Source organism: Mixophyes fleayi, chromosome 3, assembly GCF_038048845.1.
Source record: "Mixophyes fleayi isolate aMixFle1 chromosome 3, aMixFle1.hap1, whole genome shotgun sequence".
In the NCBI taxonomy this organism is placed as follows: domain Eukaryota; kingdom Metazoa; phylum Chordata; class Amphibia; order Anura; family Limnodynastidae; genus Mixophyes; species Mixophyes fleayi.
Window position 1 is genome coordinate 113,979,097 of NC_134404.1, and position 144,179 is coordinate 114,123,275.

The following is a 144,179-nucleotide window of genomic DNA, read 5'->3' on the forward strand; positions in this document are numbered from 1 at the left end:
TTTCACAGCCTAATAGATTTGGCTGCAGAATACTTCAATGGAATGCAAGAATTAAGGTTTGAACAAAGTATTTATTCTCTTTATGTAAAAGATAAATGACTTCAACATGTATAATTTGTCATTGATATAGAATTAACAGTGCAAATAACTAGTAGAAGTTTTTGAAATGAGCCACAGAATGATACTTAAACAAAATATTTGGCATATAGCAGTTCAAATCCTGCAACTGCACAGCAGGATTGGCTAATATCGACATTAGCCACATTTTGGATTTAAGTGGCGATATATTATCACATATATACAATTCCTTCCCATAACTGGCATGCAATGCTGTGGAGTAGCAACATTATTCTTTCATGTGTCACTTTTAATGTAGTGATTTTTTTTTCAAACTTTTTTTTATTATCCCCAGCAAAGTTCTGTGTTAATGAAACTGTCTCTCATGGGGACTTTTTTCTCAGAAGTTTCATGGACATTTAAAACCATGACAAGAAGAAAAGTACAAAATGATTCAACATCATTGGCGGCATTAAACCTGGAAGTGAATCTCCTAATTGGACTATATTTCACAGAAAAGCTCTACAGCATGCTGGGCAAATAATACTGAATGTTTCAATTTAAGTCTAATACAAAGTCAGAAATTCAGATGCAATGAAAAAAAAATAGAATATCTGACACATTAAAAATGAATAATCAACCAGATACTTGTTTTTTCCAGGGAGTTATTTTATTTAAATACCAGCATTTGGTGTCATAAATACATATTTTAAAGCTATTTAAATACTTGGGTTTAGTAACATCACATAGAGCTGCCAGTTCAGTAAGTTTTATAAGAGTAAAGATAACGAAATGTAATTGGGTTTTACATTTAGTTTCAATACTTCCAAATTCCCAGTGAAGTACCAGCAGCTCAAATTGGAAATTCTTCACCAAAAACAAAGGTGCTTTTGATCTTGGATCAGACATGACAGACAAAAAGGCAGGAATAGTCTGGGAACATCTTTCCATTTCGCTGAGTTACATCCAGCCTGCAATTTTAATTTACATTTTCATATATTCTTAAGTGCCTTTCAAATTATTTATCTAGATATTTATTTATTTCTCAGCTCCCCTGCTGAGTAGTGAGTGGCTGGTAATTCATCCATCTGTCCTCCTTGTGCTACTTATCTATTTATCATGTCAATCACCGTCACACTTCTGAATAGAGAGATACTATAATAATATTTAATGATTCTGCATTTTCACTCTGTTTTGCTTGATGACCTATAAACTATTTTCTTATTTGACAAAAAACGCATTAGCCTTGTATTGATGCCCGATATCCGATATAGTCCTGTTTGCATTTCTGTGTATGGAATTCATATTTTTAATTTTAAATCCATTAGGCTCGCATCTGTTATATATTATATATGTATATACACACATACACAAAAAGACATTGATTCTCTGCACTCACCATGTATAAACTTCGGTGCAAGAAGGGATTGCCCACATCGTATAAACCAAAAAACATGGACTCACTAAATACACAATAAATGCTGTTCTAACTACTTTTCTATATTAAAAACAAAAAATATATATTCCACATATTGCAATATATGTTAAGCTGATCAACACACATCAAAGTCTTCCCCTTTTAGCCAGTCCTAACATGATCAAATGCTAAGCTTTTTATCTGGGCTGAAACTTACCTGCACACAGCTTTTTTAATTTATTTTTTAAGATTTTATTTTATTCAAGGTCAAGGTCAAACATTAAAAGTACAAATAAAATCAGGTATATTAAGAAGAATCAAATAAATACTGATTAACTAAGAATCAGAAAATCTCAAAAGTTACAGGAAAATTGAGGTTAGTTGCAGCATTGTTAACCAGGGTTTTTTTCTTTATTAGGAAGGGAGATGTTGGAAAGAAAAAGGTAGAGTGGGAGGGAGGGAGAGAGGGAAGAGGGGTTGGGTTTCAAATAACAAAATGTACTTGTGAAGTGGAGTTTCTTTAATAGGTTAGGTGTAAATGGATGTTATTGTAGATTGCCCAGGGTTCCCAGGTCTTGCAAAAAGATTTCTCCAAGTTATTTGCTATAGCGGTCATATATTCCATGCGGTAGATGTACCATATCTATTCAATGACTGTGGTAAAGAAAGGGGAAGCTTGAGATTTCCGCTACAAGTTGGCAGAGATAAAGTGGCACAAAAGCTTGAATTGGTGCTTTATCGTACCAGGGGAAGCTAAGGGGAATAAGTAATACTTGGGTATGAGCGTAGACCAATAGTTTGTTTGGTTTGGTCATGACCATCACATATATAAAAAGAATCCGTGTAAAAGGCAGTTACTCCAGCATCTGTCGGAGGCATCAGAAAAGATTTTACATAATCTGGTGGTATCATAGAACCAATGATAAAATAATTTGTAGGCATTCACCTTGATCTTCACACATATAGAACTGGATGTGGTATGCTCTCATATCTTAGACCATTTCACCCTGTCCAAAGCTTTACCAATGTCAGATTCTCATGTGTGTTCATAAGGTTCACTTATGGGGGAGCCGGGTAGAGGAAGTTTGGCATAAAGTGTGGAGACCATTCTTTTGGTAGAGGCCTGTCTCATGCAGAGTGTTTCAAACGTAGTAAAAGGTCTTTCCATTAGATGTGGTCCATTTGATAGAAAAAAAAATCTTAGTTTGTAGAAATTGGTAGAAATTATAATGTATTAAATTCAGAGAGACTTGGAGTTCAGAGTAGTGACTAGCCTTGCACAAAAATCATCAGCCAATACCTATATCAATAAGGGTTCCACCTAGATACCCTTCACAAGATCATATAATACACAAAAAGATTTAGCAATACGGCGCTGATCTCTTGCACATAGAGATTATACCAATAGGAAAATTCTTTGAAATGTGTCTATTCCAATAAACACTAACACACGGAAAAATGGTAAGCAACAACCTTACAAAATATAGTCCCACAGATGATACTCCTTCAATTCTTCAAAAATGTTCACCGATATACTTGATGTTGCTAGATAATAATTTGGGGCCCGATTCATTAGCGATCGGATCTTATTTTTCCTCATCTTAAGTTGCGAAGAGTACTTTAAGCAGAAACGGGGAAGATAAGAAATTCGCAATTCAATAAGGAACAGAAGTTCAAAGACACGCCTATCTTAAGTCTTTTAAGCAATGGAAAATAAGATGCAATGGATCTCAAGTAGTCAGTTCATCTTCAGATCCTCATCTTAAGTTCCTCATCTTCAAGACGGTATTATGTAATAGCAAATGTGGGAGGTATGAAGAGTTTATTTACAAATGTTAAAACACAATCAATCATGCGTATATTGTATGGTGGCTAAAGGGTTAGCACATCTGCCTTAAAGTATTGGGGTCATGAGTTCAATTCCCGACCATAGACTTATCTGTGTGTAGTTTGTATGCTGTTCCTGTGTTTGCATGGGTTTCCTTCCACACTCCAAAAGACCTACTGGTAGGTTAATTGGCTGCTATCAAATTAACAGTATTAGTTATAAATAGCTGATGATGACAAACTTCTTGTTACCTTATTATTCGCATTGGCATTTATATAATTAGATTACCTTTGACAAATGATTTTAAAGTGTTACTCAATTAAATCAACACACCTTGTTAATCACCGACATGAAAGATTGTATAATGTGTTTGAGTTGAACTGAGCGCATGTAAATGCAAATGCCTGTAATTCGCTAGCATAAATAAACATACATATTAATTTAAAAAAATAATATATGCTTTAAAATTGTATCCCAACCTATACAAAATGCATAGCGTACTCTTCCATAATCGATACATAGTAGAGTACATACAACCTCCACACATAGAAAGGGCACAAGTCAGGAATCAAACTCATGCGTGCTACAGATGTAAGTGCTAGATAATAGTACTTCTATAAAAAAAACAAAAACACAACACAGCCACTCTTCCTTATTATCCATAAATAAATGCCAGTTAACATCTGCACAAGTACCTTAGTGGTTAGCACTTTGGTCTTACAAAACTGGCGCATGAGTTCATATACCAAACATGTCCTTAGCATCTGTGTACAGCTTTCAGCGGTGAATCATTAAGGAAACGAGCACACCAGGAGCTTTGGCCAAACCAGGCTTTTTTTTTATACAAAATTGCAAGGTGTACAATTAGGATACTATTTAGATAAAGTAATAGTTTGTTTTTATGCAACATACAAACACTTGTTAGCTTGATTTTTACTCTGTCGTTCAAACGTGAACTACTACATGCTCTACCACAATGAGAACTCTGTCCTCCAATTTTAGATGTATCTCCCCCTCAAATGCCACTTTTAGGGCAAGGTGCATTTTGAATTTAATACAATGTTTTATTTTCAAAAAGGAAGTTGCCCCACAGGTCACATTCACATAACTATGTGCATGCTGATATCAATTACTATGAATGACCTAAGACTCAGAGGGGATGGGTTGATTTTTAGGGGTCTTTCTTGGACTAAAATGCAACATTGTCTTGAATCCTTGTTTTTGCTCCATCTACGGCTTGTATGTGTTGTTATGCACTCTGCTTTACACAAAAACAATGCAGACCACAGTGAAGCAGCACAGTGGTTGATTTGCGCGAACTACTGACTTACAGCACTGGGGTCATAAGTTCAATTCCAAACCATACCATGCCCTTATCTGTGTGGAGTTTGTATGGTCTTTTCCATGTTTGCATGGGTTTACTCTGACATTATAAGTTGATGTACGCTATGCTCTTTTGATAATTTTAATAGGACCTCATATATTTCACATTAACCTGCCCCTTCAATACAAGTAGGTTTTGGGAAGGTGTTATTTTGGTTTGCCATTTAGCATATACCTTTCTTAACGATTCAGGGCCCCCAGGCACCTTATGTGTATGATATTACTACGAATGGCCTACCGTTTGGAGGGGTGGTGTGGTTGTGAAATGCAATTAGCATTAGCCTCTGCCAACCTTGTTTTTCATCTTCTGCTTGTATGTTATGTCCCCATCTGGTAAAGAAAAACACTGCAGCCAATACTGGGTCCGCATGGTGGCTTAGTGTGTAGCACCTCTGTCTTCCAGTGCTGGGATCAGGGCATGTCTCTCCCATTGGGCACAATGGGCAGGTGCCCAGGGGCCCTGCAGCCCAGGGGGCCTGTCAGAGGCAGCACAAAAAAAAATCCTGAAATAAAAGAAAATACTTACCTTGCGGTCAGCTGGCGATCTGGCTCCCTCCCTGGTCTCCGCCTCCGTGCGGCGCTCGCAGTGCATGTTGGGCGTGACGTCATCATGCCCGCCCGACATCCATTGCGGAACGCCGCACGGAGGAGGAGACCAGGGAGGGAGCCAGCTGACCGCAAGTAAGTATTTTCTTTTCAGGATTTTTTTTTGCGCTGCCTCTGACAGGCCCCCTGGGCTGCAGGGCCCATATATATATATATATATATATATATATATATATATATATATATATATATATATATATATATATATATATATATATATATATATATATATGGGCCCTGGTGCACTGCTTTGCCCGGGGGTCCAAAATGTTGTTAAGAGGGCCCTGGCTGGGATCATGAGTTTGTTTCCTGCCTTATGTGGAGTTAGTGTTCTCCCCATGTTATTGTGCCTTTCCTTCCAAAGTCATACTAGTAGCTTCATTTGCTGCTAACAAATTGACCCCAGTCTGTGTTATGGCTTTGACATTGCAATCTCTGTTGGGATAGTAAGGCCTTCTCTGTATAGTGAGGCAGTATTAGTGGTGCTATATAAATAAATGTTTCTGATGATGATGTTGTAATAAGAAAACAAAAGACCTTAAATCTTTTTTCTCTTTTTTGGGACATCTAAATTCGTTAATGCCCTAATACCCACATGTTGTACAAATTTACTATATTAATAAAGACACACAAGCCAATGATTGTGTTTGAACTAATATATTAACAGAAACCGATAATACAAAAAAAATTATATAAAAAAACCCAAAATAAACTCAAACATACAGGTCATCTAATATCTTTAAATCTTTTGCCATTTTTCTTTGATATTTATGATTTTTTTGTTATTTCGCCTGATGCGGGCATATATTTGACTCAGTGAAGGCGGCTGCCGTGGCCTGATGGACGTGTATTCCGGAAAATGAAAGAAAAAAGAAAATAAAAAATTAGATTACTTCATTACCGAATGTTGAAAACACAGGAGTTAGGTCACAGTACACGTCTATGCTAACATTCAAATTACAGCAATGTCTAATGGTATGCAAAATACCAAAATACATTAGGAGCAAGAGGCCTAAGGCTTTTTGATTGCAGATATATATATATATTTATATATTCATTCATATCTATTGCACTAATGGAAGAGGGGGGGTGGAGAGTGTATTTTCCATAACTACTTTGTATGGCCATCATGATGGAAACCTGTGACATTTTTAAGTCTGTCTACTTTAATTGACCATGTGTGAAATAATGGTTTTGTAAACAGTACAATGGACATCTAAATGTTAGAAAATGATGTCAATCCTTTTATGTCAATACTTACCATCTACCAAGGCATCCACGTCTTGGATGTCTGCCGCCACGGCCTCCAACACCTCCTCCTCTGCCTCCACCACCTCCACCCTGGCCGCTGGGGCACCACGGCTCTGACTGCCTGTTTGAATAAGTATAACACATTAGTTTCTTGAAAAATGTTCTCCCTGTTGCACAATTACCTAAAGGTAGTCATATAATAATGTGAACGGACATTGAGCTCCTCCAAGAGCTGTGGTTTGCGCCATTGTAAATCACTCCACCACCGCTGCTGTTGTACTACAGACATGCGGCAGTGTAATTACAACCATATGATGTGGCAAACTATTCGGTAGGGCTGCAGCTTCATTTCATTAGTCACGTATCTCCCACTGGGCATGCTATCCATGACCTCCGCCAATACAAGCAGCTCTCTACGGGCAAAAATAGCAGACCTCATTTTCCTTCTTAGCTCTACCTCTTAATATTTTAAAGTATTCAACTGTGTCCTTAGTTCTGTAAGTACATGTGGGCGTGCTTACGACAGTCGCGGTTCTCTTTGCAAAATGTCGGCTTCTCATTCATTCCTCCTATCCAAGCAAACAGGGGGCGGCCCAATGGAAACAGTACTCCTTTATTTGCAATTACAGGCACTATATTTATAAGTGTACTAGTTTTTGACAAAGCTGAGTTGTAAATGCAACTGTATAAATAAAGTGTAACATTTTGAGTTAACTACCAGAAAAAGCATACAGTAATTTACTTATGTTTCTGAAATTTAAATCATAACTTGGTGATATGGTTTTGATAAGGTTGAAAGTAACACATATTTGGGGCCCTAATTTGCCTCACGAATCTGCCCCTATCCTCATCACAAACTTACAGAAAAATTAAATTTTAGGCAAAAGACAGGGTACAGTGGTGTTATTTACATCTATGAGACAAATGCAGAAAGACAGTGCTTTTCAACGAATAGTGCTGAAATAAATAGAACAGAAAAAGCAATGTACATTTGGGATTCCTTGGCGTAGAGATGATATTTTAGGGCAAATGACCAAATTAGTACTCCAACACAAGAGATGTTCAATATTAAAGTACAACATTTGCCCAAAAAGGAGCCTTGTGACACCTCAATAGAGAGTGAGAGTGAAAGGGAGAATATGCCAGAGTTGGGTACACTACAGGAGCGGTTAGAGAGGTAGCAAGTGACCCAGGAGAGAACTGTCTATATGGACAATGGAGTGAAAGATGTGTAGGAGAAGAGGGTGTTAACCACTGTCCAAAGCAGCAGAGAGTTTCAGGAGAATAAGTATTGCAACAAAAAAAAATAATAATATTTATAGACACAATTACAGTTATCAAATTAAACATGAGAACAAACTGAAAATAACAACTTCTTTGTAAACTAAAAGTTATAAACACATGAATGTTGGTTTAATCCCATTGGCTAGAAGTGTTGCAAGGCAGGTCATGCTGGAACCCATCAAGCCCATCTTCTTTCTCTGTTTAAAATATGAGAAGAAATAAACCTTAGTCCATTTGGAAATCAAAAATTCATTGACTGTACTTGTACACATCTATACTTTCAAGCAGTAAAATCTACAATCTGTTGCCTTAACTGTAACACAGGTCCCCCAATAACCAAAAAGAAACAACAACTAGATAGTTACAAGCTGCAAAAAGCAACTCCTCCATGTCTTGATCTTTCTGCATGAAATGAAACTTGCCAATCCTCTTTGATTACGGAATATTTTTAAGGTGAGGCAGACATGTCCCAGCTAAGGCCTGGTAGTACATAAAGGAAAGCCTTTAGTTTGGTCTATTTCTGGAGGGCTGGAGATCTGTTGGATAGACATGCAACATGGAAAATTTCCAAAACCACATAAAAAGTTTATTAATAGATATAAGAATGAAAAGCTTAACACCCCCCCCCCCCCAAAAAAAGTGGGTTACAATTGTTAAGACAAAAACACACATTACATATAAAAAGAGAGATGCACTGTTATTGTGTAACATAAAATATCTTACAAACACAAACATTTAAAGTGTCTATAAAAGAAAACTAAAATAGAAATCTCAGTACAAATAAAAGACCACTATTCACATCCCCAGCAGAAAAACACACTATAGGGTCATAACCAACTTCAAGTAGGCATGAATCAGTCTTTTATAGTGGATTGTAATGAGACAAGTATATGCAGGTGTATAGGCCCACTGAGGTATCAGATGACGAGATCTGATGCTGGGTCTATGCAATGCTGTTTATGAAAATCTGTTGTTTCCTTTTATACTGATTAAAACATGTTTGTGTTTATTTCTGAATGCAAATTAATCTGATATGCATTAGCATAGACTTTCTTATTTTAATTTTTAAAAACCAAAACATGATCCTTTAGGTCTGTTACTAATAACGTGTGTGCAATTGTTCATTTAATTATGGTCATTAAGACTTTAGAATGCCACTAGTGGCTGTGTTGTATGTGTGTTTCAATCTGAAATATGCCTTACTGGTTAGAGAAATGAGCTGGCAACAGCAGGGTCATGAGTTCAAATCCAGAATCATGCCTGTATCTGTGCTGACTTTGTATATCTCCATGTTTCAGTGGCTGTACTCCAATGTGTCACTTATAGAAGAGTACGCTAGTAACTGGTTTTAGAGTATTATACATACTTATGAATGCAATTGTATTAGCTGTTAAATCCGCATCCACGTTTATTTAAATTTTAACATTTTCTGTGACACATTTTTCGTGATGGAGAACAAGAGAATGTTTGTGTGTAATTCTTTATTGTCTATCCTTAAACCTGCATGTGGGCAGTAATGCATGTGTTGTGTTTGGAATTTCCATATCCAAATATTTAAACTGTGCATGTACAAAGGATTTAGAGCTCTTTTGAATTGTTAATAAAAATATAATTGATTGGTTGTTACATTAATTAAAATTAATAAACTAAAACTGTTTGTTATGAGAGACATTGATGCTCAGCCTGTCCTTCTAGTCTATTACATGCACATATTGTTTTCACTCGCACGTTGGCGTAGTAGTTAGACAATCCACTTTTCATTAATGGGTTCATTAATTTGATTCCAGCTACATTTTGTGGAGTATGGATAAATTGCATGTTGAAAATTGTATGCAGCTACAACACAGAAAAGCAGCTGTTCGAAAGAACTTGAGTGCAAAGACATAGGAAATATCCACAGATGAAAGCTAAAAAAAACCTAAGTGCCAAAATACAATCATTTTTAAGTCCTATTATTATTATTATTATTATTATTATTATTATTATTATTATTATACATAACTGAATTTTCATATCCAAATATTTAAAATGTGTATGTACCAAGGATTTATGTCTCTAATATTACAAAGTATAATTCATGACATTAATAAAAATTAAAAAAGGGAAAAAGATTATGAGAGAAGTTGATGATCAGCTTTTCCTTCTAGTCTATTTCATGCACATATTGTTTCCACTTGAACATTGGCTTAGTGGTTAGCCAATCCACCTTTCAACAGTGGAGACCTGAGTTCAAATCCTCACCTATGCACTTATCTCTCTGGAGTTTATATATCCTCCCCATGTTTGTGTGAATTTCCTATGTATCCCTTCTGTAAGAGTACGCTTTAACTTCGCACAAATTCTCCAAACAATTTGAACAAATCAAGCTGCTTGATTTACAGCTTGCTTTCATATTCTTAGTACCGTATTATTAGGCGTTTTTTTCTAAAATCTTAGTTTGTGTGAAACCCGGATTTGCTGGAATGCCGGAGCGCCGGAATGAGTCAGCTTACTATAGCGCCCTCTGCTGCATTTTGTTCTGCTACACAGATATCACAGATATTTTCTCTGTAATATGTGGAACAACTTTTCAACATACTATATTGCATATATATTGTATTGTGTGTATAAATATATATATATCTATATATATATATATAGATATATATACACAAAACACAATATATCTGCTATATAATGGAATGCTGAGTGCATTCCCCATCCATTCCGGTTGCCGGAATGGGGCTAAGAGTATCCTAACCGTCTACTCCGGCTGCTGGAATGGGTCTGCCAGTACCTTAGCCTTCCATTCCAGCAGCCAGGATGGATGGGTAATGCATTTAGCGCTTTATTCCGGCAGCCGGAATGGATGGGGAATGCACTCAGCACTCCATTACTACATACATTAAGGCAGCTAGAATGGATAACTAGATTGTATAGCTGGGATATACAATATATATGCAATATAATATGTGTAATAGTTGTTCCACATATTACAGAGAACATATCTCTGTAGCAGAACAAAATGCAATATGCAGGCATAGAAAACACAGCAAGCTTTACTCAAGACACCAAGCAGCAGAGGGCGCTCTAGTAAGCTGACTCATTCCGGTGTTCCGGCATTCTGGCAGTTCCTAGTTTAACCTAATCCACAAATATCAGCACATAACTGTTGAAACATCAACCACTGTACATTGCAATTTATTACAATTGTGGTTGTAATTAAAAAGAGGTTGCTTTTTTTAAAAAAAATACACAGGGTATGATTCATTAAGGAACTTAGGCAAGAAATTTCTTACTTAAGTCTCCTCGACAAAACCATGTTAAAATGAAAGGGGTGAAAATTAGTTTTCTATTTTGCACATAAGTTTAATACTGTCTGTTTTTTTTAAGCCCACAATCAATAGTGAAATAATTATTTAATTGGTACAATATACAGGGTCTCTTCCTGGTTGGGTATGACAACAATGTTAGCTTTAGTGGTTACCAGGTCAAAGGCCACCCCTTGTAAGATCCGATTAAACAGATCTGCGAGTTTGGGGATGAGGAAGTTAGAGTAGAGTATTCCTTGTAATAATGGAAAGTGAAACCACCTGGGCCATGAGCAGAAGATGTGTTCCATGATTTAATTGCTTGCTGAATTTCTTCCAGTGAAATGTCCTCATTTATAAATCGACTGCTCTCTAGGAATAATTTATGTAAAGTTTTAGTTTTTAGATAATCATCTATAAGCTCTATATGACCGTTTAGGGAAGAGGGGGAAGGGGTCCCTGCATACAGCTTTTAAAGAAAAATCTTACCAAGCTCTAGCAGCCATGAGACACCTGGGGACTCACCCTGATACAAGTTAGAATTAATTAATGTAAAGAACTAGAAATGGAGTGAAGATTGTCTTGAAAGTGACATGCAATTCAACCAATAGGGTAGCAGATCTGAATTAGGGATTCCTGCACAAATTCAAGACTGGTTGTATGTTAACATTGCTTATCAAGTTATAAAGTTTAAATCATTTTTCCATTACATCTTTTGTCTCCGTTGTCAGTCTATCTTTGTGCTAGTATTTATTGTTTGTAATCTTGATAACCTGATACAGATGATAAAGTCCTAGCTCTGTCATTTGTGGTCCACAGTCAGCAGCCTTATATACTCACACCAACACTACACAGTACTTCTCTTTACTCTCTTTCAGACACAATAACCATTACCCACTGAATTGAAAATCACATTCACTGTCTGGGCTATAACTAAAAGAAAGTTGAGTCTCATTAAGTTGTCTCTTCTTGTCACTATTAAAGAGGAATTCAGGGCCCCAGTACAACAACTTCATAGGGCCCCCCTTACAGTTGAGCGTGTAAAAAAATTTTGCACCGGCACAATTTTTTTATGTTGATCTAGTCACACTATTTGGGACGTGGCTATGCATCATTGAGGTGTGGCTAGCAGGTGAAAAGTGCTAGGCCACCCTCCTATACAAAAAAAACCTGCATTGTTGTGTACACCATTGACACAAGGGTGCAGTGCCCGCTTGCCGGGTGTGACATATGTCCCAGTACTCCTGACTTTCAGGACATCTAGCATCTTAGTGTAGTATAGAAAGAATGCATTGTGTACATAAACAGTTCACAGTCTTGGCCTGCCCCTTACATTGGGCAGAACAGTCACTAAAAATTGTTCTTCTCACTTTCACCACCTGTGGCTGCTGCTTTCTTTAGTTGCGGCTTGTCTGGGTCCTGGAATGTTGGGGGCCCTATTTGGGAAAAAAAATGGCTACATTTAGAAAATTACAACCAGCCCCGGCGTTAAATCAATAACCCCGACAAGTAATAATTAGGCCTTCCTCCAGCCCCATTAAAATAATAGTATTCCCATTTAATAAATAAACCTATATCCCTTTCAGCAAACAGCTCCAGCAATAAATATAAATAAATATACATATTTCCCGCAACCATCACTGCCATTAAATAATTCATACTCACATTTAATAATGAGACCTCCTTCTTCCCAAACTCACCCCTGCATTCAATAGCCCCCAAACCATCCCATCTTAAATTAATAGTCCCCACTATTAAATTGCCCCACCATCACCCCACAAACAAAATAGCACCAATTAAATAGCCACCACCTACCTCACACACACTACATTGCCACAAGCCCCCTGTGCCATCACATACACATTACTGTGCCCCTTCATCACAACTACACTGTGCCTCCTTATGATCACACTTCGCCCTCCATGCTGCTTTTCCCCCACTTTTTCATCACTCTGTGCCTACCCCCTCTTCTTCATCACTCTGTGCCTCTCTCCAGCCCCCCTTCTTTATCACTTTGTGCCGTTCTCCCTCCCTTTATCACTCTGTGCCTTTCTCTCCCCTTTATCACTCTGTGCCTCTCTCCCCCCATTTTATCACTCTGTGCCTCTCTCCCCCCCTTTATCACTCTGTGTCTCTCTCCCCCCTTTATCACTCTGTGCCTCTCTCCCCCCTTTATCACTCTGTGCCTCTCTCCCCCCCTTTCTGTATCACTCTGTGCCTCTCTCCCTCCCTTTCTGTGTCACTCTGTGCCTCCCCCTTTCTGTATCACTCTGTGCCTCTCCCCCCCTTTCTGTATCACTCTGTGCCCCCCTCCCCTTTTCTGTATCACTCTGTGCCTCTCCCCCGCCCTTTATCACTCTGTGCCTCTCTCCCCCATTTCTGTATCACTCTGTGCCTCTCTCCCTCCCCTTTCTGTATCACTCTGTGCCTCTCTCCCCCCCTTTCTGTATCACTGTGTGCCTCTTTCCCCCCCTTTATCACTCTGTGCCTCTCTCTCCCCCATTTATCATTCTGTGCCTCTCTCCCCCCCTTTCTGTATCACTCTATGCCTCTCTCCTCCTTTCTGTATCACTCTGTGCCTCTCCCCCCCCTTTCTGTATCACTCTGTGCCTCTCTCACACCTTTCTGTATCACACTGTCCCTTTCTGATTTTCTCCCCTTGCCTCTCCACTCCTTTACTTACCTTCTATTAGCTTCTTTCATCTCTTCTCTTCTTTCTTCTCTCTTCTGTCTTCTTTCGTGGTCCTCTCTGCGCCGCTCCTCATCACTGAATTTCAGGCGTGACTTAATGACGTCACGCCTGACATCCAGTGTGAACGGAGAAGAGAGGAGGGACACGGTGCCGCGATCAGGTGAGTTGTTTGTTTTTTCTTACACTATCCAGCTCCCCCCACCAACGAGCGAGTCAGAGCTCCTAGTCCCCGGCAGTGGGGGCCCAGGCCCCCTGGCATGTCCGGGCCCGGGTAAATAGTACCCGCACCCCCCCTCTCGGTGGCCCTGCCTACACCACCTGATAGAATAGTAATAAGAGGAAACTGTTGGAAGCACAGCATTTACAGCATATTACAGTACTTTTTTTGACCATATTGAATACATCTTTGTAACATTCAAACTCTAGGTTGGAAAAATTATGTGAACCCCTAAGCTAATGATTTTTACGTAAGTTAGTTGGCATTAAGATTTATCTCACAAGGAGTCCAATCAATAATACGAGATTGGAGGTGCTGGTTAGAATTGTTCTGCCCTATATAAACCACTCACACTTTTGGAGTTTGTTATTCACAGGAAGCTGATGTGAAATATGCCTCAAACAAATGGGATCTCAGAAGACCTAAGATTTAGAAATTTTGAATTACATAAAGCTGGAAAGGGTTAAAAAAGTATCTCTAAAAATAAAGTCTGTATAGATGAAGAAAGTTCAGCATCCAGGAGGAAATGGCAGAGAGGCAGCAGGACAACTTAGTGAGGATGAAAGGGTAGAGTACAGGAGAAGAGAGGTAGATTTGGGTGTCATTGACTCAATGAAGAGGTGTACAAAGAAAAAAGCAGAGGGTCAAATACCGGGGGTGCCAGAGTAAGAGACAGAGAAGGGGCAGTTAGAGAGATAGGTGTTAAACAGGGTTAGAGGTTAGAAAAGCCCATGGAGTGAATGGTGTGCAGTAGGAGAGGGTTATTGAAAGTACCAAAGGCTGCAGATAGGTCCAATAGGATGAGAAGAGTTGTGGCCTTTATATTTGGCAAATAAATAATCATTATTGACTTTAGCTAGGGCAATTTCTGTTAAGTGGAGGGGGCGGAAACTGGATTGGAGAGGATCAAGGAGGGAGTTGTCGGGAAGGTAGTTAGTGAGATGACTGTAGACTGGCCGTTCATGCAATTTAGAAACAAAAGGGAAAAGAGTGATCGGGCAGTAACTGGACAGGGTGGTGGGATCAAGATTAGTTTTTCTAGAATGGGTGAGCTAGGAGCATCTTTGAAGTAAGAGGGGAAAATTGCAGAGGAGAGGGAGAAGTTAAAGAGGTGGGCCAAGCTGCTGGCAAGAGGGATTTGTGGAAGTGAGAGGTGATGGGTTCAAGGGGCAGGGAAAAGCGTGAGAGAAGTGGGGCAGAATGAGAACATAGGATGGTGGTTTGAGGGCAACGGGGGGGGGGATGCAGAGGGGGATATGACAGAAGTGGGAGAAGATTTCTGATGGCATTAATTTTGGTGAAGAAGAATGTAACAAAGTCAGAGGCAGAAATGGAGGGTGGAAGGGGAAAAGGGGGAGAGAAAAGTAAGGAGTTGAAAGCGGCAAAGGGGCGACAAGGGTTGTATGACTGGGAAATAATGAGGGATTTAAAGACGGATTGTTTGGCTATGTAGAGGGCAGAGCAGTAGGAGGAGAATAGGAGCTTGAAATGGAGAAGATCTGCCAGGGAACGAGATTTCCTCCAGTGGAATTCTGCAGTAGGTGAACATAATTTGAGGAAACATGTGAGTTTAGCGTGCTAAGGTTGGGGGTTGGGATGGCGGAGGGAAACCACAGTGGTGGGGCAGGCAGAGTGGAGGGCAGAAGAGAGGGTGTGGCTATAGAGGGAGGTTGCCAGGTTGGGACAGGTCAGATTGCTTATCAGGAGAGAAGAGTTTCATGGGAGGAGGAAAAGACTGCAGGTTACAGAGTGTCAAGATTACGCCGAGTGAGAGTGTGGGGGGGGGGGGGTAAGGGAGATGAGGAGAGCGTGAAGGAGATGAGATGATCATCAGAAAGAGTGAATGGATATATGGTAATGTCAGAAAGAGTGTAAAGTGTGAGAAGACAAGTGAATAGAGTGGCCAAAACAGTGGGATGGGGAGGAGGTCCATTGTGAAAGGCTAAAAGATGATGAAAGAGCAAGTAGTTTAATTGAACTCGAGTCTGAAAGGTAATTGATCAGGATGTTGAAGTTGTCCAGGAAGATAGGGTGGAGGTCAGATGTGAGGTACTGAGGGAACCAAGCTGCAAAGTTATCAAGGAATTGGGAAGTGGGCCGGGGGGCAGTAAATGACTGCAAAACAGAGATTAAAAGGTTAAAAGAGATGAATGGAGGGGATCTCTAAAGAGGAGAACATTAAGAAAGGCTCAGGAGGGATGAACAGGAAAGTGCAGGTGGGAGAAAAGAGAATGTCCACACCACAGGACGGTCACCAAGCTTGAGGCAATGGGTGAAGGAAAGGTCCCCATAAGAGAGAGCAGCAGGGGAAGCAGTATCAGAGGAGGAAAACCTGGTTTTGGTGATGGTAAGGAGGTTAAGAGGGTTGGATATGAAGAGATTATGGACAGAGGGCAGTTTATTACAGATGGATCTGGCATTTCAAAAAGCAAAGGAGAAAGGGAGAGTGGGAAGTGGGGAAATGTGAATGAGATTGGATGGTTTGCAAGTGAGCAGGGGTGTGCTGGTTTAGGATGCAGAATAGAGCAGGGGTAGAGTTTGGGTATAGGATGTGGGCAAGGAGGCATGCTGTGGGGAAAGGGAGAGGGGTGGAGAGATGGCGGGAGGAAGAAACAGTAATACACAGTGTAACAATGGGCAATACAGTATTGACAGCATACAACTGTACTTATAGTGCAGCAATGGTTCAGAGGGAGACCAATACCCAAAGATAGAGAGTAGGAGAATGTCCAGGTGGCGGGGGTGAGAGCATGGGGAGAAAGTTATGAGGAGAATCCATGGTTAAGTATAAGGAGGTTCAGGAGGTCAGTAGTAATTATCTTGCATGTGAGCAGGGAATGGGCAACAGGTTTGGAGGTAGTGGGAAAAGATCGTGGGAGTCTGGTGAAAAGTAAGGGTGTGCACCGGGCACTTTTAGTGTTTTGGGTTTTGGGTTCTGATTAGCTTAAGGTTTTGGGTTCTGATTTGTTTTGCCAAAACACCTGACGAAAGGTTTTGGTTCTGATTTAGGGTTTTGGGTTCTTATTTATTTTTAAAAAAGCATAAAAAGCGCTAAAATCCAGTTTTTGGTTTTTTTTTACACTCCTACGCTATTATTAACCTCAATAACATTCAATAACAATCATTTCCACTAATTTCCAGTCTATTCTGAACACCTCACACCTCACAATATTGTTTTTAGTCCAAAACTTTACACCGAGGTAGCTTTCTGGACTGCATAGTGGAGTGGCCCCGGTACCCAATTTGGTACCGGGGCCACAATACCTCCTCCAACTGGTCTCAATTCCACTGCACATATGGCTGCTCCTCCATCCTCTGCAGCATATAGAGAGTGGAGTTCTAGCGCGTCAATACCTCTTGTTTTCGATCATGACAGTGCATTTTAATTATTTTTGGATTTGGCCCCAACACTGAATGTAGTTTAATATCTGATACGCAGCTATCTGGACTGCGTAGTGGAGTGGCCCCGGTACCCAATTTGGTACCGGGGCCACAATACCTCCTCCAACTGGTCTGAATTCCACTGCACAGATGGCGGACACCGGATGCACGTCTAACACCAACATAGCTGTTAAGGCCGCAGTTATCCGCTTTGCCATAGGATGACTACTGTTGTACTTTGTGCTCATGGCAAACGACTGTTGGACGGTCACATAATGCCAAAAAAAGAGGTGCAAGATGGAATTGTCCTTGGGCCCTCCCACCCACCCTTATGTTGTTGAAAGAGAACATGCACACTTTAACAAACCAATCATTTCAGCGAAAGGGCCTACCAAACAACTGAGGCTGAAATGATTGGTTTGTTTGGGCCCCCACACCAAAAAAGCTATTTATCTCTCCCTGTACAAACTAAACTGGCTCTACTGAGGCAAGATGTCGTCCTCATCCTCATCCTCTGATTCCTCTCCCCCTTCAGTGTGTACTTCCTCCTCCTCACACATTATCAATTCGTCCCCGCTGGACTCCACAACCACAGGTCCCTCTGTAGTATCTGGAGGCCAGTGCTGTACTTCATTGAGGAATTGAAAATTCATTTTTATGAACATCATTTTTTCAACGTTCTGCGGAAGCAACCTCCTTCGCCGCTCACTGACCAGGTTACCCGCTGCACTAAAAACTCTTTCGGAGTAAACACTAGAGGGGGGACAACTCAGGTAACTTGGGACTGCACAAACAATGAACGTAGTAATAGAAATGGCAGTTCCTCTTTTTTGGGACTGCACAAACAATGAACGTAGTAATAGAAATGGTAGTTCCTCTTTTTTTGGACTGCACAAACAATGAACATAGTAATAGAAATGGCAGTTCCTCTTTTTTGGGACTGCACAAACAATGAACGTAGTAATAGAAATGGCAGTTCCTCTTTTTTGGGATCGCACAAACAATGAACGTAGTAATAGAAATGGCAGTTCCTCTTTTTTGGGATCGCACAAACAATGAACGTAGTAATAGAAATGGCAGTTCCTCTTTTTTGGAACTACAGAAACAATGAACGTAGTAATAGAAATGACATTTCCTCTTTTTTGAAATTACAGAAACAATTAATGTAGTAATAGAAATGGCAGTTCCTCTTTTTTGGAACTACAGAAACAATGACCGTAGTAATAGAAATGGCAGTTCCTCTTTTTTGGAACTACAGAAACAATGACCGTAGTAATAGAAATGGCAGTTCCTCTTTTTTGGAACTACAGAAACAATGAACGTTGTAATAGAAATGGCAGTTCCTCTTTTTTGGAACTACAGAAACAATGAATGTAGTAATAGAAATGACAGTTCCTCTTTTTTTGGACTGCACAAACAATGAACGTAGTAATAGAAATGGCAGTTCCTCTTTTTTGGGACTGCAAGAATATATTGCTCTATAATATTTTTTATACTTTTTGAATAATTTTTTTATATTTTTTTTAAAAAAAAGTGGGGGTATTTTTTTAAATTTTTTAAATGATTTTTGGCTAATTAACAAATTGCTATGGACTTATCAGAAACAAATACAGGACAAAAGCACCACTGGAATCAGCAGCACAGACATTGGCCAAAGCACCACTGGAATCAGCAGGACAGAGCACTGGAAAAAAGTACTGCTGGACTCAGCAGGACAAAGCACCACTTGACTAAAGTAATCAGCAGGACAGAGCACTGGACAAAGTACTAATGGACTCAGCAGGACAAAGCACCACTTGACTAAAGTTATCAGCAGGACAGAGCCCATCAACCTCCCTCTTCAGTAACCACAGGGAGAATGAAGATGGCGGCCGCGAGCGGGGCATTTATGAGATCAGAGTCTCGCGAGATCCGACACGAGACTTGGATGTCATAGCCTCGTTTTGCATTCCTTGGGCGGCCGGAAGTACCCGAATAGTGCTCGGATCCCGTCGGATTCGCACTGTTCGGGTGGGCTCGGATTAGCGAAATCCGAGCCCGCTCATCTCTAGTGAAAAGGAATGTAATGGAGATCTGGGGCCTGATTCATTAAGGATCTTAACTGAAGAAATTTCTTATTTCAGTCTCCTGGACAAAAGCATTTTACAATGCAAGGGGTGCAAATTAGTATTCTGTTTTGCAGATAAGTTAAATACTGACTGTTTTTTCATGTATCACACAAATAATTGATAGCTTATTTGTACACTGAAATTTAAAGTTGATATTTGTGTGCTACATGAAAAAACAGTCAGTATCTAACTTATGTGCAAAACAGAATGCTAATTTGCACCCCTTGCATTGTAACATGGTTTTGTCCAGGAGACTGAAATAAGAAGTTTCTTCAGTTAATGAATCCTTAATGAATCAGGCCCCTGATGAGGAAAGTAGGTGAAGAAAGCAGAATCATGGAGGTCCAGTAAAGAGGAGAGTCTATTAATGGTGAAAATAGAGGTTGTGGATAAGAAAGGCATCCACATTTAGGGTGGGAGGGAAAACCAGTGCAGAGATCGAGTACAGGGAAGGTGCTGGAAGTGAGGAGGCAGCAGGAGGAGGAGGGTATGATGGCCAAAGTGGAGCTGAGAGGGTTCCAGGGCTGTCTGGTGCATTGGCAGAGGCTAGAGCAAGGAGGTCAACGGGAGAAGGACTTCTGCATATGGAGCCCGAAATGTTGAGAGCTGGAACTGGAAGCAGGTGAAACAGGGCGTGGCAGCAGCCAGAAATGGAGATGCTGTCCCGATCTGTACTGCATTACCCACCAGAGAAGAAACGCAACAGGAGCTCACAGGAATCAATGGGTTGGCGTGGATAGGAAATCATCAGGTCGGCATGGGAGGCGTGGATGGAGACCTCATTGCCGGACAGGGGTGCGAGGCTAGGCCGATTCCACGCCCTCAATTACTGAAATGTATACAGAGCAGTTGAAGGCAGCAGGAGGTCAACTAAGACATCAGAGACAGGTGAGGAGGGCATCTGATTAAGTCTGGGGCTACCCCAAATGAATTTGGGGCCCAGAATGAAAGTACATACTGGGCCCCAGTGGAGAGCATGCTTAACACGATCCAGGAGCTGGAAATTAGATTTGTGTTGCAGTTCCCCCTTTTTGTAGACAGTCAGCCAATTGTAATCTTTTGGCAAGCCTCTCTATTTTGTATTTGTAAGCCAGACAATAAGGTGACCCATGATAATTGCCTTATGAGCATCCCAGATGGTTATAGATAAATTTGATTTCTGTTTTCCATTTATATTTTAGGGATACAAAATTAATTTGGTAACATAAAAGCAACATTTGGCTGATAAAGAGTATGTGGTATAAATGTATGTTAAGGCTAAACCTTTCATTAAACAGAGATGTCGAAAACCATATTTTCTTCTACCTCTCCCTTTCTCGCACCCTTCTCCCTCCCTCCTTTCCGTTTACTAACCTAGTTAAGATTTAAGTTTTATGTAAAATGAGTAATTTTAAATGTGATATTGTCTATTGTAAGGTTATCTTTAATGTCAGGCTCCGAACTTTGAATATATATTCCCCACTATCCACTCATCTGTTATTTCCTCTCTTATGCCCCATCCCTCCCTTCTTCCCACTCTTGCCATAACCTTCCTCACCCACCTTTTTCTTCTCTTTCTTCCCTAACTCTATTTTAACTTACCCCTTCTATTCTGTTTCTCCACCCCCCTACACGTAACCTTTGTTTTTCTTTCTAAAATTGTTAAAATCTTATTTGTACAGTTCACTGGTATAATATCTAATGTATGTTTTTGATGTATCCTGCTATTTCTGTACAATAAAAATTAAATTTTTTTAACAAAGCAATAATTGGCAACACAAAATTATTACAGCAACACAAAATTAATATTGTAACACACAACATTTATTTTCTTGTACAAACCTATTTTATGAAATATAAGTGATTCCTTTAGCTCAAAAATTATTTTGTAACTCTCTCCTGAACTTGAGATCCAAAACTAAAGTAACACAAAGGAAATTAAACAGATATTTATATTATATTACATATAAGTGTGAGATTTAAATGTGCTTTGAATTTAGTATAATACATTAAAATTTAGCTCCATCCATTACAAAATTTGCACTTTGTAGCTTATTGGTTATGCAAGTTTGCCATTGAATTATATGTTTCTATTCTTACCCTCAGCAAAATAATATGATTCATTTTTAAAATATGGAAGTAATTGAAATTTAAACCTGTAAATTGCTGACACTAAATCATCAAATAAAAAACACATTTCTGCTACTAGGTTGAAAATCACATAATTATAAAAAGTCAGAGGGGAGTACCAAGGAGATGACTCCCTACAGCCTGACTCAAAATCAGTCTTTAGGCCAGCCTGCCGACTTGGATAATAGAGTAGCTCACAGCCAAGACTGTAGCATGGCCCTCAAAACACTACGTTTGGGGGTGTACAGGGGTGAACGCAGGATTTAGAAGGGGGGGTGAGTCTGAATTCTACAGCAGCCGCGGCGCTGTCAAGCAGCATCCGCGGCAGTGCCGCAGACTCTTCTTTGACAGTGCCGCGGCTGCTGTACAGTATCGTTGGTTCACGGTGGGGAGGGGTTTCTGGAGAACCAGAAACCCCCCCTGCGTGCGCCACTGGTGTATACGGTGGTATACCATACAGGGATTCCTCCTACTGCCTTCATTGTAAAAATATCAAATTCCATTAACTTATATTCCCATTACATTACATCACCTATTCCAGGAGACCACCATCTCTAATCACGGTATCTATGTGCATCTCACATTTTGCTAAATACCTGGATATATTCAGTGTCTATTCTGTTGGTGATTTTCTACGCAGCTGAGGGGAAAATATTTTCCAGTGTTTGTCATATCCATGAGCGGAATTGTTTCAGTTATTCTGTGGCTCTAACTGTGTTCTATTGTAGCAATCTTATCATCGGAATTTAAATAGAGCACAGTGATCGGAGAGACTGTCTGGCATTCCAAGCCTATTGTTGTTACCATTTTCACTAACAGGAGATCTATTGTTTTTTTGCCATACATATAAAGATGGCTCATTCAGCATATTATATATACACATGATTCATCGTTTGTTAAACAAACCCTTTATCACAAGTATGTTTAACATCCAATTCTTTTATGCTATTTGGTTTTGTGATATCAAAACCAAACATTTAAAGCATTCCTATTTTGCAGCACTTTTTCCACACCTGCCTAAAACTTTTGCACGTTACTATATGTGTGTGTATGTGTGTGTGTGTGTGTGTGTATGTGTATATATATATATATATATCACAGCTATAGATTAATTGATTGTTCACCCAATTTGCTAAAGCAGCTTCTTAATGATATCATGCTGTGTTGGACACTTTGCAAACCATCTATAGAAGAGCATAATAATTACTCAAGCATATTAAAGATACTTATATTGTAGCTGAAAGAATTAATACAACAGTGATGCTCAAAGTATTTAGTAAAAGTGCATTGGTGATCTCATTTCAAATGTTATAGCACTTAAGTGTAAGGAACACTGTACTCGATGACCGTCATTAAAGATTCTAAATCCAATTTCTTCAGAAATCACTGCATCTGGTTGAGACTGCACTTCTCTCAGACATTCTTTATCATACAGCTCAGATAAAATCAGTTGTTATTAAGAATCTAAGTGCACCCCCACTTACTGAAAAATGAAAAACTTTATTAACAGACAGGAAAAAAATTTTAGTAAATCAATTTATGCAGCTGTAAATCTCCTGAATCCAAGAGTCAAAAGAATGAAAGTAGCATTGCGACTGCTTGTGACTTTTACACAAAACAAGCAACATGCTTTAGACTTAGTTACTTTCAAATGTTGCAGAATACAGAACATCTTCATTTGGTTGGAATGCATATCCCTCCTGCATCTTGGTGCAAGGCCTTTGCACGATGACTCTCGATTTTTGCCTACTTTAGATTCGTCTTTCTTCTGCAGCATGTGAAAAAACTGGTCTATGTTTGGAAATACCTACAACAATTCAAGAGATACACTCACATGTGAAAGAGTAGACAACTGAGTCTCAATCTGGACAACCTTAAGCTTTCAGAAGTTCATGAAGATGGTGAAAATGAAGAAGTCTAAATGCTAATAGTGACAGCTCAGAAGTTTCATGATGTGGCGATGATTTATAGTAAATGCAGAGGCAGATGCCCACCCAGCTCTGCCAGCCCCTGGCCTTATTATAGTATTACATTATTTTTCAATGAAGAACTCTCCAGTTACCGCCTCAGTTTATGTAGGGTTATGCTTATAAGGCAGTCTTAAGAAGCCATTTTTTTATCCTAGACTCTCATGCAAAAAGCAAGTTAATCAAAGTATAAATTAGTTAATTAACAAACGAGCTGGAAGTACAAAATACACAAAAAGGAATTGATTAAACAAATCTCCCAGATTAAAGATGAGCTACATGCAATTTCAGTAAGTACGATATAATTTGCTTTCTGTAAACTTAAATTTAAATTCTCTTAGAAAGGAAAAAAAACAGATGCTAGTTTCGCTAGCCAATTGATGCATTATAATTTGAATCATATTTTCTTTTTTCCTTTTAAATCCTTATGACAGATTGAATGAGATTTCCAGCAACTACTGACAACTCTACAATTGTAAAAGCCCATTCATGAACTTCTGAGCAAGCTGAATCTCTCCAAAGTAATCCCAGATCAAATTCACAAATTCAATACAGAATGCCATCTGTACACTCCCTAATAATAAATTAACTGGACCTGATGGCCTTTCTAATGTATAATATAAACATTTCAGTCACATATTAGTCCCTCCACTTTCATGACATTTCATGGTATAGTAAATATTTACCAGTTTTATAAAGAAATGTTGGCGCCATCATCCCAAAATCATATGTAGACCTTTTATAATTTCATTTCATTACTAATTTCTGATTCACCACCTTCAGCTAAAGAACATTTCATCAAGTAATGGGATTGATGGTAATCAAATCCAACCTATTTTTACTCCTCTAAGGGACAATAAAGTATAGGTGATTGTCACCCCGGCCATGAAATTCTAACTTAGGGATGGAGGCTATAGCTAAAAACAAATTGTATGATCATGTAGGTTCACGATTAGAAACCAGAGTAATTTTCTGAAAGTAGCTTTTTAATTGTTATAGCTCATTAATTATTCACTCAACACCACAACCAAAATCTAGTAAGGACAACTTCACTCCGACTGATGTGACGGAAGGGAGGTCCACTGTGTTATAATGAACTTTCAGTTAGTTTCACCTAAAACAGAAGTTGAGTAACTATACATCTACCGAACCAAAAGCCTGTTTTGAAGATGGAGTCACTACACAATCTTTATTCAGCATTAATTTTTGGAACACTGAGAGACTGAACCTCCCCATCAAAAGGAAAGAGAAATATATCACACCTCATGCGTTTCAACTTCTATGTAATGTTTTCTCCAGGAAATCAACTGGGCAGCAAAGGAGGAAACTAACTTGAAAGACACCTGGATTGGGGACTGTATTTATACATCATATGAAAAAAAAGGAACTACAATTTTTCTCTACAAGTCACTTATGTACACTATGGAGAGATAACTGATAGACCCTGAAGTCAATTATATTATTATATTGAATAATATATTATTGATGTGGCCATTGATCGGACAAAATATATGCTGGCTAATATACCGTATATGCCACCAACTACCTAATCATTCTTTTCTTACTACTATTGCTCAGAAGATTTTGGACTGGGGAGAGCACAACCTAATTGTTGGAGGTGACATCAACATGATCAGCAATCCATCCATGGACAGGTGGAAGGTGAGTGTTAAACACAATCTATGCATTCATTATTTTCTCAACACACACTTAGAACTGATTAATCCCTTAAAAAGTGACTTTTCCTTTTATTCAAAATCTCACTGGATACACTCCTGTATAGTTCTTCCCTACATTTTAAAAGGCCTACATCAATAATATAATTGTTCCTGACCAAGTCCCATTATCCAAAATATTAAAATTAGATGAGATTAAACAATTTCCAAGAAAATGGACAAATCCTGGGTATCTAAAGCTGGGTACACACTACACTGTATTCGTCCAATAATCGGCTGAAACAGCCGACATACAACCGCTCGTTCAAAAGTCGGGTCAGTGTGTACAGTTACACGATGGTCGAAAGTCTGCCCAAATGGACGATTGTCGCCTCATTTGGTTGGTCGTACCGTTAAATATTTTCGTTCCAATCTCGTTTCCGTTGTGTAGTGTGTATAAACTTCCGACCGATGTTGCTTCAGTGTGTACGAAATTGCAATCATTGCTCACGACAACATGGCTGTAAAAAGTCGCTAAAGGGACGTCCGCTCTTCCCTTTATCGTCCTAAACAAGGCTAGTGTGTATGCAGTCCATGGCCCGAGCGATCGGACCATCGATCGCATGTTAAATCGCTCGGCATAAAAAGTTGGTCGAAATTTCTGTAGTGTGTACCCAGCTTTAGCCAATCAGAGACATTCCATCAACAATATTAATCCATCAACTGTGAATTACAATACAGAACACTCAGAGAATCCCACTCTATTTTGCAGAAAATACAAAGCCTCGATGATAGGTCATATTATATTCATAGCAAAACCAAAGAGTTTACATACAAAATTTTAGGCCTGAGCACTGCCCTTACAGCAGGGTACAGGCGTAAAAGGCAAAACACTGCATCTAGTAAAGACAATTACTATAAAGTAAACACATTGATGATGATGATGATGATGATGATACTTTGCTCACCGAAAGAGCTCAGAGAAAACACAAATTTGTATGAAATACATTTTATAGTCGCAGCAAAAAAACAGGCAAATTACTTGCAAATTTGACCAAAGGAGCACAGAAAAAGAGCTGGGTCTTTTCTATCATCTGGGACAACAATAACACCATTGATCATACTACAATATGCAACACATTTATGTAATATTATAAGAATATATACACTCCTGAACAGGATAACAAAACATAAAGAATACAATTCAAATCCACTGAAACGTTAAGTAGAGGAGAGATTCGTCCTATAGGAGCATATCACAGAAAGTGGTTACCAATACTATCAAATTACTAGCCAATGGTCTGTCCTCTTACTAAATAGTGTTTGTGCAGAATATTATAAAAACCTAAAAGAATGTTAAGAAATAGAATCTCTTCTGTTTTTGTAATATGTCAGCTGTGCACTACTGCTGCAACCATGTGTAGGATCAAACCTACAGTTCACTGATTCAGCTGGTTGCTAGGTAAATAGCAACAAGCTTCTCTGCAACTCCCAGTCTGGCAGCTGTGCTATTACTTACCATATCCATGCAGCTAATTATCCTGCAGTGTCTGCTTTGCGCTGATATTGCCTTTATAAATCTCTTCCTGGCAGCATACCAATGCTGGTGATAGTTCCTGTTTGACCTAGTGTGCCATGTATCCTGACCTGTTCTGTCCTCTGTATATGAGCTGGATTGGTCTAATATTCTGTTGCCTTCTCCACTCCTGACTCTTGGCTTTTTTAAGCAAATTTGCTCTCATATCTCTACCTGCCCTGACTACTGGCTTTTTTAAAGGATTCTGCTGTGTTCTCTACTCCTGACCTGTGCATGTCTGACTCTGAGTTCTGCCAAATACATTCTGATTGCTCTCTACCTGTTAACGTGAGCAGTCCTCTTAATCAGACAGTGCCATATTACTCTGCATTAATCCCTACATGTCTGACTCTGAGTTCTGCCAACAATATCCTGGTTGCTCACTACCGCTTACCATGTTTCATCCACTCCACGGGGCAAGTGCTGGATCAACAACTGTTACTACTCGAGCTTTAGTCATGGGAGCAACCAAGTACTGTGGAACATAACCAGTTCCTCGGAAAGGGGGCTGTTAAAGGTGAAAATCTCATGAAGAGGTTCTAGCAGTTGAGGATCTCACGCTAGTCTGCCGTTAACTAAGAACATATTGCCCCAACACTTACATCTCTTTTCAACCATATATCTACTTCAGGTAAAACACCAGAAAGATTTAATGCAGTCAGAATCATAATCAATCCAAAACCGGGCAACGATTCCACACTTACTAGCGCTTATAGGCCAATATCGCTTCTCAATCAAAAATTCAAAATCAAAAAACAACATTGTGGCTTCTATCTATCCTACCACGCCAGATTTCGCCCGGACAACTAGATTTTGTCAAACATAGGCTTTTAGTAATGGCTATCTAGACATCAATAGTAGATATCCCGTCCATACACTTGGCAAAGCTAGAGGTAAAATTGCATGTCCACGCCAAACATACCTAATGAACTGAACTCAACTCAATCAATTCAACACTTTGAGCTGACAATCTAGTACACACCAAATACTCAAATCCCATAGCAAATGTCGCAGCAAATAATATCAATACTCGACTATTAGAACTGCAAATAGAAACAAGACAGGGATGCTCCCTTACTTACTTTTCAAACTTCCTTAGATGCCTTAATTTGATTCTTGACACTTTAACTGATGTCCATGGCATAACACCTGGATACTGAGGTTTTAAAATGACAGTTTTTGTGGATGAACTCTTTCTATTCACTTCCAACACCAATCAGTTTATACCAATAATCACTAATACAATTAATAGGTTTACATCTTTCTCGAGGCTTATTATAACTTTGATAAGTCTGAAGCATTTGCAATGTTTGGTCAGCGATGTCAGGCTGGAAAGACAGCTTTCCTGTTCACTGTGCCAAAAGAAATTACCTACCTGAGAGTGGCACTTCCGTCCCACCATATTAAATTATATAGCTACAGTATTAGAGCAGTCATCCTACTTATCCAAAAAAGAAATCAATTCCTGGCAAAATCTAAATGTAAACTTCTTGGGCCAGTGTGATCTGATAAAAATGTCTATCTTTCCAGAATTACAATGATTAAACAGCAGCAATCAGTGTACCGTGTTGGGGTTAAACTGCCAGACCTTAAAATTGAATTATTTAAATTTGCTTGTCAGCTGATTTGGTATTAACTGGAACAGAAAAAAAAATACATCCATGCACCCCTAAATAAACCCAAAGGGTCCAATTCATAAAGGAAAGCAAAAAAAAATGGAGTCAATTTGCTCCTGGACAAACCATGTTGCAATGCAATGGGTGCAAACTAGTTTTTTATAGTTTATTATATTGCACGCAAGGAATATACTGACTGCTTTGTCATGTAGCACACAAATTCTTAATAGCTTTATTTCACACTGACACTTAAAGTTGATCTAGGATATGCCCTATCCCAACTGTAAATCTGGCATCACATTTTAAAGTTACTTCCCCCTCCAATGCAAAATGGTTTTGCAAAGGTGCTAATTTACTCCTTTTTTTTTTGCTTTTCTTGCCTAATGAATCAGGAAAGTCATTTTCTTCAAAAGATGACCAAGAGTGATGATGTTGAAGCCTATTTAACGACTTTTGAAAAAACCAGTAAGAGGGAAAGTTAGCCTAAAAGTTAATGGGCAGCCCAATTGGCTCCATTCCTGTCCGGTGAATTGCAAAAGCCATATTTTGATTTAAGCCTTACTGATGCCAAGGACTATGATAAACTAAAAGCTGAAATTCTGACTCATTTGGGTGTTACAATGTCTGTTCAAGCAAAATGAGTTAATCACCAGAGATAGCAGGTGGATAAACCTCCCTGCTCTCAAATTCATGACCTCATCCATCTCACCAAGTGGCTACAACCAGAGACTTTGACAGGGCCACAGATTGTGGAAAAGGTAGTTATGAACCGATATCTACGGGACCCGCCTGCGGGGGTCTACGCAAGTGGGTAAATCACGGGGACCCTTAAACAGCAGACCACCTTGTGGAAATGGAGAGGCATGTGGCAGCCGAGGAACTGATGAGTGTACCCCCCAGGCCCCTAGTTTCGCAACGGAGATCACCAGTGATTTCTGGTACGACTGTTCCAGGGGAAAAGCATGCTGAGTGGGGGAATGAACTGAAACATCAAGAGATTGTAGGATTGGAACCTGGAGATTGGCCAGCTGTACCAAAATGGTTCCTGCCTCATATAAGACTTGATACAAATGTAATCAGATGTTTTAGATGTGGTTTGGACCATGTTGCTGCTAATTGTCCACTTATCTCTGAACTTATGCAATGTGATACTGCTTATGTACAGTACATCACAGAGAATCTTTCTTTGCCCAGCTAGCTGGCACTTTAGACCGAAAGGTTGAGCCAGATAAACAAATGTGTGTAAGTACTGTAGAAGGCAAATGTGTAAAGACTCTGCTAGCTTCTGGTAGCCTGGTTACTCTTGTAAAGCCGAGTTGGTGAACCCCTTAAGGGTGTGTAGCCTGTATACATGGGGATACTCAGTATTATGTCACTGCTGAAGCGAACATAGAAACACAGTGTGGTCCCTTGGTAGTCACTGTGGAATTAGGTGCTATATTGGGGAGATATTTTTCCCACTTCTGGAAGCTGTGGGAAACCCAGTTGGTTACAAAAATATGTAACCCAGAGCTGCTTGGTAATTTTATTAATGCAGTGGCAGTGGGAGTATTCCATGAGTCTGAAGTGTTCCATTTTCCAAGCACGATTGGGGAGTGAGAAAATGACAAGGGCAGCAGTGGATAGTGTATCTCCCACTGAAGTAGGAAATGTTGTTGAACCAGCTGACTCTATGACTGATCTTGAAGTGAGAAAAGATATTTTTGCCTCAGAACAATTAAAAGATCCAACTCTGGTAAAGACTAGAGAGAATGCAAATATACTTCATGGAAACCCAGTAGAGCCTGATAGTAGGATGTCATACCCTTACATGGCAATGAGTCAAGGTTTGTTGTATGAAAATGTCCAAAAAAGAAGACGATGTTGGGTGAAACCTCTAATAAAGCGGTGGTAGTCAATTTATCGATTACCAAAACATCAACATAACTTACCCCGACTACTTGAGCACGACAGTGTGATTCCCGACAGATTTATAATCCCTACTGTTTGTAAAGATGATGCTCAACAATGGCGAGCAATGAAGATCCTGGCAGCAGTCAATGATGTCACTGTGAAATGTGACTCTATTATTGCTGCTGTTAAGGGGGCAATGGAAGGAGACGGCGGTTGTGCAATATAGAAGCGTTTGTGAAAACTATTGTACAACCGCCGCCTCCTTCCATTACCCCCTTAACAGCAGCAATAATAGAGTTGTGTTTCACAGAGATGTCATTGACTCCTGCCAGGATTTCATTACTCAAAATAGTTGGACATCACCTTTACAAACAGCAGGGATTATAAATCTGTTGGGAATCACACCGTCTCACTTAAGTAGTCGGGGTAAGTTATGTCTGCATTTTGCTCATCGAACTTACGTACTCAACCCTAATAAAGTCTGCCCTGGGTCATGTATATTTTGGTGATAATGGATTACGCTTTCAGATATCTGGAAGCGATACCATAGCGTAAATAGTCAACAAAGACAATCGCTAGGGAACTATTACATGTCTTTAGCTGTGTGTGGGGATACTTAAGAGAATCCTAATTGATCAGGGTACCCCATTTATGTCCTGAATCATGAAAGAATTGAGTTGCCTGTTTAAGGTTCCTCAGCTAAGGACCTCCGTTTATCACCCTCAGGCTGATGGTTTAGTGGAGAGGTTCAACATAACATTCAATAATATGCTAAGGAAAGTGGTATTTTTTTACCATAGTTATTGCTGACCATTAGAGAAGTTCCACAATCTGTCACTGGATTTTTGCCTTTTTATTTGCTGCATGGGAGACACTCAAGGGGTTAGCTTATATTGCAAAGGAGACATAGGAGGGGAAAACCCAGTCTGTATAAAACTGTTATTGAACATGTTTCTCATATGCAGGAAAGAATAGCTGTAGTGGTACCGATAGTGAGAGAGCACTTGGAACAGGCCCAACAGGCACAACTAAGGGTGTACAATACTAATTCCCAATTACGCACCTTTGACCTGGGGACAGAGTACTTATTTTGGTTCCCACAGTAGAAAGCAAATTTTTGGCTAAATGGCAAGGACCAATTGAAATCATAAAAAAATTTGAAGAAGTTAATTATAAGGTATACCAGCCGGGGAAAAAAAATCTGCAACAGATCTACAATGTAAATCTTATAAAACCTTTGAAGGATAGAGTAGCTCAGTCAGCAACCCCGATGCCTTTCGGTAACTGCTATACCTTTGGTTCCAGAAGTAACAGTAGCCAAAACCCTCTCAACTATTCAACAGCATGAGGCTAAAGAGTTTCTCATAAGAAATAGCAGATTTGTTTTGGACATACTGGGTAAAACAACAATAATTAAACATGACCTAATCACTGAATCCAGGGTTAAGGCTAACTTAAAGCACTATAGAATAGCAGAAGACATGAGAATCTGTGTCTAAAGAAATGTAAAAAATGTTGGAGTTGTTAGCAGTCGCAGCGGCCGCGGGCACCGCCGCGACTCTCTGTGTCCTCGTGCTGGCGTCCCGGCCGTTGCTATGAGGACTGGGACGTAATTTCCGGTTTCTGCGTCCCGGTTGCCTGGGCAACAACCGGGAAGCTCAAGGCTCCCTGTTGCCGTGCCCAGCCAGCTGGCTAACAGGCGGGAGCACGCGCACAGGGCTTGTAAGGTGCAGCCAATCCTGGCTAAGCACATGTATACTTGGAGGCACTCTATATCAGTTTAGGTATTATGCAGCTGAGCACTGCAGTTTTATTGGCCAACAACACTACTTCCATTAGGCTGAACCTGGGGATACTTTGAGGACTTCTCCTGATTGCTTCCTAGGACTATTTAAGGCAGTGAGGACTTGGTCTCACTGCTGGTTATAGCGTACTGTCTCCAGTATTGCTGCCTGCTTCTGTACTATTGTCTGGTGTTGAATCTGAGATTACCCGTGTATGAACTTTTCCTGTCCCTGGATTCCGAACCTGTGCTAGTGACCCTGACATATTGCCTGTACCTGGATTCTGAACCTCTGCTAGTGACCCTGACCTATCGCCTGTCCCTGGATTCTGAACCACTGCCTGTGATCTTGACCTTTTGCCTGTATCTCACATCCTCTCTGGTGCTCTGTCCAGTCCGCTGATCTCTGGCCTGCCTCTACTCCGTGTGCTACCTCCTGTACCTGTGCGCTGCCGTGTTAGCATAAACTCATACTACTCTGAGCATAAGACCTGGGGGCATCCGAATACCTGTGAGCACAACCAGTCTCTACGGGAAAGGCGGCTGCTAAAGGTGAAGACCTCTTCTACCTGTTCTATGAGTTTATGCCGCACTGGTGGCCATAACAGGAGTTAATTGAAGAGTCACATAGTGAGTGGTCAAGTCCCACTGTACTCATTCCAAAAGCTGATGAAACCTACGTATCTGCAATGATTTCCATAAATTGAACAGTGTGTCTAAGTTTGATGCCTACCTAATACCTTGTGTAGTGGAGCTTCTTAAAAGGCTGGATACAGCATGGTACTTAACCACTCTACACTTAACCAAAGGGTACTGGCGAGTGTTGTTAACAGACAAAGAAAGAGAAAAGACAGCTTATTCTGCACTGGATTATCGGTTCCAATATAAGAAGTTACCATTTGGGGCACCTGCCACCTTACAGAGGATGATGGACAAAATGCTAAGGCCCCATAGATAGTATGCTGCTGCTTATCCCGACGATGTAGTCATCTATAGTCCTGATTGGCAGTCTCCCTTTCCCAGAGTACAGGCAGTATTGGACAGATTTCTGGAGGCAGCATTAAAAGCAATCCCAAATAAGTGTTGTTTAGGGATGGAGGAGGTGAATTATATTGGGTTCACCATAGGCAGAGGTTTGATAAAGCCCCAACTTAATAAAATTGAGACAATACAAAAATACAAAAATGGACCTCTAAACAAGAAGCAGGTGAGAGCTTTCCTGGGAATCACATTTTTATAGACCTCCTGTATAACAGGAGGTCTATACCCTATTTTATCACTATTGCCGACCCTTTGACTAACCTTACCACGGGTAAACAATCAATTATGGTTAAGTGGAATCCTGAGGCAGAACAGGCTTTTCAGGTTTGAAGGTACGCACCCAACCAGTTTTGATGACACCTGATTTTAAAAATTAATTTGTTGTACAGACAAATGCGTCAAATGTAGGGATTGGTGATGTGTTGTCTCACAGTAAAGATGGTAAGGTGCATCCTATTATTGAAGTAGGAAACTGAATGTGCATGAGAGAAACTATGCCACTGTTAAAAAACAAGCATTGGCAATTAAACGGGCATTGGATGTTGTGAGGATACCACCCTTAGCTGGGATGGCAGTTACCCTCCTGTGGGATTCAACTCACTTGGTTAGACCAGAATATATCCAAAATAAGGCTTTATTACAACAGCACAACACCACAATACGTTCACAAGATACAGAGAAAATGTTATCACGTATCCTCCAGCAGCCTCTTGGAGTCAGCACTCCAAAATAATAATCTCAATCTCTTTCAGAGTCTCAGGTATTACCTTTTTGGGTGAAAATTTAGATTAATTACGGATCATGCTCCGTTGAAGTCGATGGCTGAAAATAAAGAGACCAATGGGACAATGGGGGAATAATGAAATTGTTTTTGGCATTGCAAAACTTTAAGTTCTCATAGACCAGGAAGCCAACTGGCCAACATATACACTTTGCCCTGTGTGCTATGTTTAGAGGTGTTCTGCCCTTCTGGATAAAACCAGAGGGTGTGAATATTTGGCAGAAGCACTGGGGACGTGATTTATGGGAGTTATATATGTTCCAGGTTTTTGTCCTATATCTTTTAAAACCCCAGGGAAATTGTTTGTGTTTGATGAAAGAGCTTCCCAATATCCTTTCAGCTGCAGGAAGAGCAAATGTAGGGTCCCTGAGGTCATGCATTGAGAGAGAATATCAGGATTTGAACCCAGGGCTTCTGCTTCTGTGGACTGCTGCTCTGCTGACTGAGGTATTCTGGATGCTGGACATCTCTTGCCTTCACTCTGTGCTCTAGCTCAGTTTCATTGATCTGATGTTCCAGCATGTTATGGCTCCTCCCCTTGACTTCCTATAAAAGGCTGGCCTGTTCCTGTTTTCCTTGTCAGATTATTGTGCTTCTGCCTGTAATCTAGTTCCTGCTTCTGTTGCTGCATTCTGCCTTCAGTTATTGACTACTCGTTTACCAACCTCTGCTTGTCCTCAACTTCACCTCTTCCTAAACCCTTTACTTATTGTCTTACTGTGTACCGAACCCAGCTATTGTTGACCATTCCTTATTATTTTCTTGTAGCCTGCCTTCCTTACTACTACTGTACTCCTATTCAGTCTCCGAACCGTTACAGAGAAAATCAGGCGCCATTCATTAGGCCTAGTTTGGGTCTTCCAACTTTGTAGACATTTGCTGGCAAATTAGGAGTTGCACCTGTGAGGTGTAGTTAAAAGGCTGAAACGCTGTTCCCTCAATCTCTCACTGTCTGGGGAACAGGTCAGAGGCCTGCTGATAGACACTGCCATTATTACCTGTTTTTAGGTAATAATGGCAGTATACATGTATTACATTATATATTATATATTTATAAATATATACATTATATATTTTTTTAGTGCATTATTATCTCAGATTTACAACAAAATACTAAAGTGCAAATTTAGGGATAATAATTGAAAGATATGGTGAGTTTTATAAACGAGTTGAAAATAGAGGTAGGGAAGGGAAGCAAAAATGAGAGGAGTCACCCTATAGAGATGATTTTTTAAATCTAAAGATGTCCATGCATTCCAAGAGCTCAGGAATTTAATGGAGTGTTATGAATAATACTTGTTATATACTCCAGAAAATAAACGTGCCATTCTATATTTATAGCTGACAGGAGAGTTGGTGGTTCTGGGTTTTTCGGAGTAGACCAATTTGACATTTTATTGCATTCAAGATGAAATTTATTAGATGCTGACATTGATCGTGTCTGGGATATTAAAAGTGAAGAGATAATAGGAAAAACAGTCAGGTATATGAACTGCCATTATAGTTTTTATAAACTGGTGCATTCTTTCCATAGGAGAGTTAATTTATGGCAATTCTGCCATATATAGGAATGAGTGCCTATACCTCACAAGCTCTCCAACAGAGATTAAGTGGTATATTTACTAAACTGCGGGTTTGAAAAAGGGGAAATGTTGCCTATAGCAACCAATCAAAGTCTAGCTTTCATTTATTTGGTGCAGGCTACAAAATGACAGCTAGATTCTGATTGGTTGCTATAGGCAACATTTCCACTTTTTCAAACCCGCAGTTTAGTAAATATACCCCTAAATGTATTTGGAAAGATAGCATGCAATAGAATGCAATTAATATCTATCCCTAGAGGTCAAGAGTTTCTCCCACGTCCATTTCCCATTTGAGCTTGTGTGAATCTTTAGGTTGTTGATTGTGTTTTAACATAAGTTACTAGAAAGATGAAATTAATCCTTTAGAGGAGGTTCTATTTAAGCAAAATGATTCTCGTGGGGATGGATGATGTAGGTTGGGATATGACTGGTGAGCAGTATTATACAACTATCTGAACTGGAGATATTGATAAAAAGAAGAATTTGGGATGTGAAACCTAGATTGTAAAACCTACAAACATCAGAAAAGATTGTAAAGGGGCTAAGTCAGAAAAAATCTAATATTTTGACAAGTCCATGCAAAGGAGGAGGCATGGAGTTGGCTTTGTGGGAATAAGGGTTATTCCAGAAGAGTCTCATTCTCCAAGATTTTAATTAACCATTTATGAGTCCAAATTGATGTTGAAAATGCTAAAGGGGGAAGGAGGCTATTTATATTGCATTTATTCTGAAGTTTTAATCAAAATAATATAGAAGGTGAAATTAAATTTGTGAGATTAGCTTCTATATCAACCCAAATTCTTATTTGGGCAGGTAAGTGTAAGAGAACACATTAGGTGAAATGCTCTATAATATTTAATAAAAGTGGGTGCCCACAATACCTCTTCTTGTGTGCTATGCAGGGTAGTCATATGGATTCTTGGTTCTCTAATGAAGCATATAAATTTAGTACCAAACTGCAAAAGCATCTTGAAAGGGCAAGCAGGAACGTGGCTTGGTAGTGTCTGAAACATATATAAAGCAGATTTTTATAGATGTGAATTTAACATAATATTCATAGTTTGTCCCATTTTTCAATATCCAATTTTCTTGTTTGTATCAAGGGTGGAAAGTTAGCATAATATGGTTGATTATAAAAAGTAGTCAAGTAGGACCCTAGGTATTTAATTTTTTGAGTAGTGGGGTATGAGATAGTAAATTGAGGTCTAAGATTGTGGAATTATTATATATAACTTTATAGTTAGATATTGTGCTACATCTTTGTAACTCTTGTATTAGATTGTGAAGGGAGGAATGTGGGTTAGTGATAGACATTAGAACATCATCTGCAGATAAAAAAAATGTTATGGTCCCATGGGCAACTTTTATAGCTGATATGTCTGGATTTTAGCGATGTTTGGATGCCAATAGTTGCATCATTAAAGCAAAAATAAGAGAATATAGGGGCTACCCTTGTTTTGCACCATTATATATTTCAAAAGTTGAGGATTTAAACCTATAGGCTATGACTGAGGCTGATGGCTTGAAGTAGAAAGTTGCTACGCCTCTCAAGAATGGGCCTATCTGTCATGAGCCGCGGCGGTACACCGCATCCTGGCGTGAGGTAGCAGCCGAGCACGTGCATTAGTTACAATACACTGTTATCTTTGTGGCATAGAGTAGGAGGGTGTAGGGACATCCTCCAACTCCAGGGGGAGCTCTCGCATGATTCTAATCTGTCATTTATATTTTCATACATGTTCCTGGTTTGTGATATGACCTATGTTAGTTCTAAGCTAGTAATTAATTAGCAGCCTCCTGAGGCTGATTGTCAGCCCTGTCCGCCTCCTTACTGATTTGTCCATCAAAGTATTTAAGTGAGGACTGGGCCTCACTGCCGGTTATAGTCCCTGCTTGCTAGCATACTTCTCCTGCTGTTGTTGTACTTGCTGTGTTCTGTATTACCGCTGCTGACCCCTGGCCTAGATTTTGACATTGCTGATTTGCCTGTGACCCTGACCCTGACTGTGCTATTGATCTAATCCAGGGTTCCAGATTACCCAAGGGAAGATTATACGCCCTGTCTATTCCGCAGACTCAAGTCATGGAATCGTATGTAGAGGAGAATCTGCAGAAAGGCTTTATTAGGCCTTCTAAGTCACCTGCTGGAGCAGGCTTCTTCTTTGTGGCCGAGAAAAATATGGCAGCCTGAGGCCCTGTATTGACTACAGGGGATTAAATAAAATAACCATAAAGAATACATACCCCTTGCCACTTATTTCGTTCATCTTTGATCAGCTTAAAGGAGCTAGGATCTACTCAAAGATCGATTTTCGTGGAGCATACAACTTGATTCGTATCCGGAAAGGCTACAAATGGAAAACGGCCTTTCATACCCAAACAGGCCACTACGATACCTCGTCATGCCTTACGGCCTCAGTAACGCTCCAGTCATCTTTCAAGACTTGATTAACAACGTCTTTTGTGAATTTCTGGGCTCCTTTGTAGTAGTCTACTTAGATGAAATCTTGATCTACTCCCACTCACTAAAACAACATCGTGAGCATGTACGACAAGTTCTTCTGAAACTCCGCCATCACCACCTCTATGCTAAATTGGAAAAGTGTGAGTTTGATGTTTCGAAAGTCACATTTTTGGGGTATGTCATTTCCCCGGAAGGTTTTGCTATGGACCCCAAAAAGGTACAGACCATTCTCGACTGGGTGCGACCCTCAAATCTCAAAGCTGTACAAAGGTTCCTGGGGTTCGCTAACTACTATAGAAAATTTATCAGTTCCTTTTCTACTTTTGTTGCTCTTATTACAGCCCTGACCCGCAAGAGAGCTGACGTGAAAATCTGGCTTTCTATTGCTATTACTGCCTTCGAAGCCTTGAAACGTGCCTTTGTATCCGCCTCTGTTCTGAGACATCCCAATCCAGACCTTCCATTCATCATCGAAGTGGATGCCTCGGATATAGGTGTGGGAGCAGTGCTATACTAAAAATACTTGGAAGACCGTCGCCTTCACCCCTGTGCCTACTTATCCCAAAGTTTTTCTTGCGCAGAGGAATATTACGACGTGGCAATCGGGAGTTGTAGGCCGTCAAGTGGGCATTGGAAGAATGGCGCCACTGACTTGAGGGTGTAAAACATGTTATCACAGTATACACCGACCACAAGAACTTGTCTTACATTGAATCAGCTAAGAGGTTAAATTCCAGACAAGCGCGGTGGTCCCTCTTCTTCTCCCATTTCCGTTTCATCATCACCTACCGGCCTGGCTCAAAGAACCTCAAGGGCTGATGCCTTGTCTCGTAGGTCTATATCTTATCAAACTCCTGTCTCTGAGCCCTGTTCCATTGTTCCTGCTTCTTCTATTTTGGTTGCCTTCATGCAGGAACTGGGTAAAACCCTTCAACAATTCCAACCACAGGCACCTCCTGAAACTCCAGCGAACAAACTCTTCATGCCTGCTCACCTTAGGAAGTCTGTTTTCTCAGAGTGTCATGACAACAAGACTTCTGGACATCCCGGTATTGCCAAGACCATAGAAATTATCTCTCGTGTCTGGTGGCCATCATTACCTGCAGATGTCAGAGAATACGTATTGTCTTGTGATCTTTGTTCCAAGAACAAGATTTCTCGGATTTCCCCTTCTGGCCTATTACTGCAGTTACCAGCCCCGGTCAGACCCTGGACCCACTTGTCCATGGATTTCATTGTTGACTTACCTCCATCTTCCGGGTGCAACACCATCTGGGTAACCGTGGATCGATTGAGTAAAATGGCCCATTTTATTCCTTTGACCAAGTTACCTTCAGCACGCTCTGTGGTCTCATTGTTTGCTAAACATGTGTTTCGGTCTCGTGGTCTTCCGGAGGATATAGTGTCGGATATAGTGTCAGACCGGGGTTCACAGTTTATTACAGCTTTCTGGAAGGCCTTCTGCTCCCTCTTAGGTATCAGTCTCAGCTTATCACCTGCCTACCATCCGCAGTCAAACGGACAAACCGAAAGGATGAACCAATCCCTGGAGCAATATTTACGGTTGTATATATCCAAGAATCATGACGACTGGGCTGACCTTATTCCATGGGCCGAATTTGCATACAACAACGCATGTCACACTTCTTCCCGGTACTCTCCTTTTTATTGCAACCTTGGGTACCATCCCAGAGTCAACTCATTGTCCTCTCTATCTACTGATAGGCCACCTGAAACCAGAGCTACGGCCACCCAGCTTAGGAGGATCTGGAAATCAGTACATCAGTCATTACTCCGAGCCTCTTTCAAGTCTTTGCCTATCTACATCGTACTGCCTGCTCCTTCAAGGTTGGAGATTCAGTTTAGCTCTCTACCTGGAATATAAGACTCCGTCAACCTTGCAAGAAGTTAGGACCTAAATTTATTGGTCCTTTTACCATCTCGAAACAAGTCAACCCAATAGCTTTTAGACTGAAGCTTCCTGAATCTCTAAGAATTCCCAATACGTTCCACTGCTCTTTGTTAAAACCTGCCCTTTCTTCCAGAAAATTTGGACGATCGCGGTTAATGGACATCAAGAATTGGTGGGTTGAGAAGATTCAAAGAAAGTTCGGGGTCAGGTTCATTACCTTGTCCATTGGAAGGGTTATGGCCCTGAAGAACGTTCCTGGGTGCCACAAAGAAATTTACATTCAGATAAATTACTTGCTGGTCTTTTTAAAAAAAGATTGTCAACCCTGTCCTCCTCCTCTCTGATTTGTCCATCAAAGTATTGAAGGCAGTGAGGACTGGACCTCACTGCCGGGTATAGTCCCTGCTTGCTAGCATACTTCTGCTGTTGTTGTACTTGCTGTCTTCTGTGTTACCTTTGCTGACTCATTGCTTGGATATTGACGCTGCTGATTCACCTGTGACCCTGACCCCTTGCTTGAATACTGACTTTGCTGATTTGCTCGTGACCCTGAAACCTTTGCCTGAATACCTGATTTCTCCTCTTTGTAATACCTGCGCAACGATCTCAGGTTATCAGCTCCTACTACTAGAGAACAAGACCTGGGGCATCCGAGTACCTGTGAGTGTGTCTAGCTCTACGGGAAAGGCGGCTGCTATAGACGAAGACCTCTGAAGCAGTTCTAGGAGTTTATACCTGGGGAGTCAGCCATAAAATCATCATCATCATCACCATTTATTTATATAGCGCCACTAATTCCGCAGCGCTGTACAGAGAACTCACTCACATCAGTCCCTGTCCCATTGGGGCTTACAGCCTACATTCCCTAACACACAGACAGACACACACACAGACTAGGGTCAATTTGATAGCAGCCAATGAACCTACTAGTATGTTTTTGGAGTGTGGGAGGAAACCGGAGCACCCAGAGGAAACCCACGTAAACACGGGGAGAACATACAAACTCCACACAGATAAGGTTGGGAATTGAACCCATGACCCCAGTGCTGTAAGGCAGAAGTGCTAACCACTATGCCACCGTGCTGCCCCACACTATCATTCCCTTAGTTGTCACTATTTCATGCATATAAGACCAGAATCCAACCTAATCTGGGTGAACAAGGGATACTATTAACCAGTGGACCCTTCTTAGACTACGTATATAGTACATCAGTCTCTACCCTCATAACCAGTGAGTAGTGATACCCTGATAGGGATCACTTTTCTCACTCATGAATCATTAGATTTGTTATTTCTTCACTCCTTATAATAATAATAACGATTAGAGAGTGGTAACAAGGATTCATGTGGACTAGCTAAGTCTATTCAGTAGGCGGACACAAGCCTGCCTCCTGGTGGATTCAAAATAATAAGGTTTACCACAGCCCTGCTTATAATTACCCTGAGTTACTACATATCATTAATACTCTCCACTAAGTAATAAGAGGGATATACATAGCAACAGGCCAACGTGGTAGTTTTCTACCTTTTTTAACTGATGTAATATTCAGGTCAATTTGTACCATATTTCGTATTTTAAACATTTCGCTTATCAATTTTAAATTTACCAATAAAGGTTGTTCATTTTAATATATACAAATGATAAAAAATTCTATTATCTGATTAAAAGAGTGCTCCTTTCAGTACTATTCCTTTTTTTCTCTTCTATGTATTAATGTTCCCAAACAGTACTGGAGCACCTCCCCGAACTATATTGGGTAACAATTATACCAACTGATACATAAGGGGTTCATAGCCTGGTGCTGAGTACACCCCAAACTATTTCCAAGTGTATTAGTGTGCATACAGGCACACTGCTATCTGACTCAAGCACAGGCTTTTCGGATAATCAACATCATAACATAAAGTTTACAAAATATATTTATTAACAATAGTGACTCAAGATGGCGGTTTTCAGTATTAGTAACGATTTAGTTACACGACAAGAGAAATGGAAAGCTAATGAGGATATGGAGTTGTTATTTGGCTCTAGTGTAAGGGACAACAAAAATGAGGACTGGGTACAAGATTTATCTATTTTAAAAAATATCATGTTCAAACAAACCAAAACAGTTTGGAACAAAACAATGTTCAATACATATACAAAACAAAGCATGGTCCCTAGGGGACTAAGACCCAAACTGTACCCAGCTTTTGAATTATTTAATGATGACCTTAAAAGGGAATGGGAAGTAGTGTTAACCAAATGTTCTCATGATTTGATCCAAATTCTAATAAGACATGATAGTCTACTATTGGAACAATACACAAAAGAGATCAATATATTGGGTGACAAACTCAAACAATTTGAGAATCTGGACACCTTTCAAAAGGCGTATGAGAAATTTAAGAAGGAGTTCGACCAATTTGAGAAGACAGTGATGGATAAAAAACGTACTAAACTCACGAGAGATCGTAATGACTATCTCAATAATACTGTTTTCAAATGGCATCAACGAAAACCATCAAATAAATCTGTCTCCTTTACAAGTATGTCTGAAATTGACTCCTCAGAGGGAGAAACAACTGACCCATCTATGTCTTCAAGAGAAGATTCCCACTATAGAAAGGATTTTTTAGAACAACGTCCAAAATATTGGGAGGGAGGAAACAAGTCAAGAATAGACAGATACGCAGGGGGGGAAGAAATACAGAAAGAAAACGGAAAAATATGGAGGAGCAGGATGTTCCCTATCCACCACGGAGGAATTACCAAAGAACCAAATTTTAGAAGATCAATTAAGAATTATTAATTTGACAGACCGAGAATTAAGTACAACTCACATTCAACTTCTAAGCAAAGGTCTTTCGTTCTCCCCCACCCACAAATTTGACAGATTTACCTGGGAGAAGGACTTAATGCTCTTCTCGAGAAAACTACTACTTAAAAAGTTTTATTCGAATAAATCTAATATCGCTTCTTCCTATGAATCCCATGAACCTGATACAACAATGACAAGTCTATTTGGTACTGTAGCAGAACAGAATGCACTGCAGATACTGGAAGAATTAGATACAGACGATCAACCCCTAAGTACAGAGGATACACGCCCTAAATTTAAAAAGAAATCAACTTTTTGGCCAGACACAACTATATGTCCCCAAATTAAAGTCTATAGGGACTTAGTTTCCAAAGATCTGGACAAATTATATCACAAATCTTTTCAAACAAAAATAAGAGGAAATAATATGTCTACAACAGAAAGGAAAGCATTGAAAGAGATACAAACTTGGGAGGATACCATTATCAAACCCTCAAACAAAGGGGGGAACATAGTGTTATGGCCTAGGGAATTATATCTGATAGAAATGCACAAACAACTGAATGACGCAAATTGTTATAAACGCATTATCTTTAACCCTACAGCTAATTACTTAGCAATATACAAAAAACTCATTTTGGAAGCATATAATGGGGGAACAATAACTAAAGGAGACTATGAATATCTTGAGGTATACAACCCCAAAATAGCCACAATGTATTTGATCCCCAAAGTACATAAAAATGAGTCCAACCCCCCGGGAAGACCCATAGTGTCGGGGGTAGGATGTCTTACTGAGAAAGCGAGCAGATACCTAGATCTTCAGCTACGCAAACATGTAATGAGTTTAAACTCATACGTAAAAGACACATTGGACGTTCTAGTCAAATTAAACAATGTGTCAGTTAACAACTCCACGAAGTTGGCATCCCTGGATGTGGAATCTCTATATAGCAATATACCTCATCATCAAGGTATCAATGCTGTAAGATACTTTCTTAATATGGAAAAACAGAGTAGCATCAATGATTTCCTCATACAACTATTACAATTCATTTTGACCAAAAATTATTTCATATTTGAAGATAAATTCTTCCTACAGATACGCGGGACAGCAATGGGGACGGCATGTGCCCCTACATATGCCAACCTCTTCCTAGGATGGTGGGAGAGGGAATATGTATTCAATTCTCAACATGAAAAATATACGAACCACATAAGTTTGTGGTTACGGTATATAGATGACGTGTTAGTACTATGGGATGATCAGGACTCACTATTCCATGAATTTGTAACAATATTAAACACTAACGATATAAACCTTAAATTAACCTCTGAAATCAACGAAACCACGATTAATTTTTTGGACCTGACGATTACAAAAACCTCAGACGGAAGACTAAATACTGATATATATCGTAAAAAAACAGCCACGAATAGTCTTCTTCATTTTACAAGCTCACACTTCCCCCCAGTCATTAAAGGGGTTCCAAAGGGGGAATTATTAAGAGTGAAGAGGAACTGCTCGGATGAAGCAACATTTATAAAACGAGCTAATGAAGTGAAACAGAGATTTCTTGATCGTGGTTACAGTAAAAATATCATCAGACAAGCGGAACAGGATGTTAGGATGAGAAATAGAGAATCTCTTTTATATCCTTCTTCCAATAATAAGAAAAACAAATATGATGACACCAGAATGATAGGTACTTACTGTACAGAATGGAAGGATATTTTATCTATTTTTCAGAATCATTGGCATGTTCTCATGACAGACGAGGATCTTAGTCAAACCCTACAAAATAGGGTACAAATTACGTGGAGACGTTCCAGAAATCTTAAGGACCAACTTGTGCATAGTTCACTTCAGTCACCCTGTAAACAGTTGTCAACTAGGCCAAAAGGCTTTTTCCGTTGTGGAATATGCAAAGCATGTCAATATGCAATCCCAACAAAGGAATATGTAGACAAATTCCAACGAAAATGGGTTATAGATCAGTTTCTCAACTGTAATACTCCTAATACAATATACTGTTTAACTTGCCCTTGCCAACTTAACTATATAGGAATGACCAGCAGACCGCTTAAGAAAAGAATTCTGGAACATGCTGGGAATATACGCAATGCCAACAGGGATAAAACAAATATGAAACCACTAACTACAGTGGCAAAACATTTTCTGATCCATCATGATAATGATCCCAAATATCTCAAAGCATACGCGATGGAACAAATCACGTTAGGTCTAAGGGGAGGGGACATTAAAACTGAGCTTTTAAAACATGAGACCAAAAAAATCTTTCTAATGGGAAGCCTCACCCCTAAAGGCCTTAATGACCACAGCAATTTTATGGAGTTCTCTTGAACTATTAGGAGTAATTGGATCTTAATCAGATCAGTTTAGACCTGTGTACAACATTGACCACATGACAATATAGAATCTCATATCTAACACATACACAATATTTATGTACTAAACTCTCAATGAAATCCTAGCTAACTGGGAATCAAACTGGCAACTAGTGTCACTAAATACCCTATAATAAAATACACAACACAATGGTTATTATAGACCGTAAGCATAATCACTAAAAAGTAAGCGTTGAAAGCTTACCCTAACTAAATTAATATCACATCACGTTTCAGTTATTAATAAATTTACAGTCATTCACATCTTTAATCACTATTGTCACATCATCACTAGAAAATAAAGAGGATAAATTTACCTGAATAAACAGATGACTCTCACTTGTAATTAGGAAATTGTAATTTAAATATATGATTTACAAGATTATGATGATTCACGGACCCTATACACTATACAATGATATTAAGAGTCAGCTCCCAGTCCTAGGTTGATACATATTGAAACAACTCTTGAGGACCAGCATTAGTGCGGTCTAACATAAACGAAGATTACTAACAAAAAGGGTTTGGGCCCATATTAAGGAACAGAGATGTATATATTGAATACATAATTAGATACTGCTAAATGTAGTAAGCAATTTACTCCAACTAATTTGAGAGAGTCATGATCCAGAGTAAATACTATACATATCTAATATACAATAACGGTCAGAATTTCTATATTTATAATACTATTAGATCATCTTAACAACAATTAGGTGAATGCAAAACTATTAATTACATTTTATCTAAATATGGCATGCTAATGAATGACAATTATTTCTTCAGTCACTAATAAGTAGTTACTTGTCATATAAAGTTGCCACAATGGAAGGTATATATATCCTTATTAAGAAAACATTGTATAAAATGTGTGGAAATTAGTAGGAGGGAACTATGATCTATATCACCCAATATATATACCCAATGTATCAACAGCGCTCATAAACCTTATATTCTCAATATAACAACATTAGGCCATCTAAATCAATAGTTAAATGTAGAATTTATAATTATAATTTTAATTAAACAATATGAAGGTGGCGCACTAACGAGTGATCAAGTCCATTTATCCTATGTTGTGCAGTCATTTTCTATATACTGTTGGCGAGGTGGAAGATATATACTTACTTTGAGAATATGTCAGAACACCACTAGAAGTTTGTTACTATCGATATAGCAGGGGACCAATCACATGACTTGATTCAGGACAGGCCTCCCCTTGTGAAACGATAATATCAACAAACCACACCATTGAACACATGACAGAGTCATGTGATGTTCTATAACCTATCAACGCTTGTCAAAAACGGGGAATGCAGAGTATCCTGTCTAACGCTACACACGAGCGTCATTGAGTTGGCGGGCTTATCCCTTTATAAAGCCAATTGGAACCGTCAGTCTGGTTGCCTCGTTAAAGCTCATAAGCGAAACGCGCGTCGGCGTTCACGCTGAGCCTGTGTGCTATGTCCTCACTAGTTAATAATTAAGAGTATCTGTGTTTTATAACAATATAATCTCTTATATTCATGAAATGTAACATAGGGTTTAGCAGTCCAAGAATCACTACCAATAGGTAGCGATGTATTCAGCCAGATAATTCAGCGCTATAATACACCAAATAGAAGATATTAGGGTGAATACAACAATCTATACAGTCAGTCTAGAACCAAGGGGCTCTATAAGCTGGTGAACATATTAACCAGTGGACCCTTCTTAGACTACGTATATAGTACATCAGTCTCTACCCTCATAACCAGTGAGTAGTGATACCCTGATAGGGATCACTTTTCTCACTCATGAATCATTAGATTTGTTATTTCTTCACTCCTTATAATAATAATAACGATTAGAGAGTGGTAACAAGGATTCATGTGGACTAGCTAAGTCTATTCAGTAGGCGGACACAAGCCTGCCTCCTGGTGGATTCAAAATAATAAGGTTTACCACAGCCCTGCTTATAATTACCCTGAGTTACTACATATCATTAATACTCTCCACTAAGTAATAAGAGGGATATACATAGCAACAGGCCAACGTGGTAGTTTTCTACTTTTTTTAACTGATGTAATATTCAGGTCAATTTGCACCATATTTCGTATTTTAAACATTTCGCTTATCAATTTTAAATTTACCAATAAAGGTTGTTCATTTTAATATATACAAATGATAAAAAATTCTATTATCTGATTAAAAGAGTGCTCCTTTCAGTACTATTCCTTTTTTTCTCTTCTATGTATTATAACTCTCTTCAGATTATTGGTCAAAAATGTAACAATAAGATAAGTCTGAAGTTTCCACAGTTGTTGAATTCCTTACTTGGCTCGGAAATAACTACTATTTCTGCCCGGTGGTGGTGGTGGCATCAAATTTTGAGCCGCAAATCATAGAGCTGAATACTTCTAATAGCATGGGAGTAAGGAAACCTGAGAATTTCTTTATATTATATGCCAGTGATCTGGCCCAGGGGCTGAAGCATATTGGAGTTCCTTGATAATTTGACCAAATGCTTCAATTGTTATTTATTTGTTGAGGAAAATATTATTTGATAAGAATAATTTATGTATGTGCGAAGAATCTAAGAATTCTTTAATTTTAGACTTTTGGTTATTGGGCCTGAAATGTGAGGTTCTAGATTGTAAAGCGGAGAGTAATAGTCTGTAGAGAAGTTAGATATTTTTTTGGATTATGCAGTTTTTAATTGAGGCGGTATTGTTGCGAGTGCGTTTATCTCTTAACTTTTGGGCTAAGAGTTTGTCTGCTCTGTCCCCTTTTTTGTACGATTTTTGATGGAGTCATTATAATGTTTTGACTGTCTTTTTAGATTAAGTTTGATTGAATTGGCCCCTGAGAGCTATCGATGTAAGATAAACCTTATGTTTAGGGCTGATCTGCACCAGTCAATAGAAGGGTTCGGGAGGAGAGAGGGCGTTATTTGCTTAGCATGGACTAGGTGCATCTGTACGCCTAATTTTGTGGAACAGTGTAAAAACGAGATTCCTTTTTGCAGAGCATGAATATTGAAATGAGTTAAAGGGGTGGAGAGATTGTGGTTTTAGGGACGTTCTTTTCTGTGCAGAGGGGGACGCACCCAATTTCAATTCCATAATACAGCATGATTTTTGGATTGGGTCAAGTCTTATACTTTTAATGGGACACATTTTGTCACTTCCAGTTGCACCTTTGGCAGAGAAACGCATTTCTAGGCTCACTTTGCCCAATGTAAAAAGCTTCAAACACACAAAAGTGACATATAATAATTGCAACCCCAATGGCCGCCTCACGCTCGTGATTAAGTTTAGGAATAAATGAGGCTAAACCTGTATTTTAGGAGAAAAACAGAAAAGTTTCATTTCATGAAAGGGTTGGTTCTAAAGTGGTAAAGAAGTTTGTCTTCAATCAGATATTTACTTTGCACAATGCGTTTTTTTTTTCCCAGATTTTTCTAGCCTCCCTGCAATTTTAGTAGAACTTCTAACTTGTGGGTGTATCTACTAAAACCTCACACCCTATTAACTCTATGGGTCTGAGTCATTAAGGAAAGTAAGGTAAAAAAAAAAAAAAGGAGTAAATGACCTGAGGGACAAACCATGTTACAATGCAAGGGGTGTAAAGTAGTTTATTATTTTGCACATAAGTTAAATACTGGCTGTTTTTCAATCTAACACACATATACTTGCTAGCTTTATATTTACACTGAAATTTAAAGATGATCTAGGATATGCCCTTCCCCAAATATAATTCTGTCTCCATATTTTAAATTTACCTCCCCCTCCAATGCAATATGGTTTTGCCCAGGTGGAGAGTTAGTTATTTTTTATGCTTTGATCTCCTTAATGACTCAGGCCCTATGTGCCTAATTCATAAAGGCACACGTTCTGAGCGCAACGTCCATTTATTTAAACATGCAACGAAATTGGCTATGCATATTCCACTTCAACAAGGAACGGATCTCAAGATATGTGTGCCGATTAATTTGGCTATAGCTCTGCTCTACTATACAAGACACTGCAGGATATGCTCAATACCTATGTGGTATATAAATTTGAAAAAGAATGCACAGAAAAAATAAACAATATTGAATGAATGTCAACTGCTAATAATACAGGCATTAATGATAAAACACTAAAATAAAAAAGTGTTTTTTTATTTCTTTTTGCCCATGAAATACATTTATTAGGATGCTCTTAATGTCTACTGAACATAAAATACATTTTCTTTGCAAAAACACAAGTTATAGCATGCATACTGTCATCACTAGTACTCAGGACTAGCCCAGAGCAAGAGGTACGGCAAAAAAAACAAGTAACTTTGCTTTGCCCAGAGCTTGATTCGGATGTGGCTGCGTGTGCTCCAGTTTACCACCCTTTACTGTAAAATGACTATGGCTGAATGTAAAATGATTCAGTGTTTGAACGCTAAAGTGGTACAGCAATAGATAACTAAATCTAGTGTTCTTCAGAGTTGTCAAAAGCTGTAGCAATCTCTCCAGCTAGACAGCCGTATAAGTTGAAAAGGCACGTGAATAGGACATATAAATTCCCTCAGTATAAAAGTAAAAATGTTCGAATGTGAACATTTCAATAAAAAAATAGAAGAAAAGGTAGATGACCTTGAAAATAGATGTATACACAAAACAATATCTGGGTATCCCTGAAATGGAACCAATGCTGAGGTCTTAAGCTGATTTTAAGTAATTGTTCATTAATCAATTAGAACTAAATCAATAATTGATACCAATAGAAAGGGCCCATACACTCAGTCCTTTTAAACCAAGCTCTGGGATTAGTGGGGTGATATTAAAATTTCTGAACTTTCAGGATAAGGTAAAAAGTTTAAATGTAGGACTATAAACTGTTGATGTTTTCAGTTGTCCAGTTTTCAGAGAATTCTTCCCTCTATGATCAGTCATAACTAAGAAATTAATTTGATTCACCATGGCCAATCCAGCTGTTCTGAGATTGTTTTCTTCTGTATGGACGTATTCCTTTAACTGCCCTAAAGAAGCTCAAGCTTCTTTTAAAGATGAGGGTGAAGCAAGGTCTATTTCACTGCTTAATAATGAAGTGGTTAGAATTAATGTTTCTGTATTCACTTATTCTTATTAACTTACCATCTTTTTTTCTTTCTTATACTGTGTCTTTTGATCCTCCCAACTGGAAGAACTAATGTATCTTCTTTTCTGAGTTAAGGTATGATTGTGCCTCCATTCACAACGTATATAAAAGATAAGATAAAACAGATATTGCTTTATTATAGGAAACACATCCTATTGAGATAATTTTAAACTAATTAATTAAGAAGGGTCAAGTATTTAATTCCCAGGTTCCTAATAAAATATATAATGAGGGAAGGTTTGTTAAGATTGAGATGGTGTATGAAAATTAATAGAATTTTCATGCTGAAAAACAATTATTATCTTCTGGTTAGGCAGCATTGTCTCCCTCAAAATGAATATACTACCCCATTCACTGCTCCTGGTGAATGTGCCCAGATCTACTTTAATACAATTGCATCGCTGGATTTCCCAATTTGTCTGGCACCATATATCCCAGCACACTAGCTTTGCCACTTTACACAGAGCTACACATAATGGAGGCAGAGGTTTCCCAGATATTCGCCTCTATTATATTGCTACCTATCTGAGCCAGGCCGTGGCGTGGTTCTCAAATCGACTTGGCCCGAGATAAATAGACTTGGAATCTTCCTATTGTAGGGTGTCGTTCTTGGGCTCAGCATTGAGAATCCCAGTGAGTGATCGGTCCATTGCATTAAAATCTCACCCTGTCACCTCCTTCACTTGTCAGATCTGGGACCACTGTAGATTACCACCAGACCCTCACCCATAGCGCCTCTCTGGGATAAACCTGCTTTTTCCCCAGGGCAATATCTCTCTCGATTTCAATCTTGTCACATTAGAGGTATAAGGATGGTTGGAGATTAACTTGAATTTGGTAGTTCCATTCCACTGAAGTCCTTACAAGTAAAGTTTGATTTCCTGTCTGTCAGCCCTTTCACCTACTTTCGGGTGAGACATTATGTTGAATCTCTTTTGAAAGCTGCTTTTACAAGAGAGCTGACGCCACTGGAATCTGTTTGTGTTTGAGACCCCCTTCAAACAAGTATTATTTCTAACTTATACAATCTTTAGCTGTAGATTCTCCTTTGAAAAGTACAATTTTTAGGCATCTGGTGTATTTAACCATCAGTCAACATCAGAAATTGATTACTTTTTTCTTCATAAAATGCAGTATTGTAAGGAACATAAAACCCTTATATAAAGAAGAAGGTATAGCACTAGCCTCCAAGTTTTAAAAAATAAACTACAAAAACAAAAAGTGTAAAAGGCCAATCTTAAAATAAAAATATATAGATAGAGCCACTTTGCTGACATAAAAACAAAAATCAAAAGGAATTTAACCTAACATTTATAAAAATGCTAATAATGCTAATACAATAAAATCAATTTTGAACAAACACTAGCATGTCCTTAGAACTGTGAAATGCTCAAGAATTATTACCTTCAAAAATGAAAATAATTTACAAAAGCTATATACTGCAAATAAATGTAAACACAGAAACTCCGGATATCATTATCGAACAAGTTGCATAGGATTATGATCAATCCATTACTTTTGACAAAACTAATCAGATAAATTGTCTCTTACTGCAATAATAAGTCTTTCTAAATGTTCTACTGTTCTAGAAAATATTGTATATAATGTATGCTGAAGTGCCCTTGTAGCCTCTAGTATGTGTTCAGGCAAAAACATCTGAACATATTCATAACATCAGAAAATACATTAGCACATTGTTTCATTTTTAGAGGCATTTATCAAAAGTCCCATGGTGCTATACTTGTAGTACCAGAACTTACGTCATGCAGAGGAAAACATTGTAGATCAAATTGATTTTTTTACTGCAAACCATTGCTCCAGCAAGGTTACACATAGACTTGGACCTGGGTGCTTTTTTTTTACTGATTTCATATAGTCATATATCTATATTAATTTATAAGTTTACATATACCCCCTTCTTATAATCCTTTTCATACTCTAGTTGTGCATCTTGCTTACTATATTATGATCACTCCTAAAATAATTTTCAATGAAGGGTACATGTCATAAGGTACATACAATATATGAATATTTTATTCATAAGTGAAATGACAAAATACATTTATTTAGAATTCCTGATTAAAATAGCAATTTCTTATAGTTGTGGTCAAACTAGAAGTTTAGAAGTGGCGGTATGGATAATGCAAGTGAATGGAATTTGATAGTGTTACAATCAAAGCAGTAAGAGAAGTGGCAGCATGGATACCATCGTATAACAGCCTACTTCGGCCAAGACAAATTATAGAAGATCAGCAACAGCCTGCATTTCATTTCTTCCCTCTACCATTTGCAGAGGAGGTAATAATTAAACTATATGCAGGTTATAACCTTAAGTCAAAAACGGAATTTAATTAATAAAGGTGAAAAAAGCACATTTAAAATTATTATATGATGTTCTACCTTTAGCATTGAATTCAGATCAAAAACAGTTATTTAGTTAACTGTTACAGAATATTACACTTAATCATATATATATATTTATTGCCCCATTATTTATTCCACTTATATCAGAAGAGAAAAACTTTATATATTTTTAATTAAAACTCTATATTATGAAGGACAAGTTCACACTTCAAAGTACTGTAATAAAATGCATCTATACAGACAGTAACCATTTATACATTTCTGTACCCAAGAAACAGCTCTCACAACCAGAATGCCTTTCACCAGCTATCCAGGGGCTATAGCAAAGTGAGTCGCTGTGCGAAAATCAGTTATCATCATTCTCCAGCGACAAGATATGCCCCATCACCAGCAACATTCATAACAAAATCAACAGATTATTGTAAGATCTTTAAATTTTTGAAACACCTGGCCACACATAAAGAACTGTGAAGTGTTATGGCTTATTTTACAAAATTACTTCTTCATATTTCATAAGAGAATATTCAATTTTCAAGCATATTGTTCCCCCGGCCGTCCTCGCGCCATCGGGCGCATGTGCACTGACACGTCCTGTTGCTAGGCAAAAGGACGCTTCCTTGTCTCGGCGGTCAGAGTGTCTGACTGCCCCTCTTCTCCTCCTATCACATCTTGGATGCCTCTATTTAAACCTGGCTCTGACACCATTAGGATGCCAGAGTATCAGGTGTTCTGTTCTCCATCATTATTGTATGTTCCTGCTCCTGTTTTGTTTCTGACCCGGCTCCCCTTACTTCTCTTCTGGATTGTGCCTGTTTGCCTCTGTTGTGACCTCGGCTTGTCGACCACTTTTCTGGATTCCGCTGCTAGTCCTATCCTTGTGGCCTCGGCCTGTCTGACTTCTCTGTGGATCTCCCTTCGGCACCACCTGTTCCTGTTTAGTTTCTAACCTGGACCGCTCTGACCACTCTCAATCACTACTCTGGTAACTGTATTGGAGGACCGTGACCTGCGTATCCTGTGCAGCAAAGCCCAAACCTCTCAAGTTTTCATAATACCGTTGCTCCATCAGTCCGGTATGCTGTTTGCGGACTATTACTATAAGATCATGTTGAATCACAAAGGGGGATAGATTTGTGGTTTAAATCTAGGTAGTGTTTACTAAGGTTGTATGTAACTCATATAGGAATACTCCTACATATTATACAGCTTGTTTTATTACTGTGTCTGTTCCTAATTGTAAAGCTCTATAAAATATGCTGACGATATATAATGGTCATGAGTACATAAAAATAATAGATTATATTTGATATTCTCACCAGAATGTATGGATTAACACATTGTTAATAATAATGTATATGGATAAAATTGTTTACCAATTCTAGTAATAGCAGTGGCGCACGCAGAGGGGGTGTCACGGGCACTAGGAGTTTTACCCAGAATTCACCAGGTGTAGCTACACTTACCAGAAGTGCGGACCTCTGGGTAGTGTGGTGAATCAGTGGAACCATACAGTAGAATAGAGGAAAGGAATGTCAATAGTATAAATGCTGAGTCTTGGCACCGTGGAACTGTGATGGTTCAGCAGTTTAGTAAACAGGATAAAATGAGAAAAGAGTCCAAGTGCCTTAGCACGCAGGTAGCATATAGCAGGTCAGTACTTGATAACTGGATAACGTTAGGCAAAGACCAATCAACAATATAGTAGAAAAGTCAGCGACTTGCAGCTACAATACAGAGGCACTTATAGACTTTAGTCCAGCTAATAGGTACCATACAGAGTAGTAGCTATATCACAAGGAAACATGAATGGTCTACAGCTGGTAAGTTTCACCACGGATATGTAGAGAAGACTTGTCCAGTGCAGGTGTGTAACAGAATAGCGTGAGTGGTCTGCAATTGGCAAGGTGTACCACTGATGTGAAGGGAAGACTTGTCCAGGCGCAGGCATGGAACGGAGTAACGTGAGTGGTCTGCAATAGGCAAGTTTTACCACTGATGTGTAGAGAAGACTTGTCCAGGTGCAGGCGTGGAACGGAGTAACGTGAGTGGTCTGCAATAGGCAAGTTGTACCACTGATGTGAAGGGAAGACTTGTCCAGGTGCAGGCATGTAACGGAGCAACGTGAGTGGTCTGCAATAGGCAAGTAGTACCACTGATGTGAAGGGAAGACTTGTCCAGGTGCAGGCATGTAATGGAGCAATGTGAGTGGTCTGCAATAGGCAAGTTGTACGACTGATGTATAGAGGAGACTTGTCCAGGAGCAGGCAGGTAACGGAGGTAGCGAGAGTAGTCTGCAGCGGGTAAGTTCTACTACCGATGTGGAGAGGAGACTTGTCCAGAGGCAGGCAGGTAACAGAGGTAGCGAGAGTAGTCTGCAGCGGGTAAGTTCTACTACCGATGTGGAGAGGAGACTTGTCCAGGAGCAAACGGATTACACGAGCAGAAACAGGAAACACCTCAGAGTCTCAAGGAATGAAAACCAAGAACAGGCAAAGGTTATAGGGCAACAGGTGCCTTAAGTACTGAGAGGTGATTAATTAACCAATGAGACTAGAGGCGAGGTATTAACAGTTCAGGGTTTTTGCACATGCGCAATCTTAATCAAGATGGCGGACGGCCGTGGCTCAGGAGAGGCGCCGGCAGGAGCGAGAGAGACCCATGTCCCAACCTAGAGGCACTAATAGTCCGGTGAGTGACAGGGGGTTCCTGGGTCTCCAGAAACCCCCCCCTCCGCTAACTAAGTGCCCACCATAGTGGCACTGTCCTATACAGCAGCCGCGGTGCTGTCAAAGAAGCGTCCGCGGCGGTGCTGTATTGTATGCAGCACCACCGCGGACGCTTCTTTGACAGCGCCGCGGCTGCTGTATAGAACAGCGCTGCCGAAACGGAGCTGCTGCGCATGAGCTCTCTCACGATTTTTTTTTGGGGGGGGACAAAATCCTGCGTGCGCCCCTGAATAGATATCAATCCATATGTTTAAGAGTAAGTAAGATAAGATATTTGCATTTTTACAGCGTACCACCCACTTCTTATATATATAATATACATTCATATGGCACAATATAGAAAGATGGACAGTGACAACTGAGAATACCAGAAGGAAAACACAGATCATCGATAGACAGCTATGTGTGAAAGACAACAAGCGTTCGAAAGACACAGGTGATGTTGGAGTTGACTAGAGAAGCTGAATAGGCAGAAAAGTGTCTCTAGAACAGCTGTTCAAAAAACAGTTGTCAAAATATCATCTGTTGTTTCAGAGGCGTTTGCAAAGTAAAATAGAAAGTTCAACAGTGGCATGCTACTTAAACCATGTACTGTAAAAGCATAAGACACATGCTATAGGAAATAAACGCATTGCTAAAATAATTGCCATCCCAGACAATTGCCTTATGTGTCTGCAAAAAGGCCAGTGGCATTAGGTGACAGACAAGCTTCAGGATATTTTCTTCCATTGTCTGATTTTCAGAAAAAGGTCATTTCTAATTGGTTGCTATCTTCATAGTGCTGATTTGTTTGAGAAAGGACACCGGGATCAGCTACTAGGTATGTAAGATTTAAAATCTTTACAGTGACATTATCAATGTATAATACTATAAAAGCATACCTACAAACATTCTAAGGAAAACATTTGGGACAGATAGGCCATTCAAAAATACAAAACGTCAGGCCTGCAGCACAATGCTGTTTTTAACGCCACTAACCTATTTTCATGGAATTATACTTTTTTGCTAAGTATATCAATGCCAATGTGCAAAAATAAAACAAAATGTAATTTTGTGGCACATGATTATATGATAAGATTCAAGTGATGGAGAAGACACACTATAATAGGGAAACTAATGGTGTGCCCCCCTACCCTGTAATAGTGAGACACAGCCCAGCCCAGCATGCGGCTGAATTCTGCAGAGGAGTGTGGGCCCGCCACTTATGAACAACCAGCATTGGAACTCTTCCCAACACCTGTGTTTGTTCCCCCACATTAGTGACAACCAGCCCGGGATATTTCCAGTATATCGGAATGTATCTATATATCTATGCCCACGTGGGAAAATGATATGTATATGGAGATGGAAGAGATCGCTCTTCCAGCTCTTGATAGATATCCAGCATTTATGAATACTTGGTACTATTGGTCAGAATTTAAAGAGTCTCATATGATTGTTGAGTGTAGCATTGAAACCTAAAAAGCTTCCTCTGATACTTTTCTAAATGCTGCTGCAAGGCTGATCTTCCTCTCTCACTGTTCCACATCTGCTGCACCACTTTGAAAATCCCTACACTGGCTCCCTGTGTCCTCCAGAATCCAATTCAGATTACTCACCCTTACCTACAAAACCCTCAACAACAACACTGTCCTTTCATACATCTCAAATCTCATCTCAAAATACTCTCCCTCCCGCCCTCTTATATCTACCTCTGACCTGCGCCTTGTGTCGTCTCTGGTAACCACCTCTCACTCCCGCCAGGGATAGATAGGGATGGGAAGGGGTCTGACTATCTAAGCCTTTATGACCAGTGAGCACCTTTTATATGGGTTTGACAAGGGGGTGTCATCCAGATCTTTATACTATGTTTACTCAGGTGTTTCTATCTATCTCCACTCTGAACCACATTTGCTCCTCTTGTTTCAGCTGTGCCCTCTTCCACTTAGAATGTAAGCTCTGTAATGAGCAGGGTCCTCCATACCCTTTGTTTTCATGTCTGTATTTATTTGGTCTACCTTCTATGTTCCTATTTTATGTATGTACTGTTTTCCCTACTATACGGTGCTGCAGAGCACTGTGGCGCCTTGCAAATATATGATAATAATAATAATACTCATTTTATAAACCTTTCTGTATACATTGTTAGAAAGAGCTGTATGTTATAGAAAGATAGAAACACCTGAGTATAAAGATCTGTATAACACCCCCTTGTCAAACCCGTATAAAAAGGGCTCACTGGTCATAAAAGCTCAGATGGTCAGACAATGTAAGGAGGCATTACTTCCTCACCCCTTCTCATCCCTATCTATCCCCTTAGTATAAGTCACACAAACCCTGTGTGTTATTCTGTAGTGTAGTTGTTCAAAAAACAAATGTATTGCATGTCATCATATATGTGGCTCAGTTGTTAGCACTTCTGCCTCACAGCGCTGGGGTCATGATTCCCAAAGAGGACCTTTGCTGTATGCAGTCTGTATTTCTCCCCCGTGTTTGCGTGGGTTTCCTCCAGGTGCTCCGGTTTTCGCCCACTCACCAAAAACATTCTAGTAGGTTAATTAGTTAGGGCATTTAGACTGTAAACTCCAAAGAGGCAGGGACTGATGTGAGTGTCACATATTCTCTGTACAGCACTGCGGAATTGGTGGCGCTATATAAATAATGATGCTGATGATGACTTGTGGTTCAGAAATAACCTTAAGCCCTTTTATTGCTGGAGATTTGGGAATATTTTCTTACTAACAGGGTCAGCTAAATTTTAAGGAGTTTGTTATACATCAATATAGGAATCATTGGAAACCATGTGAAAACACACCTTCTCATACAAAGTAAGTATATTTAATTTTCAGGACAAATTCAGATTCTCATTTGTACAATATCTAACGTGAAATAAATTTCATATTTTGTCTTAAGTTTTCATAAATAAATAAAACAATTTTAAAAAGTGTTTTATCATCATTTTTTCCACTTACTTTTATTACTTACATTCTTTACTCACTTACTTTTGCTTTTTTTTTTAGTTGCACCATATAAAAATGCACTTTGACATCTTGAATAATGGAGAAAGCGGGACATACGTAAAACAGGGACATACAAGTTATACATGAAAGCAAAGGTTAGGAATGGCTCAGGGAAGCTTTGTGAAATTAAGGAAAGCTCTGTTGAAAGCAAGGACAAAGTACAAGGATTTATCCATGCTTTAACTAGCATTGTCTTTCAAAGCCCATGTGTATGAGCCTTAAAATATGTAACTTCCTAGACCAGAGTTATACTATTAACATAGAATATCTACATTTTAGCAACCATTAGAAACAGTTCTGAACAAAGAGAATATTATTCATTAAAGTCCCAGGGTTGCCTTTTTTTAATGTTCTCCATTTATATTCCCTGTGCATGTGCGGAGCCTCTTCTGTGCATCTCTGGGTCCAGCGTGTACGAAACTGAAGCTCAGAACAGGGTCTTCATGCCCCATGCACTGACCCCAAGCAGGGGAGCACCCAAGATACCACCAGTGGCCTGATCAAGTTGATTAAGTTTGGAGGACATTATATAAAGATTTATTTTCCTGTGGCTTAAACCTCTCTTTAAGAAAGCAGACAGAGTGTGCTTTAGAGTGAACCATGGGTGACCTATTAGCGAGTCACCTCTTAAAATGTGTTCCAAAATCATAGTGGAGAAATACCCCTTTATTATTTCTAAAAGTCACCTGGGATTATAACGTCATTGTGGTTCTAAGAAAAGCTTTACTATAACAACAACAACAAAAGACGCAAGATGCAAGGTTACATTATGTTTTGCTGTGTTGGAACTGACAGTTAAAGTGATGTTACAAATGTGCCCACACCATCACCATGAGGTCAGTTGTTCCCAGGGTCAGCAGTGCATGACAGTGGCAACTGCAGAAGACTGGAATAAGAATAAACTATATTTTACAATATAATAGATAACATGTGGGTTATTAATTTATACATGCACAATCTTGAACCTGAAGTAAATCATTGATGTCAACTCTGACATACTACTTACATGACTATAAAATGGACTGTACAGTATTTGAACTAATGCCCCAGCAGACAATCTATCCCCATGCTTAGGGGACACCTTATTACTACATACCTGGGTGCCCTCCCTAGATGCTGACCTGCCTACTATTCCTATTTGGATAGTTATTCTTAGTGTCTCTGATAAGTAGAGGGGACCTAAAGATTTGCTGGACAATTAGTTTTGGACTGTCATACAGATGAGCTATGTTTTAACTTATCGTGTATGTGTATTGTCTTCATTATTACAATATTTTATATAAATACTACAATTCCCCCCAAAGTACCGCCTCTCTAAAACTATTACTGTTATTACAGTAGTTTTAACCCCGCTTTCAGCTCGCAGTTCAGGGAGCTGCGAGAAAAAAGTAGGCGTTAGAACTACCGTAATAACGGTAATTACGAACACTATTACCGTAATAACGGTAATAATGCGCAGGCCGCGTTACTATTAACAGTAATGCAGCCAATTGAATTTCCCCCTATATATGCAGTTTTTCTTCCTTACTTTCTGAGACCCAAAAGAACTAATATCTGGCTAAAAGCTGCATAGTAATTTTCAGAAATCAAGAATACCAAGATCACCTGAACCTTTGGGTCACTGGAGGAAGCAGGCTTGAATCTAACTTTTGCAGAGAAGAGAGGACCTTGGCAAAGACTCTAATAAGCAACGTGTGGAAGAGATACCAACCTGGAAGGATGTTCATTGGATGTGCATCCAATCCATGAACCCAACTCTATTTTTATGTGATTCAGGAGGGGAGGATATTTAGATCGGTAAAGAGTTTCAACTTTCTTGGTTAGAACAATCTCAAAATATTTGATTCGACTAGTTTGCCAGTTGAAGGGGAAAATAAGTTCTAATGGTAAATGTATCAAGCTGCAAGTTTCCGGCTGGTGTGAAAATCAGAGATGTTGTCCATAACAACCAATCAGGTTCTATCTCTCATTTTGTATAATGTTCTAAATAAATGATAAATAGATTCTGATTGGTTGCTATAGGCAACATCTCCACTTTTCAAACTCTCCGGCAACTCTCAGCATGATACATTTACCCCTTGCTTTCACTTTGGTGGAATGAAGAAATCCAAAATCTCTGCTATGGTTGCATTTATTTTGATGTTTATTAAAGCCAAGATGTGGAGAAATTAATTGAAGACATTTGGGAGCATAATCAGCACTTATTTTAGAATCTTTGTGGTTAACTTGAAGTTTATAAGTTACTGATCCCTAAAGTGAAGATTAAACATTAGAATTTTTATTAAGTTTAAATAGCTTTCTTGCAAATTATTATACAAGAGTTTTGTACCATGACATTATTTTAGCATTCACACCAAAAAATGTTTAAAATCTAAGCTTCGATTAGATTTGGTGTTTGCCACAAATGTTTTCAAGGAGACCATTGATAAAATATAAATTATATAGAGATATTAGCAACATTGATAGATGAGAGTAAATGAGACAAGAAATATGAATAAATGTTTTAAATTTAAAGTGAATTACAGGTAAGTGTTACGAGCCTCTCTCACAGGCGTCCCGGCCGTCGTTATGACGACCGGGACGTCACTTCCGGGGCCAGCTCGACTGTTGCCGTAGCAACGGTCGGACACTATTCAGTTCAGCGCCTCGTCCCGGCACTATGGGGCAGCCGGGCGCATGCGCAGCAGTCCAGCAAGCCTGTGGGCTAATTAATATAATTATGGCCAGTCTGAGCGCAATTAGAGAGCTAGGCTCTCATTAGTCTATTTCTGTATTTAAGGCAGGGAGGGCTTAGCCTCCCTGCCGGTTATAGCTTCCAGATTTCTGTTTGCTACCTGCTGTTGTGCTTTTGGTGTAAAACCTTTGGACTTTCGTTTTTCAGTGTATAACCCCCTGCCTGTACCTTGGATTTGCTTTTTTGCCTGTGCGCTTGACCTTCTGGCTTGAACCTTGGATACTGCTTATTTGCTCGTGACCCTGACCCTTGACGTGTTTTCTGACTATTCAACCAAGCAAGTGACCCCTGACCTCGGCTTGTTCTCTGGATACGCTGTCTGCCATAACTCTCTGTTCCTGGGTTCTCCACAGCCGATACACATCTCACGACCCTCCGTTTGTCTGCAGCCAAGTCTGTCCCCACCACTAGGGGCAACAGTGAACACCAGACTTTCGGAGCAGACTCCGGGTTTTGTTGTACTGGCTGGAGGGGTTTCTAACAGTAAGTTGTTCAATTTACTATTGAAATATAGTTCACATTTGACTGCTGTTTCATATGTTCAATTTCAGTTTTAAGAGATTTCTCATTTGAAACGTTCTTGTAACATATTCTGCCTGGAATTGTTACACACTGGTTGGAAACCACTGGTCCTAAATTAAGTTCACTTTTTAAAGTATTTGTCTTATAATATTCCAAGAAAATTATGTTTCTAATCACCTGATTGGTTTCCTATTTGTAGAAATATTTACTTACTTAAAAAGAGGTCCAATAATAAAAGGACATAATTGTTTCAGCATTATTAAAACGAATAATATACTAGTTTATTCATATTGCAAACACTTAGTCGATCTTAAAAAGAAAAAAAGGATAGATCCAACAGTTTCTACATTATTATTGTATTAATCCAGAGGATTACAAAACAAAACTTTCAGTGAAGTGAGACATTGATTTACTTAACTTCTTTATTTTAAATGGAATTCTTTTCTGACACTTGGATTAATTCCCTGACTGATGACACATATCATGCCATCCACTAGTATAGCTTTACAAAATCTCTTGTAAAAAAGGCATGTAAATCATTTTTAAGTTTAGTTAATGAATGCTATCAGCATATTCCATGGTAAGGGTAAGTTGGGTACCAAGGGCACAGTTTCAGCTATAAAACTAGATTTACTAAAGAGCAGTTTGCTTACAAAATTATTTAGATTTTTCCTCTAGTTTCACAATGAGAGACTGCTCCTGTCTGTCCATCTAGGGGGAGGGGGGGATTGCATTTTTTTTCAAAAGATTCCATGGTACCTACCGGCCAGGATTACCAGTAGGGAACCACTGCTAATTAGTATTGCCCTGGGCATCCCTAGATGCGGAGGCCCCAACGTTTGTTCAGGCCTCCACTAGAAGACCGGGAGAGATGTTAGGTTGCCCAGCACGTGCATTAAGAGTAGGAAGGCTTCTTTTCTTTTTTTTTTCAATATGGAGATTTCCACTAAGTTGTATGTGATTTTAAACTACTGCACATAGACAGTGGATTAAATTTAAACCTCCCAAGCGCTGTATAGTAAATCCAGCAGTTTGGAGCCCTAAACTGCCAGTGATATACAGCAGACGAAAAGCACTGCACAAATAGATTTTTTAGAAAATCTACCCCATAGGCTTGACTGTACCATGGACCACAGACCCCCTAATTATTCTGCCAAAGTAAAGAAACCCGTGATGATGAAACCATCTTTCCTCCAGTTGTTGTAGGTGTTTCTTTGACATTTACAGTCCTATTTATGAAAAGTTAGACTACTCTCTGAATTGACATGGCTCATTTTTAAGATTTTTCTCCCAAAAATTGAATAAGCCTACTATCATTTCCACCTGACTTCCCAATTGTATATATTTTAAAGTGTAAGTAGGATAATTGTCACAGCTAAGTGTATAAACGTCTGCGTTAAACCTCATCTGGCATCGCTTTGACCAACATGCCATAGTGTGTAAACCTTTCTGTAGTGGGTTAGTGTCCTGCTCTGTGTAATAGCCCTAAAAAGACAGTGTAGCAAGGAGATCAAAGTGACGCTATAGCACCATATTAATATCTAAAATAAAATAAAAATGGCACCATAAACAGAATGTAATATGTGAATTCCAACAGTCACAATTCTCAAAAGTCTTCACTGCTTGCTGCTGGTCATGTGTAGAAAAAGTAAAAGAGGCACCGAATGGTGAAGTATATTTGAGTAGTGTGTCTGTCAGTTCTTAAATGTGCACACAGTACATTGTAGATTGCTCATCTGTAATGGTAGCATCAAAGTAATTTATTCCTACACAAGATTATAAAAAAGAAACAACTCATCAGTTAATAGACGTTTAATGGTGATTGTAGTCCCTATGTCCCTGCATCAGTGGAAGCAGAGAGCCCTGTCTCAGAAGAGAAGGAGGGGACTATAATCACTTACTTATATTAAACAGCTGTTTCTATCTCTTTATGTATGGGATTTTAATTTCGTGTGGGAATATACTTCTTTTCATAGTATTGCACTATTGTTTTTTTTTCCCCTCAAAATTCCACACACAATACCCCATAATGACAAGGTGAAAAAAGTTTTTGGGAGATTTTTTTGCAAATTTATTAAAAATAAAAAACTAAGAAATCACATGTACATAAGTATTCACAGCCATAGCCATGAAGCTCAAAATTGAGCGCAGTTGCATTCTTTTTGCACTGATCATCCTTGAGATGTTCCTACAGCTTAATTGGAGTCCACCTCTGGTAAATTCAGTTGATTGGACAGTGCATGTCAGAGCACAAACCAAGCATGAAGTCAAAGGAATTGTCTGCAAACCTCCGAGACAGGATTGTCTCGAGGCACAAGTCTGGGGAAGGGTACAGAAAAATATCTGCTTCTTTGAAGGTCCCAATGAGCACAGTGGCCTCCATCATCTGTAAATGGAAGAAGTTCGGAACCAACGGGGCTCTTCCTAGAGCTGGCAGGCCATCTAAACTGAACAATCAGGGGAGAAAGGCCCTAGTCTGGGAGGTGACCAAGAATCCGATAGCCACTCTGTCAGAGCTACAGCATTCTTCTGTGGAGAGAGGAGAAGCTTCCAGAAGGACAACCATCTCTGCGGCAATCCACCAATCAGGCCTGTATGGTAGAGTGGCCAGAAAGAAGCTACTGTTTAGTAAAAAGCACATGGCAGGCTGCCTGAAGTTTGCCAAAATGCACCTGAAGAACTCTCAGACCATGAGAAACAAAATTCTCTGGTCTGATGAGACAAAGATTGAACTCTTTGGCGTGAATGCCAGACGTCATGTTTGGAGGAAACCAGGCACCGCTAATCACCAGGTCAATACCATCCCTATAGTGAAGCATGGTGATGGCAGCATCATGCTGTGGGGATGTTTTTCAGCGGTAGACACTGGGAGACTAGTCAGGATAAAGGGAAATATGAATGCAGCAATGTACAGAGACATCCTGGCTTAAAACCTGCTCTTGACCTCAGACTGGGGCGACGGTTCATCTTTTAGCAGGACAACGATCCTAAGCACAAAGCCAAGATATCAAAGGAGTGGCTTCGGGACAACTCTGTGAATGCCCTTGAGTGGCCCAGCCAGAGCCCAGACTTGAATCCGATTGAACATCTCTGGAGAGATCTGAAAATGGCTGTGCACCGATGCTTCCCATCCAACCGGATGGAGCTTGAGAGGTGTTGCAAAGAGGAATGGGCGAAGCTGCCCAAAGATAGGTGAGCCAAGCTTTTTGGCTTTATATTCAAAAAGACTTGAGACTGTAATTGCTGTCAAAGGTGCATCGACAAAGTATTGAGCAAAGGCTGTGAATACTTATGTACATGTGATTTCTTAGTTTCTTATTTTTAATAAATTTGCAAAAATCTCAAAAAAAACTTTTTTCACATTGTTATTATGGGGTATTGTGCGTAGAATTTTGAGGGTAAAAAAGGAATTTATTCCATTTTGGAATAAGGCTGTAACATAACAAAATGTGGAAAAAGTGAAGCAATGTAAAATACTTTCCAGATGCACTGTACCTTCTAAACGATAATGCTCTCTGACAAAATTAATTCAAGTTCACCATCACATTTAGAAAATTCCTAAAATATATAATCATACATTTGATATTTTTCAGTCACTTGTAAACTAAATCAGCTCCTTATCTCTTCAAAACCTGTCCCTCACTCCTTCCTGAGTGACCTTTGCTTAGCCTTGTTCTTTGGCTACACCAACTTGCCTAATGTTTCTATCTCCACATTTTACTGGTTAGTGTATCCATTAGAGTAAATGATCACCTCATTTAAACAGGCAGAGGTTAGGTGGATGATACAGCAGTGGGAGTGGGTGCTGTACTATTGTTGCCATAGAGTCATTGCCCACTGAAAGTAAGATAATTTTTTTTCTCCCTTCAGGAACATATGTTAGATACACTTACAATCTAAATTCCCTTACACACACACAGACTAGGGTTAGTTTTGTCAGTAGCCATTTAACCTACTAGTATGTTTTTTGAGTGTGGAAGATCTGTGCACCCAGAGGAAACCCCCGCACACACAAGAAGAACATACAAACTCGACACAGATAAGGCCCTTTTCAAGAATCAAACTCATGGCCTTTTTAAAAGATTTAAATCTGTTCTCAATCCTCCCATCCCAAAACCTCCAACTACCATCAGTGCCCAGGATCTTGCTTATTTCAATGACAAGATTGATAAAATCAGACTTGAAATGGTATCATCTCCCTCGACTAATAATCAGCTCAATTCCTTCCCAGCATCCTCTGACACTTCTCTTCATTTGATCCCACAAATGAAGAGGACGTTTCTACTTTCTTATAATCCACCTAGTCTACCTCATGTCCTCTTGATCCCATACCCTCACAAATTGGTAGGTCCCTGTCTCCTGTTCTCATTCCACCTCTAACTAAAATCTGTAATCTCTCGCTCTACTGGTATCTTTCCATCACTATTCAAGCACACAGTGATTATTAATATTCTAAAAAAAACTTAATTCTGACCCAAACTATCTCAAATTACCGCCTCATCTCTCAGCTCACATGCCCCTCCAAACTTCTCGAGCGAATTGCCTACACTCGCCTCACACGTTTCCTTTCTGCAAACAACCTATTGGATCCTCTTCAATCAGGCTTTTGCTTTCAACACTCCAGAGACTGCGCTGACCAAGGTTGTCAATGACCACTCTCTCATCATAAAGACTCTACAATTCCTAGGTCTTCAAGGCATTGTCCTATCCTGGTTCTTATCTAATTATTTTTGCAGTGTTAATTTCTCTGGAACAACCTCAACTCCGCTTCCTTTATCAGTTGGAGAACCACAAGGCTCAGTCTTAGGTCCTCTGCTATTCTCCATCTACACCACTTCTCTAGGAAAATTAATAACCTTCTTTGGATTTCAGTATCATATCTATGCGGATAATACACAAATTTATCTATCCTCTCCTGATCTCTCACCATCTGTGTTGTCTTGCACTGTCTTTCTGCCATTTCAACTTAGATGTCCTCTCGCCAACTCAAACTCAATCTTTCAAAAACAGAAATAATAATATTCCCACCCAAGAATAGAAGCTTACTACCTGACATATCCATTTCTGTTGACAACATGACCATAAATCCCACTCCACAAGCTCGCTGCCTAGGTGTAATCCTTGACTCGCAACTATCCTTTGTTCCCCACATCAACTCTATATTTACATCATGCTGCATACATGTAAAAAAACCATTTCCAGAATACGTACATATCTCACACAAGACACTGCAAAAAACTTTAATTCATGCACTCACCTCCCGCATCGACTATTGTTATTCCCAAAAATCAGACTCGAACCCCTACAATCTATTGCAAATCGTTTTATATCTGACGAGTCACTCTGTCAGTCTCTACATTGGTTGCCTGTTTTTCAACGGATCCACTATAAAATTCTTCTACTAAAGTACAAGGCCATCAACAAAATTGCACCAACATACATCTCTTCCCAACCTGCCACAGTTAGATTTGGGTAGGAAATATAACAGATTCTTATAGGGAACTTATATTTGTAGAAACAGCTGCTACAGATCGAAGCAATTTTATTTTTGCAGAGACTCTTTCAGTAGAGATTACTTTTTATGTAAGGGCCCCTTTTAGTACGTTGAAAATGCAAGATGGATAATTTTTATTTGTGCCTTAATTAATTCATTAGAATTCAGTGCATGCACAGAGACAAAGGGGTTACTTCAGGGTTTTTACAAAACATACACGACTAGGTAAAGTTGATGACAATGCTAATAAGCATTGTAACTTCATTTGAGAAGATAATAAAGTTATGTGGACACAAGTACATATAATAATATAAGCAGATATAGGTAAACGGGACGTATGGAGAATTTAACAACAATAAACAAATGAAATCAAAACTGGGTAAACAAAAATTGTTTATTAGTCAATGACTAACATATATAAACTTACGCACCATAAAAATGTGCATATTATTTTATACAACCATAAAAGGTCTAAAAAAAAACAAACACATTATATTATCCCTACTAAAACAAAGTTTATTCTATCTCTAGCAAAATGCTGTACAAACAATATCTAGAAATAAACTTCACCTACAAAGACCTAGAATTGAAAAAAAGTGAATAAAAAGAAAAACGAACAAATATATACAGTATGGGTACTTATTACAATATAAAAATAAATCTTACATTCTCGCCATGCCCACATTCTCGCCATTAAAGATATATTTTGTTAGTTTGCTCTAACCCTTGTGAACGGCACTGCAAAACTCTTGTGGAGCCTTATAACAAAAAGATAACAACAATGATCTACCTGCTGTCACTTGCAATAGCAAGTGACAGCATGTAGAGCATCTAACCACAGGAACTTTTTGTAATAGTTTCGCAAAACTTCTGTGCTACTCACAATTTGCCAATTAAAAAAAAAAAATCCATATATATTTCTATTTATTTTATTTCCTATAAAAGTTTTGTTAAATTTAGGAGAACCTCAATTCCAGGTCCCGCAATACACATCACACTTCTATTACACTCATTTTTGCTCTCATCTACATGACAGCTAGAATCTGATTGGTTGCTACAGGCAGCATATCCACTTTTTCAAACCAGCAGCTTGATAAATTTATCCCCTGGTGTCTGCTTGATAGATTAGCTGTATTAGTAGAAAGAAAAGGTCTGTTTTTTAAAATGTAAAGAACTATTCAATGTATGCTACTAGCCCTTGTACCCCCGAGCCTGCAAAAATAAGATGTCTGCACCAGATACCAGCTGAGTTTCCATTTGTCAAATTGTATCTAGAGAATCAATTATATAAATAAGACATGTGGTAGGTAACAATTCATTCTGCACACTCTCATAACATTATTTGTTAATTAGGTGAACAAAATTAAGTTGTGTAATAAATTTTGTTCAACAAGCAAATAAATGGTATTAAAAAAATAATTTTGGTCACAAAAATGAATCCTAATCAATAGCTCATTACAAAACTATAAAGCATGTATTTGTCACATACAATCAATTTTGTAGCCACAAAATCAGTTTTAAAACAAAGACAATTGTCAGCACTTATCCTTAACACTGCACGTGTGTGTGTATCGGTTCATATTTTGATCAGAACATTTAAGCCTGCATTGCAGAGTTCACGATAACTCGTATGCAGGTCCTACACTGATCTATATGCTTTAAACACAATTAAAATGCCATTACAATCAGATGCACTAACCTCCCAGGTATAGGGGCTTATATCTAGCAACACATATAGGGCATTTATATTGCTAAGCAGCTGGTACTATGTATAATATTTGATTAACAGAGTGTGAGTTTATTTATTCTAGGATTTTTTTCCCCCAAATATTCCCTTGTGTTGTCTTAGCAGCTATCAGGTCTGTATAAAGATTTTTTTGTTTGCAGCTCACAAGCCATCCCCCTTATTAGATGTAAGACACTATACCTGGACGGTTAGTGCATCTGATTTTAATGGCGTTTGAAGCATATAGGTCAGTGTAGGACCTTACCTATATGCTTAAAAGAGGATTTTTACTCACCGTAAAATCAATCTCTCTTACTCCACTGGGGGACACTGCGATACATTGGGGTATAGTAGTGGGTGTGGGAGTTCAGGAACTAAAAAACTTCTATGATTTTCGCTCCCCTCCTCTACTATGCCCCTCCTCTCTTGGACACCTCAGTTTTGACTAACCAAGTGTACGCTAAGGAGCTGCCCTAAAGGGCAAAGAATAGAGGCATAAACATTCACATAAACTATTTACAGAGCAAGGGAGGGTGCGCAGTGTCCCCTTTCCTACCACTTGGGGACACTGCGATACATTGGGGAAATACCAAAGCTGCCCCTAAGGGAGGGAACGCTCTGGAACGGCTGTGCGCAACACTTTTCGGCCAAAACTCGCATCTGACGATGCGAACGCTTGCAATCTGTAGAACTTAGCAAAGATATGAACAAAGCTGTTCTGCCGAAGCACCATGACGCGCCGCCCAAGATGCACCAACCCCTCTGGTAGAGTGCGCCCTCAGCAAATGAGGAATTGGCCTAGATGCTCGGACATATGCCAGACTAATGGTGGAAGTGATCCACCGAGCAATAGCCTGTTTAGACGCTGGCCAGCCGCGCTTTTTTGCACTATACAAAATAAAAAAGAGATCCTTTGTCTTGCGAACTGAGGCTGTATGGTCTACATAGTACCGGAGAGCCCCGACTACATCCAGCAACTGCAAGTCATAATCCAAGGGATCAGAAGACATGGAAGGGGAAGGCAAAACTGGCTGGAACGCCGAACCACAATTTCCTGATTCAAATGGAACCTAGAGACGACTTTCGGGACAAAGGAGGGTTTCGTGCGAAGCACCGCCCTACCCTCGTGAAAAACAAGAAAAAAGGAGAAGAGCAGCAGAGAGCTGCCAACTCCGACACTCTCCTAGCAGATGATATAGCTAAGAGAAAAACCGTCTTCCAAGTGAGATGGTGTAATTCTGCCTTCTGAAGGGGTTCAAATGGCGGAAGACATAGTGCCCTGAGCACCAAATTTAGGCCCCAGGGTTCCACCGGATGAGTAAATGGAGGCTGAATATGAAGAACCCCCTGCAAAAAGGTCTGGACCTCGCTGAGAGACACCAGCTTTCTCTGAAAATAGAGAGCGCCGACACCTGAACTTTAAGCGATCCCAAACGGAGTCCTTTATCAAGGCCAGCAACCTGGGCAGGCTAAACCTGCAAGAATCAACACCCTGAGACTCACACCAGAGAATGTATGTTTTCCAGACTCTGTGATATATAGCGGAGGGAGATGATTTACTAGCCTTGATCATGGTGTTAACAACCCGAGACGAGAACACCTTCGTCTTAAGGACTAAAGATTCAATCGCCACGCCGTCAAAGCTAGACGATTTAAATTGTGACAAAGAAAAGGGCCCTGAACAAGAAGGTCTGGACGCATGGGCAGACGAAACGGTGGTCCCGTGGAACATGGAGTGGCCATGGCGTCGGATGCGTGAGCCAGAGGGTCGCGGGATTTGGCGCAGTATAGGGGAACCTGGTGATTCAGCCTGGAGGCCATGAGGTCGATCTCCGGCAATCCCCAGCATTGAACTAGGAGAGCAAAGGTCTCCTTGCACAGAGACCATTAGCCTGGGTGAACCTTTTGTCTGCTGAGAAAATCGGCTTCCCAATTGTCTACGCCTGGAATGTATACTGTTGAAATCTGTGGCACCTGGCGCTCCGCCCATTACATGATCCTGACTGTCTCCTGCATGGCCCCTGCACTGCGAGTTCCCCCTTGATGGTTTATGTATGCCACGGCCGTGGCATTGTCTGATTGAATTTGAAGAGGTTTCCCTGCTAGGAACCTCTGAGCCTTCATCAAGGTCCTAAGAACTGCCCTGAGCTGCAATACATTGATTGGAAGAGTAGTTTCCTGGGAGACCAGAGACCCTGAAACCTTAAGGACCCTGAAACTTCCCTTTACAATGCAGCGCCGCTTTAAATTTAATCGCCGAAGACGCTGAACATGCCGGAGTTGAAGAATCCGGACATTAATACATTTACCCCCAGATCTATATACCAGGCTACAACTTGTAACAGTACTAAATTAACCTCTTTGCAATTTTAAATAATGTGCCAGTGAATGTTTAATAGGCATCAGTGGCAATCAAAACAAAGTATTTTTTGTCACAAAACGATACCCAACAGCAGAGAGGCACAGCAGAGGAGAGAAACAGCCGGAAGCTCCCGGTGTGCCTAAAATGGCGCCTCCGCGCTGCAGGGACCTGAACATGGAGGCGGGAGTTCCTCCTTCGGATCCGCCCCCTTTAAAAAATGTCTGCTCCTCGCTGCTACTCCGATCAGCGCATACTAGGTATGGCTGTCGGAGACTACTGCGCACACACACAGATTTAAGTGCCCAGGCAGCGTGTGTGTGATCTCCCCTTCTCAGATCAACGCCGCTCTCTAGTAATAGAGCGGAGCGCTAATAGACTCCCCGCTGCTCGTTGTCCCCGGGGGGAAGGAGGGGGCTTGCCGGCATGTCCGTCGGCAGGGAGATGGATCCCTATATCTCCCTCGTGCGACTTAAACTGTGCCCCGCTGTGGTTTACCTCTGTGGGCACCTAAAGCCCTAGTGGCTGCCAAAAATAATAATACAGCTCCTACCAGCTTGTGTCTAGGGGATTGAACTGCTGGAAAGAAGGCGCAAGGAAGATATAGGGCATCAGCCACTTCTTACCTTACGCAGGGATCAGAGTGAAGGAAGTCCAGGACTGTTCACTCCCTCTGGGTCTTGGGATCGATCTCCGCAGTCACCTTGATAAGAAAAAAATAAAATAAAAACGTGACAATATCTAACTAAACTGGGTATATACCTCAATGGCCTGACTCCTAAGTCACTAAAAACTGAGGTGTCCAGGAAAGGAGGGGCATAGTAGAGGAGGGGAGTGAAAATCATAGATGTTTTTTTATTGCCTCAACTCCCACACCCACTACTATAACCCAATGTATCGCAGTGTCCCCCAGTGGTAGGAAAGAGAAAACACCATTGACCCTTGATGCTGGCATGCAGGCTTAAATGTTTTCATCAAAATATGAACCAATTACACACATTATTCTATTGGACTGACTTATGACCAGTATATTTTACCCAACCAGCAAATATACCCAGCACATTTCCATTTGTCAAAAACATGAACAAAGACTTCTTCATTGGACACCAGGTACATAAAATACCTTCCTGTCGACAGAACTCTGGGATAAAGCTCAATGGAAAGTTGCAGGTGCACCAACTAACATCAGCAAGAAGTCACTGCAGAGAGGGAATTTAAAATTCCAAGAAATGCTGTTTCCGTTTACCAACATCAATAATCCTAAAGGCAATCCAGATGCAAACAGTTGTGCTACAGCAACGAGGTAAAATGAGTTGCGAGACAAATAACCTAAGTGAGATGAGACAAAAAAAGAAAACCCTCAGTTTCATTAAACAAATACTGATTAACTCAACATAGCAGGTTTACAGTATATAAAAAAAATGTTCAACTTCTACAGCTTTGCAAGGAGGTTGGGAGTGATTGGTATGAGAAAAAGGCTTAGAAACTGACCACTATGGTTGAAACATTCAATATACTGTATGTAGCATATTCCTGCTGTAAAACATCACTGTGTATGTTCTGTACTTGAAAGGTTTAGATTTGTGACACATTGTTAAAATGCTAAGAAATAAAAGCAAAATCAATTAAGAATTAAGTTTTGAAAAACAAAGTGAAGTTAATTGGTTAAAACAACTTTATAGTAAATAATATGTATGTCAAATCTAATTCAAATAATATAGCTGTAACTTATTTTAGAAGTTTCTTCTACAATCCATAAAGTCTTAAGACACAGAAATGTGTCCTGACTCACTGGTTTGGGAATCACTGTAGTTGTAATTCTTTTAGAAAAACCGTATGGGAAAATATAACAGATTGGTAGAACAGGGCAGATCAAGCAGAATTGACGAATAAAAAAAAATATATAGTAATATCTATTGATACTAATGAGCATTAAACATTTGTTAGGCATTTTAGAAGGTTTGCAAGATAAATGATACTATTTCTATTTAGGGCTGGGATACTTGAGGGCTATATTTAGAAGATAGCACATGCACTGTACTTAATGGGAAAGGGTCCCCGCCTTACTATTCCTTTTTGGGCTGAACATTACACACCAGCCAGGGCTCCCTCCCCCTGAGGCCCCTGACAACATGTCAGTCATCTCCTAGCTCCAGCTCCCTCTTCTCCATAATTATCTCCACATGTATTACGCTCCCGTTATCTGGCGTGTTAGCCCATCTATCCCCTAGTCCTGTGTCCTGTACACTCCTTTCTTATGGTGTGCTCTCCATCCCACCCCCTCCTGCGCCTCTCCGATCTCCTCCCCTTCCTCTCCACCTCCCCGGCCGGGTCTCTCCCTCCCTCCTTGGGTGACGCAGAAACTTTCTAGAAATCCTTCCCATCGCCCTTTGCGTTTCCAACATGGAGGACCTGACGGTGGAAGTGCGCGGCTCTAACGGAGCTTTCTACAAGGTAACCCGGATATTCGGGCCCGTCCCCGTCGTCCCAGGGAGCAGGGACTAGGTCTGGTGAGCGGGGCCGTAACATGGGCAGCGCCTGGCGGCTGCTGGCTGGCTGCGATGTGTGTGAGCGGGGGATGGCGGCCGGAGGAGGCCGCGGCGTAGTGGAAGCATTGTCGTGCAGGGGCCGGGGGCTCCCTCCCAGGGAGAGGGGAACATATCTGGCCCCACTGACCTGCTAATGGCTCCTGCTTATCAGCTTGTGGATCAATTCATGTGATATCACTTGATGGGATCATTGTGAGAACATCCCAGGGAATATTAGTGGCTTTATAACCTGGTTTATTGTGTTACTTTATAAATGTACATCTAGCCCCCAGTTCTTTTCCCATTGTCATTTTCACATATGCTTCCATGGTATCAGGCTTTATCTAGAAGCACTGTATGTATAGACACATATACTTTGGCATTTCAGCACTATTATGTCACACTCCTCTAAAGGCCATATATGTGATGCTGGATCTGCAGTCCAGTATGTTGTAGTGAGTTAGTATTTGAGGTGAATGATGTATTGCCAGATGACTTCTGCTTACAGGAATGCCACCCTGGCTTACTGCATCTCTGATGTTCCCTAAAGTGTACAATTGGTGGCAAGATGTCACTATAAGGTTTATTAAGAGTATTTTTTAATCTGGTATTTTTATGTAACTTATCACAGTATAAAGAAGACGTCACTGCCATATTAAGCCTGTCCTGTTATTCTCATCACACTGTTGAACATGTACTAATTGTATTAGTAAAAACAAATAACTAAACGTGGGAGCATTGTACTTGCTAAATTCTCCTGCATACAAAGTTTGATTGCCAGATAACTTTCGTTTATGCTGATATAACATCATCCGTACACCTTTGGGTGCTCTTTTAGTTGATGCAGCCTTGCTAGGAAACCACTCAGTGTTTGTAAACAATAGCTTTTATATTGTTACATTTTTACAAAAATGGTGCACAAAATAAAATGCAAACTCTTGGATAAGAAGGTGCTAATTTTACTAAAAATGTGCTGCTTACATAACTTACCAAAACCTTTATGTGGCAGCTAAAGAGTTATAGCTCTTCATGTATGAATGTGCTCAATAGTAACAAACTAGCTTTCTGGCCAAACATGTTATATTATAACTTAGGCAGAAGTATTCAGTATCAACAGATGTTGGCCATAGTTTTAAAAATCAACCAAATGTGTAAATGTGCTTGTATAGACATTTTTTATTATAATATTTTCTGGTTGTGGTGACTCTTAAACTGCAGTGTTAACATTAAATTGAAAGCTGATTATAGACCTTACAATAATTAGGGACCTATCACTGCTACTATGTAACGAGAAAGACTCCTAAAATATGTTGCCAGGAAGGTGAGAGTTTCAGTGCAGAGTGTTTCAGCTGTTCCTGTCACTCTCAAATCTCGGGCGCATTGTCAGCTATTTAAAACATGTTGGCCTTCTATTTATAAACAGGTTTTCCTTCGTGTGGTGGTGTATTTAGTTTAATAGATGCGTTTCCAAGGCTGTTGGTTTTAGTAATGCTTTCATTTGTTTGCAAACTACTCAGTAGCTTCAGTAAGTCTTTCAAAAGAGTCACTAATTTGTTGGTTGAAAGTTAGGGTGGTTGTTATCCCATACTGTTAGTAGTGTGTTTCCCAACCCTAGTCCTCAAATACCCCTAACAGGGCAGGTTTTCTGGGTCACAAGTGAAATAATTAGTACCACCTGTGGATCTTTCAAAATGTGTCGGTCAGAAATGAATACACCTGTGCTCCAGCAAAGAGATATTGAAAACATGCACTGTTAGGGGGTACTTGAGGACTAGGGTTGCTAGTATATAGCATGCCTGGACAACTTGTGGCTCTCTGGATGTTTTGAAACTATAAGCCCCAACATGCTTTGCCAGACTATAACAATCTGAGAACTGTCAGGGTATGCTGGGGCTTGTAGTTCCATAACACCTGGAAAACCACAGGCTGCCCTAGATTAATCTGATTACCCTACCATTGCTATTCACACACCAATTTAGTCAGATGCTACCTAAACTACCATTATGCCTTTGGATGGTGGCATGAAATCCACTTGTACATGGGCAACACATAAAAATTCCAAGCAGATAGCAACTTGGTTGGAGTTGAATGCAAGGACCCAACTTCATGTAATATTAGTTGCTACCAGACCTGTTGTACATTTTATATTTTTCATTAGTGCATAATTTCTCATCTGTCCTGACAGCAATATCAAATATTTAAAGTTATTGCACACAATGCACTATTCACACATTAATAAACACATGAAAAAGTGCATTAAAAACAAGACACTTTCCCACTATTGCTTTCTAAAACTTTAACATTGTTTTTAAAAAAAAAAAAAAATGTATAATGTAGCGCTCCCCATGTCTTATAGTAATAGATTGCATTTGTAAAAGTGCAGCTCATGGAATACTACTGAGTAAAGCATTGCATGCATTTTCTTGTGTAAATGAACCCTTAGGGGCAGGTTCAATTAGCCACGTTGTTCTTTAGAACCACGTGGCAGCGCATTATTACCGTTACTCTGGTAATTTCTCCGCTTTTTTGCTTGCAGCTCTATGAGATGCGAGAAAAAAAAAACAATCTGTGGGGATTTTCTGTCAAATCCCGTGGCTGCGTTGTTCTTTGTGGCTAATTGAATTTGCCCCTTAATGTTCAAAAGCGGAATGTTTTCCAGCGCAGTTTGTTTGATTTTTTTTTTCTTTTTCTTTTTCTTTTTCTCTTTGTAACTCATTGGAGAAAACAAACTTTGACTGCTAGAGTTTAGATTCATGTATTTAAGTGTAACAGATCTTGCAACGAAGCAGTAACTCGGAACACAAGTGTTATAAATAAGGCATATGATGGTCTCTATGTTCTAGATGAATAACCACAGGTGCAGGAGCACACTTGACCAGAGATGATATGGCTATCTGGATACAACTGGTAAAACAGGTGGCGTTTCAATGAATGTCTAGATAATCTTCCTTTTGAGTAGTCATTCAGTAGGTAACACGTATTGTTATCTATTTTGTGTTGAGACCTTTCAGCAGTCTCATTCTGCTATTAGTTACACATAATTTCAGTATGTTCTATTTCCTCACATATGATCTATTACCTTGTTTCAGTGATATTCTGATATGGAGTTGTTGCCTGGCCAGGTAATTGCTTTGGTTTTTGCCAATGGAACAGACCACCCTGGGCTAGACAGTTTGTGCTCAACTACAGCGCACTCCAATATCTGCTGCAGTATACTGATTAGCAGTCCCATAGCTACAACCTGCGCTTGAACTGGATGTGTCAATTTTTTTAATTTTTTTTTTTAGTGCAACAAAAATTAGGCCTACTCCCTAACAACAAAGTCTTACTAGTTTGCCTAAACTAAATATATTTAGGCCAGGCTTACAAATGCTAAAAGTTGCCAGAGGCCCTTGATTTGCACAAATCTGTATGTCGTGATACAAATACTCAGTGTTTACCCGCGATCGCGGACTTGCTGGTCGCATGTGCATAATGTAGAAGACAAGTGTAAATTGCTCATTATAACATCATGCCTTACAGTAGTGATGGGCACCCTTATACTTCAAAGGTTGTATGGCAAGGTCATCTAACTTGCTTTTAGTTAATGAAAGGTTCTGTTTGCTAAAATATCAATATTTTTTTCCCTCAAAGTTGAAGTTTACTAGAGCTTTCTATTCGCTTATATTTAAAACCTCTAAGGTTTGTATTGTTTTGTTTTTTGAGATGCCGCAATGTGTGAAAGTAATGGTTTGTGGCGTTGGTTGATTGGCTATTTCAGACAAAGGGGCATATTTAATTACGATTCGCGGCCGCGATTCCATACGGCTGCGCATATAAAGCGGCATTACGGTAGCGCAACATTGCGCATTGTGCGCACAGAAATCCACGATGTTGCGGTACTGGGACCCATGCGGCCGAGCGTAATCGCGGCCGCGAATCGTAATTGAATATGCCCCAAAAACTTATTTTCTTATGGAAAGTGTCAGAAAAATCATGTAGCCAAGGAAAAGCTGCTACAGAGATTTGTTGCTCTCCAGGTGTTGTGAAACTACAAGGCTCAGCATACTTTGCCAGCTGTCGGTTGGCTATCTGCTGGTAGAGCATGCTGTGGCTTGTAGTTTCACAACACATGAAGAACCCAAGAAGTCTGACACCATCATTTCTGACCACTGTATCTACCTGATCTCTCAGTTTTTTTCTAGTCTTGCTGCAAAGTATGTTGATTTGGGTCTGCATACTTAATGTAAAATAGTGTGAGCATCTGAGAACTGAGCTGGAGTGGAAGTTATTCATCAGGAAGTCAATATTATTGTTAATGCTTTCCATCTGAAATACTAGCTGTTTGACTGCTTTGTAGCTCAAGAGGCTGTAGATCCTGTTGAATTGGTGGTGGTGCAGACATTCATAGTTGCGTGCTCCATCAAAGTTCCCTCTATCGTTTAATTGTCTTGCTTGGTTCCTAACATTAAATGTTTAGATTGGATAAAAATGATGTTGTCTGACTACTTCAGGTATCTTCTCTGGATTTTTATAGATTCACCATTTTCTCTGCTTTAAGAGACTGTAAAGACGCTATGAAAGGAATATGTAATAATGGCTGTGATCTATATATATTTTCTTTAAGGAAAATGTAAGCGAATGAAATTTTACAATGAAGACAGTAGAAGTGGTTGTGCTCTTTCACTTTTCTTCCGCATGTTTCCATGTTAGGAGGAAGAGGCAGTGACTGATAGCTTTGCAGACTTGCTTTGAAAAAGTGCTCGGTGTGGTTTGGTTGATTCTTACAGGGATAGTGCCATTAATGTCAGTGGTCATTATTGCAGTCATCAAAAAAATAAAAATGTTGGGGTTTAGTGGGCCTTTTTAGTTTGCCTGAAAATTATATCATTTTATACAGTTTCAATCTTAAAAAAAACAAAAAACATTTTGTCTGACATAATGAAGTTCAGTTAGTCAACTCTGTAAACCATAACTTCGACATTGGATTTAATTGTCGAACCTAGTAAACCCGTTTTTAGTAAAACTGAATTCCCAGCACTTTTTGGGAGTTGTGGAATGTGTTCACACAGTAGAAAGTTGTGTACAGCTCTTGTAGCTATTGCCACATATGGTATGCTACTTTCATAGCACTAGAATGAAAGTAAATCTCTTGTAATTTTACTTCATTTTAAAATGCATTCATATAAAAAATGTTTAGGGATTTCATATCTGGTGGTGCTACATTGCAAATTGATCATTTTAAATTTCTGGATGGTGCAGGAATGATCATGACCTGTCAAAAACAGCCAGAAGGGTATGCTAGCGGGCCAGATTACGGTGATGAGTCCTGAATGTCTTCCCAAGTTTGTCTTGCATGGACGTAAAATATGTCAATGTTAGCCAGAGAACCTCTGTTTCTTAGGAATGTAAAATTTGCTTTGGAAGACTAAAATTAATCTCCTGTGAATACGGTTACATAAGGATGTTATTTGGAACACCAGTCCCTCAATAAACTACTAACTGCTATAGTGAGCGGAGATTATTTGTGACTCATGGGTACTTGATGTCCATAGTTTACATGCAAGTTTGTTGTAGTTCATTATTCTTGGATTCATAAAGAACTGCGGCCAATAACTTTTGCTAGTGTCAGATGGGTCATTTTAAAGGGGTTGCTCACTTTAGAGACACTTCTTGAGGGGGGTGTCTTGTCAGTTCTCTCTCCTCTTGCACCCCACAGTGTTATCGGTCCAGTAAGTACAGTGCAACAAAATAAATTGGTAACATTGAATTTAATTCTTGTTTTTAATTTAAAGTTCTACACGGATAGAAATTCTGTTTTTAAATTTTTTTTCTGAACATGGTCAATATACTAAGTATTCTGTATGTGTGTGTAAAAAAAAACAAAAACCTTTTCATTCAGAAATTGTGATTAAAGTTCATGGTATCATTTCAAGTGTTTCGGTTCCTATGAAAATGGGAACACTGTAAAACTTGCTAAGCTGAACCCTGATCTATTGTTTCGATATCCCACTGATGGTGAAAATGCACCTGTCATCATTGCTTAAATGATTCATTAGTCTTATTTTTGTACATAGTCAATGAACCCTCAGAAGCATATAGGGTAGCACGGTGGTTTAGTGGTTAGCAACTCTGCCACACAGCACTGGGGCCATGAGTTTGATTCCTGACCATGGCCTGATTTGTGTGGAGTTTATATGTTCTCCTCATGTTTTGTGTGAAACCGGAGCACCTCTTGTTTGGTTTCCTCCTACACTTCAAAAACATACTAGTAGGTTAATTAACTGCTATTAAATTGACCTTACTCTCTCTCTGCCTGTGTGTGTATGGTAGGTAATTTAGACTGTAAGCTCCAATGTGGCAAGGACTGATGTGAGTTTTCCGTACAGCGCTGCAGAATTGGTGGTGCTTTAGAAATAGATAATAATGATTATCTTGAAGCTAGATAGCTTCAGTGTTATTGGTGATAGCACATGGACTCGCCATATGACACATTCGAGGTGGGCCAACCTTGATTTAAAGGGCTCATCTCCTCTGTCAATCTAAAAAAACATTAGCAGATCTATGAGCAGTTAGTGAATGGATGCATGCAGTAGCTGCTTAACAATTGCAGCCTTGCAGGTTGCTTGAAAAAAAAAAAAAAAAATATGAAAAATTAATAATTTTTTTTATTGAGCTATTCGTACCAAAACTTACTTGATTAGTTCCATGTATAAGCAAATCTGCCTATCGATATTTTAGTATGTTCCGGTGTTTTGTTGAAAATCAATAACCCCTGAGTAAGCCCTGCAGTGAACATGAGTTCTGACTACTTTTGCCATGTGATTTATAGGTTGTGCTGAGTGTGAACATGCCCCAAAAAAGGTGTTTAGTCAGAACATGCACTTTAGGCAGCAGTCGACTTCGACCTTTTTCTGTAAATAAATAAATAAGCAGGAATTTTTTATATTCCCTTTCTAAGAAATGTTCTATTTTCTGATTTCTTCTTTTCATTTGATTGATTTTGTCAAATTGTTAGTATAGGTTAGATCAGAAAGGGGAAGATTGGTAAGTGGGAGGGCAGTTGCATGTTTGTGAGGAAACGTATGCGTTCTGAAAAGGGTCACACAAGTTGAAGTGACCTTTGTTTAGAATTAAATAATCAAAAAATGTTTCTTTATAAGCAGCAACATTGGCATCTTCAGATAGGTTAAAATGAAATATTAGACAGAACCAGGCAATAACTTGTCCCATCAGACACGATAGGACCCTAGTTTTTAACAGAGAACTCTCAAAAATCATTATGATTAGAATAATGTATTGGGGTAATATTGCTATAATGAACATTTCCTGTGAAAATGCACTGTGGGCAGTTGGATAACTCGGTGCTAATTGCATTGTTGTACAAGGCTCCCTTTGCTTTCATTGTTATATTGTGCTGGTTTGAGGGACATATGTCCTATGCCAAAATATTGTGCTGCATATAAACATTTAATTAACTTTAACCTACATATGTGCAATTAAGCCATTACATGCCTTAAGCCGTTAAATTACAGCCGTTAAACTTAATTAAGCCATTCCATACAGAAACAGTAATCTGTTTCTGGTTTAAACTGTGCTCTTGCAGCCTTTTCTACCCTTTAAAGTTGACCCATTGTGGAGCTGCATTGTATGGTTTAGTCTTGAAGACTTTATACATAAATCTCATGTTTGCCTATGTTGATAAAGAGCTGTCAAGTTTCAATTGACATTGAAGACGTATTTTTCTGCTATCCAGCAATGTATCCGTTATAAAAGATGAGGAAACAAACTATTAGTTGGTATGGCTGGGGAATCATGTTTGATTGGGGTGTCCTTGGACCTGAACTCTATGCCACATTTTCTTTAGCTTGAAGATTACCTCACACAAGACAGGCAAACATTATAAGCAGGGAGTGTATGTGGTTGTGTCTGCTTCCGATTGCCTCAAAACATCCTTAAAGAATTGAATGTACAATACTGAAAACAACTGTGCTACGCAGATTTCTTTCAACCGTACCCAGTTTCTAACCACTATATCCTTCCCCAGCCCAACATAGACCAAAACATTTTTTTGATACATAAAGTGCAACGTACTGATAAATGATTTTATATTTCCATTTTTTTTCCTGTTTGCAGGGATTCATCAAAGATGTCCATGAAGATTCGCTCACGGTTGTTTTTGAAAACAAGTAAATATGCCTTTAATCGCTTAAATGTGGCTTCTGCACATGTTTGTTTTACTAATGTAATGTTGCTTTATAATCATCAGCTGGCAGCCAGAACGTCAGGTACCATTCCATGAAGTTAGAATGCCACCCCTTCCTGATATCAAGAAGGAAATTACTGAAGGGGATGAGGTTGAGGTAAGTTTTATGATCTAATGTCTGCTGCTCAAAACATATGTAATGAATATCCTTTTGTTCCTTAAAAAAAAAAAGTCTAAACATATATTTGAGATGTTAAAGCATGTGTTTGGGATGTGATATCTACTTCAGAATAAGAGAAAAAGACAGACATATCTATCTAAATGTGGGGCCTCACCAGTTCTTCCCTGATATTGGTGACCAGATATCTTATCTGGGGATGAGGCTATTTGTGAGGTGGTTCCTAATTTGAGTTCCACTGCTGCCACTACGGATTAGTGAAGTTTTAGGGAAGAGGATGAGCAAAGGGACACTTTTTTTCTTTTTTTTCTTATTTTATTCTGTCGTGATTGCTGGTAACAGTGGCAGCACCATTGTAGAATGTACCATGAGATGTATGCCACTTTTATTCTTTTGGGGAAAAAAAAGTGATTGCAAAAGTTTTAATATAAAACCGTCTATATATGTATGTAATACACTATAACTATATATCTGTAGAATACAGCACATAGATGCAATGGCATAAGCCACAGCTTTTCAGGTGTACATCAGTTTGCCCCTTCCATATACTCATAGTCTCAACGGCACAACTACAACAGTCTAAACGTCCATAATGTCGCATTGTATGGAGTCCATACTACTTCTATGCCAGTTAATTTGGTGTGACCAAGCTGGATTGCATAGCCATAGATAGTATTATGGCTTGTGATTTTGATCCGAACTCCAGTTAAGGCTTTTGACAGCTAATTGCAATGGGAGGAGGCTCACTTGGGAATTGTTGATGACTGACGGCAAAGAGCTTTTTAAAATGTCAATGTATGAATTTTTACATAAGGATCAATGATTCCCAAATGATTTTCCATGCACCCTGCATCCAGTTGTCATATACCATAACAAAGCTCAAGTTCGGTTTCACCAATCTTGTTATCAAGCAATTGTTGGATTGCACTTCTATTCCATAATACCAGAAATTTCAGATGCTCTAAATTAACATTTGATAATTCAAACTTCTGATTGCCTCTTGATGATTATTTCAGATTACCCAGACTATTCCAAGTATTCTATGTACTATCTGCCAACCTTGCCCTCACTTTCTTCAATAGTCGGCACGCATATAATGACTTGTACCCACAGGCTCTTTCCCTATACCATGTTACGTGTTCTTTGCTGCTTTCATTGCTCATCCGCCACTGTAAATGTCTGTTGAAAGTGAGAGATCGATAATGCACTCAGGTGTTGAGAATGAAGGCTGGTCAGACCTGGATGTTGCATGTACTGTTGTCTTACACCTGTTTTATACAGCTTAATTGAGTGTGCAATAGGTGCAGGGAATGTGTTCTTGTGTAAGAGTCCTAATTTGCATGATATAACACAAGACAAGAGGTACAGAAATATCAGACAAGTTTTGGGAAAGATTACAGGGCATTTCACTAATGGGTATATTTTAGGGGCAATTTTTACATTTGTTTTTAGATTGAAGTTTTAAACCTTATGCAGGACTGAAGATTTATATACAGTTAGTTCAATGTACCAATCATGTTATCCAAAGTTTTCCAGAAAAACTTAACTCTGCCTTTTGTTTCTGACTACATTTTTAACATTTGGAAATATATGATAAGCTACCGGCCACTTCATATTGCTTCTGCCCCCGTCTAGGACTACCTCTAAACACTGAGGGGCATATTCAATTCTTTAGTTTCCCTACGGTGTTAAAACTATTACCGTTATTACGGTAATAGTAAGCTGGATTTCAGCTCGCGGCTCAGGGAGCTGCGAGCTGAAATCCAGCGAGAAAACTACCGTAATAACGGTATTTACGTGCACTATTACCGTAATAATGGTAATAGTGTGCGGAGCGCGAGATTTTTGGCGTTTCCGTGAAGAAATGAATATGCCCCTGAGAGTCTCTACTTTGGGTAACATATTTTTCTATATATTGGATCATGCTTTTAAATTGAAAGCAAACTTTGCATGAAGTATCCCAAAACCTCCACAGTGGCACTTCAAAGACAAGCCCCTCCTGTCCGTTACTGATTCTATGCATGCCTGGAGGCTTGTAAGGTGGCGGTTAGCTTATCGTATTTTTAAAAATGTTCAAAATGTATTCAGAAATAGAAGGTAGTGTGTTGGGTGATTTTTGTTTTTCTTTTCTAAATAACCCCTCCCACTCTAGCAGTTGATTAAACAACTTACATCTTGTGTGTCCAAAGTCAATCATCAGATTTTCTTAATAAATATCTATATATTTTTACATTTTATGTATTGAAGGTCATAAAAGATGAGCAACCAATTTAAGATTCCTTTACTAGGCTTCGGTTTAGCAGCATTGGAAATCTTTTTATTACATTACAAAACTTGTTTATAAAAGGTGACTTGAGAACACATTTTAAAACAAACCTAGATTCTGCAGCTTACATCTGTGTTAAAACTGAGGTCTCTGCACCATGCAAGCCCTGCACTGGGCATCTACAGTATTCAGGCATCTGCCAAATAGACCTCTGCACAATCTAGTTGCAGATCCAACTAAGACTATTGTACCTTTTGCCCTTATTGTCTCATTACCCTATCCTTTTAGAATGTAAGCTCTCATGGGCTTGGTTTTCTATCATGTGACTCGTATATTTACACCATGTTCCTGGCTTGTTTTTTGCTCTTTTGTCTTTATACCATACAATTTGTTCTGTTAATTATATCCATGCATTTATTCTGCTTAGACGTACCCATTGTTGTGCTTACTATTGTTGTGTGTGTCTGACTTGTATTATCAGTACTGTACTACGGACCCTGCTTCGTGCTTTATAAATAAAATATCATTATTACTACAGACGTATAAAAATCAGTGCCTTTGTATATCAGAAGACCTTGTTATCCATTTGTAGACAGCAATACTTATTCAACATATTGGGGCTGCTATTGATAAATGTAGTTTTTTGAGTTACAAAATGTAAGTTTCAGAATGATTGTTTGATTTCAATGAACAATTAAAATTTTTATTTCACTATATAACTATAAAAATATATTTATAGGTTTACTCCAGAGCTAATGACCAAGAACCTTGTGGATGGTGGCTTGCTAAAGTTCGAATGATGAAAGGAGAGGTAGGCCGCTGTATTTCTTTTATAGTGATGTGTTTTAGGAAAGCTTGCACGTTTACAGCGTACACTTGACATTTGGAGGGGGTGGGTCATTTCCAAGCAAAGTCCTGCCAGAGTCTTGTGTGATGAGACTCTGCGGGATGTTCGGTACCCAAAATATCACTGATTTTTATCCTACAGGACCATGCACTAATTGAATTGCCCCCTATGTGTTTTCCATCCAGACATGGGGTTTTCACTTGCTGCTGTCCTTAGACTACCACATCTGCTTATAAACTCATACTAGACAAATACATACTCTGTATAAGGAAGGAGAATATTCCTGTTGTTGCTTTAGCATTTTAATGACCTAGTATTGTATGACCCATAGATTAAGGTTAAAATGTTTAAGTTCTCTACTGGTGTGTATATTGCATGTTTTATTTTTGTAATATTTGATATCTGCTTGTGTGCATTTTTAGTATAGCATACTCACTCACTCTTCCTGTTCTGGTATTTCCTGGGCTAGATGTGTCATAAATGTTTGTTATTGTGTGACTATTAAAAGATGGAACACTGAAAAAAGAAGTTCACCCTAAATATCTGCAATGGAGATATGTGAAGACCTTTAGTAGACTATTAAAATATGGTTTCTGGTTGAGGATATTTTTATGAATCCAGATCTTTCTGAATCTTTTCACAAAGTAAAGTACACACCTGTGATGGGGGAATGAAATATTTTAGATATATATTTAGTTTCCGGAGGACATTTGATTGAAGTTTGTATACACCAACAAGTCTTTCAATCTTTGCAGCTCACAGTATTTTCAAATTCAAAGGTTTTCATTTATTGCTTGTATCTTATTGTATTTTATGGCTGCTTTTAAAATGACTAGTGTAAAGAACTGTTAAATGACATTATATATGCTGTCAGAGTTTTAATATACTGAACCTTTGTAACCTCTTTTGAGTGCATGATTTTCCTAATGGTGCTTCCAGTAAAGCATAGACCAGGTATTGGCACTGAAAATATTTTTAAAATTATAATCCAGTGTTAACTGTAATAATAAAAGCTTTTATATATCTTATGTTAAAAGCTTATATACCTGTAAAACAAGTATTTAGCAAAACTTTTATGTTTGCCTTATTTCTAGGAGCCTTATAATTACATATCCTTCCCCCCTCGACCAAATTGCACTATTTAATATGATAATCAAGATAGCTCTTCAGCATCTGGCCATACATTGCAGAAGAGCCTGTCATTAGAGTAGATATGAGCAGGGTACATGGCACTCACATCCACTTGTGTAATATCCTGTTTGGCCAGGTAAGCCCCATTGCTGCCAAGCTTCCAAGAATATTGTGTTTATTAATGCAGATTGGCCAGTTGTATAATGCTACAGAACAATCTAGCAAAATAACACTTAAATTATGTTTGCTGCATGAACTGATTTAAAATGTGTGTATTGCAGGTTATGATGTCTTTATGTTTTGTTTTTAGTTTTATGTTATTGAATATGCTGCTTGTGACGCTACCTACAATGAAATTGTCACATTTGAGCGGCTTCGACCTGTGAACCAGAACAAGCCTGTGACAAAGAATTCTTTCTTTAAATGCATGGTAGATGTTCCTGAGGACCTGAGAGAAGCGTAAGTTGTCCTGAATTAATAGAACATTTCCCCCATCCTCTCCATTATACAGGCTTTATATTTAATAAACAACTTCTCCTGAAATGTCCCTTTATAAGCTTCAGATGCAATTGCGTGAAAAAAAAAAATTAGCTAAAGATCATTTCCCATACCTTTATGAAACCCAAATAGTATGTTGTCCTGTTTTGCACAGTTGTCACATGTATACATTTAATAATGCATGGTTAGAATTTGTTTTATATGCTGTTTGTATATCTCCATTCAATCTCGTAATTGTTTTGTCTTTAGGTCATATGTTCTTAAAAGTTGTCAAATTACTGCCCCCTGAATCCCATCACCTCTCGCCTCCATCGCTTTCTCTCACACACTGCTTGCTTCCACGCTGCTCACATCTTCAATCTATCCCTCTCCACTGGCATCTTCCCCTCATCCTTCAAACATGCTCTTGTCGCACCCATTATTAAAAAAATCTGGACTCCACATCCCTCTTTAACTATCGCTCCATCTCACTCCTCCCCTTTTCCTTCAGAATACTTGAGTTGCTTGTCTATAACCACCTCACCAGTTGCCTCTCTGACAGCTCCCTCCTTGATCTTTTCTAAACTGGCTTCTTGGCTTTTGCTCCCTCTACTTAACAGAAACTGTCTTATCCAAACTCATCAATGACCATCTTTTGGACAAATCCAGGGGTCACTTCTCCCTACTTATTCTCCTGGACCTCTCTGTGCCCCCTCCAACCCCCATCAATCATTCCCATAGTAGTCCCTCAAGTCTCTGTCCATCTGCTCTTTTCTCTGCACACCTCCTCACTGGGTGAACTCCTCAATGTCTTCAGCCCTTATGCTGATGTCGCTCAACTCTACATCTAACCTGATCTCTTCACTTCCCTCTTCTCGGGTGTCGTACAGTTGCCTCTCCGCCATCTCCTCCTGGATGTCCCTATGTTTTCTCATACAGAACATGGCCAAAACTGAACTCATTGTCTTCCCTCTCTCAAAAGTCCACCCCCTCCCCCCCCCCCCCCCCCCCCCAACTTTGACAGCACCACTATTTCCACTGTTTCCCATGTTTGTTGCCTAGGTATCATTCTTGACTCCCCTCTCTCTCCCTACACCCCACATCCAATCTCTTGCCCAGTCCTGTCAGTTCCAGCTCCGCAACACCACAACGCTTATCCACTTGCTTATTTCTTGCCTTGACTACTGCAATCTTTTGTTTACTGGCTTCCCCTGCTCCCATCTTGCTCATCTTTGATCTATATTTAACGCTGCATTAAGACTTTTCGTCCTCTTGCTTCTCCACTTCTGCCTTCCCTCTCTGCCAAGCCTTACACTGACTTTCCTTCCCCTACAGAATCCTCTTCAAACGCCTCACCCTCAATTCCAAGGCCCTCTCCCACTCCACTGCTTCATACTTGCTTGCTCCTGCCTTCTCCGGACGGCCAATGACTGTCGCCTCACCTCTGGCAACCGCGCCTCGCTCCGCAATCTAAGATTTATCCCATGCTGCCTCCCACCACTGGAACAGTCTCCATAATTCTATAAGACTATCCCCTAGCCTGAAAACCCACATGTTCATTAACGCCTACCATTTGAAAAATTCCCGTTCAAACTATACCTCAGCCTCTATCAACCTCCTTCTTATCCGTTCTTACTTCAACCCCTCTTCTCTGATTTCTAGATCACTTACTCTGACTCACCACCATGTGTCAACCGTTTGTCTGCCCATTTCTCTTTTATAATGTAAGGTCTCATGAGCAGGGCTCTCTTCCCTCTTGTTCCTCAATACCTATGACTTCTGCTCACCAGCTACACTTTACACCTCCTCCTTGGGCTCTGCCTCTTGGCTCCACTCCCCCATTGTCTTCACACCTTTATCAGTTCCTCTGATCCTTTTAGTCACACCCATGCTAATGGTCACAGGTTTCAGCTTGTGCAGAATATACCCCTTGCATACTATTGCCAATTTAGGCTATTTTAGATGTGTTATTTTGTTGTTTGTTTACTGTTGTTTTGTAATACTATGTGCTGAGGACCAGTTATGGCACCCTATAAAGAAAGAATAATAATCCCCAAGAAGAGCCAGTGATGACGTTCTTAAGCCATTATCAATATTATAAACTGTTTTAGGCATTTTGTGAAGTGCTGCAGGATTTGCTATCTTTATCCACCTATAACGCATATATTACTAATGGCTTTGTGCGGTACTTGTATGATTACTTCACCTAAGTTATTGTTTCTCTGTATTGATTAAACATGATATTTCCGTAGTGGTTTTAAGACCAAACAGCTACCTGGCTTGTAACATTTTTCTGGATGTGTTCATTCTTGTATCTGTTAAATATTGTAAGTGTCTGAATAAAGTTAAATGGATTTCATTAGCATGTAGTGATGTATTTAGAATGTCCTTTGTTTTTAATACAGGTGTGCCAGTGAGAGCGTACATAAAGAATTCAAGAAAGCCGTAGGAGCATGTCGAGTATATTTTCACACAGAATCTAATCAATTAATTATACTGGTAAGAATGTGTATATATAGTATACATGTAGTGGCTTTGTATGCAGTTTTTTTTCTTTTTCTTCTGTCATGCCTTTGGGGGACGCTGCGATAAATTGGGATATAGTAGCTAGAATTGGAGCAAGGGCACTTTAAATCTTAAACTGAAGGACAGCTCCTATCCTACAATGCCACTCCCATGGGTGCCATCTTCAGTTTTCCTCATGGAGTATGGTGTGTTTTATGAGGGCTTTTGCCCTGTGTTTTCTATTCTATTTAATTTGATTTTTTAAAAGTTTTATTTTTTGCATTTTCACTGGTCAAGGAAAAGCCTCCCCAAGGGTGAAATACCTGTGGGTTGCTTTCAGCCTGGTTCCCCGGTCATGGGAGACTATCCTTTTAGTTTTCTCTCTCCCCTGCAGCCTCCCAACTCCTCACAGCCAGCGCATGCTGTTCTTAGCTGCAGCACTGCTCCCACAGAGCTCCGGCAGCAGGTCATGCCTCCTTTAGAAAAGAGCATTAACTGAGGAGTCTGTTACATGCAGGGACGCCCGACTGAGTACAGCTCTGGTAGCCATGCAGGTGACACAGGACTCCACAGACCCAGCCTCCGACGAGGGGTGCAGGGGGACATCAGAGCTGACACAGATCTCCGTGAGGGAGAGTAAGGTTTCAGCAGCACTGTTGCTAACAGCTCCCATACAGTAGCATGGGGGCTGCTACAGATCTGGGGTGAGAGAACGGTGTCTTCATCCTCAAGGTAACAGGCATGGGGGGGGGGGGGGGCAGTGTTTGTGTGTAGTACACACTGCTTACAGCAACAGGGTTATAGCAGGGAGAATAAACTCGATACTAGCATGGGGTTCTCTCCTCATTTTCTGCCTCGCAATAGCTGCAGATAGTTCCCTGCTGGGTCCTCCTCACTGGTGCCATTATTTTATTACCTTGTTGGCTACTAAATATAATAATATATATATTATTGTACAATTTATTTGTCGAGTGCGTCCCTTTGTCTTTTATGCAGTATTTGGGTTAACACTCAGTGTTCTAGCGTTTGGACCTCTGGCTCATTTATGACCTTATTGTGCTATAATAGGGGCGGTCTCCTATTCCTTTATTTTCTGGTGTGCTGCAACATGTCTGTAACGGGACTTGGCAAACTGAGTCCGCTGGAAAGTCTGTACAGCACTATAGATGTGCCACATGTAGTGTACAATTGTCCTGTGGCCTCTCATCTGGTACTGCCCTCACAGAGGCTGTAAGTGTCATACAGTTTAGTAGGTGCTATTTTTAACTTTTGGGGCCCAAATGTACTGTTCTCAGTATTGGGTTTACCCACAGGGTGATGCACCAGTATATGCATATCCATGTATATCCTTGCTCTGTGCCTCTTTATATTTCCCTACAAGGTCTGTGAAATAGACTTCGAAGACTGATCTGCTTGAAGGTCTGTGCAACATGTTACTTGTACCAAATTTAATTATTTATGTTGTCAACAGACTGGAGGCGCAGCCATAGTGACAGAGCAGTGAGTAAAGATGTATTCATAGTTTAGCAGACCTCCAATACCACACGCCTGCTGTAAAGTGTGTACAACGCTAATATGAATGGTATGGTTCTCCGTTGGGAACTACTTCTCTCCATATTGTGTCAGGCTTGCTGGCACTTAGTGTCCATAGCTCCTAGTTGCTTTATAGCTTGTTTTATATTTAAACACTGCAGTTATAGAGGTACTGTAGGAAGCTGGGGTCTAGTTTCAGTTATTCCTTTTCTCTTTCTGAGACAATGGGGTCTGCTGGAAAGTTGGTGCAACACTATGCTGTTGAACAGATGGGTTAACGCTGCTGCCGCCAACATCCTTCTCTGAAGAAATTGCTTGGGCAGCCATAACGAATAGTGGAGAGTAAGGTGAGTTATTTTTGGTCGAGATGCCTTTCTCCATGCACATCTGTCATTTCTCTTGTGCTACAGTCCCTCAGCTGGTGATATTACGTCATCGCTATACTGGTTTGCTCTTTCTTACTTTGCTTAGGCTTGAGTTGTGTGTGGGTATAACGCTATACCTGGAGTGACCGGACTATCTGTATAACCATAGAACCTCAGGATTTCACAAACTATTGGACCTTTCGTCCTTTATTTAGTTTGTGCGGTCTTGCATTAATATTTATTCTCTGGTGTGTTCATGTGTGTTGTTTGTTTTTTTTGGTTTTTTTTTTATGTTTTTGTTTTTTCTCACACTGTGTAAGATACCTGCAGCTTGACTGATGACTGGTTTTCCAAGATTAAAGGCTGATTTACAGTCTGCAATTCTCAGATGTCTTGGCCAGTCTAACCAGAGTGCCCTTGTGCAGGGTGTGAGACTGAGTGCTGCGATAAGCACTTTCTGCGACTACATCTGCAGCTATGGAGGAATAGTCTTGGTCTATGGAAATGTTTTACTGGTTCCTGAGAACTAGAGTTCTTTACGGTCTCTACATGGGATGTAAGCTTTTTATGCATGCAAGTGGTATGACTCGGAGACAACCTAGGCTTCGAGAGGACGAGAGCTACATAAACTGACTGTGGTTGTTGCACTCAGTGTTCGCCGGCCTGGTGAGAATGGGGGGAGATCTTTACCTCTCTGGATGGGGAAGTTGTTTACCTCTAATACATATATTTATTAGTGCTGTTTGGATAGGTTCATTGTTTCAGCTGCTGTCGCCCTTTTTTTTTATTTTTTATTTTTCTTTTTTTCTCAACAGTGCTTCTGGGGAGATATGACTGGATTCTCTGTCTCTGTCCGAGATCCCACCCCAATGGCTTAGGTTACTCTGCTGGACTTTCAACACTGTTCTCCCGGAGACCACCAGCCCTAATTCATTGTGAACAGTGTTGAGTCTATGCTGGCCAAATGGGAAGTGTCTCTTTGTTGCATGATGTTGCTGGGGTTCCGGATGTCTGTGTTTGACTGGGTACCGTTAGCATGTTTTCATTCCAGTTTGCTTCAGTGGATGATTTTCTGCCTATGCTTCAGTTCTCCCATTTAGCTGGACTGGCAGATCATTAGTTTGTCCTCTGTCTACCTTTCATTGTTTTATTAGAATTGGACATATCAATTCCTGTCTCCATGAAATGGCCATTCCAGGTTATATCTTCCACATTCTTTCCAGGGCGGGGCTAATACGTATGGGAGACAGTTTTGCTACATCAGGATCCTTCTGGGCTGTGCTCTCCCCATTGAGATGGTAGCTCAGCTGGTTCATCGTTTGGGACTGCTAGTTAAATTCTCTTGGCTTCAGGTCTTCTCTTCTGGTTCCTCAGTGCTACTCAAGTTCACGGACACCCGGACAGCACATGTTGGGAGTTCATGTTTCTGATGAGTCTCATACTCCCACTACTGTTACTGACGCTACTATTGGTGGCTGCCTTCTGGTGGCTCTGTTTTGGCTGCACCAGCCTTGGTTGTCGGACATACTGTGGTTGGCCATCAGTCTGCCTTGAGATTATTTTCTTTGGTACCACTGGTTTGTGATCTGCTTCTGTGAAGGGACTCCTGATACCCTGATTCTACGGGCGAGGCTTTCTTCCCACGAGTTTGTGCAGTTTGTAATTACTCTTCTCCTATACTACTGTGTGTTGAATGCATAAATATCGTGTGAATGTCCCTCGGGTTCCCTTCCTTGGAGATATTTTTCTTCTGCCACTTACCCCTTTTATTTCAATATGATTTGCACCAGTGTCGGTGGACAACACATGCGCACTCTCTTCTGGTTGGGTATCTTCCCGGTTTGTTTGGCTTTCCTTTTTGTGGCAGACTGATGCCAGTTTTATTTTATTTGCTTTTACCAGGACAGTTGGTGCTTCCTAGTAGGTTGCTTGTGGTGTTGCTTTGAGCAACTCTGTTCTGAGTCGCTCAGTGGCCGTCCGTCCAGGCCTTTTTTTTTTTTTTTTTACCCTGTGATTTTGGCAGGTTACCAGTTTTTGCATCCCGGGATGTCTGCTTTGGCTGTGTGGTCTTATACGCAGTGGTTTCAGAGCAGTCTCTCCCTTATGGGCATCTTTGGTATGTCCCCAAGGTATCGGTGTTCCCCAATGGCATGACAGAGAAAAGAGGATTTTTAACTCGCCGTAAAATCCATTTCTTAGTCTATTGGGGGACACTTTGCGCCCTCCCTTTTGCTCTGATTGTTGTTCATGTTCTAGATTGTTGTTCTTACGCCTGGCTAGGTCCTCTCTTCTGGGCTTTGATGTAAAGCTGAGGATGGGTCCCATGGAAGGGGCATAGTAGGGGTGGCGCTGTCCTTCAGTTTTAAGATTTTAAGTGTCCTAGCTCCAATTCCCCCTACTAATCCCCAATGTATCCCAGTGTCCCCCCAATGGACTAAGAAAATGGATTTTACGGTGAGTAAAAAAAAAAAAAATCCTTTTTTTTTTTTTTTAAGTGCTCTTTATACTGCCATCTTAGCGTAAAAGTAAGCATTGATAAAATGGGGTTGGTTTTAAAGGAGTGTGCTCTAAATGGCATTAGCATTTCTTGGTGAGTAATGATGGCATTTATAAAGTAGATTGGTTAAAGAGGGGCCACTGTACTTTGAGAGAACATCTGTTTGCTGTATCTGATGTACCATAGATTTTTTTACAGGAGAATTGTTAAAGAAGCTAGTTTGTGTATAGGCCAGTACCCACTTATCACTCTGTTTAGTGAATGACTTCTAGCTAAGGCTATATCTTAAGTACACAGAACCAAATAAGGTACCTGAGCAGTGGAAAGTTTATTTGTTTTTCTGGTAACGGTCTAAAAAGTGGATTTGTTCTTATAAATGCATAGTTTAACGTAAGGAAGGCAGAAAATGAGTGCTTATTTTCTTTATAATATGTTTCTGTAAAAGATTGATTGTCCATGAATTATTAATTTCAATGCTCTGCAACTGTGCCTAGGGAGAATGGTTAGAAGTCTGGATTAAAATACAAGAACCTGGGGGAGTGAATTTAGAAGCAGTATATGTAATGCAGTGTAGATGGAGAACATACGTATATGTATAGTCTCGCTCATCCTGTCAACTGGAGGGGTTAAACAACTTCATCTTTTAAGATTAGGAAAGATAATCTACTTGGCGCATGTGTTATCAACCCATATTTGCTAAAGGAACCAAGTTCCTAGTTTTAATGGACCATTATTTTTTATATTTGAGCTTCCTCATAACCGGGTCAGTACCTCATTTGCTTTCTGCCAATCTGTAAAAAGAAGCAACATAGGATCCATGAAAATAGACCTGTGAGTCTGACCTTGGTCAAAGATAAATTATTTGAAGGGATTCTGAGGCATGTGAAATTGAATTGCAGAAAATAAATAAGTGTCTGCATGGTTTCATGAAAGATCAGTCATGCCTAATAAGTATGAGAAGTTAAGTTAGAAACTGGATCTTTGGTAGAAAATTGTTGACATTTTAATACTAAATAGTTTGATATTGTGATGCGACTGTCTCGTATAGAGAAGACAAAAGGTTAATTGTAAATGGAACATATACAAGCTGGGCTAAGGTTATTAGTGGTGTACTACAGGGACCAGTATTGGGTCCTTGTCCTCTGTTTTTATTAGCTACCATATAGATGGTCAAGAAAGCAAGGTTTCTGTATTTGTTGGTTACACCCAGCTGTGCAGGGTTATGGACACACAACATAATAGTAAATTTGCTTAAAAAAAAATAAAAATTTAAGCTAAATGGCAAACTGGGCCTTGAAATGGCTGATGACATTTAATGTACATTGATCAGCCACAACATTTAAAACCACTGATAAGTGAAGTGAATAACATTGATTATCTTGTTTAAAATATCACCTGCGAAGGGGGTTGGAATATATTGGGCTGCAAGTGACCAGTAGGTTCTTGAAGTTGATGTGTTGGAAGAGGGGAAAATGGGCAAGCGTAAGGGTCTGAGAAACTTTGAGAAGGGCCAAATTGTGATTACTAGTCTTGGTCAGAACATCTCCACGACTGCAGGTGTTGTGGGGTGTTCGCTGCATGCAGTGGTTAATACCTGCCAAAAGTGGTCCAAGAAAGGCTCATTGGTGCGTGTGTTTGCCTGTCTGGTCGAATCCCACAGAAGAAGCACAACTTGCTAAACAAAAGTTAATGCCTGCTATGGTAGAAAGGTGTCAGAACACAGTGCATCGCAGCTTGCTGCAGAGCCACAGACCGGTCACAGTGCCCATGCTGACACCTGTCCACAGCGAAAGTGCCTACAATGGGCACATGAGTGCCAGCACTGGACTATGGAGTAATGGGAGAAGGTGGTCTGGTCTGATGAATCACGTTTTCTTTTATATCATGTGGATGACTGGGAGCTTGTGTATCATTTACCTGGAGAAGAGATGGCACCAGGTTGCACTATGGGAAGAAGGCAAGCTAGCGGTGGCAGTGTGAGGCTTTGGGTTATCTGCTGGGAAACCTTTGGTCCTGAAATTTATGTGGATGTTACTTTGACACATACCACCTATCTATACATTCTTGCAGACCATGTAAACCCCTTCATGGCAGTGGTATTCCCTGATGGCAGTGGCCTCTTACAGCAGGATCAAACGCCCTACCACACTGAAAAAATTGTTCAGGAATGGTTTGAGGAACATGACAAAAAGTTCATGGTGTTGACTTGGCCTCCAAATTCCCCAGATCTCAATCTAATCAAGCATCTGTGGGATGTGCTGGGAAAAACAGGTCCGAGCCATGTAGGCCCCACCGTGCAATTTAAAGGATTGCTAACGTCTTGGTGCCAGATACCACAGGACACCTTCAGAGGTCTTGTGGAGCCCATGCTGCAATGGGACAGAGTTGTTTAGCTGCATGAGGGGGACCTATACAATATTGGGCATGTGGTTTTAATGTTGTGACTTATCAGTGTATATATATTAGGCTGTGGTAATGAACCTGCTAGTTACATATTAAATGGAATACATTTGATGGAAAAGGGCTTGGGAATACTAATTGAAAGAAAGCTAAATCTCAGAGCAGTGTCAGATAGCTGCTACAAAGGCAAAAAATTAGGGTCTGCCTAAAATTGGGAAAAATGCATATAATGAAAATCTTGAATATGGGCACCTCTGTAAATTGGACAAAAGACAACTTGAGTATAGAGGTGGGCAAAAAAATAAAGCTTACATGCAAGAGAGTAACTGTTAGAGGTGACTTAATAATGTATAAATATATTTAAGGTCAGTACAAAGATTTGTCTAATGAACTTTTTATACAAATGATCATACTGAGGACATGAGGTCATCAGTTGCAAATAGGAGATTGCTTTACCATTAACAATGAGTTGTATGCTTGACTTTCAAAAATGATATCCGTTACTGTACTTAGTAGAGGACATCATAGGGATTATTGATCCAAGGCTTTTATCATTTCTACTTTAGGGGATTAAGAAGTGTTCATTATTGACAGTGACTCTTTTATTAGTTGTGACAGCTTTGGGTCAGACAATATTTGATACATACCTAGTATCCCAAAGATACTATACCAGTTGCAGGTTACAGGATCCATGTGTGTAATTAAATAAAAATATATTAAAGTATTTCCTTTAGATAAATAATTTGAAATGTTGAACTATATTAATGGATAGGAAGGAAACATTTCTTGTGTTTGAGTGAGTTGAAAGGATTGGCAAATTACTAAATATCTTCTATTCTTTAACTTAGAATTTTAACAAACTTAGGAGGGAATTCAATTGGAGATATATTGTGGATTTCTCCTCACTCTCCCTATAGGTGTTCAGGAAAATATGTAATGTTGTGGTACCCCAATACCCTTAAATGTGCGCAGCTGCGATCTTCATCGGCACAATTGAATTCCCCCCTTAGAATGCTTAATTGGCTTTTTGCTAACTAATACCAATGTTTATTTAGTGGACTCTTTTTATATTTTGAGCAATCGTACAACCAGCTACCTAAGCATGATGGATGTATGGTTATCTTATCAATCTGCAGTTTTGACTATATGTAGTTTGAGATGTTTAACCTTATTCATATGGTATATTTTCATAGTTAATTGCATTCGGTTTAGGTGTATTAATAGTTTTTTTTTGTTTTTTTCATTCTTGTTTGAAGTCTGCTAGTGAGGCAACAGTGAAGCGGGTAACTATACTGAGTGACATGCACTTACGGAGTATTCGCACAAAACTAATGCTTATGTCAAGAAATGAAGAGGCAACAAAGCATTTAGAAGTAAGTTGATTTGGTTTACAATATTTAATAAAACTAAAATTGGATTTCTATTTTTTTTTTTTTAACGTTTAACTCTGACACAGACTTACTTACGGAATTTCACGTGTTCTGTCTCCTGAAACACATTTGTTTTTATAATAAAAGTAGGTTGTCTGTTAGTAGTAGTGTGCTTAAATAACTTTCATTCTGGTGCATTTTTAATATAGTACATACAAGTAAAAAAAAATTTAAGCCTGTATTGTTAAACATCTCCTCTTGAATGTTTATCTATTTAATATTCATTACTGTTTCTAGTGTACAAAGCAACTCGCAGCAGCATTTCATGAAGAGTTTGTTGTTAGAGAAGACTTAATGGGTCTGGCAATAGGTACACATGGAAATAACATCCAGCAAGCCAGGAAGGTTCCTGGTATTACAGCTATTGAGTTAGAAGAAGACAGTGGAACATTTCGAATCTATGGAGAGGTTAGTCCCATTTATCCAATTGTTTGGTTTGCTGCGAAAGAATAAATGATTTCTGGTAACAGATTTTAGAGTCCTATTTGATTCCCCCCCCCCCCCCCCTTTTCTTCTTTTTGTTTCTGTTGATCATGTTTGGCCACACCTTTTTTAAATGCTAAATTCTACAGTGTGTTTAGTTATTTCGCTTTCTGTTCAGGTCACTTTACTCTGATACTGCAATCTTTTGCATCTGACATTGCTTTTTATTTTCTGTTTCAGTTTTGTCATGCATATACAAAACTTTCCTTAAACCAGTGAGCTTATGGGCAAGGGTATGGATTGGTTGAGTCATGCACTGGGAAATGTGCAGTCTCCACTTTTTGGCTTGTATGAGAGCTCATCAGGATGCGGTCTTAAAGATGTGGTAGAGGTGGCAACTGTCTGTATTGAGTAAGGTTGCAATTACTGTTCTTTTTAAGAATCATTGGATTGTTGCTGTCTTCTGATGTCAGTCCTGCTGTAGTTGACTGCTATAGGAGTTCAGACAGAGTTCTCCTCTCAGGAGGACGATGCGATGGACTCTGACGATGGATTCCTTGTACTGGAGGAGGATTCCACTATGCCAGTGTTGCTTGACTCTGCTGGGGACCAAGTCCCCACATTCAAGACAACCGGCCGTGGCGGATAAAACGTTTTTAAATAGGTTATTTTCTTCCCCTTTTTTTCCGAAGTTGGACGAAGTGGGGGGTAAAAAGTGCGTATTGTCCGCGTATTGCAGACAACTAAAGTTTATTTGCCTAATGCTGTGGCCCTCAGGGGTGGCAAGAATAGGAAATTTGACACTATGTTGGTGTATGTTGCGGTTGACCCATTTTCATTTAAATCAGAACTTTGTGATCCCGGCATTGCCCCAAGATCAATCTTTAGAGGAATGGGGGTCGCTTCACTCTTTGGATGTTCTGGCACTAAAGATTTATGTTAATAAAATTCTTGAGTTTAGGTAAACTGATACTCTTTGTGGTTGGAATGTGTTAAAGCAAACAGTTGCTTGATGGATTACTTCAGTGATCAAACATGCTTATATTGTGGCAGGGAAACCCGTTCCTCACAATTTAAAGGCACATTCCACCAGAGCTGTCAGCACGTTCAGAGTGGTACGTCATGAGCAGCTGTTGGGCAGCCATGTGATCCTGAGTTCATATATTCACTAAGTTTATAAGTTCAATGTTGTCACATTAAACAAGGTTAGTTTGGATGGAAGGTACTGTGCATTGGCACTCCTCAGCATACCCATCCATAATTGCAGCTTTGGGAGGTCTCAGTCTGTCCCCCACACAAAGAGATGAAAGAGAATGGATATTTTTTTTTTATTTTTTTTTCTCTCAAGTTAAATATTTTTTCCTGAATCCTTTGGGGACATTGGTGCCTTTCCTTACGTTCTTATTTTCCTGTAAAAAGTTATGTTTTTGTGGAATGTTTCTTTTTTTTAATTTCCCCTATTCTCTCCTGTGAGGCCTATTTAGCAAAATAACCCTTTTATATCATCTCCCTGCAGGGAGAGGAGGAGTATCAGACTTGGTGGATAAAATTTAATGTATCTGTGTCTCCCAAAGGATTCGGAGAAACAGATTTAATGTAAATACAAAATCTTCTTTTTAACAGTGTTATCAGAATGCCCTTCTTTACCTGTATTTCAAAGGTCTCGGCCAATATTTTATTCAGTTCTGAAATTTTGTCTTTACAGCTTATTTAAATTTAGGGTATCCATTACAGTATAATTAATATTTTCAGTAAGTTTTGGTGCATGTGAACTGATTAAATGTAAGCAGAACCTTTAGTGTGTTGTATGCAAGCTGTAATGTAAATACGTAAGTTAAAAAATATGGCTTCTTTCAGAGTGCAGAAGCAGTCAAGAAAGCACGTAGTTTTTTGGAGTTTGTAGAGGATTTTATTCAAGTGCCCAGAAACCTTGTTGGTAAGATTTACTTTCTATATAACTTTCATTTGTTTTGCTTTTGTAACGGTTATTAAAGAGAATTGGTGAGCTACCAAATTGGGAGACTTTATTCTGTATTGCAGCTATGACTTGATATTATAAAAATCTGTTTTATATTACTCTTGTGCAGGAAAAGTTATTGGCAAAAATGGAAAAGTCATTCAAGAGATTGTGGACAAGTCTGGAGTAGTACGAGTGAGGATTGAAGGGGATAATGAAACAAAGTTACCTCGTGAAGATGTGAGTCTGTGCATCTGGGTACAAATGTGCCGCCTGCGTCTTTAATTTGTATTATTTACTTGTCTCCCATAAGTTGAATTCTTCTTGACTGATTCATACATGAACTTTATTTGTACAGGGTATGGTTCCATTCGTATTTGTGGGAACAAAGGAGAGTATTGGGAATGTCCAGGTTCTTCTAGAATATCATATTGCATACCTAAAAGTGAGTGAACTTTTTCCACCTAATTTTGTAATGTTTTGTGGTGGCCTATTAAGAGACTATAACTTCTACCTTTTCCTAAACTCAGGAGGTAGAGCAGCTGAGATTGGAAAGACTTCAGATAGATGAACAACTTCGTCAAATTGGTATGGGCTTCAGACCATCTTCAAGCAGAGGTACGGAAAAGGAGAAGGGTTATGCAACTGATGAAAGTACTGCCTCATCTGTCCGTGGAAGCAGGTCCTATAGTGGAAGAGGCCGAGGCCGTAGGGGCCCAAATTATACATCTGGTTATGGTATGAGATTCGGCTTTCATTATATCTAAATGTATCTAAAAAACAAAAAAAAAAAAAAAAAAGAAAAAAAAAATGCCATCTGCTGGGGATGTCCTTGGGGAAATAATGCAAACATAGGATTTCCTCTTCAACAGCAAAATGTTTCTGATGCCTGGAATTGGAAGTACCGTGTTTATTTTGACACTGTAATGTGCATTTCATTTTATGTCCACTATAGCCAGGTGATCAGAATGTAGTTATGGACAGAATCATTGGGAACTTTCCACATACAATATATTTTGATGTTCATGCTTTGATAGCAACCTTTTATAAGTACCTTTTTTTTGTGTTGTAAGGTACAAACTCTGAACTGTCCAATCCATCTGAGACTGAATCAGAAAGAAAAGATGAGCTGAGTGATTGGTCTCTAGCTGGCGAAGATGACAGAGAAAATCGGCAACAGAGAGATAGCCGAAGGCGCCCTGGAGGGAGAGGTCGTAGTGGATCTGCTGGCCGAGGACGGGGAGGTTCTAGGGGTGGCAAATCTTCTATTAGCTCAGGTACAACTATATAATCACATATATCTTCATTTAAAGATCTGCTGCTTGGAGCACAATAAAAAGTGCATGCACCGAAATTCTAATTGCAACGCACAGTCAAATAATGCATGTCTACTTATGTTAAATGCAAGTCAACATAAGATTACCTATCTATATAATTATTAGTACTGTGCTTCTCTCCTAAAGAATAACGCTAGTAATATATCGTGTTACTGCAATTCACGTCAGCAAGATAAAAATATAAAAAAAACCTTCAAAGAGTCTTCGGTACAAAGAACTAAACTGAGTTAGCTGGATCCAAAAGTTCATATTTTTAAGCACATACACTTGGATTATTTAAAATCTGCTGCTCCTCTTAATATAGCCCATCCTCAATTGGTGACCTGATCTGTAAAAAAGAGATATGGGGATGATGAACTTAAATAATGTGAAGATTTTAATGCCAATTAAAATTCACATGAATAACAAGTTTGTTCACCTATCCGCTTAAATCACCACTGGGGGTTAACTACGCAGCTCATCTCAAAACCTCTGGTCCACATTCTCTGTTGCTGCGTCAAGCTGGGAACGTCTCTGAACTGTCCACAGACCAGGTAGTAAAATGTGCACACTGGAAACCATGCCCAACACATTCTTGGGTGTGGAACTCATTGCTATAGCTAAACTGTCATATTGTAGTAGCCCTAGGATCTAGGCCTATATCAACCTTCTACAATATAGTGATTGTTACACAGTTTGAATAATAAAAAAGACTAATGTTTACACACAGAAAAAAAAAGAACATGTAAATTAGGTCATTAAGACACACTTACCCCAGTGGCGGTTCACTAGATATGTAAAGAAACTTTTAAACTATTTCTGATTGACAGTATCTTCACTGTAATGCATCCTATTAGTTTGTTACACTATTGTGCACCTCCTTATCTTACATTTTTAATATAACATTTTAATACTTTCTAAATGTTGCTAAATAAGTTACAATGTAATCTGGCAGGTGGGTTCTATTCAAACTGTTGCAAAGGTAAACGTTGGCGTTGCCCACAGCAATCAGTCAGGTTTTAACAACCTTTTTTTTTTTTTTTTATTAATATATATATATAATTATTTTAAATGCACTGTTTAAAAAAAAAAAAAAGTATTTAAAACATCTGGCTGCTTTAGACAGCACCGTATTGTTCTTTTGCACCACACTCCATAAACAGAAATAGTTAATCTTGCACGTCTGTCTTTCGCAGTGCTTAAAGATCCAGACAGTAACCCATACAGCTTACTTGATAACACGGAATCGGACCAGACAGTTGACACTGATGCAAGCGAATCTCACCATAGCACTAACCGCCGCAGGCGATCACGCAGGAGGAGGACTGATGAAGATGCATCTCTAATGGATGGAATGACGGAATCTGACAACGCATCTGTTAATGAAAATGGCTTGGGTATGTTTTTATGTTACAAGTTGGGTAAATGATTTGAGAGTTCACACACTCATTGAAACAGCATTTTATTTTTTTTCAAGTATCTTTTTTTTCCCGAAAGCATTTCCAGTGGAAAAACTATTTAAAGGCTTTATTAGTATAAGTATAATCTGTTCCCCAAAGTTTTCTGTATGACCGTTTGAGCAACCGTGTGCTATTTTGCTTTTATTTGTACATGGCAAAAAAAACCTATAATTGTTGATACATGAATTGAAATGCTTATAACAATAGGTTTAAGGTACTTGCCTATAAATAACAGAGTAGATAAGATTTTGATGCACTTTACTGTTGCAGATGATAGTGAACAAAAACCCCAGCGACGCAATCGTAGCCGCAGGCGTCGCTTCAGGGGTCAGGCAGAAGATAGACAGCCAGGTAACTGAAGTGGGTGATGTTATTGGTAACTAATCTGCATGGAAATGCACTGCATTTTATTTCCAGGTATTGCAATGATGATCCAATGGAAAGGTTTTTAATGTGGGTTTTGATTCAAAATCGTGTATGATTGTGATCTAATTACTAAAAGTCTTCATTTAGCAAAGTGGGACAATTTAAAGGTCTGCTCTAGTTTAACACCCTGCTTTGCATTATGTTTTCTGGAATAACAGTCAATACTAATAGTAACATGTTAATTATGAACAAATATAAGCAAACACTACTTAGTGTGCACTTTTGTATGGATTGAGTATAGTGCACGGATTTACGCACTTTGTATTGCTAACGCTTTGAATTGTTTCTCTGTAGTGATTTTAATGAGTGTTGGGGTGGTCATTTGAGCCTGGGTAGTGGTTATGGATGGTTGGGGCCACATCTTGTCCTTGAATGGGTCTGTCATACATATGTTCTCCCATTGCAGTTACAGTGGCGGACTATATCTCAAGAGCAGAGTCTCAGAGCCGCCAGAGAAACCTCCCTAAAGAAGCACTGGCTAAAGGCAAAAAGGAAAAGGTGAGCTGAAGGTTTCATCAGAAAATAGTTCTGTACTAGAACTGAAATATCTTTAACACTAAAACAGATTTGGTTTTTAAGTTTTTCTGCTTGATTTTCTTCTACTAGAGATCTGTCCATTGTCACTGCCATGGCAATATGATTAGAAACTACCTCTAAGTGATATCTGCCTTTCCTAGTTTTATGGATGTATCCAAGATGTTCAAATACAATTTTATTTTTATCCTAACCCTGCCCAACATGAAACTGATGGTAACAGTAAAATGTAGGCACAGCCATGGAAAGAATAGAGTCTCGTTGGTGAAAGTTAAATCTGGGATTCAGGTTTGCCAGCCATGGTAAAAATTTGTTTCTTTTTGATTTTAGCCTGAAAAACAAATATAACATTGAATTGGCAAGTTGGAAATTAGGAACCTGGGTTTCTTGCAAGTCCCCCTCAAATTTAGAGTAGAAGGATATGTCAGATTGTGTAAAGCTTTATGAAAAGCTACATTCACTCTTATCTGCTTAGTAACCCACTTAATGGAAGGTAGGAGACATTTAGAAATGTATTACACATATGCTATGTAGCTTGCTGACAGTTACATGGGTTGCATTTTTTACATTTAACAAAACCCGTCAGTGATGGCAATACAAAACTATAAATAGTTTACATCTGAGTAACATTTAAAAGTTGCAAAGTTCTGACCAATTTTCATTGGCTTCCATCAGTTTCCCTGTGTCTAGTGTTTTGCTTGATGACATGAACGATCACTCTAAAGTGCTGCCTTTTAATTGGTTCTCGGTCATATTTTGATTTGATGGTTGGGTTGCGCCTACTGAAATATCTGTTTTACAGGTAAAGGAAGTAATTGAAGAACACGGACCTTCAGAAAAGGTCATAAATGGGCCCCGCGGGTCCTCTAGTGACAGTGCTTCAAAGTCACAGACAACAGCCCCGGAAAAAAACTCTGCAAGCTGTCAAGATGGAAGCAACCAAGAAGCCATACAGAATGGGGTGTCCTAAATGGAGTTTCCTAGTTTACAGTTCCTTTACATTACATTTTACAATAGTGCTTGTACAAGCTTGCCAAAGATAGATTAAGGATCGCCAGTCTTTACACCACACTTTCAGTTCCTCCATTTGGAATAAAGAAAGGGGAGGGATCCTGATAAACATGTTAAATATAAGTTGATACCTACTGTGTTCTAAATACATCATCAGATGTGCCTTGAGATAGTATACGAAACATTAAAAGAAGAAAAAAAAGTGCTGGCTATAGGAAATGTTTTGTTTTCAAATATGGCATTGAATTGGGGGGGAGGGGGGGAATCCTGCATAATAATCATTCTGAAAGCATTAGCTGCTTTTTGTTACATTTTTAATAATATGCAACCACTTCTTCACCTGAGGAAACTAGAAAAATGCAGTCTAAAGTATTTTGCACTGAACTGTAACTTCTCCATTGGTTAGGTCTGGAAACTGGTCGTTTTAATACATGTTTTCTTTTTTTTTTTTTTTTTATTTGTTTTTGTTTTTTTATTGAAAAAGCTGTATGGAGGAAAACTGCAGACCACTGGAACACAGACAAATATTCATCTGCAGCTACTGGCAGTGACTGTTCTTCATTGGAGCTTTGTTTGGTTTATTTATTAAACTGTACAGTATTTAAAAATCAAACATTGCTATAAACACTAAACCGAACGTAGTCATGTCCACAATGGCATAATCCTAACTACTGAAAAGATCAATTTCCAGAATGTTTCTCCTGTATAAAAAAAAAACTGCATATGTTAGTCCTTAGTATGGTATTTTTATTTTTGTTTTGGTTGTTTGATGTGCAATATGTTTTTGTATGCAGGTAGTAAAAAAAAAAAAAAAAGGAAAAGAAAAAAACAAACAAAAAAATAAAATAAACTTTGATCTTCCAATTTTGATTATCAGCCTAGTTTCCTATGGGGGAAATGCAGTGAATTGTTAACCCCTTCAGCGCTTGCATGTTCAGCAGCGGGAAGGTTAAAGTCTGTTCTCTACATAATGACATTTGATTCCATACGGTAAATACAATTGACCAGTTTTGAAATATAAGCACTCAGTTAAACTTGCAAGAAGTAAGAGTTAACATGCAGTATGATTCCTTTTTGTACTAGAAAAATTTCCTGGATTTACATCAAGTGTCAGAATTTAAAGCCTGGTGTTCGTTCTGCTCATGCTGGCCATACATATTGCAGGCCAAAATACTTAACTGGACAGAAATCCATGAAATAAACATCTTTCCAGCACATACTTTTCAAGCATATCTTGTCTGCTTCTTTTTCATTTCTCATACAACCTTTGTTTGCCTTACATCAGTACCCAGTGACATCTATTCCTTTTTATCTGAATTTCTTGATTTTCAGTCCATCCTCCAGCTATTGCATAGTTTCTACACTGGGACCCTTTAATCTTAAAGCTCTGCAAGTCCTGCATTCATGTTAATATAATCTGGTTGGTGTTTACTATCCCAAACCTATTACGGCAGTTATTCTGAATGTAGACCTAGATGTATGTGCTATAGTCATTAAAGGGGATGTGTGCCATTTGTAAGTAGGAATTATTTCACTTTTACAACAGATGTTAACATGCACATGTGGCAGAGGCAGCTATTTTATGAATTGGTTTTCGTGAGAATGTAATTATACATTCATAGAGATTGAGACATTGCTGAGGGCAATTGCTTGTACATTGGTTATTCACTTAGTTCCTAATGAATTTATAGGTTTCTTTCTGTTGAATACTGGTTGCTTCCATTCTGTTTAGGTGACGGGCACATCATGGGCATAAATTTTTTGGTGCAGGGGACATTTTGCCTCTATTTGCTTTATCACATGAATGTGAGGTGCTTTATTGTTGATAGATAAATTGGTAGAATATCTGATTGACTTTAGCAATACTGTCAGATATGGTTGTTGGCAAAACTCAAATCAAGCAAAGAAACCCCACAATATTGTGTAGAGGAAATCTTGAAAAGTGGTAAATGTGTGCTTGAAAGCTCTTGGTTAGTGCCTGTAAACATGGGCATTGTAAAACGCCTGTTAAAATTGTAGACACATTCTTGCACCTTTTTTTTCTTTCTAACAAAGCATTAGTGCAAACACTAGGCAATATTAAAATTAAACGCAGAGCTAATACTTGTCCGAAAGTTGTATGTACAGATCTGTTTTTTTCTTTTGTGTATTCGTTTCTGGGATTGTGTTGAGACCTGTTTACCAAGCTTTAAAAATGTTCATTGGTTGCATAATATTAATGCTCTTGTGTACTAGAGTTCCCTGTGCACGGCTGTATTCTGATATACTAATTCTCTAATTTACATCTGTACAGAAATAATTATTGGGTACTTTTCATTAGAAGCAAAAGTTTTGTTCTACCCCTGTTCTTTTGTAGGATTTATTTTTACTTCTCCCCATAAATGTGAAAAAACAAGTGGGCATAATAAACTTTTTTTTTCTAATTATTTTGTATTATTGAGTGGGGATTAATATATTTGTTTGCCTGGATACAGAAAAAGACCTTTTGGCCATACTGGTTAGTAAGACTGTAGTGACATTGTCACCAATAGCCTTTTAATGAAAGCATATGAAACCTGGTGGAACCTGTTAACTTACTGCATTATCTGTGTGCAAATGGTAAAAAAAAAAAAAAAAGTAAGTGATTACTTATAACAGTTTCTTATGCTAAAAAATATTGTGTTCTTGGGTTTTTTGTTATCAACCATATGAATTCACCACCCGCTTTTGTGTTGGGTAAATATGCAAACTTATCACATTGATAGCACCTGGTAATGAAATAAGTGTTCATAAAGGCTTCCATTTCATGTTATTACACAGTATTCCAAGTGAATATTTTAGTATATCCAAAACTATTTTAAAGGCAAGCTATTCATTTCTTATATGTAAATAGTGGAGAACTTTGGCCATTATAAGGAAAATACATTGGCTCAAGGAAATTTTAGTAAAGTGTCAGTTTCAGTAGTGGGTAGGGCTATGGGGGTCACTTGTTTCTTGTGTAATAACTTGTCACTTTGCATATAAGGTATGTAACTAGCCCATAACATTTATCCCTATTACAAATGCGAGTATTAAAATGCTTGCATGTGTTGATTGTTACATAAAGGTAGGACCGGTAATTCAAAAGGCTGTTTGTTTTTATTTTAATGGTCTTGGTCTGAGAGACTTTCAAAGTGTGGCTAGATATAGATCTGACTGAATGACCCATTTAATCTGTGTAGAATTTATATGGTTTTCCACATTTAGGGGTGGATTCATTTCAGTGTGAAGACCTGTTGGAGCCTCACATGATATGCTCCTGCATGCTTTTTTTGGGCAATACTGTACATAAAATATTGCTTATTTTTGCTTGCCCATCAATGAGGTGCAAGCTTAAATAAGATTTTTTTTTTCTTTTGCTACCCGAACATCCCTAAGGTGCTTCACAACGAATTGCATCTGCCCCTTTGAAATTGAAAAATATTATTATTTTTGTATATATCCTGAGAGGGATCAATTTTACATTACAGGGAGTACTGAAGTGGATTGTGACATGTGATTGCAGTTCTCGGGCACTTGCACTCCCATATGCAAGTCTTCCAAGAGGGAGTGATGCTGTTTTCGCTTTCGAGGAGGTCCTTGATGCAGAAGTGGTTCTGTGCCAGAGTACCCTGTTGAGTTTTTAAGATGGCCCCTGGAGCGGGTCATATTTACCTCCTTCCCCCAGGGGGGTGTTCCATAGCAATTTTTCTGGCTAAGGGAATTATGCTACATCTGGCAAGGGAGCCAGTGTGGACCTGTCTTATGAACACCCCCTGCAGAGGATTCCTTACCATTGGCAGTGTTTCCTTAATGATGGTGCTAGAAGAGAAGAGCAGCTGTGCTATATCTGTGGTTACCTTCCTGCTGCTGGGCTGAAGCTGGTCTCTTCTGGCATTCTCAAGAGGCTCTGCTCTTACTGCTGGCTGGAAGCATGGGTGGACCAAGATCCTCTTTCTTGATCTGTTTTTGTTTTTCTCTGCCATAAATCCATATTTAACACGTAGGAGATTGTTGGTTACCGTCCTTCTGGTCCTATTTTAAAGTTGAGGTGCTCGTTGGTGGTTCTGCACCACATTTTAAATTCTCTTTAGATCAGATGACACTGTTTGATTTCATTGTACAATTTACACTGTCAGAAGAGGGGCCAGACCAAAGCAAAAGTTGGAATAGAAGTCTAATGCAGGTGTCAAATAAAATTTGGCAAATGAACGTCAGGATCCGAATGAGAAGTGGTGGCACATGACAATTGCATGTCTGGAGTTGATGCAGCTGACCTAGTTGTACCTGTGCCTCCAGGAGGATTGAGTATAAATTATTTCTTCTATCTGGGGGTGTGCCTGCTACAGACTCCCCATGGAGACTGTCACCCAAGTCTCGACAGGTTCATTGACTGTCCATTTTGGGATTAGCCCAAGTGTTGTCTTGGTGAGACTTCTTTTGAAGTTCCCAATGTTCAGAAACCTGGTAACAGCAGGTTACTCAGGTTCACCAAGATGGGAATTCAGATTTGTAATGCGAACAGGTTTAGTGGCAGCTTCTGGGTAACTTAGGCGCAGAAGACCTGGTAGAATGCATGGTTTGAATGATTCTCCAGCTGCTGAGAAGGCAGTCAAAAGAAGAAAACTGTTGTCTCGCTTCATCTTACCATTTATCTGCGTTCATGGGAGAGGCATGGGCTAAGCAAGATAATTTTATTTTATTTTTTTTAAATCTTGCCATTAATTCCTTTTCCTTAAGGTACTCCATGGCAGCCTTCCCATTCCCAGTTCATTTCCATTTTGTTTAGCTAGAGACAGGTCAAACAAAGATAGACCCTCCATAGAGTATAAACGCTCGCTCCTCTTCCTCCATCTCTTTTGAGTACTTCCCAAGCCATCTGCTATGACATAAAGCCATTGTACAACCTGGGTGGGCATATTCTAGGCTGCCATGGAGTAAAAGATATTAACAGTAAAATAATTCACTTTTTTTTTTCATGGCAGCATTTACAATGGGATGAACCCAACCAATTCATAGAAGGGGCAATAAGTAATCAATTAGCCAGTATATGTAGCATAAATGATTTATTTAGTGACTTGGTTATGGACATGTCTGCCAAATTTAGGGTCTCCCAGTAAAAAAATAAATAAAATAAGATGCACTATATGGAGAAAAGTATTTGGTCACACTTATTAATTATTGAATTGCTGTTTTTCAATAAGACTCGTTGCAAGAGGTGTATAAAATCAAGCATCTAGCTATGCAGTCTCCATTTGCAAACATTTGTAATACAAAATGGGTTGTTCTGAAGAGCTAAGTGATTTCAAGCATGGTCTTGTGATAGGATGCCACCTTTGCAATAAGACTGAAATTTCATCCCTGCTGGATATTCCACAGTCAACTGTAAGTGATATTACTAGAAAGTGGAGTTTAGGAACAACAGCAATTAAGCCACAAAGCAGAAGACCACATAAAATCACAGCGGGGTCAATGACTGCTAAAGTGCATGAAAGTTACCAACGCTCTGGTGATTCCATAGCTGAAAAGTTCTAAACTTCCACTGGCATTAAAGTATGCACAAAACTGCGGCAAAAGCTTAATGGAATGGGTTTCTATGACCAAGCAGCTGCGTGCAAGCCTCCACATCACCAATGCCAAGCATCAGATGGAGTGGTGTAAAGCACACTGACCCTGGATTGTGGAATGATGAATCACACTTCTTGGTTTGGCGGTCAGATTAGTGAGTCTGGGTTTGGCGAATGCCGGGAGAACATTACCTGCCTTTGCATTATGCCATCTGTGAAATTTGGTGGAGGAGGAATAATGGTATAGGGCTGTTTTTCAGGGTTCGGGCTAGGCCCCTTATCCTCCAGTGAAGGGTAATCTTAATGCTTCAGCGTACCAAGTTCTTTTGGACAATGCTACGCTTCCAACTTTGTGGCAACAGTTTGAGGAAGGCCATTTTCTATTCCAACATGACTGCCCCAGTGCACAAAGCAAGGACTACAAAGACATGGTTTGAGTTTGTTATGGTAGAACTTGACTGGCCCGCACAGAGCCCTGACCTCAACACCATTGAATACCTTTGGGATGAACTTGAACAGAGATTGCGAGCCAGACCTTCTTGTTCAACAACCGTGCTCGACTTCATTGCTGCTCTACAGAATGAATGGTCACAAAATCCCACACAAACACTCCCAACATCTTGTGGCAAGACTTCAAATAAGAGTGGAGGCTGTTATTTTTGCAAAAGAGGGACTAACTCCATATTAAAGTACATGCATTTGAATACATTGTCCTTACAGTCCATGTTGGTATAATGGTCAAGTGTCCAAATACTTTTGTCCATATAGGGTATTTACTTTAAAAGGTATGGCAGGATGTCCATCCTGCAGTTATGATTTTGTTCAAAAACTAATTCCTTATAATTATAGCCATGTAGCCAGAAATGTGATACAATCATTTAACTGGTTATTACAGCGAAAACATAGTCCAGGTGAAGCAGAATATAGAGAGACCAGTTCAGGCTTGATAAATTAATGGACTTCGAGGTATAGCAAAACATCAGGTAAATGATAATGAAAATACAGCAGGTAACTTAACTGAAGCCAAATCACAGCAATAGCCAGGAGTTCTCAGGAACTTTAAGTTAATAGTGTGTCCAGGCCTGAGACAGACATCAGGTAGGTTTCCAAGAGATAAGGTACAGGTGAGTAGCAGGAGCTGGCTAAAACAAGCAAATAACAAAGCAGTTAATCCAGGGACAAACAAACATTAGCAGGCTCAGGAACATCAATGACCAGCACATGAACCTTGGAGAAGCTGGTATAAGATATGAGAGACACAGGTGTGCAATAACGAGGAGCAGAGCTGATCTATCAGTGAATAGAAAATGTCCATAGGAAAAGCGCAGCCGGGAGGTACTGCATCCAGGAACAGGACAAAGGGACCAACACAGAGTCCTAACACCTGTTGACCTGTTGCTTTGCACAACTGTCACAGCCTGATAATCTTTGGCCAAGATGTTGATTTTGCTCACGTTAATCGGCTTTTGGTACTTCAGGTACTGGCTGTCCACCGCTCTTGTATGCCTGTACAATCATCTGTCTGGTTCATCTTGACATAACTTGTTTAGAAGGAATATATCCTATCACAAATCGTTGTTTTGTTTTTCCTGAGCTCCTGTGTTCTAGACCAGTGTTTCTTAAACCTGGTCATCAGGACCTCTAACAGTGCATGTTTTCTATATCTCCCTGCTTTGGCACAGGTGTAGTCATTATTGACTGACCCATTGTAATAGAGCCACAGGTGGTTTAATTTTTTTCATTGTCATCTGGAAAACATGCACTGTTATGGGTCTTAAGGACAGGGTTTGAGAAGTACTTGTCTAGACAAGGATGTATAAATCTTTAAGTTGTGGAAAGAAAGCTGATAGCGCTATTTCTTGATTGTTCTGGGATATAGATATTACTTTTGGTAGAAAGGCAAGATTGGTTCTCTGCACAACTCTCTATCTGAATACATATTCAGGAGAGGTTCCTTGCACCATAGTGCTTTTAGTTCCCCATTTCTCCAAGTAGAAGTAGCTGCCCCTAGAAATAACACTTTTTAATGTCATCCATACCTGTATATTCCGATCTGGAAGGGGCACCGCTGCTTCTCAGATTTGCATGCAGGACTCTAACCTCCAGGTCAGGGCCCTTTTGTTCATTCTGGCCACAGTGCCACCAATCTTAACAAGACCCAATCTTCGGTTAGCTTTTAAGCTCATTACAGTGTCTCCAGCGACATGTCTGTGTCTCAGGTGGTTGTTGAAAGAGAACAAATTGAACAGGGGCCACCCATTTTCCACCTTCATCTGAACAATAGTAATGTAGGGCACAAGTCTTCAATAATAGTTAGCTGTGGTGTTACACTTTGCTTACAGTGTCTTTGGACCATGGATGAAGCTAAGCTTCCTATGAATGTTCTGAAACTCAAAGTGGTGCTGAACACTCAGTCTGTAGTGAATGGCAAGCCTGCCCACATTCCGTCATACAATGCCACATCTGTGGTGTGCATAAGCTGTCAAGGGGGAACTAGAAGTTCCCGGCCGATGTGCGAGTTCTTCAAATCTTGACATGGGCAGAACGCTTTGTGACAGTATTTTTTTTTTTTTTTTTTTTACAATGTACATTCCAGGGGTGGAGAATTGTCTGTTCAGCAAATCGGGCTCCCATTCTCCTGAGAGAGTGGTCTCTTCATATAGAGGTATTCAGTCTGCTGCTCCAGAGATTGTGTCAGCCAGAGGTAAACATTATGGCCTCCCAGTGCAACAATTAGGTGCCCATGTTGTAGTCCAGAACTAGGGATCTGTCGGCATCCTTGGCGCATGCCATGATAATTGCTTGGAACAGATAGGTTTATGTATCTCTCCCCAATTACAGTACCCTCTTTCATCCCCAAGAAGGCAAAGGCTAATGAGAATACAAATAATAAAATTGTTACAACACATGAGACTTTAGATAGGTTATTGTTAATATTGATTTCATTAGGCAGTCTCAGACCATGGAAATCCAAAAAGAATAAGAGTACATGATCCTTAAACCAAATATTGATTGTATCAAATGTTAGTCACAGGCCATACAGTAGGGAAAACAGGACCTACATAAAACAAAGACATGCAAGGCAGAGAAAATAAATGCAGACATTAAAACAAAGGGCTGAGGACGCTGCTCGTTAAAAAGCTTACATTCTAAGTGGAAGAGAGCACAGCTGAAACGAGGCATGAGTGTGGCTTAGAGTGGAGATTAGGACAGCTGTGAGGGTGTATTTGTGTGTGTATGGTATCAGGGATAAGGTAAGCTTTGTTTTTTGTTTTTTTGTTTTTTTAAAAAAAAAAAACAAAAACGGGTTTTTAGAGAATGCCTAAGATTTGAAGGCTGTGGGAAAGCCTGATTGGGTGAGGTAGGGAATTACATAAGGGGGAGCCGCACGGGAAAAGTCTAGTAGGTGCAAATGAGAGTTGTTTACCAGAGACTAGATAAGGTACAGGTCAGAGATACATCTAAGAGGCCAGGAAGGAGAGTATTATGATACGATATTTGAGATGTATGAAGGGGTGGTGTTGTTGAGGGCTTTGTAAGTAAGGGTGAGTAATTTTGTATTGGATTCTGGAGGACATAGGGAGCAAGTATAGGGATTTGCAAATTAGTGCACCAGATGTGGAGCCGTAATCGAGGAACATCAGTCTTGCAGCAGCATTTAGGATGGATTGAAGTGTGGACATATGGTTGTCTGGAATGCCATATAGGAGGTTGCAGTAGTTTTGGTAGCATGTTGAGTAAGAAAAGGGCATATTCTAGCAATGTTTTTAAGGTGGAATCGACAGGACTGCGAGAGAGTCTGGATGTGAGGAATAAAGCAGAGGGTAGTGTCAAGTGTGTTATCAAGGTAGCGGGCTTGGGAGATTGAGGAAATTGTGTTATTGACAATGTGGGAGATCTGAGGGGAGGTGGTGATTCTGATAGGGTGGCAATAAGGCAGCAGCTCTGTTTTGGATATGTTGCGATTTAGGTAGCCTTGGAACATCCATGTGGAAATAGCTGGAAGACAGTTTGTTACATGAGATAGTACAGATAGGGAGAGGGCAGGGGAAAATATATAGATTTGGGTGTCATCACAAATGAGTGAATTAGTGCTCCAAGAGAAGTGGTGTACAATGAAAAAAGTAAAGGGCCAAGAACAGAGCCTTTGGGACGCCAACAGATAGCGGAAGGGGAGGGGAGGATGTGCCAGAGATAGCAACACTAAAGAAGCTGTTCAATAAGCAGGAGTGAACCAGGAAAGACCTGTATAATGACGGCCAATTGAGTGAAGGGTGTGTAGGAGAAGAGCATGATCAACAGTGTCAAAAGCAGCAGTATGGACAAATGACACTTAGGGGTAAATGTATTATACTCCGATCTTAAAGGCAAGTTTGCCTTTACAAGCCAGCTGCTTTACATCTTAGCTGTCAACTCGCCGATTTCCGGCGAGTTTAAAAAATCAGAGTATGATACATTTACCCCTTAGACTTGCCAGTAAGTAGATCATTGATAGCGGTTTCAGTGGAATGTTGGGGACAGAAGGCTGATTGCAGGAGTTGAGAATGGAGTGAGAGGAGAGAAAGGCATTTGTACAGTAAACACTCAAGTAGTTTGGAGGCAAAGGGGAGGAGAGAAATAGGGCGGTAGATGGAGAGAGAGATGGGATCTAGAGATGGTTTCTTTAGAATTGGTTAGATGAGCGCATATTTAAAGAGGATGGAAATGTGCCAATGGGGGGGGAGAGAGTTTGAAGAGAAGGTGGGCATGCAGTAGAGGAAAGGGAGTGGAGAAGTTGGCAGGAAATAGGGTCCAGGGGGCAGGTTGTAGAGGAGATGCTGAGATGAGTGTACAGACTTTGTCTTCAGTTACTGGAGAGAATGAATTAGGGAGTGTAGGTGAAGGTGCGTGAGTGTGTGGAATTTGGCTTGAAGAAATATCTTGTCGAATGGTGTCTTATTTCTTTGAAATAGGTGGCAATATCATGGGATGTTAGGAAGGAAGTGGGAGGAGGTGCAGGTGGGCAGAGAAGTGAGTTCAACGTGGCAAAGACGAGACCTGGGTTAGAATACTGGGTGGATTTTACAGATTTGAAGACTGTTTGTCAATAGAAAGTTCAGTGCTGTAAGATAAAAGGATGAATTTATAAGGGAGGAAATCAGGATAGGAATGAGATTTCCTCCAGTGGCGCTCTACAGTGTGGGAGCACTTTTGCAGATAACAGGTCTGTTTGGTGTGCCATGGTTGGTGTTTGGATTGTCAGAGACTGTATGTGGTAGCTGGAGCTGCATTGTTTAGAGCTGAAGTGAGTGTTTTGTTGTACAAAGAGGTGGCCTGATTAGGGCAGGACAATGCAGACATCGGAGAATATAGTTGTTTTTAGTAAGGATGAAGAGTGGATTGGGTTAAGGGTACTTAGATGTCATTATGCACGTATGGATTTGGATGCAGGGAGGAGGGCATGAGGGCTAAAGGAAAGGAGATTGTGGTTGAAGAGTGGGAATGCTAAGTTCGTGAAATTAGAGATGGAGCAGTAGCAGGAGAAGACAAGGTCAAGGGAGTGTCCATCACAGTGGGTGGGAGATGAGGTCCACTTGGAGAGACCAAAGGAGGAAGTAAGTGAAAGAAATTAAGTGGCAGATTAAACCGTGGGATTATCAATGAGAATGTTAAAATCGCCTAATATGAGAGTAGGTAAGTCAAAGGATAGGAAATAAGTGAGCCAGGTATTATGGCTACAGGCTGCCAAGAAAAACTTTTAGAACAATAGGTAATGAGGTCTTCACCTTTAGCATCCGCTTATCTATGGTGGCCGTAGTGCAGCTGGAACAGGAGGTAGGAGCCACAAAGATGGAGCGAGTGGTCAGTGGTAGGCCGGGATCAGGGGTCCTAAGCAGGCAGATTAGTCAGGAAAACAGGCTAACTGATCCGGGTCACAAGCAAAACAGCAAATTCCAATGTTCAGGCAGAGGTCAGGGCTCAAGCAAACAGGCAAGGTCCAATTCCAGGCAAGGGTCACAACGAGGAGTCAATCAGAAGTCAGGAGACAATGAGCAGGTCAACAACTACACAGGTAGAGAACGCTGTAAACGGCAGGGAGGCTAAGCAGTCCCTGTCTTAAATACATAAACTGCCCAATCAGAATTGAGGAGGTGCTGGAGATCTAATCAGCCATCTGGGGCTGAAACTACCAAATTTATCTAATCTGCACCTGTGGAGGGCTGTTTCAGGTGCTGGGACACGGTGCTGTCAGAGATAGCATCAGGGAGCTGCACCTGGAAGAGCGAGGACAAGAGGGGGAGAGTCCCCAGCAACAACGGTCTGAGAAAGATTGGATAGCTTTTGGATGACAGTGCGTGTAAGTGAGGCATGGATGGAGAGAAACCCTTGTAATGGGTGAGTGAAACTTATTGGAAGCCACATGTACTGTAAGAAAGGACCCTGTGTAGAGCCCCCTGGGAAAGTGCCTCCATTACATTAGGGGGTGGTTGTAGTGTGGCTAGCAGGAGCTAAATTGGGGAAGGAGGTTTCCCCTGTAAGAGAACTCTCTTGAAAAACACCTTCATAATGTGAGAGAGGGATTCTGCAACTAGGTAGCTTCTGGAGGAAAGAAGTCCCTACAGTGAGATGTAGATGGAGTTTTGTAGTTGAGTAACTGTAACACAAGTGAAGCACGGTCCCTGGCTAGTTGGATATTTAAGATGCATGCCTGAGGATTGAATGTCCCTGAATTGCACAGTACTGTAGCATGGTTCCAAAGCATCGAAGGGTCCCTGGATATTGGGATGGTATTGGAAAGTGTCAGTTTGACATGCAGCATTAGGGCTGAAGTAGGAGGGTCCTTTTGTGGGAAGGAAGGTCAATTGTGGCAAAGAGAATCCCTGGATAATGGGATGTTCGTTCATCCTTGTTGGATGTGAGTATGAACCTTCAAATTATGCTCATTGTATGCTGACACCTGTGAGAGAGACCACAGGATTTACAGAGAGTGAGGAACTAATGCACCCAGCAACATTGATTATGTAGCTGTGTAATGGTTCTTATTGGACAAGAATGTGCAGATGGAGTGGAGTATTAGAGAACTAAACATCTGCTGAAGTTATGTGCTGAAGGCATTTGGAGGATGCTGTACTTGTCACCCTTATGACTTGTGCTAGAGGAATATGGCTTTTGAATTTATGACCATCGCAACTGTTATGACATGCAGAAGGAGAAGGCGTTGATAAATAAAACAGTTACTGTTTCTTAAATTCTTCTGGCTTCCACAACAACGATAATTCTTAGGTAGCACTGCTCTCAGAGTCTTTAAATCACAGTCCTTATTAATATAGAAGCAAAGTCTTTAAAAGCACTCCCCTATAGACAGGTGACTGCCGTCCTTATTATCTCCGGTTTGTTCACTTAGGAAAATGTAGCAAAAAAAAAAAAAAAAAAAAAAAAAGCAAAATCTCCTACTGCAAAAGGAGAAAAAAACAACAACAAACAATAGGGCGCTAAGCGGGTGTTCTTCCTTAGGGTGCTTCACCAACCGTAGCTACAACAATAAGTAGATATTGCTACTGCTACAAAAGGTCAAAACTGAAAATAAGAACAGAAAATCGCTGGTTGAAATTAATAAAATATACATAAAATCTTTTGAGTTTGTTTTATATTGTTTTACATCAAATAATCATTCATATATAATAACAAAATATATAAACCCTAGTGTTGGCAAATACAAATTGTAAAGGCAAATTGAAAAATACACAAATCCAGACTCCTCTTAACTAGAGATATTCAATTAGCTCACATTGGTCATTCTTGTGAATACACATGTTTGAACCCACACATTTTCAAAACCTTCCAATTTCCAGTAGTAATTTATTTGTGTATCTAGACCAAAAGAATAATTCATTTGTTTGTGTAGTCAAATTGTGTTATTCAAGTGCAATTCCATACAGGGATTAGGTCCAACTAATGGAATTTCACAGTTCCCTTTAATTGATAATTGCACTGCAGTTATTTATTAGAACTTGGATTCAATTTAAAGAGTACTGTATAACCCCTTATTAAAAATGCAAGGTACTTAAATATAAAGTCAATCCATCCATGTTAAAGAATGCTCCCACTAGTATTAAAAGTAACAAAATCAGTCCATTAGGCAACAATTAGAAGCCAAAAAAATGCCACTGTCCACAGAATACTTATTTCTGTACCTTATTTGCAGACAATTACCTGACTTCTGTGAAGCTGAGGGAAATCCATGTATAGTAAAGACCACAGTGAGCGTTAGTAGTTGATGAGTTGGAAAGATTGATACATTTGCCAACTAGTATAAACCTGATTCATTTCTCCACCTCTTTGGGGCGGTTTCATCAGAAGTTAATGTGTACGTCATAAGGGCACCTTTAAATACCATTTAGTATATAGTAGGAGCCAATTGTCATTACTACCTAAATAATTCACATTAGTCAAATGACCACAAAAATACATGCCACAAATTACACTTAAAACTTTTTACATGCATATTCTCAAATATGATTATCATCATCCAAAAATAAGTCTACCTAATCTTATCCTACAAAGCTCGAACTATGCTGATTTTACCCATAATGTAGTGTTTCCTCCAATATGTTAACAAACAACACGTGATTAGGACAGCCAATCAAACTGCGTTTTGGAACATCCAATGACAGCTGCTTTTAGACGCGCCGGGCACAACTTCAGTCCCGATCACATGATCACAACTTACCATTCAGTGAATTTACAATCAAAATCGGCAAAATACCTATATTGTATAGATATTCTATATGTCCATATCACATGGTTAGATTAACCAATCAATATACAGGGTTATTATAACTGAGCCCATTTCTGAATAAAATAAACATATTACAAAAACTATTACAGCATATCCAACAATTCACATTATAGGTATATAGCTTAACAATTTATAAACTAAACTAAAATGTGTGACAGAATCGGCATAAATGAACACCCTGAGTTATAACATATAGTAAAACCATACAAGGCATTTCTAGGTATGAAACTAATTTGACCCTAAATTGCTCTCGACTAACGTCCCAAGGAACATATAACATGATTTATCCATGAATCTAAGATTGTCCTTATTTGAACAGTTGGAGATAATAACCAAAAAAAAAATAATGAAATCTGTAGTTCATTACACCATAGCATATAAACAAATAATAGATGTATTAGCTCTTAACTGCATAATCATGAACCTAAACAATCAGAGGTTTAGAATATATTTAATATAATGTTCTCAAACAAATACATAATAGGTAGATCTGATCTTATATTATTCCCATAAGATTTCATCAAATATTATTAAGCTCAAATGTCTCTTTTAAACCTTGGGGCAAAAGTATTTTTAATCTGAAAATCCAACAGGTTTCCCGTTTACAAAGAAGATTGAAACGGTCCCCTCCATTATTGGTCATATGAACTTGTTCAATGGCTCTAATTTTAAGATCCTTCAATGAACCTACCTCACAATTATTGACATGGCAAGACAGACTATGAGTTTTTACATGTTTTAAGACATTTCTACGGTGCTCCGAAAAACGAAGATGGATAGGTCTAATTGTACGACCTATATACTGAACACCGCAACCACAATTTATAAGGTAAACTACATAGTTAAATCTACAGTCCATGATAACCTTGATAGTAAAATTCTCCCCAATTATAAAAGATACAAATATATTTGTTTCATGTTCCACAAAACCACTCGTAAGACATTGTGATCTTCCACATGTGTAAAAACCATTGGGCTGCATATTTAACCAGCACTCAGGATTCCTAGGTACTCTATTGACACCAAATTCCTTTTTATCCTTTTTCTCCTTAAAGAAACTAAATGCTAATAATTCTTTCACATTTTTGGCTAGTCTAAAAATAACATTCTTCCCCTTGTTCACAACTAGGCCTATCAATTCATCTAATTCCAAGAGTGCTGTGTTTTTGTATACTATATTCATGATTTTATTCACATCCGAATTATAGTTTCTAACAAAAAACAAAGATTTATCAATTCCTTCCCTTGACTTCTCCTTTTCTCCTTTTTATGCTACAAGGGTGTTACAATCTAATTCTTGAACATATATTAGCACTTTGTCTAATAGTTTCTTTGGGTAACCATGTACTATAAATGACATATAAAGTCCTCGCCTATCAAAATCACTGTACCTAATACAGTTCCTGCATATCCGGAGGAAAGGTTCCTTAGGAAAATTGTCTTTCCATTTTTTAGCACGGTTAATTTTATAGTGTAGATAATTAAAGCTATCAACCTCTTTAGTGTAAATTTCTGTATAGATTTTGTTGAGTGACTAGTGAACTGTTTATATGTAACAAAAACCATGAAATAGAGTCACCATTACCATCCCAAACAAAAAACAGATCATCTATGTACCTACCATAGAGGACCAGGTTTGCCCTGAATGCCGAACCCCAAATGTATCTGTCCTCAAACAGACCCATATAGAGATTCACATAGCTCGGGGCAAACCTGGTCCCCATGGCAGTACCCCTTACTTGTAAAAAAATATTGTTTGTGCTCTAAAATAAATTTGATTGATTTGATTAAGAAATCACAGTTTCACATCCATTGCATTATCCCTATAAATGAAGTAATTAATTGCTTCTAAACCAAATATATGCGGAATATTTGAGTACAAAGACCCTACATTATATGTTAGAAATGAATAGGTATCTTTCCATTCTATCACATGAATTAAATGTAAAAAGTGCTTTGTATCCTTAATATGTGATTTTAACATACATACATACATACATACATACATACATACAGTGATAATCTACAAAGAAGATAGGTTACTGGTTAGGGACCCAACACCTGAAATAATAGGTCTCCCGGGAAGTGAAAGTCGTGTTTTGTGAATCTTGGGTAACTGATAATAAGTGGGTGTGATCGGGTGCACTGAATAAAGAAAACTAAATTTGTCCTATTTTTTAGCACTATCAGCGAGGGCTTCTTCTGATAAACCTTTCAGCTCCCTCTGGAACTCCAGCGTGGGACCATCAGACAATCTCCTATAAAAGCCCTCATTACTCAGTTGCCTCATTGACTCCTTCTTATAATCTAATACATCTTGTACTACTAGCCCGCCTCCCTTATATGTGGGCTTAATTATTATTGAATCGTCTTATGTTAACTTTGACAGAGCCTTTCTAAGATAGCTAGTTATATTGTCTCTAAAGGAACTTTTATTTGATTGTTCACAAAAGATTTTAAGTCTTTCATTGTGCTTCTGTAGAAGCTTTCAATGAAAAGACCTTTATATTGAAGTGAATAGAAATTTGATTTATTCCTTAATATCCTAGCTGTCCCTGAATTTTGATTATCAAAAATTTCAGTAACACATGTTTGAGTGAGATCCGACGATTCAGATCTGTGCGATTTCAGATCTTCTAATACTTGTCTATCATCAATATCTAGAAGAATGGGAGAACATGTAGAGTTCTTTCTTTTTAGAGCTTTTTGTGCAAAGAATGTTTTCCTACTTAAAGTTCTGATGTACCGCTTAAGGTCCACAAATTAATCGAAAAGGTTGAGTTGGGATGCTGGGGCAAATTTCAATCCCCTTTCGAGAAGTTTTATTGCAGGTGAATTTAAAACTATCGATGAGAAGTTGAAAACTCCCTTATTCCTTAATTTAGTTGTACACTTTTGGAGCGATTTACTGGCTCCTCCACTACACCCTATATTTCTAGATCTCGATTTCTTTTTACAGTTTGCATATTTTTAAACCGTACCCTTTCTGCATATGTAACTGGGGGCTGATCTTGCCCCAAAAAAGATGTTGAAATATTACCCTCCATTTGCGAAATAAAAGATTCAGAATTCTCTGATTCGTCATCCCTTATAGTGTTAGTCTTATACCTCCTCATTTTTTCTTGTGTAATAGATTTTTTAGGCCTATTGATCTTGATCTTTCTTCATATGTAGTCTGAGAATCTTCAGAACTAAATCTATCATGTAGAGGACCAATCTATTCTTGTGCGAAATTATTCCAATAGAATTTTTCCTTTTATTTATAACTAATATCTGCATGATAAATATTCCTCTCTTTTTCATAATTCCGACCTTGTGTCAACTCAATCCTCCTACTCTTTTCCCAATTCCTTTCTTTACTCCTTGCTTGGTTGGAGAGAGACCTATCCCTTCTATACCCTTGTAACTTTACCCTCCTGTTGAAGGTTCTTACTTGATCATTGGCATAGTCTTTCTGATCACGCATTAGTTTTTTGTCTTTAGACTGTATTAGGGACTTCTCACATTCTTCTATTCTCCTATTTTCATATCACATTCTCCTAATGTAATACTCATGACTAGTGATCTTGTTTATATATACATAATATACTATTATGTATTTATTTGACAATGCAGTATGCACCACTAGTGTCCACTCCGTGTTTAATTATGTATAAACTATTATTCAGAGGACTCTCTAGTCATGTATGGCACACCCATGATATAGCAGGGGCAGAAGAGGAGGGCAAAAGCGAATGGGGTACCACATCACATCATGACCAGCAAGGATTTCACTGATAAATATTGGTTTGTTGGAATGGATTCCTCTCTTAATTTAGTACGAGTTTATGAGCAATGTCACATATGTTTTGAAATCCCACATTTTCCCACAGCTTGCAATGTTATGTCAAAGTGAGTGAGATTAGGTTAATTTCTCAAATCTTTGCATAAAATTGCATGAAGTGCTTTGATAGCTCTCACGCTCTTACGTGACTTCATGAAAGTACTTGAATCTTTAAAACTGTGTTTCCTGGTCTAAAATAAAACATTCTAAAAGCACCCATTTAACATGCATGCAATTCCATCGTTCAATGTTAACATATGGTGTCTGCTGTTCATCTGCAGATGCATGCAGGTAGTGAGATAAATGATTACGCCATATTTAGAGCAGTTTGCTCACATCGGGCCTCACTTGGAGTGTTGGACGCAAGTCCTTTTGTTCAGCGCAAAAAAGCAGTTTTGGCCAAAAGATCCGTCACAGTTTGCACTCCGACTGAGACGGATCTCCCTGTTGCACCTCTCTGTACGTAGAGAGGTGGAAAGGGGGAGGAAGTGGGTGAGCCTATCAATATAAAAGCGTGTTCACGCTCTTTACATGCTATTTTGAGTTGATGTATTAAAAAACAAAGTAAAAAAGTAATAAGAAAAGAAAAGAAAAGAAGGTGTGCACCCACTCCCAAACAGTATAACTTACCCTTGTGCTGTTTGGGGTCGGGAGGGGGAGAACAATTTTTTTTTTTACATTTTCTTTATTTATTTAATTTTATGCTTTACAGGGCACTGTGCATGATACACTTGCACACCGGCCCATAAGGCAGATAAAGAGGCGTGTTTGTGCAATATGCACAGTATTCTAAGTCTTTAGATCCATGCCACTCTAAATACCGTGTAAATTACGGGATGCAGTTGACAGTTATGATTTCAGTGTAAATTGTGTTCCACTCTAAATGAGGCCCATGGTCTTCAATTTGAACAGTTCATAAATAAATTGAAAGAATAGAGAAACTGTTATATATCAGGTTGAATAGATCATAATGAAAGTCATACAATGCTTGACATGGCAGGATATGATTTAAGTGGCTGGCTGCAACACTCTTGTTCTTTCAATAACTACACAAGTAATAGAAATGTAGAAAGATTTATTTAAAAAGTGAACACATTCCAATAGATTTGTAGGCTGTGTGCCACAAGCATGCTATATTAAGCCATGTTATTGTGACATTTTTCATGGTTTAGGCAGCGTCAGGTCTAACAAAATAGGAGTTGCAGTTATACAAAAAACTAAGTTGATCCACTAATTCTTATATTTATGGATCCCTCATAAATAGGTCAGTGCCACAAGACTGGTGAAAAGACCTATGAGTTTGACTCTGTCATGGTTATGAGAGATACAGTTTTGAAATATTTTGTATACACATTTTTTTTCAACAACATCAGCATGGTTTCATACAGGACCTGTCATACCTAACATATATGATAAGTTTTCATAGTAGTGCAATTGATGTGCTCTTTGGATTTTGCTGAAGTGTTAGGCACTGTTCCACAACAGTACTATGTATAAGGGAAAATGTGTGTACTTGGGTAGTGAAGTGGATAATGGATAGAAGAGAAAGGGTAGTTTTACATGGAACATATGCTGACTGTGTTGAAAGGCATTAGTGGTGTACCACAGGGATCAGTATTGGCCCCTGTCATTTTCAGTCTTTGGGGCATATTCAATTGGCCACGTTACTGTCAAAAGCAACGCGGCTTGCGCACTATTACCGTTATTACGGTAATAGTGTGCGGAATTATCATTATTACGGTAATAGTGCGCGGAATTACCGTTGTTACGGTACCTTTAACGCAGGCTTTCTGCTCGCAGCTCAGGGATATATATATAAATTGAATATGCCCCTTTGTATTAATTACCTCGTAGACGTAAGGTATCCACATTTGATAATTCAATTCAGCTAAGTGGGGTTATTAACACATTATACTGTAAGATAGATAAATGTAGGGTTATATGCCATGTCATGGCAATATCTATACTAGTAACAAATTAAAGCTGAATTCCTATGTAGCTTTTTTTTTAACCTGAATCTGATTTAATTTTTTTTCTAAGATTTCTTTCTATAGCTTAATGGTTTCTTTACAAAGTCCCTCTAAGGGGAAAACATAGATGTAGCCCACTCTAAGACACAATCCTCCTCTCCATAGAAATGAGCATTTGCATTTCAGCAAACTGAAAATCATTAATAGCAGCTTGAAGAATAAATTTATGGAAAAAGAACACCATGTGCCTGAGTCATTAAGGAGAGTAAAGCATAAAAAAGGAGTAACTTTGCACCTGGCCAAAGTCATGTTGCATTGGAGGGGGAGGTCAATTTAAAATGTGGGGACAGATTCATAGATGGAGTAGGGCATGTCCTAGATTAACTTTAAGTTTCAATATTAAAACAAAGCTAAGAAATATTTGTGTGCTACATGAAAAAACAGTCAATATTTTATTTATGTGCAAAATAATAAACTAATTTGCATCCCTTGCATTGTAACATGGTTTGTCCAGGAGAAAATGTACTCTCTTTTTTTTATTTGCTCTCTTTAATGACTCAGGCACCCGTGTGTCTTCTTACAGTAAACCAAAATGATTTATGTTAAAGAAAAAAAACACACATTTTTGATCATTTAAATGAAGTACAATTTGGGAAAACTGGAGATTGGAAAGAATTTATACAATTACGTTAACATAAGAGTGGTTAAGATGTGGAATTCTTTACCCCAATAAGTGGTTGTGGTGAATTTATTAACAATCTAAAAATGGACTTAATGCATGTTTTAAAAGAAGTTGTATCTTTAGCTATAAATTGTAGTGGACATTATGGTGCTGATAGATGAAATTTTGTTAGCAATATTTCTTCTGTCACGCTAGGTGTTGTGTTTTCTCTCTGTATTAGCAAATTTGAGCTTATAGATAACACAAATAGGTGTAATTTTATTCTGCGAGGCACATGATCACTCTATGCTCTTCGTTAGACATGAATAATAACAAATAGTTTGCCTTACAATTATCTGTTTAAACTGTCACAGGAGTGAGCTAGCTAGCACTCAAGATTACCAGAACATCCATTTAAAGCAGCATACTGAGGTATGCAATTAGAGGGGAAGTTTACTAAAGTCTGGTTTCACAAAACCACAGGCTTATGCCTTTTTATGTGTGGTTTGTAAACCATTCGATTTGCTAAAGGCAAAACTGCACAGCAAGCCTTATTATTTAAAACCGCTAGAACTGAATCTGTATTTTCGGTTTTGAGTCATTGGGAAATAAACAAATGATACAATGTATAAGGCTGCAGTTTGCCAAACCACATGTCAAACCACTAGAAACAGACACTTTGGAATCAGTGGTGGCTTGGTGCCCTATAAACCAAAGGAAACTGCTCTGTCTTTCTGAGCAGATCAGTGATGAGTTGACTCCTTTAACAGCATGCTGCACTGCTATCTCTGCCCTGCATAAACTATTATGTTCTTTATACTTCATGGTCACAGGATCATTTCAATATGTATGATCCGAAGTGGTAGCCATTACACAGGCAACATTTTCCAGGCACTTTACTAAACTGTTACATGCACTAAAAGGGCTTTTGCCTAAACTGGAGACACAATGGCATGACCTGAACTTAGCTTTCTATAATATCTAACATCACAGTACAGGAGAATATATCGCTATCTATCTATCTATTGATCTTCCATATCAGCAGATATCACTTTAACTCTCACTCAATGTGCAGGTAGTTTGTGATGCAAACATGAGTATCATGAGTGTAGTGTAATCTTCCCTGGTGCACATGACGATCCTGGTGCACGTCATGACTTCTATATCCTGCGCCAGGGCACATTTCAGTGAGGGGAAATGCCTCAGGGGTGGGAGTGTAAAAACATATACATGTAGCTTGTTTTACCTGTACTAACTGCAACACAGGTTCAGTAGATTTTATATGTATTGTGTGTGTCATTTCAGATGATTCAGGATATGGGTGTTGCTTCTGTCTATTGACAGCTCTGTTGAATCCATACACTCCTGCTGGGCATAAATCTAATGCTGCATATATTACCACTCAGTCTGTGATAGAATGTACCTTTGCAGAAGCAGGTTAAGGTGCCTGGATTAGTGGTGTGCTTTTAATGTCACTGAAAAAGGGGCTGATATTGTCGTTTGCTGTCTACTGCTCAAACTGGCTTTACTGAGGGATAGGCCTAATGTAGACAGCGAGAAAGCAGGGGGCATGTTACTAGCAGGTGAGGAGGATAATGCCCAAAGGGGAGGCAGGTCAGAGAAATAATCATTGAAAACAACTTCACATCTAAGTGCCTTTTAAAAATATTTTTACCAGTACTAAAAATAAATGCACAAAAATACAATAGTGTATATTAACAAATCAAAAGCTATTTTTGTTTTAGGAGAGGTCACTAGTTTTGCCCCTACCTCTTTCACCCCTGGTGCAGACACTTCATCATGGAGGTGTACCTGTGGCAGTTGAGGGTGTGCTGGCATCAATGCTCTCAGTGGTAGGAGGCAGAAGAGCTAGGTGTGCTACCACATTGTGGCTGGGAAATAGCACAAATACAATTAGCAGTTTATTCCCTCACAGACCCTGTTAAACCCTATAATGCCCCACTAACCTGTTATAAATGTGTGTCTAATCTCTCAACAGCATTGGTGATACAATAACATTCAAATAAATATTCAAAATTGTATCTTAACCCCCTTTTGTAAGTGGGCATTATCATATCTTGAACAGAAGCTTGCATATCATGTTATTGGATCAACAGTTTTCTGTGGTGGGGAGAGTGGCTTCACGCTGCAACTGGTGACTTGTGCGACTTGTAGAATCAATGATGACAACAAAGAGGGTAATCATGGTGTCCTCATCTCCTTCTGTAGGTGCATTGACAGGCTCTTCAACATTTTGCTGTTGTAACGTCTGTGCAGCATGCTGTCATTATGTTCCTGTAAACATTTGTCTAAGTGCTTTATTTTTAGCCATAAGTTGCTGTAATTGTCTTATTTAAAAGGTGGTTTTACCAGCTTCCTTATCATCTGTGGTTGGATCCCTTTGTTGCCCAGGGGTCATGGCACAAAAACACTATTATTTTATGAAATGTATATTCTATGAAGAAAAATGTCAAACACATGGTACATTCCTGCAATACATACATACATTTATGGGTAAAATCATAGCTACACTCACCATTCTGTTGCTGGAAGCCTATCAGTGTCATATGCACATCTACCTTCCAAAAGATAAACTGGCAAGATGTGCCTCAGCTTTCACTCATAGTCAGGGTCAGACTGGGCCACCGTGGAGCCGGGTTATCCCCCGGTAGGCCCTGACCCTGATCGCTCCACTCTTCATTGGTGGGGGAGCTGGTAACTTTAAAAAAAAAAAAAAAAAAAATTGAAACCAAAAAAATACTCAAGTGACCGCGGCACTCCCCGACTCCTCTCTGCTGCGTTCGCACTGAATGTCGGGCGTGACGTCAACACGTCCGACATTCAGTGAGGAGTGGTGCAGAGAGGAGTTGGCAAGAAGAGAGAAGACAAAAGACAGAAGAAGAGATGAAAGAAGCCGGTAGAAAAGGTAAGTGCAAGAACGGAAGCAATGTGGAGTAAAGGCAGCATGGCAGAGTGAAGGGGGAGCACAGACAGCATGGCAGAGTGAAGGGGAGCACAGACATCATGACAGAGAGTGAAGGGGGAGCATGGACAGCATGGTAGAGTGTGAAGGGGGAGCACAGACAGCATGGTAGAGAGCGAAGGGGGAGCACAGACAGCATGGCAGAGAGTGAGAAGGGGTAAAGGCAGCATGGCAGAGAGTGAGAAGGGGCAAAGGCAGCATGGCAGAGAATGAGAAGGGGCAAAGGCAGCAAGGCAGAGAGTGAGAAGGGGCAAAGGCAGCATGGCAGAGAGTGAGAAGGGGCCAAGGCAGCACGGCAGAGAGTGAAGGGGGGGCCAATGTTGCATGGCATAGTGTGAAGGGGGGCCAATGCAGCATGGCAGAGTGTGAAGGGGGGGCCAATGCAGCATGGCAGAGTGTGAAGGGGGGGCCAATGCAGCATGGCAGATTGCGAAGGGGGCACAAAGCAGCATGGCAGAGTGTGAAGAGGAGCCAAAGCAGCATGGCACAGGGTGAAGGGGGACCAAAGCAGCATGGCAGAGTGTGAAGGGGGGGCCAAAGCAGCATGGCAGAATGTGAAGGGGTGCTAAAGCAGCATAGCACAGGGTGATGAAGGGGTGCCCAGAGAAGGGGGGAGCAAAATCAGCATGGCACAGTGTGATAAAGGGGGGCCAGGAGAAGGGGAGAGCAAAAGCAGCATGGAGGACGCAGTGTTATCATAAGGAGGCACAGCATGGTGATGAAGGCACACAGTAATGTGTGTGTGATGGCAGAGCGGGTTTGTGGCAATGTAATGTGTGATTGGTAGGGGGTGGCTAACTAATGGGTGCTATTTTGTTTGTAGGGTGAAAGTGAGGCAATTTAATTTTATAGTGGGGACTATTAATTTAAGATGGGGTGGTTTTTGGGAATATTAATGGAATGCGGGGCTGAGTTTGAGGAGCATGAGGTATATTTATTAAATGTGAAGATGAATTATTTAACGGCAGTGACGGTTGCGGGAAATAGGTATATTTATTATACGTAAATGCTATTAATTTATTGCTGGGGCTATCTGGAGGTAGGGAAATAGGTTTATTTATTAAATGGGAATACTATTACTTTAATGTTGGGGCTGGAGGAAGGCCTAAGTATTAATTGTGGGTCCTATTGATTTAACACTGGGGCTGGTTGGAATTTTCTAAATGTACCCATTATTTTTTCAAATAGGGCCCCCAACATTCCAGGATCCAGACAAGCCGCAATTAAAGAAACCAGCAGCCACAGGTGGTGAAAGTGACAAGAACAGGTAGGACAGTCTGTCAAATGTTCTGAGTTTAGTGGGACAATCATGATTTTTGGTGACTGTTCTGCCCAATCTAAGGGACAGGTCAATACTGTGTATTCTTTATATACACACTGCATTCTTAATATACTACACTACGGTGCTAGCTGTCCTTCGTGGGCTGACCACTCTCCCTCTAGTGTCTAGTCGCGCCTCTTTGATGACTGGCCACACCCCCTCTGGTGGGCCCTTAGAGTTACAGACCCCCAGTGGGCCCTTCATGCCCCAGTCGGACACTGCTTATAGAAGACATATTCTATAACCAGGGGAAGGCCACCTGTTGTCACTGCTGCAGACATTTTTATGACACCTCTTTATAACTGAATATAGTTTCTTGCAGTATGCACTGTGCTTTAATGGGCCTACAGAATTTACAGCATGGCAACCACCATGCCCCAACTTTAATTTGTGGCTTATAAATAGCTGATGAACATGAGAGGCAGCTTTGTTGGCTGACTCCCTAAAATCTATTTATCCTCTTATTAATGCCCTTAACAATGCAGAAGCTGTTTGTAGAGATCATGGGGCCATGAAGAGAATGGAGCTGCTTCCATATTCCCTGTCACTAGCCTCACTGGTTGTAAAGAGCTGGCTGGAGAGCTTTGTGGTCAAGTTCAATTTTCATTGTGCAGTTAAAAAAATAAATTAAAAAAATATGAGATTCTACTGACACTACAAAACTCCACTTGACAACATGCACCACAACAGTGATTGAAAATAAGCAGGATTGTGATTCCATGAGCACCACAATTTCCAATGACTGAATCCCCATTCTTTTCAGTAGAACAATTTTTTCTATATATTTTCACTTTGCGCAAAAATATATAGTTATACATGCTGTCCATAGTTATTTTTCTTAATAAAATTGTATTAGATAAAAAGGTCATTTTTTTTCACTTTTGCTTAGGAACTGGCACATTTCTAACTTTGCAGAAGGCAATGGATACATTTCCAAATCATTTTGGGTTAAGTGTTTTAAATTAAAAGTGATAGAGGTCGCAATGACGTCTAAGTCTAGGGACGGACACCTCAGTAGTCGGAATCACTTGCAGTCAGCATCCCTCCCTGGTCTCCTCCTCCGTGCGGCGCTCCGCAATGGATGTCGGGCGGGCGTGATGACATCACGCCCGACATGCACTGCCAGCGCCACATGGAGGAGGAGACCAGGGAGGGAGCCGGATCGCCAGTTGACAGCAAGGTAAGTATTTTCCTCTTCTTTTTTTTCAGGTTTTTTTTGTGCTGCCTCTGAAGGGCCCCCCTGGGCTGCAGGGCCCCGGGCACTTGCCCATTGTGCCCAATGGGAAAGACAGCCCTGAATTCAGGTGGTAAAACTGTAATACAAATCGTGGATTGAATCACAATATGAATAGATGTAATACAATCATAAAGACATGGCATAAATGTATAACGTGACAGAAATTCTTACCATCGAAGCTATGCTGAGGGGAGAATATACGGCACCTCTAACTTAACATGTTAGAACTAAAATGCCGATCTCCTGTCATTACCCAAGATGCATTGAGAGCTAACTACGCAGGCCTGAGTGTTCAGTTTAAGCCGATACTAGGATGGCCACTAGATGGAGTTTACACAGAAATAATGCATATGTGAAACAACAATGCTGAAGGCATAAATCCAGTGGTGGGATTCAGCCAGTTCTCACCAGTTCACCAGAACTGATACCTAATTTTAGGCTTGGTTTGGAGAACCGGTGACCCAGGCTGAGTCCACCCATTGCATTGGTGGGGGGAGCAGGCAGACTCCTTGAAAAAAACAAAAAAAAACCCTCACCTCTCCGCGGCGTCGGCACCTCCTCCTCCCTGCTCCATCCGCATTGAATGTCGGACGTGATGTCATCACGTCATACCCGACATTCCGTGAGCAGCAGTGCAGAGAGGAGTCAGCGGCGGCGGCAAGCAAGAAAAAGACAGAAGACAAGATAAGAAGAGAAGAAAAGAGAAGAAAGAAGCCGATAGAAAAGGTAAGTGAAGAAACGGAGCAAGGAGGAGCAAAGGAAGGCAGCATGGTAGAGTGTGAAAGAAGAGCAATGAAACTAGTATTCTTGAGAATGCAGCCATTCAATCCTAATATGAACTGGGGGCATTTTACTGTGGCCTAATATGAACTGGGGGCATTTTACTGTGGCCTAATATGAACTTGGGGCATTTTAATGTGGCTTAATATGAACTGGGGGCATTTTACTGTGGCTTAATATGTACTGGGGGTATTTTACTGTGGCTTAATATGAACTGGGGGCATTTTACTGTGGCTTAATATGAACTGGGGGCATTTTACTGTGGCTTAATATGTACTGGGGGTATTTTACTGTGGCTTAATATGAACTGGGGGCATTTTACTGTGGCCTAATATGAACAGGGGGTATTTTACTGTGGCTTAATATGAACTGGGGGCATTTTACTGTGGCATAACATGACTCAATACTATTATCTCGATATTAGCAGCATAAAATAAGAAATATTTTATACATACACGCACACCTTTTACACATTTTAAAATAAACATTTTTAATTTTTTAGGCAGTAGCCCTTAAAATTAAAAGGATGAAAAGGCAGATTTTTTCAATAACCAACCAAAATTGGACTCTGTTGTATCAGAATTGGCCTTGGATGGTACAAAACAGTCACAAACACAACCAATCCAACCTGAAGAAAGCAGCACGTCAATTATTGAAATACAAAACGATAACTCCCAAATTGAAAATAGTCTTCCTGAATGCTGGAGAGTGCAACAATATAACAATTTTAAATAAAAATATGATGGACTGGCAATTTCTAACAAAAAGTTAGGTTGCGAGTATTGTGCAAAATATGACTTCATAAGAGAAAAGTATTCATGTGTCAAAAGAATGGGAATATAATTCAGGCATCAGGGAAAAATCTAGCGATACAACAAGCTTCTCTAAGAAAAAAAAATGAAAGAACATTTTTCATCAAAGGCTCATAACATTTGTAAAGAGAACTGCAAAAAATGTGAGCAGGATTCAATAACAAAAGTAATAGATACGATGAATGAAAAATATTTAAGTACTACTTGTACAGAATTTAATACAGTTTACAGCCTGGAAAAAAGATGTAAACCATTTTCATACATAGAAGATGAGATTGAAGTGCAAATTAAAAATGGATTAGATATGGGAATAGGATTACATTCACGTAAAACCGCTGTGAAAGTAATTGATTGCAAAGGAAATTAAAAAATAAATATTTACTAAAATGACTGAAAATAATCTGAAAATATGTTTGATTATTGACGAAGCGTCAACGATATCTTGCAAACCAGTTATTATACTTTTCTTAAACGTTGAGGATTCAGTTACATCACCAACGATTTCCGTTGAGCTAGTTGAATTGGAAAAACAAGAAGCAGAGACAATGGGCTAGATTTACTAAGCTGCGGGTTTGAAAAAGTGGGAATGTTGCCTATAGCAACCAATCAGATTCTAGCTTTCATTTATTTAGTGCATTCTACAAAATGACAGCTAGAATCTGATTGGTTGCTATAGGCAACATCCCCACTTTTCCAAACCCGCAGCTTAGTAAATCTAGCCCAATATGTTCTTCAGTTATGGAACGTTTAAATAATGTTGAGCTTACTAAGAACTACCTAGATAAAAAATTAATAGGATTTTGCCTTGATGGTGCCAGCGTTATGCTTAGGAGAAAATCTGGAGTAAGCCCTAGGATAACAAAAGAGTTTCCAAACATAATATTTTGGCACTGTTTAAACCATCACCTCCAACTTGTTCTAGATGACTCGATAAAGGAAATAAAGCAAGTAAATCATTTTAAAATATTTATTGCTAAAACATATACTATTTTTCATCAATCCAATAAGAACCAAATTGAACTTACCAAAATATCCAAACAACTTGGAATTGAAATGATAAAGATTGGTAGAATTATGAGACCAAGATGGGTTTCCTGTAGTGTAAGGTCAACCCTAGCTGTGTGGCATGCTAATCCAGCGCTACATCACTATTTTTATTCAAATATTAAGTACTTAGGTATGATTTGGCATTGATGATTGATATTTTAAACGAAATCTCTCTTGTTTCAAAATGCACTGCAAGCAAGAAATATAGACATAATAAAGGCTGAAAAACTTGTTATAAGATCTATTAAAGCGTTTCAAATGCTTGTAAAGGAAAAGGGTCCATACGAAAAAAAAAAATGAATGACTTAATTACTTCAGAAACCTACAAAAATATAAAATTTGTAGAACATCATCGATTTGTCGAGCTTCCTCAGGAAAGACTTTTAGAAAACATTACAACAAGTTTGAAAAAAGACTAATGGATTGTGAACATTTAATAGCAACTTGTAGCCAATTTCAAGATAGGAATACATTACAATTTCTCAATTTTTTTTTGGAGCCAGATTACTGGAATACTGAAGAAGTACTAGTTCCATGGAAAGCAGCGAAAGAACAATTGCTTGCATTTAATGACATGTTTAAATACCAAATTGATATTAATGATAATCGAGATTTCATGGAAAACGTTTTCAAAACTTCCCAGAACTATGCAGTTCTTGAAAGTGTTCAACGAGCTAAAAATATTGTCAGAACAATCGCTGTAATTTCAGCAGAAGCGGAAAGGGGTTTTTCAAAGATGAACATTATATGTTCAGAGAAGAGAGGTCGTCTAACTGTTTCTAATATATCAAACACAATGACTATTCGTCTAATCGGCCTACCGCTAAAGGTATGGGATCCTACTCCTACAGTGAAAAGATGGTTAAGGATAAGTCACACATCCGATGATGCTTGGATAATAGCGAAGAAATTTGCAAGTGAGGATGCCAATCAAGAAGCGATATGGAAATATCTTAAATAACAGATTTTTGTCAGGTAAGGTATGCCTTAATATTTTTCTTTAACATTTTAAAACTCTTTCTTATAACAATCTATCTAGTTTTGTGTATCTATTTTATTGTTGTTATTTGAGTATTAAATGCATGAAATGTTAGAATACATTTCAGTATATATTTTTGTATATTTTAAACGGTCTGTCACTCACCGGACTGTTAGTGCCTCTAGGTTGGGACATGGGTCTCTCTCGCTCCTGCCGGCGTCTCTCCTGAGCCGCGGCCGTCCGCCATCTTGACTAAGATTGCGCATGTGCAGAAACCCTGAACTGTTAATACCTCGCCTCTAATCACATTGGTTAATTAATCACCTCTCAGTACTTAAGGCACTCTGAGGTGTTTCCTTTTTGTGCTCGTGTTATCCGTTTGCTCTGGACAAGTCTCCTCTCCACATCGGTAGTAGAACTTACACGCTGCAGACTACTCTCGCTACCTCCGTTACCTGCCTGCTTCTGGACAAGTCTTCTCTCCACATCGGTAGTAGAACTTATCCGCTGCAGACTACTCTCGCTACCTCCGTTACCTGCCTGCTCCTGGACAAGTCTCCTCTATACATCAGTGGTACAACTTGCCTATTGCAGACCACTCACGTTGCTCCGTTACATGCCTGCACCTGGACAAGTCTTCCCTTCACATCAGTGGTACAACTTGCCTATTGCAGACCACTCACGTTACTCCGTTCCATGCCTGTGCATGGACAAGTCTTCCCTTCACATCAGTGGTACAACTTACCAGCTGTAGACCATTCATGTTTCCTTGTGATATAGCTACTACTCTGTATGGTACCTACTAGCTGGACTAAAGTCTACAAGTATTGTAGCTGCAAGTCGCTGACTCTTCTACTATATTGTTGATTGGTCTTTGCCTAACGTTATCCAGTTATCAAGTACTGGCCTGCTATATGCTACCTGCGTGCTAAATCACTTGGACTCTTTCCTCATTTTATTCTGTTTACGAAACTGCTGTACCATTACAGTTCCACGGTGCCAAGACTCAGCATTTATACTATTGACATTCCTTTCCTCTATTCTACTGTATGGTTCCACTGATTCACCACACTACCCAGAGGTCCGCACTTCTGGTAAGTGTAGTTACACCTGGTGAATTCTGGGTAAAACTCCTAGTGCCCGTGACACGGTCATTAGGACAGAGAATCGGTTGTTAATTTATTTGAATCCCACCATTGCATAAAACCAACCAAAAGTCAACAAATATGTCTGTATTATAAATGACACTTACACAGATTGTTCCAGACAGTATTTTCATTGTGAACCAGTAGCCTTTTAAAGTAAATTTTCAATCTCATAATTCATTATTTGTTTGCAGATCTATTTTATTAAAATGCTGCTTGCATAATTATTCAATACCTGCAGACTAGAACTTGCTGTAATAACAGCTTTAAGTCTGTTAGAGTAAATTTCTACCAGATATGCACAGTTTGGAAGTGATTTTTGCCCAATCTTCCTTGCAAATTTGCTCTAGGTTGTCCAGGCTGGTTGGATGATGCTTGTGGACTGCAATTTTCAAATAGTGCCAATATTCTCAATTGGATTGAGATATGGACTTTGACTTGGCCATTGTAGAACATGCACCTTTTAGTTGTTCAACTAGGCCAGTGTTGCTTTGGCCCTGTGCTTGCAATCATTGTCCTGCTGAAAGGTGAACTTTCTCCAAAGCTTTAGTATTTTAGCAGACTGAAGCAGGTTGTCTTGCTCCTTGTTTTTTGCACCATTGCATGCTCAGTGCCTGCTGAGGAAAAACATATCCAGAACATGATGCTTCCACCCCCATACTTCACTATTTGGTTGAGTTTTGAGTTGGGAACAAAAAGCTCCATTTTCGTCTCATCTGACCACAAAACTTCATCCCACATTTTAGTTGGCTCACACTGATGGTTTCAGGCAAACTCCATACGTGCTTTTGATGTGTTTTTTCTTCAGTAATGGCTTCTTTCCTGCCACTCCCATACAGGCCAGTTGTCTGCAGAGCTCTTGATGGTGCACATTCACTCCAGTCTCAGCCACTGAACTATGTAGCTCCTTTAAAGTGATAGTTAGTTTCTCTGTGGCTTCCTTCACAAGTCTCCTTCTTGCTCTGATGGGAAGTTTTAAGGGATGATCTTAAATAGGCAATGTTTGGGTGGTATGATGCATCTTCAATTTCCTAACAATTGATCCAACAGGGCTAACTAGGATATCCAAACACTTGGATATTATTTTGTAGCTTTTTCCTATTATGTGCATATCTATAATGTATCTGTAATTTTCTTTTAATGCTCTTTGGTCTTCATTTTCACAGCTTTCCTTCAGATTCAGAGTATGACCAATGGTATCCTTTTTTAATGACTCACAGGTAGAGAGTCTAACTGAAAGTCAATTGTTAGGGCAGTGTCTTTCATCTGCATATACTTGGGGCTTCCACTGCACGGAGGTTGAATAATTATGCAAGCAGCAGTTTTCAGTTTTTATTTAAAAAAAATATAAAGTAAAATAATAATCTTCAGAGATTGCAAATTTACTTTAAGGGCCTACTGGTTCTTAATAGAAATACTGTGTGGAACAATCTGTGTACATGTCATTTGAATCTTCGTCTGCCTAATCTACCCAATCTGCAGCACATGGCAATGTTAGGTTGGAAGTGCTTATCTAACTAAGCAGGCATACAATGATTGACAGCTTAGCCAGATCATGCAGTGCGGATTGGTTGATTCATGCACATGGGCAACAACTAGAAACTCAAATGCCTTTTAGTCTCAGCTTTGGATCTGTAGGAGATCCCATCAGGGCACCATCTTTAAGATGTGGGAGGAGTTTTGGCTATCTGTAGTGGAATGGGAAAGTAATATTTTTTTTTAGCAGAGCTGCAGTGAAATGTCAGGTTAACCCTGAACAATGTATTTTATGTTATGTTAAATTAATGTTAAAGTTCTATAGCTGAAAATTTTTGTTTTGATAAATGCAATGAAATGTGTACATTTAACTAGTTTCACTTAACATAGAGAGGTGTACCAGGCCATTCTGATGGCCAAGGCCTCAAATGAAATATTGCTATAATTTCCCTTACACAAATCAAATGGAATATTTGTATAACATATACTATAAAACACAATACTTCATTATTATTTAATTTACCAAAAGGAAGAGACCACTAAATTATAATTTCTCAGTAATACAATCAGTATTTCATTTTTAATATTCTATATTTTGCTTGCCATCCCTCCCTCCCTCCTAAAAATAAAAAAGACAATTGGTGCTAGATGCTGCTGCCTAACTTCACCTCACTATAGTCAAAATCTTGTTCGGGTTAGGGGCTCAACACAGCGTATACAGTTAGATTATATGTATACTATGAATATATATATATATATATATATATATATATATATATATATATATATATATATATATTCAGTATCTTCAGATATCACTTTAACTCTCACTCAATGTGCAATGTAATACAAGAAAAAGTGGCCATCACTTCTTTCCATAAGTGATGGGTGCCAGGTATTGAACATTGCATGTGCAGTCTTCTACCAGAAACATTACAAGGAACCAGCACTCCTTTCTTTAAATATTTATTGCATTTATTTTAATTTTATAGCATCAGATAGGCAGCTTGAATATAGATACATATACACATCTTCAGGCAATGATGTAAAACAGGTATGTTAAACGTAAAACGTAAAATATAATGAAAGTCTAAGATTGTGTGGGCCGCAAGAAAAAGAAAAAGTCTCAAATGCAATTTTGTCTGTACCCCTTCATCATCACACTGCACCCTTCATACTGCTTTTGCTCCTCTTCATTTTTTCCCTGTTTCCCACTGTGTCCTCCATGCTGCTTTTGCCCCCCTTCACCTATCTCCCCGTTTCACACTGTGCCCTTCATACTGCTTTTGCTCCCCTTCATCTATTTCCACTGTTTCACACTGCGCCCTCCATCATGCTGCTTTTGCTCTCCTTCATCTGTCTCCTGTTTCATACTGTGCTCTTCATTATGCTGCTTTAGCTGCCCTTCATCTGCCTCCCCTGTTTCATACTGTGGCCTCCATCATGCTGCTTTTGCTCTCCTTCATCTGTCTCCTGTTTCATACTGTGCTCAGGGCTGCCAAGAAGAATTCAGGGCCCGGGTACAACAAATTCATGGGGCCCCCCTCATATTCAAGTAAGCCCCAAAATTTTTTTGCGCCGCCTTACGGCGGCGCAAAACAATTTAGGTGTATGATCATACATTCAGGGGCGTGGCTAGCCAAACGGCGGTGCAAAAATTTTGGGAGGTGTGGTCATGCATTTGGGGGCGTGGCAAACGTGCCATTGGGGCGTGGCTAACATAAAAACCACTAGGCTCTCAATTCGCCGGAGCGTCACATATGTTCAAGCACTCCTGACTTTCAGGACATCTACCACCACAGTGTAGTATACAAACAATGCAGTGTGTACACAAACAGTTCAGTCTTGGCCTACACCTTACATTGGGCACAACATTCACCAAAAATTGGTATTGTCCCTACTAGAATCACAACATTTCACACACTGTGCTGCTCTCTCCTACCTGTTCTTCTCACTTTCTCCACCTGTGGCTGCTGGTTTCTTTAGTTGTGGCTTGTCCGGATCCAGGAATGTTGAAGGACCTATTTTGAAAAAAAAATGGCTACATTTAGAAAATTACAGCCAGCCCCGGCGTTAAATCAATAGCACCCACAATTAATAATTAGGCCTTCCTCCAGCCCCAACATTAAAATAATACTATTCACATTTAATAAATAAACTTCCTGCAAACAGCCCCAGCAGTACCTATTTCTTGCAACCATCACTGCCATTAAATAATTCAGTCACATTTAATAAATAGACCTCATTCTCCCTAAACTCACCCCAACATTCAATAGCCCCCAAAACTTTTTTTCTCCTCTGTTCCTCTCTCCTTTTTTTCCTCCACTGTTCCTCTTTCCCACTTTTTTTCCTCCTCTGTTCCTCTTTCCCACTATTTTTTCCTCCACTCTTCCTCTTTCCTACTTTTTTTTCTCATCTGTTCCTCTCTCCTTTTTTTCCTCCACTGTTCCTCTTTCCCACATTTTTTTCTCCTCTGTTCCTCTCTCCTTTTTTTTCTCCTCTGTTCCTCTTTCCCACTTTTTTTCCTCATCTGTTCCTCTTTCCCACTTTTTTTTCTCCTCTGTTCCTCTTTCCCACTATTTTTTCCTCCACTCTTCCTCTTTCCTACTTTTTTTTCTCATCTGTTCCTCTCTCCTTTTTTTCCTCCACTGTTCCTCTTTCCCACATTTTTTTCTCCTCTGTTCCTCTCTCCTTTTTTTTCTCCTCTGTTCCTCTTTCCCACTTTTTTTCCTCATCTGTTCCTCTTTCCCACTTTTTTTTCTCCTCTGTTCCTCTTTCCCACTATTTTTTCCTCCACTCTTCCTCTTTCCTACTTTTTTTCTCATCTGTTCCTCTCTCCCACTTTTTTTCCCTCCTCTGTTCCTCTTTCCCACTTTTTTTCCTCCTTTGTTCCTCTCTCCCACTTTTTTTTCCTCCTCTGTTCCTCTTTCCCACTTTTTTTTCTCCTCTGTTCCTCTCTCCTTTTTTTTCTCCTCTGTTCCTCTTTCCCACTTTTTTTTTAATTCCTCTGTGGCTCTCTGCTTTTTTTCCCTCCTCTGTTTTTCTCTCCCCTTTCTTTATAGTACTGTCCATCTCTGTTTTCCTCTCCTTGCCTCTCCGTTTCTTTACTTACCTTTTGTCAACTTCTTTCCTTTCTTTTCTTCTCTTCTGTCAACTTCTTTCCTTTCTTTTCTTCTATCTCCTCTTCTGTCTTCTTTCTTCATGCTGGCTGCAGCGTTCCTCACTGACTGACGGGCGTGACTTGATGACGTCACGCCCGGCAGTCAGTGTGAATGGAGAAGAGGAGAGGAGGGACACGGCGCCGCGCGATCACGTGAGTATCGTTTTTTTTCTTTTTCTTTTTTTCTTCCAGCTCCCCCCACCAACGAATAACCCCCCCCCCCCCCCCCCCGCGGGAAAAAAAATAAAAATAAATAAAAATCGCAAAAAAGAAAATTATAAAAAAAAAAAAAATTTAATTAGCGGAGAGGGCCCGGCCCGGGCCCCCTGGCATGGCCGGGCCCGGGTAAAATGTACCCGCTCCCCCCCCCTCTCGGCGGCCCTGACTGTGCTCTTCATTATGCTGCTTTAGCTGCCCTTCATCTGCCTCCCCTGTTTCATACTGTGGCCTCCATCATGCTGCTTTTGCTCTCCTTTATCTGTCTCCTGTTTTAAAATGTGCCTTTCATTATGCTGCTTTTGCTCCCTTTCACTTACCTTTCTGTTGCCTTCTTTCTTCTGATTTCTCTTCTGTCTCTTCTGTCTTGTCCATCACGGCTCCTCTCCGTGCACTCCTCACTGCAAATGTTGGGCGTGATAATGTCATGCCCATCATTCTGTGCGAAGGGAGAAGGGCGCCGTGTCCGGTAAGAATTTATTTTTCAGGGGCCGGCGGATCTGGTGGGGCTGCAAAAAATAGGGTTTTGGGCATCGAGTTTGACACCCCTGATGTAAAATGATGTGCCTACATAGGTGTATGTCAAAATGCCCTATGGTCGTTTCGGTGCCCCTTAGTCACCTTTCTCAAGGGCAGCCCTAGACAAAGGTACCTGCACTTTTACAGTGTCAACTTTTAATCTGTTATGGATAACTTTCTAAAAGGAAGGCTAGAATTTACAGTATGTTAGTGTATGATCCTGAGGAGAAACTGATCTATTGCAGAAAGTTTATAATACTCTTGACTACAACTTGGAAGTAGAAACGTATGTTAGATTATTGCGACTGCCTCTTTACCTGTGACTGTGTATGTTGTCATTACCTCTAATTGGTCCATTGGTAGCCTACTTTGGATCTGACATTTCCCTGGAGGTTCCCCTGAGATGGTTAAATGTCCAGTGACCCACACAGCAACAGCAGGTTGAAGGAGAGGTTACAGATACTAAATCCACGTGGTGAGTAGATTTCTGCTCAGTCTGTGTTTTCTCTAACATCTTTCTAAATCCGTGTGCCTCTGCACTACTACCATAAAGAGCCAAACAGAGACGATCATTGAAAAAGGTATACAATATTGTATAGTTGTCTATCATAGTATTGTTTCTTTCTCTATCAAGGTTTGATAAACAAAACTGAGAGTGTTGAACTTATAAACCCATAAGACACATAAGGTGAATAGAAGCTGATTCTTTGAGACCCAGGTACGGGTTTCAGGAACACCCTTGAATATAATGAAATATATTCATGGAAAGGAATTTTGTATAGGAATGGGGAATTTATTTAGGAAATCTGGTTTGACCAAAGACGGTACTCTTGATCCAATTATGATACAACATATGATGAAAATTATGGCCAGAGATATTGATAGAAAATAACTTAAGAGAAAAATGTGAAATGTGGCTGGAAATTGATTTATGAATATGAATGTGCAGAGATGGTAGATGTAAGGGAAGGAATTGACATGTGTGGATGGAGGAATGAGAGTGTTGCAAGTGGTAATGTGACAAGAACAAAAGAGGTATTGAAATCAAACCTCAAGAGATTGTTTGAGATGGTACAGGGAAGTTAAGAGATCTGGGAAGTTGTAACATATGTAGAGATGTAAATGTGAGACAGGACTGAATTATTGGAGAGTAAAGAAATGTGTAAAATGAGGAATGCTGCAAATTTAAGGACCCAGACAGATGGTTTAAATATTATGACTAGCATTATTTGTGTTGTGAATCTGTCATCATAATGAGTTAAAAACAAGTTTTATTGAAGGGTTAGTTGCTAGTCACATGTATAGAAAAAATAGTTTAATTGTTAAGTATCTTGTGCGTTTGCATAAGGTAGACTTCTAACAAACTTACCTTTCCTGTAACAGGTACTTTTGATGTTGAAATTTAAAGTCATATAATCTGTGCACTGTAAATGTATGTGTATGGGAGAAATATTTTACAGTGTATGTGTGATGCTGCGCAGCTGAGAAAATGGAATCCCCCCCCCTATTCTGTGTAAAAGGTTTCAGTGTATGAAGAAAGGAGGGGAATTTTGTTTTTTGTCATGTATTTAAAATTGATACAAAGGTTCTTTGAGAATGCAAAATGATTCAAGAGTAATTAAAGTGTCTCCAGAGTAGTAACAACACATTGAAGCTGATTAGTATTTAGTTTAAAGCTGGGACTAGTAGTTTCACAATTGTAGGCTGGAAGATATCGGTTATTTTTTCTTCCTCTATAAGTGAGGAAATGGGTATTGTTTTGTTTTAAGGTAAAAAAAAAAGTTGTACATTTGTAAATCTAAGGCCTCTATTGGTTAATTGTAAGCTGTTGAAGAAATACAAAAAGTTTTAAACTCTGTGGTCCGTCACTGCACAAATCAACGGACGGACAAGACTGTAAATAATGTTCAGATTATGTTAGGAGAAAACACTTACCTCCAGCTGGATGGGGTCCAAAAAGCTGTTTCCATTTTTGAAGCAGAGAAATGTGGAAGTGAGCTTTTAGGTACAGATATTACAAGCAGTTTTAATCTGTGCGAAAATGGAGCTGATGAATGTTTCTCAGAAATCAGGGGTCTTTGTTATGCCATAAATAAATGTTACAAGATAAAATCTCGTCAGTGAGCGAGTCTTGTTCAAGTAAATACATTTGTACTTTCCATAGGGAAAACACAGAATCTGAAAATATGCGTGAATGTTTGGGGATTGTGAGATTCTGTTGAGAAAATGCTGAGTGATTTGCAGACACAATGCGAGGTGTCTAACGACAATACTCCGATTTGTGAGAGACAGTGTTGCCTTTAAAATGGTTGAATGCCTGGAACCTTTTGAGAAGGCTCTGTATGATGGAATGATTGAAACCCAGGAAGAGACATCAGAGTCATTCAAGGGGGCTGTGCTAGTTGATGACGAGATAGGAGTGGCTTTGAGCACACACCCATGTCACGTCATTCTGACATTCCCTCTTTGGGAGATTAGGGACTGCCCCTCTGAGGAAATCACTTTTTCATGGCATGGATTGCATAGCGTCACAGTTAAGCTACACAGAGAAACACATAAACAAGTGTTTATTGAACAGCCACTCACTGCACAAAATGTTCACTGGTTACCTGATAATGGTTTATAGGAGAGTGAGGGAAAAGCAGTGATAGGGGGTGAACACTCACTGATTGGCAAATTGTTAATAGCAGAGCTGACAAAGTAGTAAAGTCAGCAGCAGAAAAAGGATTGAAGAGCAAAAATACATATATACAAAAAGTTTGTTCTTCACAGAAGGTTTCTAGCTGGCAAGCAGGGATGATGCGAGCCTGACCACACAAGTTTGTGGTGCAGTAATGATGGTAAGCTTGTTGCTTCAAAAAAAGAGTTTGTACCGTGTTTTGGCACAGCTTAGTTGTGGTTTAACAGACTTATCAAAGACTGCTATGACTTAAATGATTATGGCCTGTTGGCATGCTTAGACATTCTTTACACTAGCTGCAAATTTCTGCTAGCTGTTTAACTTGTTTACAGGCAAATCTTGAACGCACTGTTCTCACAGAACCAACACACCTCCCAGCTACAGAGAGACCCTTTCGGTAATCCAGACTGAATTTA

The 144,179-nt window shown here is 39.4% G+C and overlaps 1 protein-coding gene and 1 long non-coding RNA gene across 4 annotated transcripts; one reads left to right on the forward strand and one right to left on the reverse strand.

The window, feature by feature from the left end:
* Positions 1-6,588: 6,588 nt before the first annotated feature.
* LOC142143909 (uncharacterized) lies at positions 6,589-73,414 on the reverse strand. 2 transcript variants are annotated; one of them, XR_012689593.1, is made up of 4 exons: positions 72,266-73,414; positions 21,336-21,411; positions 8,192-8,362; positions 6,589-6,663 (listed from the first exon to the last, which is right to left on the reverse strand). It is a non-coding gene; the product is annotated as an uncharacterized LOC142143909 (long non-coding RNA). The 2 variants fall into 2 exon arrangements; XR_012689592.1 differs by lacking the exon at positions 6,589-6,663 and adding an exon at positions 6,673-8,023.
* Positions 73,415-73,460: 46 nt separating this feature from the next.
* FXR1 (FMR1 autosomal homolog 1) lies at positions 73,461-105,830 on the forward strand. Of its 2 annotated transcripts, XM_075202181.1 has the most exons (17): positions 73,461-73,596; positions 81,786-81,838; positions 81,919-82,012; positions 85,039-85,110; positions 86,588-86,736; positions 89,160-89,253; positions 97,311-97,427; positions 97,722-97,892; positions 99,765-99,843; positions 99,995-100,104; positions 100,223-100,309; positions 100,395-100,602; positions 100,938-101,141; positions 102,377-102,577; positions 102,911-102,991; positions 103,473-103,564; positions 104,403-105,830. In XM_075202181.1, the coding sequence occupies exons 1-17, from the start codon at positions 73,546-73,548 to the stop codon at positions 104,568-104,570; spliced, it is 2,031 nt and encodes a 676-aa protein (XP_075058282.1). In that variant the 5' UTR covers positions 73,461-73,545; the 3' UTR covers positions 104,571-105,830. The 2 variants fall into 2 exon arrangements, with proteins under 2 accessions (XP_075058282.1, XP_075058283.1); XM_075202182.1 differs by lacking the exon at positions 102,911-102,991 and having other exon boundaries at positions 73,462-73,596.
* Positions 105,831-144,179: the final 38,349 nt, after the last annotated feature.

Bases quoted from the DNA above. Each gene is read 5' to 3' on its own strand.
- FXR1 (XM_075202181.1), top strand. From the start codon at position 73,546: ATGGAGGACCTGACGGTGGAAGTGCGCGGCTCTAACGGAGCTTTCTAC. The intron at 81,839-81,918 runs GTAAATATGCCT...TATAATCATCAG, and splicing joins ACGGTTGTTTTTGAAAACAA to CTGGCAGCCAGAACGTCAGG. The intron at 97,428-97,721 runs GTAAGTTGATTT...TACTGTTTCTAG, and splicing joins AGGCAACAAAGCATTTAGAA to TGTACAAAGCAACTCGCAGC.